We start from the raw sequence: 131,234 nt of genomic DNA, 5'->3' as shown, positions 1-131,234 counted from the left end.
AGTTGGAGGCGACGTTCCGATAGTGATGAGGTGGAGTTTTGGTAAATTGGAAGGGGAGTTTGGTAAATAGTAGGGGGGTTTGGTAAATGGGAGAAGGGTATTTTGATAACTGGGGGGAGGATTATTTTGGTAATCAACCTGTGTATAACAAGCCGGGTACGAACTCTGTGAAAGTCTAGAATGACCTTGGTATGATGAGGTTTCCTTGGGGTCTTCTTCCCTCATAAGAGATAGAGGACACATCCTCTCTTTTCTTCTTCAACAAGCCCGAAGATCCGGGCGAGAGCAACACGGGCAATCTTCCCGGTTCTCAATCCATCTTCGATAGTCTCACCTACCTTGACTATCTCAGCAAATTTTGCTCCAACGAGCAACATGATTTTATCATAATATTCGGGCTCCTGCACCCGCACAAAAACTTCAACCAATTTCCTTTTCTGACATAGGAGGTCTAACTCTAGCTGCCTCCTTTCGCCATCTATATGCGAACTCTCTATAGCTTTCAGTCGGCTTTTGCTTCATCTTCTCCAAGGAGTAACGATCAGGAACGATCTCCACATTATAGGCGAATCGTTCGATGAAGTCCTTAGCCCAGAGCGTTTCCAGCTAGACCACTGTTCGTTTCATGAGACGTAAAAACCCAATTCTAAAGCCTTCTCCGCTCAGACTTCGGGCTAAAAAGCCGCATTAACAAAGCTTCGTCTCTCCCAACTCCCACGAGTTGGTCACAGTAAGGCCCTAGGTGTGCTAAGGGGTTCCCCGTTCCTCCGAAGATGTCGAATTTTAGCACCTTGAACCCTTCCGGGAGGTCCAAATTTGGATGAATGCACAGGTCTTCGTAACTCAACCCGGCGACCTCAGGAATGCAGTTCAGCTCCTTCATTGCTTTCCTAATTTCCTCCTTCATATCTATCTTGGCGGTCTCTTCCTTTGACCTCCACTCTCTCTCCCTCTCCTCATAGTGGGTCGAGCTCCGAACCATGGGCATCATGCTCGTTGGGAACTGGTATTTGGAAAATGGGTTTTTGCGGTAGTGGTGGAGCGATAGAGGGGACTCTGGCCATTTAAAGGGGCGTGATAGTTTTGGGGATAAGTCTGGGGGTTGGTGTACAGGTTTTGGTGAGGGAGGGAAGTACGTGGGTTGTTAGCGTTTTGGTTGTGGGGGGTAGGCCAGTTTGGTGGTTTGCATTAGGGGGGAGGGAGTGGTGTTTGATAAGAGGCTGAGGCGTAGTGGGGGTTTTGGGTGGTAAGGTCAATGATGGAAGGATTACGAGCAGGACTTGAAGGCGGGTTTTGAGCTTGTTCCACGTTAGGAGGGGGAATCTGAGCTGGAGGTCTTCCGTCAGGTTGAGTGTTGACAGCAAAAATCGGAGGAGGCAAATCTTGTCTTTTCTGCATCTCGACCCTCATCTCAGCAATTTGTTGCATCAACTGCAGGATCAGTTCATTCTGATCAGCAAGGGCGGGCTGAGCCACCACGACATCAGTAAGGCCAGGTTCTTCGTTGTTATCACTCATTGTTGTTTTTCCCTTTTGTGAATTTTGGCCGGGAAAGGAATCTGTAGGCCCTTTTGATCTGGTAAAATAGGGATGATCGGCCAGTGTATCACACAGATCAGTTCTAACTACCTGTAGAGAAAAAACAACTCAAAGGCAAATATGTCAGTATTAGTTCTGGATGAATAATGCAAGTTATCACATAGAAAGCAGATAAACACATAAAAGTTGCTTCGTTTGAGGACAAGTTAACCCACGAGTAATGGGGACTGATTTTTGAACAAGCAGGAATTTGCTCGTTTTATTTTGGGGCTAGTGACTTAGAAAGGCTAAATTGCGTTGAGCTAAGGTCTTCTTGCTGCATCTTCTGTCATCTGTTGATCTGAACTCAATGTTTCTTTGTAGAATGAAAGAGGGGGAAAGAAAATTTGGAAAAAGATAGGGCCGGGCCTTGAAAGGCTGCCTACGTATCTCCGAAGGAGAATTCAGGCCCAACGTAGTTCGAATACAAAGGAAATTTCATTTTCATTCATTCATTTCTGGTGATTACAAGAAAAATGGAAAACAGATAATAAAGCGTCCTAAAAGATAGATGGTGCCTTCACCAAAGCTTCTTCTCTGACTGCCGTATTAGCCACGGGGGACAAACTCAACTTGAATCTTTCCCATGTTGACGAGGGATTCCACGTCATAGCGAAACTTGAGGCACCTCCCAATGTTGTGATCGATGGCATCGTGATAAGGGCAGGGCTTCCAGATCTCAATTCCAACGGGATCGATTGCTTCACCATCCTTTCTGATAGAGGCCAAGACTCCTTTTTGGACTAATATACTGTAGATATCCAGCAATGTTTTCTTGAAAGGTGTGAAGTAGTGACAATAAAACAAAGTGTGCTCAGTGACCGGCACATTAGGCTCCTGTTGGTCACAGGTAAAGACGGTGTTTCTCCCCCACATATACGGGATCTTCCCCAATGTTGATCAGGTTGTGGATCGCTGCCTTAAGCTCCACACATTCCTCTATACTGTGTCCTCTTTGGTTCGGGTGGTAGGCACATGTCTTTTGAGAGCTTTCATGCCCAAACCCAAAAGTGGTTCCTTCGAGAGGCTTCAGCATACCTGACGCCTTAAGGTGCTCGTAAATGAGAGCACACGACACGACTCTTGCCCCTACGCTATGTGTCCGCTCATAAGCCGGGAGAGTGATCTTTTGGTCCCCTCCTTTCAGATGTCCCAGGAAGGGAGGCATATAGATGATTTCCTCATCGACATCTTCTTCAGTAGCCCCAGGGTGAGTGTCTCTTGGACCACTATTGGCTTCTTGATTGAAGAAAGAGCATTTCCCACGTGTCTTCTGAAGTCTCATAGTTGCATCTTTGAAGGCATCGCGTTTCTTCCGCACAACAACTATCTTTTTACTTATAACATCGCATTTGGTCATCTTTGCGGCCAATTCCGCGTCTAGTGCCGCATTTGCTGCTTGTGCGACCGCGGTGGCAAACTCCACTTCTATTCTCCTTTTTCTAGTTTTCTTGGATCTCTTGTTTGAGCCGCTGCAACTCCATCCTCAAATCCTCCTCGGTCAGCTCTATGTCGACACCCTTGCTTTTTCCATCTTAGCGGCAATTTCACCTTTCCTGAGATGATAGAGTAATATTTTAGGATTTGGGTGGTAGGACTTTATTTCTGGCTGAGGAACTCAAGACTCATGGAATTTTTGGTCGGACATTTTGATAGTGACTTGTATTTGGTATTGTAGAGATTTTGGAAATTTTTTGAAAAGGAGTGGGCTAAAATATCATCATTCAAAGCAACAATATCACATAAACAGCTAAAGCACACAAGCATATATCGCGCATCCTAAACAAGTAGGGGACCCTTTTGTGCCAAGGGTAGGCCTAGCGTATTTGAAAGATGTATGTGTAGAATTGAACCATTTTGTTACCCAAAGCAAATTTCGCATATAAAATGATGTTCAAGAAGCGAAAATAAGCAAGGGAAATAGGGAATAAACGAAAATCACAAAGGAAAGGACCACGCAGGGGTCATTTGAAAAGAGTACCGAAATACAAGAAAGGCAAGCCCCACGCAGGGGCAAATAACAATAAGTACATATAGAAAAACCCACGCAGGGGCGAAATCGCTAAGATGTTCCCGATGGCCCCGTCTCTGATCTGCTCCTCTTGTTCTGTGCATGAGATGTTGAAGCCTGTATTGAATCATCAGCAAGTATCCTTCGCTCCGGCGACCTTTCTCTTCCCAGTCTTCGAGGCACATTCCGCTTTTCTTATCTCCAATCCATAAGTTAAGCTCTCCCAAATCGCCTCTCAAGCTTTCTAGTTCTTGAGTTACGCTCTCGAGGGCGTACTTATCCTCTTCTTGCTTTCGGAGAAATTGCTCGTGCATTTCCTGGGCTTCTCTTCTTACCTCTCTCAGTTCTATCAAAGCTTTGGACTCTTTGTCTCTACACTGCGGTAAATGTTCGGAACTGAGAAGGAGATACCCTGTATATTGCGCTTCAACCAAGCTTTGTAAGTTTCATCATACCCCGCATTAAATCGATCTATGGCAATAGTGTCCTTGTTCATTCGCACTGCTCTTTTCCATTCTCTCAGCATCTCTGAAGCCTCAGGCACTCTATCATCCCCGATGTCGAACACATAGATACGGTAGTATGCTTCTGGGGTGTAGTCTGTCTTCTTCCAAACTGTCTCAAGACCCGAATGGGTGCATATGGGCGAATACCTCGAATACCTGGCAGAGGAAGCACAAGTTGTCTGTCACCCCGTACTATGGCATCTTTCGAGATGAAACGATCGAACATCCATTGGATGTTTTCTTCTCTCAACTCAGAGAAAATTTGAACCCATCTTTCTCTGGTTCTTTTTTTTTCAAGTCTGCCCAGAACAACATGTCATTCAAACTCTTAGAGCGTTATGCTCATCGAGGGCATGGAGTTCTTGAATTCTGTGTTCTTCACCAAGTGACTCATTATCCACCATTGAAGAAGAAGGTTGCAACCCTGAAAGTAACGATGCCCTTCCTTGCATTTCCCCAAAGCACGGTACATGTCGGAAAGGATGACAGGTGCGATAGGATAATATTTACTTGCCCTTGGTTCAGATGCCCGTGGAACAGAGTGTGCGCAAGCATTATCACTCGGGTGTTGATACTGAGGCTCGGGCCGTGTGGGAAAACCATGGTGCCTAATAGTGCGATGGTAAATGCCAAAGGTCTGATTCCGTCCCATTCTCTGAAAGTGACCCTGAATTCTTGGTTGTAATTCACATAAAAGCTCGCATCCCCGAATCTAACATAGAGATCCATGAAAGAAACGCTAGAACCCTCGGCCCAGTAGGCGCAATCCTTTCTTAATCCGAGCCAGTTTACAATATCCTCGAGGGTAGGCTTGTTAGGGATTAGGATGTTTTCCCGCTTTCTCGCCCTTCTTTCAAGCCCTGTACCGACTGTGTCTATTCCATCCCGAATTTCCTCAATTGTCGGGGTGATTTCCTGGTTCCGAATCGAAACACCATTTTCTCGTTGTCCCAATAACCTGTGAGGACTTCAATCAATTCAGGCCACCCAACCATATTGAGGAGTTCTGTTAGGGCTCCTACATATTTGTTGAGGACCCTTTTGTGAACCACAGTGAGGTTGTTATACCACATCTTGAGCAAAACTGGGGCTTCTACTACCATGTCGAATTTAGGAAATCGATCCATACCTACAAAAAAAGCACGGTTAAGATTCCCCTCCCCCAAATAGGCAACAATTAGGTTTTCACACATACATCTTTCAAATGTCAAACAATATGATATGTCGTTAGGTCGTGGACCTTGGACATGATTTTTGGCAGTTTACTAATGGACTTAATACGCCTTGGGTATTAAGCCGTCTTAGGCTAATGCTTAGATTTGGATTTGGTTTCGCTTACTCTAGGTGACTAGAATTGGTTAAGAAATGACAGTTACCCGAGTCAGACAAACAACGGGGTGAAGTCTAATAAACGACGTTGGATGACCACAAGCCAACTATTCGTTTATCACTTCCAAAGAGTTCAACTTGTGTTTTTCTGAAGGACAGTCGTGGTAAGCCACGTAACCGCCTTTTCCTAATGCAATCTATTTGCCGTTTGGCGGAATCGGGTGCCATGAATGCCACAATTCAATAAGATATGATAATTTTAAACAAGTAAACAGTTAAACACATAGCCAAATAAATTAATCTTAAGGTTAGAACCATTCAAATCCCCAGCGGAAGTCGCCATTCTGTTTTATTAGAAAAATATATTTTGACTGGTTTAATTTAGAGTCGCCACTTAATTTTTTAAGGAAAATTAAGAAAACTATTCATTTTCAATAGATTAAAACAGGAATCTAGTGAAAATCTTAAAAAGGATTCGGGGTTCCTATTAATATTCTAGGAAGGTTTTTAGGGCACCTAGAATATCCACTAATGTGGTTATCCGACAATTAATTATTTGGCTAAAGTATTGTAACTTAACTTGATTTGAACAATTTTTTAGTTAAGACCATTTTAGGGAAAAAGGAGAAAAAGAAAAAAATAAATAAATAAAAATAAAATAAAATAAAATTAAGGTATTATCTAAGTTGAGTATTTTGCAAAAAATATTTTTTTTAGCCTCGTTGAAGGTGATTGATTAGTTAAGTTATAAAATCAAAACGGGTATCTTTGGGGATTTGAATTTTTAAACCTTAAGATTTAGCAGCAAATATTGACAGATAAACCATTAGGAAATAATAAAGTAAAGAAGGAAATTTGGGCCCAAGTCTGATTTTCTGTCCGCCTGGGCCAGCACTTGGGCCTAATTTCATTTTTTGCCCCAATTCTTGCCACCTGTCCTAAATTCTAACAAGACAACAATAAGCATAATAACAAGGGCTTAGGCCCAAAAATAACAAAAATACAAATTTTTGGAATTAAGAGTGGGCCTTTGGCCCAATCTTTTCAAATTTTAGATCTGCTGCGATATTTTTTAACCCCGGGACCTGTACGTCGATTTTCATTGGCCGGTTGACTCGATAAAGGAATTTGAACCTTTATGGCTCTCTCAAAATTGCGGGGAAATGAAAAGAGTCCAATTTGGACTCCGCCAAACATCACATGTAAAGAAAGTGAAAGGAAACAAGATTAGTAATCTCTTAAATGCCTTCTAAAAATAAAGTTGCATAAAATAAAATAAAAATAAAAAATAAAAAAAACATTACTCAATGAATATGACAATTGACAAAATGTTCCCAACTTCCAGTTGGCTTCCAAACAGAAGACGAGGATATGTTTGTTCAAAAATGTGAAAATCATGAAGATATTGACGAATCCATATACAGGGAAAATTAAAAATAAAACCTTGAGGCCCACTTCCCCAACATGCTAAATTTTGACCGGACTACATGAATATTTGAATTCATATGGCGTTCTCAGAAACAATAAGTAACTAGTTTTGGAAAGGAAAAAATGAGTTTAACACTCGGAAATTCCAAACCAATAGCATATGATTAAATAAATTGCACGAGTATAATTCAATTTGGCTCGCATAACCAACTAATCTACCACAATTAAAACAAAAGTTATTACCAACTAAAGCAAACACACTTCATTATTGTTTAAGAAAGGAGTAAGATTCACACCGATTTGAATTTATGGAAAAGGCAAACACTAATCATAAAATAAGCACATTATTATTTTACTATCAAAAGGGGGGCCCATATCTGAAACTTAAATACTAAATAAATAATCAATGTCTATGACTAAACAACAAGTAATCAACTGGGAATTAAAGAAGATGACAAAACAGTAGCTAAACATAGATCCAAAGACAAAACAAGAACGAAACTGAGATGGACAAAGAGGATGAATCAGTAGCTATCCAAATAACTACAGAAACTATATAATACTCTAATAAACATGAGAGCATGCTGAAAAATGGAGAAGTATGCGAGATACACGGACAACCATACACTAATACTTATATGCTCATAATCGACTGACACATTAAAGCTATCTAGTTATCAAGCAAATGCTAATTTTGAATGCAAAACAGGACCACATTAATGAACAAATCCTATTCTTAGCAAAGAGTAGGCTGCAAACTAAGACATAAAAAATGTCAGGTAACACTAGCAATTTGGGAATGGGGGACAAGAATTAGAAGTAAAGTGTAAACTGGGAAGAGGCAATACCCCACATTTTATAAACCTGAACTACAAGTTGTAAGTATTTTCGACCAGATTTTAAGTAAAATGAAGGCGTAAACTCGAGTCAAACATGCTTAGCTAGGCAGTAGAACAACATGAGTCATGAAAACGACAAAAAGGAGTTACTACATCAACTAACAACATATAAATCTCACATTGGTTAGCTTTGATATTCTGATGTTAATTTGAAAAGAAAAGCGTCATTAACAGTAGCAAAACCGAATAAAACTATTGACGCTAAGAGACAACAAGAACAAGAAAATGCGGATCGATAGTGTCAAACAAATGTATGCAAAGCAAGATAGCAACAACAATTCCAACAAAAGAGCAGAGGCAACAATGACAAATACATAACACAAAATTAATTTGACATTAAGACTGAATCACTGAAACTGATTAAGAACAATACACCATATTAAAATATCATTAACTAGGCACCTAACAATGAACCAGCCACAAAATAGAGGCTTTCCCAATATCAAAAGATCAACATAAGAAAAGAGACGAAGAGGGTGCTATTGAGGGAGGGGTGTTACCTTTTTCGGTGCAACGACTGGACAATGACGAGCAGATGAGCAGCGATTTTCCACACAAACGCGAGGCACAAACAAATAAATAGCGGACTCGAGCAAATCTCAACCCCAACCGAGCTTTGAAGAAGCACCGGCAGCGAAACGAAAACAGAGAAAACTTAGATTCTTCTCTGCTTTCTCAATGTTTTTAGAACGTATTTCAACTACTTCGCTTAAGCTGTTTAGGTATTTTTTCTATAAAAAATATACGACTGAAAAATCCCTCTAACTTTTTCCAATGTTTTTCTCTAAACACAAAATTCTCCACCCGAAAAATATCCAATCATTCTCCCTCCTCCTAGTGAATAACCAGCAACTAATATATAAAATTCCCTTCGGAAATGGGGGGAAAGGCCAATTTCGGTAAGGACAAAGGCCCAAATCGAAATTCAAAATCCAAAAATCTTTCACCAATTAAGGCAAACAAACTTTACTCTGAAAATTTGCCTAATTCCGAAAGAGGAAAGGGGGTAGGACACGTGCCTCTTTCTTGTTGTTGCAACATTAATGGGGATAGAGACGTGAGAGGAAGAAGACAACGAAGTTGCTGTCTTCTGTTGTACGAGTGCAGGGCATGAGGTTGCCGCTGCTGGTCGCGAGTTGCTTTCCGTGTATTTTGACGGAATCGCTCAGAAAAGTTGACGTTGCATTCACCCCGTCTGGAAAATAGACGTTGGTTGCTGGATGGTGTCTCGTACTGCTGCTAATTGATGCTGAAGAAGTTCTGGGTTCTTCTTTGAATTGGACAAGGATTTGGGTCGGGTCTTTAGGGGAGAAGGTGGGCTGGGAATTGGATTAAACTGTTGGATTTCTGAAGGGATATGGGCTGGCTGGGATGGGCTGCTGTAAATTAGAAATTAGAGTGGAGAGAAAAAAAAAAATTAGTGGGCTGGAACGTATGGAGGGGCTGGGAATTTTAGGAGTTGGTTGTTTTTTTTGCTGAAAATAAAGGAATGGGTTGTCTATTTGGGCCAAAATTTGGTATTAAGAAGAATTAAAAGTGAAGTAAGAAAAATGGGGTTGGATTGGAAACTAGGAATGGCTACATGCACGTGATTATGGCCAAAATTAAAATTATGAAGCTAGCCGAATCGAAATTAATTGGTTGTTCGACCAAAACTAAATAAGACGAATTAGTATAAATTAAATAAAGAGCTTCTTAACTCCAACGAAATAAATTCGCAAACTAATTAATCTAAAATTATAATCACAAATTAAACACGCTTCTCGAATTAACGAAATAAAATAATCAAGCTAATAAGCTAAATAACATAAAATTATAAATACACTTTAAACCCAATTACTTCAATTGAAGATTTAATAAAAATCTTTTTGAGACGAATTTTGAATATTCTTGAAATATACTAATTATATGTCTAATTACATAAAATATAAGTATTGTCTAAAGATTATAATAAGTGACAAAAGTTATTTAAAATAACCTACAAACTATATATATATATATATATATATATTTTATTTTATTTAAAAAATTAATTATCTTAACTCGTTCAAAATTAGAGAAGCTCGAAATTAATTATTATCGGGGGGGTCAAAATTAGGTGTCAACAAGGGTTTCATTTGCAAAATTACAGGTAAGATTACTTTTCTTTTTCTTTTTACTGCCCCTCCGTCACAATATAGATCTCTTAATTTGATTGGACACGGAATTTTAAAAAAAATAAAGAGAAATTTTGTGGTTTTAAACTTGTCGTGTAGATTGTTGGAGTTGAAAAACACACTAAATATAGAAAGAGATTCTCTTATGGACAAATCAAAAAGGAAAGTAAGACACTTAGCTTGGGTTTAGATGCCATATGAAGTCCTGATTTCAAATCAATGTTTGGGCATGTGATTTGGAATCCCAAATTCTCCATATAAAAAAAACATGCTTTGAGATTCCAAATCCATGTTTTTGGAGAATGATTTCAGATTCTAATCTCAAAATCTCATATTCAAATATTGATTTGAAATCATGACTTCATATCGTATATCCGTATGCAAACTTAAATTAGAATATATATAAGGAATAGTATTTTTCGAGCTTTGCCTTCTCGGGTGATTAAAGAAACATAGTGTTTTTATTGTTGTGCAAAAATAATTAAAATTAATAAAATAAGGTATATATAATATCATAAAGAGAGTATACCCTAAATATAAATTCTATAATCTTGTATTCTCTTTATGCCTTATGTGACATAATCCATTCAAAAAAAAATATCACTTTTATATTAATAGAAGGAATTTAACTTTAAATTTTCTTTTGTACCCTTAATCAAATGATCATTTACAACTCCACACAAGTGTTTAAGGTTCTTTTTAGATCATAAATTTCAAATTTTGTTCTTTTCTTTCTTAAATTTTATGCCAAATCAAATGATGTCACATAAATTGAGACAGAAAAAAGTTTGATTTCTAAATTTCGATCTAAATAATTGTTCTTTTTATTGTAACATTTAGGGATGAGGCAGATTGCATCAAAAAGGTTGTTGACGAACTAATGTCATTATTACATATTAAATCTGATGACGATGGCGATCGGGGCATGGACGCTGAATCTCCAATTCTTATTGATGAAGGGAAAATGGTATTGTTTCTTTTATAATTTGAATTCATGACTAGCCTTCCCCATTCATAAGGGTTGTTAGGTGGCCTGTGCCTGGAACCAGGCCACCAAACATGTAGTTAATTATTGGCATGAATACAAATAAGTCTGACTAATTGTACAATGAAAATGACACTCATGGCTATTGATGTGTTTTATGTATGGTATAATGCGCGGCCAGTTGTAGCTAGTCATGTCAAGTGAGCTGGATTGGCATGTGCTGAGCCCAACCATACACCATAAGAATAGGCCAAACCCGTTACTAGCCCGGCCCATTCATAAGGGCTATTAAGTGGTCTATAACACCTTTTTCAAATTGTTTTATAATTTATAATGTCTTATGTTTGTGATTTGATATGTCAAATAGAGTTTTTCACGAGATAAGAAAACGGGAAAGAAATGTTTCATGATAGCAGCAAGAGGACTTGATATTGAATGGAGTAATACACCAGACTATTGGGAATGGTTACCTCATTCTGACTCCAGGTTTTATATATTTGCGGTATCTTATCTTTCTATGTACTAGTATAAAATTTGAAAGGAATTAGTAATAATTATTGATAAAGGTGAATTTTTTTTGTAGATTTGGGGAAGTGGCTAAACTCAAGTGGGTTTGTTGGCTTGATATTCGAGGCAAAATTGAAACTCGAAGACTATCAAAAAGAACCAAATATGTTGCTTATTTAGTGTTCAAATTGGAAGATAAATTCCATGGCCTTGAAACCGTTAATGCAGTTGTTAGATTTGTTGATTCTATGAGTGTAAAAGAAGCGGAACAACGAGCTAGTGTTGTACATTTTGCAGGACAAGGATCTAGAGAGACACTACCCTTCAAAAGAGCTGATGGATGGATGGAATTAAAAATGGGAGACTTTTTCAATGATGCAGGAGAAGACGGAGATGTTGATGCTCGATTAATGGAGACTCAGCGTCTCGAAGCAAAAGGTGGCCTCATTGTTCAAGGAGTGGAGTTTCGCCCCGAAGGTTCAAGGAGTGGAGTTTCAAGGAGTGGAGTTCCGCCCCGAATGAAGAAGAGAAGAATCCTCCTCTTACTATGCCTTATTGTTTTGGTCTTATTTGGATTGATTCAAGTACTTTTATAAATGGCCCTTCTAGATGAACGTATTAATCGAGAGAATTGAATTTGATTAAACAATGTGCCATTGGTAGTAAAGTCGATTTTTTAAAATATTTTAATATGATTCTATAAAATTTAATTTTGTTCAAAGATCGAGCTTATTTGCATCGACATTTAGTTGTTTAAAAAAAATATCATGTACAGTAACAAAGTGAGTTGATGCATACATCACTTGTCTATAGTAACAATTTCTACACTCAGCTTCGATCAACTCTTTTCCTCCCTCACTATTCTGAAAGGCCAAAGACTTGTCCAATCTATTGTCATATGATTAAGAGGCATGAGGTTCGAGATGTGGAAACATCCTTTCACAGAAATGCAAGATAAAATTGTGTATAATAGACTGTTCTGATTAGGCCCTTCCCTAAGCCCCTCGCATAACGAGAATTTAGTGCATCGTGATGCCCTTTATAATTTTATTGTCTATTGTGCAATTATTCTTTCGCCTTTTACTAAAGAATATTGTGTGCTCGCTGCAATCAGTGACATATGCCAATTTTTGGAAGGGTTCTCTTCATTGAGTGCCCCCTACAATTTTAGTTTCAATTTTTTTTGGTGTAATATTATACAACAAAATGTGGATTTAAGATATGTAATATGCATGGACAATCTAGAAGGTTCTTTTTAACCTAGATTGGTGACTTCCACCGCACTTAAGGAGGGGTGTCCACTTAAGGTCGGCCCAAATATATTATTTCTAGAATGGGTTGGCCCAAATGGACGAGCTTTTCGAAAAGGACAAAATTGTACTATACTTTCTAGAATGGGGACTACACAATTTATGTTGATTGGAATGAACTTCTTGGAAATTTGATGAAACGTCAATTATCAAAAGACCCCAGTATATCAAAGCCTAATCTTGAAAATATATGCAGGAAAATAAGAAAGTAATTAATAAAATTGAACAAAATAAATTATATGGTCATTTAGTTGGAAGATTCATGTGACTCCACCAACTTTATGGATGTAAAATTAATATAGCGCATGGAAATAAACCTCGTAGCTCAAATTTGGACAGGTTAAGTTGAATTGAATCGGGTAAATAAGTATCAAATAGATATTTGAGGTCGAATTTGAGTGTATGTATATGTATTTTGCTAGTTAACCAATTATATGTGGGGCTCAGGAGGAGATCGAACCACAAGAGTTTATTGTATATAGTCATAGAGATTGTTATTATGGCTCGAACTCGTGACTTCTTGATCATATGACAATAATTTTACCAATTATACTAAAACTCCCGTTCAAGACAATATTACACTAAATTAAAAATAACAAAAAAGATATCTTCTACGTTACCTATAATATAGAAAGTATAGACGTAATTTCATAATAGTATTAGGTTTCTTTATAACATGACTTTGAAACTTCAAGCATACCGCAATTGTAGCAAAACTCGTACGGAGTACGAACAATTCAACAACTTTGAAATATAAGCTTAAAAGACTTTGAACATAATTATTTTATTTTTTTGACAAAAATGACATAAAATTTAAAATAAATTTGTAAAATAAAGGACTACAAAATTAATTGAACGTTGAAGAATTGGCTAGATATTACTTCCTCCGTTTCAAAATACTTGTCACATATTATTTTTCGAGAGTCAATTTGACTAATCGTCGAAACTAATTGATTATACAACAACATACACAGCATAGTTCTACAGGTGAAGTCTAGAAGTATAGAATGTACTCAAACATTACTCCCACCTACCTTTATAGAGATAGAGAGGTTGTTTTTGAAAGACCATCGTTTCAAAAGAAATGTGTTTGGTGTAGGATTGCAAGAAAAATATGGCAACAACATATATAGCAAGATAAAAATTACAAATAAAGCTATAGATTACACTCCAATATTTTTAAAATCAAAATTTAGATAGTTGAAAAATATATGAATAATACTATAAGTTGTAATTTTTCTCTTATTGATATAGTAAAAATGTACATCTTAAAATATTAATCACAATATACATATAATTTTATTCTCGAAAAGTAAAACGTAATGAATATAGAAATTTGTGGTGTCTGCATTGCTACTGACTTGTTGGACTTATACAGGAACACGTGAAATTTATGTGGATATATACAATTTGACAAAGATATTCCAATTAATATTATCATCATTTTTCATCATTTATAATTTGGAAAATGATTGAGTAGATTGCAAATTCAATGCATGAAACAAGGAACCCTATAGGAAAATCAGAATTTAGTCATGTTGGACAAGTAATTAAATTAATTAAAGAATTTGATTGACTATTGTTACATCAACTATTTAATTTAGCTACTTTAATTTTTTGCAAATTAAATTTATTATTTAATTTGTTTACGGTTCATCCACAAAATATCTTCAAAAGATTTTTCCTAGTTTAAGAGTTTAGATGAGTGACTATTTAAGATAATCTTTCAATAATTAATTAATTGAATATGAAGTTCAAGATTATAACTTACTTTCAACAATTTATTTTGGCCCAATGAGGTACCCTCCAATGATTGGATGGACAAAAATTTAGTGGCTTTTATTCATATTAATAATTAAGAAATCAATAAAATATTTATATATAAATAATTAAATATGAACTTAAATATTATTTTATGTACTTTATTTGAGATTTTTATAAGAATATATAAATATCAAAACATGAATCCACTTTTGTTAGTCAGACAAATCTATTATTTACTAAATTTTGGAATAGTGTACCACTGATTCTCAGATTTCTCGATTATGAAAAAAACAAAAAATAAATACTATTAGTTCGTATTTTTTTGGTTTAAATTAAATAGCATATTGTCTTACTACATTTTAATTTATGTTTCGAGTTTTGGTCAAGAATTAAAGTTAGAACATTTCTACTATAGCAGTAATAAAGAAGATTCACGTTACCTAGTCAAAAAGATGGACCAATAAGATACTACTAAGTCTGGTCTAGTACGATTGTGATAATGTTTGAATTATGTTTATCACTAGTACAATATTTTTTTGTTGACTTTAGCTTTTATATTTATATAAAAAGTAATTGCTTAGTTTGATTTGAAAATTTTAATGCATGCATTGACTGTCATTGGGTATTATGCCGTAGGTATTAAGCTTTCAACGAAATTTTTAGTTTTGCGTTTAGGTAATACTCCATCTATCTTTAATTACTTGTTCATTTTTGAATTGACACACCAATTAAGAAAATAATTAATGACATAGTGAGTTTACCATTTTACCCCTATCAATTATGAAGTGGATGAAAAGTTCTACATTTTTCAAAGTAATTAATTATTTAATTGTTGGTATAATAGGTAAAAAAAATTGTCTTTTCTTGATTTGTCAAAATGGACAAGTAATTAGGGACAGAAGGAGTATGTTCCAATAATAAAATAACTAAATATAGTACATGTTCCTTAGTCATATAAATATGGTACTCCTTTCGTTTACATACTTTTAGTATTTGTCATATTTCGGTTTACTAGAGTTGATTTAATTAATTTTTTAAAGCTAAACTGAATTAGATTAATTTAATATTTTAAATATTAATACGATGAGAAATACATCTTAAAACGTTTGTCAATGTTCATATAGTTTAATTCTTGATAAGCAGAACGTGACAAGCAAAAATGAACGGAGAAGGAAATAAACTTGGATTAATGAACTTCATGGAAATTGATGAAACAACTATCAAGACTACTCCTTTGAGAATTTGTGCTGGAAAATGAAGCATGGAATTAGAAAATAATACCCTCTCAATACGGTCATCTAGTAGGAAGATTCAAACTAGAAGATTCAAGTACCCCACCACCATTAATATAGCCAGCAAAAATCATTAATATATAAAACAACCCCTCCAATCCCCCCTACCCCACCCCACCCCATTCCCACCCACACACCGTTATATATGAGCTGTTAATTTGGATGAATAACTGAAGTGAATACAAAAATAACTGAGTTGTTTTAAAATAAGTAGACTTGTAAAATTTATTAACTTAGGGCTTGACTTAAACAAGCCACCCCAAAATTGGCTATCTATGTACTTAGCATCATTTTAATCCGTCCAAATTTGAATCAATTGTCCTATTTGAATATAAACATCATAAAACACATTTCAATTGTTCAATATATCCTAATAATGCATATGTAATGTAACTAGTACTATGGGGAAAAAGAAAATTTACTTACATTTTACCTACTATAAAACCAGAGATTTTTTCAATTAAAATATGAATAGTCCAGGAATAATGTACTTGTCACTACTATCAACATCCACCAATTAAGTTGGAATATTAAAAGAGTTATACTATAGTGTATAATACTATATGAATTTGTTCCAAATAATAACCGATGGTCGGCACGTCTACAATAATTGTTTTAAATAATCTTTCGTCAACAAATTATAAAAGCATAAGCACTGATGCAATATGAATGGACACACGTATGAAATCATACGTAGGCGGATTCAGAAACTGAAATTTTTATGGAGTTTTATAGTAATTTTAAATCAATAAATAATACTAATTAAGCTTACAGTCAAACATTTATAAATATTTGATAAATATGCGGGAAAAGAATCAAATATACTCGAACTATTCAAAATGAGTCAGTTTTATTGTAAAAATATCCCCCTAACTATCAAAACAACTCAACCTACTAACGGTTGCTAATAAAAAAATATTGGGGTGGAGATTGGAGGTTGAATGTATGACATATAATAACATATAATTAAAAAAAAAAGTAGTAGTATATATAAACACTTCTCATTTTAATAAATAAAAAAGATTGTCATATAACCTTTTTTTTTTTCCCTTGTGACTCCTTATACATTAGGTAAGAGTGTTCATTTTTAAATATGATATCGTGTATCTTTTCTTGTATACCTATTTAAATTTTATATTATTATATTAATTATAATAGATTTTTTTTATCAACTCTAAGAATGATACGATAAAAGAGATCAAATTCAATTATATTTGGACAGAATATATTACTTATTATACTTTTAAGTCATCTCAAGTTTTAGTCGATTTCAAGCTAATAGTTGGAGGTCATTTCTGAACAACCATTAGTAAGAAAGGTATTTTCGAGTTGTTTTGACAGTTTGAGAGCGTTTCTAAGCCAAAGACGTAATGGTAAAGATATTTTAAGTCAAAAATATAACAGAGGATAAAATTGACTTTTTTTTTAGTCCAGCCTAGGAGCACCACATTTTTGCTTCTTTGGTGACTCGAACTCACAACCTTAGGGTTGAAAGTGAGAAGTTCTTATCATCCGAGCAACTCCCTCTAGTCAAAACTAACTCATTTTGAATAGTTCCAAAGTATATTTGATCTTTTTCTCTACCTATGCAGGATCGAGCCAAAAGTTACTAAGTTCACGTGAACTCACATATTATATTGTAGATCTACATGTCTCTACCAAAGTAGGGGAAAAAATATGATTATAGAGGAATCAAAATCTACAAAAATATTTCCAAAGTCAAATATGCTAAACAAAATACAATTTGTACAGTCTCAAGTCTTGATCAAGAAAAGCTCACATTCAACTTATTTGTTTTAGTCATTAAGTTTAAGTAGTTAATATGTCACTTTCTATAGTCTTAAATTACTTGTCATGTAGCTATGAAATTTCTAGGAAATTTAATTTGATTCTCCAATCTATTCTAATTCAAAACAAAAGCTTTAAAGCTAAAACGCCTAAATCTCCCTGAATGGTCTATTTTCTCAACACAAACACAAAAATGTATGATAGTTCTCTCTTTGGCCTCTTGCAAATGCTATACGAGACACTAAAGAAAGAGGCGAAATTCCTGTCAAATGTAAGCAATCAAATTCAAGACATTCGCGCTGAAATAAATCGAATACAATGCTTCTTACAAGATGCAGATGCTAAAAAACCTGAGTATGAGACAGTTCGTAACTGGATTGCAGATATCAGAGAAGTTGCTTACGATGTAGAAAATATCCTCGAGAAGTATATGCATAAAGTTGCATTGAGGAAGGATCGATCGTTGTGGAAGGAGAATATAAGTTTACATAACATAGGCATGGAGACAAAAGATGTTATGTCCAGAATTGATAACATAAAAAGATGTATGAAAACTTATGTTGATACAGGCATAAGAGCTATATGTCTAGGGGATACCTCGTCGGAGAGAAGTCAATGGTTAACGAGATCTTACTCTCATCTTGTTGACGAAGACTTTGTTGGATTAGTAGAAGAGGTGAATAAGTTGGTTGATGAGTTGATCAATGATGAAAATGATGAGTTTTATGTAGTTTTCGCGATATGTGGAATGGGAGGTCTTGGTAAAACAACACTTGCTCGGAAGGCTTATCGTCATGGTGATGTACAAAGTCATTTCCAGGCTTTCGCGTGGGCTAGTATCTCGAGACAATGGCAAGCAAGAGATGTGCTGCTGAGCATCCTCATGAAACTTGAACCTGAAAATAGAACAAGGATTAATATGATGATGGATGATGAGCTTGTTAAGGCACTTTACAATGTTCAGCAGAGGAAAAGATGCTTGATTGTGTTGGATGATATTTGGTCCATAAATTTTTGGAATAGCGTAAAACATGCTTTTCCGAAGGGGAAGGGGAGTCGAAGCAAGATTTTGCTCACAACGCGCAAGAAGGACGTGTGTACACACATAGATCCAACTTGTTTCCTGTTTGAACCACGATGTTTGGATGCTGAGGAGAGTTGGAAGTTACTTCATAAGAAAGCATTCCCCAGAGTAAACACTCCAGGTAATTTTCTTGAATTCAATGAACTCTGATTTCAATAATTTGGTCAAATAGGTGTAAAATCATCTATAGTTGGCATCAGAAAAGGAAATAAGATTAGAAACTAATCGTCTATAATTGGCATAATACATAAACAGACACTGAAACTTGGCCTCACCTGGAAAGTAAGCACTCCAACTTTTGAGAGTGCACATCTAGATACTTCAATTTGGTGTCAAACGGCAGCTGAACACTCCAACTCGTCCCAATTGTGTCTTGTGGTCACCCGATGTTGAGGTGGGATGTAAATTTTGGAGGTAGTCTAGATGATCATTTTGTAACTTGGAGTGTTCAACTGACATAGTGGAGACGAGTTGAGGTGTCTAGATGTGCATATTGAAAGTTGGAGTACTTTTTTTTTTTTTTTTTTTACCGTGGTTTCCGGGCGTCGCTTTGCGAACCCGACTAGCTGTACCCACCGGGTCCCGCTGTTTCAAGGCGGGTCCACCACGGTTAGTTCCACGGGGCCCTGGAGACGCGGCCGGTTTGTAATGCCTCCAGTGGCCCTGCTGGGGCTCGAACCGGCGACCTGAAGGACTTTGTCCCAGGCCTTTACCAGCTGAGCTACCCCTCAGGGTTAAAGTTGGAGTACTTACTTGTCAGCTGACCTCAAGTTTAAGTGCTTGTGTCTCGTGGACACTAGATGTTGACGTGACACATAAATTTTAGAAGTGTCTAGATAATCATTTTGTAACTTAGAGTGTTAAAGTGACATAGTGGAGACGGGTTGAGGTGTCTAGATGTGCATACTGAAAGTTGGGAGGGCTTACTTTCTAGCTGACGTCAAGTTTGAGTGTATGTTTGTGTGCATGCCTTCAATTTTCTAAAAGCACAAAACTTGGAGGTATTTCTTATTGAAGATATATGTTTATAACATAACTGCTACTCACAGCGAAATGAAATTCCTCTCTTGTTTTTGTGTAGATTTAAAGATTGATTCGGAGTTGGAGAGGCTTGGAAAGGAAATGGTCAGTAAATGCGGGGGCTTGCCTTTAGCCATTATTGTTCTTGCTGGACTTTTGGCTAGAAGACCTAAAATCGATGAGTGGAGAAGGACGTGCCAAAACCTTAACTTACACATGAGTGGTGAAAGTTTTGAACAAGATGGAGGAATTCATGGTGTCCTTGCTCTGAGTTACTACGACTTACCTTATCTGCTGAAGCCGTGTTTTTTGTACTTGGGTAACTTTCCTGAGGATCAAAAGATTTCTGCGCGGAGGTTGTATCAGCTATGGGCTGCTGAAGGTATCATATCATTGGAAGGTAACCGAGGAGAGGAGACAGCAATGATGGAGATAGGTGAACGTTATCTGCACGAGTTAGCTCAAAGGTACATGGTTCAGGTTCAACTAGAGGAAACAACTGGAAGGATCAAATCTTGTCGATTTCATGATCTCATGAGAGATACATGTTTGTCGAAAGCAAAGGAGGAAAACTTTCTCAAGACAGTTTCTCCTCAGCATTTGCATCAATCAATGCACTGCTCTACTTCAGCTACAGCAACATCAACACGTACTGTACGTAGACTGTCTATCACAGTAGACAATGACGTTCAGAACTATTTCTCTACTGATGATAAGTCATTTCAGCATGTTAGATCAGCTTTATTCTTTCCCATACAGACAGGACGCGAAGGCACAGAATATCCCCTGCCTTTATTCCAAGGTCTGTGCAATAACTTCTCAATGTTGAGAGTTTTGCATCTTGAGAAGTTTACTTTTGTGGAAATTTTACCAAAAGCAATTGGTAATTTGGTGTACTTGAGATACCTGAGCTTAAGACATTCACACTTTCAAAAACTTTCGTCGTCTGTAGGTAATCTTAAGTACCTACAGACACTTGATTTGAGGGTGAATTTCTTCTCGTACTTAACTTTACCGAATACCATACAGAAGTTGCAAAACTTGAGGAATTTATATCTTCCTCCTTCACATCAACACACGTATAAGTTAGACCTGAGTCCGTTACACCACTTGGAAATACTGAAGAACTTCGATACACAAGTTTCTCCTTTTCGAGATCTTTTCAAGTTAACAAAACTTCAGAAACTATCAGCTGTTCTCTCATTGGAGTCGTACGAGATGGAAGAGATGATCAAACACCTCAACCTCAGATCAGGTAGACTCAGGGAAACATCTTTTCGCATTTACTACAGATTTCATTCAGAAAAAGAGGTAAACATTCTGAAGCTACTGTTAGGTTGTCACCATCTCCGGAAGCTAGATTTAATCGGACACATCACTCAGCTACCAGAACACCACTCATTTTCACAAAGCCTCACAAAGTTAACCTTGAGAAAGAGTGGACTTGAAGAAGACCCTATGGTCATTCTTCAAAAGCTGCCTAAGCTATTCACCTTGTCATTACGTGGAAACGCGTTTATTGGAAAGGAAATGTGTTGTTCTCCACAAGGATTTCCACAACTCAAAACTCTTAAACTCCAGGGGCTACTAAATTTAGAAAGCTGGAGAGTGGAGACAGGGGCACTGCCAAATCTAGTTCATCTAGAAATCGACGAATGCAAGAAATTGGAGATGGTTCCTGAAGGATTGATATATCTAACTAAAATACAGGAGGTAATGATTATAAACATGCCAGACAACTTCCAAAACAGGCTGCAAGAGGTTCAAAGGGAAGAATATTACAAAGTTCAGTTCAGGAAAAATTTTGACACAAAGAAGATTTCAAAGATCAAATTCAAAATGCGAATATCAGGTACTTTGCAGTCCATTTCATTATAAGGCTTAAACCGCGTACTCTAAGAAATGAATTATACCTTTATTGCTGAGACTACGTGCCTGTATCTCGATAATTGATATATACATCACTTATTTTCCATGTTCAGGACCGATGTTTGGCGGATTATTGCAGACCATTTATCCATCAACAGTACCAAAGGAATGGAAGATGTTATAAGGATTCACGGGGAAGATATTATCGATAAGGTTAGTGAACAAGACACTCATAAACTTGTCAATTTATTCATAATAAAGCACTAAAACTTCATTTACCTTCATCCTATAAACTTCGCGGTTACCCATCCATACTGTATACAATCTTCTGTGCAAAACATGCTTAGCTAGTTAGCTGTCATTATGAAAAGAACAGGAATTAGCTACACATATTTTGCTAATACGCCACGCTAAACAGAAATACTGCTCCTAGAATAACTGCATCTGCATCTTAAGATAGTATCATGCATAACACATTTGAAGTCATTTGTCATCAAGAAGAGTCATTTCGACTAACACATGCTTCATGCAACAAAAATGAGTGTACAATATTGGTTAAAATCTCTTTTTGTAAATATGTTTTTTCTTTAAAATTTTGTTGTTGCCACTTCTATTAGAGTAGCAATAATATAATAGTCATTAGTTTACTCCTTCTACTTCTTCTTTTTTTGGATGATTAGTGTTTGAATATGTACAAAATTTAAGAAATGAACAAATAACTTTGAAACAATATTAGTTTACTCTCTGGTTTTTTTTGGTATGATATTAGTGTCAATAACTTTCAAACACAAACTAAATATGTTTAACATACCAAAAGTAACCTTAGTATCCTACTGGCTTTTCAACATTTCATCTTAATTAGTATAAGAGGAGCATGTGACTAATTATCGGATTTAAGCAGAGGCGAATTCAGAATTTGAAAATTTTGAATGTCATTATTGAGCATATATATAATTTTAAAGATAATCATATAAATATTTTTTTCTAAAAAAATTTGGACAAACCCTGATCTCTTACTAGCTCCAGCAGCAAATAAATCCAAATATTCTTACATCATGGAGCTAAACAAACGTTACAACTTCTTGAGAAGAAGAAAAAATATCCTAAAAAAAGTCAGCAAAGCAATGACACGTATGAAAGTACGTGTCAAAAATTAAGAAACAAATGTCACTTGCTAGGTATAAAATATTCATGCTTGTAAATGCCACTTGTACTATATATTATATTTCAAAAAATGCTCTAACACATGCATTGTGACACGAACATCTTGAGTTACATTTCTTTTCACACTTCTCTTCACATTTTTTAGTCTAAAGTTTATTTCTGTCACACATTTGGTATTTTCATTTAGAGTATTTTAAGAATAAGAGGGGGGAATTTGTAGAGAGAAAATTAAATGGCGGTTGCTGGGGTTGATCGGGATGTGGCGTTGTCACCGGAGGCACCGCTGGCTCCGGTGACGGTTGAACGGAAAGTTAGGACTGATTTGGAAACTTCTATTCCAAAGCCTTGTAAGTTTATTTTTCGAAAATTTTAGTTCAGTTGGTTGATTACCTGAATTTTTAATTTTTTGTTAGATTTTTTATGTAAAATAATTTTCATGCCATATAGGATTTGCAATTAAAAATTTACTCCACTAGATATAGAAAGTTATTTCTTTTTAAGTAGATTAAAGAAATTGATGTAAATAGATGAATTGAAAGAGCATGATGATTGTGATCATGTGTTGGATTTCTACATGCTTTCTTTTAATCAGGGATCTCGAGTTTGGGTTTGAGATCCTGGTAACGGAAAAAATCCTGATGCCTGTCATTCCCAACACTACGAAAAATCGCTATATTTTCACTGAAGAATATTCAGGGGTTGTTCTCAGAGATATTTTGATTGAATTTGTGGGGAAAAAAAAATAGTTTATATGGAAAATTAAGAAGTTCCTCACATTGCCTAGCGAAATTGTTAAAAAAAGAAAAAGTTCCTCGAATCTATTTTTCACCATGTATTTTTCGAGTGAGCTAGTTTGGCGGGAAATGAGTTGGAAAATTATGATCTATAGCACAAATTTTCCACTGATTTCGAGGCGGTGGGGAAGTCAAAGTCAAGGCTAACGTCATTTTGCTATATAGCTATAACACTTAATATTTATTATTAATATATTAAACATCTTATTAATAGTAGAGCCACTTTTGTACTACTAAACAAAGGGAACCGAAAATAGTAGCTTATTTTAGTTTACATTCAAATCCGGTGTGAGAATCTGTTTTTCACCATGCATTGTTCGAGTAAGTTGAGTGAGTTGATTTGGTGAGAAATGAGTTGGAAAATCACGATCTATAGAACAAATTTCTATTGATTCGTGGTGGAAATTTTTTCTAGAATTTGTATTCCACCACTCATTTTTCAAGTGAGTTGGTTTGGTGAAAAAATGAGTTGGAAAATCACGATCTATAGCACAAATTTTTCCCCTGATTCGCGGTAGAATTTTTTTTTGTTTCTAGTGGTGCAAATCCGGATTTAGTTGGGTCCGGCAACATAATGCCGGTGTCCATACTGGACACCAGTTTTTGGGAAACCAAAAAGAATAGTCCGGACCCGAGCCATTGTACTTGTATACCAAAATTTAGCCTCATCAGAATGGAGGTTCTGATTAGCATAACTATTAATTGAAGGGATCAATTAATCGAGGTTCGCTTGGATCGTTATATGTATCTCTCATCTTATTTAAAAATTGCTGAGCCTCAACAGGGACATGTTACAGTTTAGTCGATTTTTTTCCTTCAATTTTTTGCTAGTTTTGCACGAGTATTGTTGCAATATGATGTTTAAATATACGTGTTATGTATATTCAGATTTGGCAAGGGGATTGGTGGCTCCTGATATGGAGCACCCCATGGAACTCCTGGACATAGGCACCACGGCATGAGCGTTCTTCAACAGCACGTTGCGTTCTTCGATCAGGATGAGAATGGCATTATCTACCCTTGGGAAACTTACTCCGGTAATCATTCCATTTCCGCTGCTCGTACTATAGGCAGTTCTATATTAATGTAGATAGGTAAATAGTGAGATTAAAATTGGGGGAAAAAAAAACAAAATGTAGCGTTACATTCTAATGTTATGTGATTACTTTCGACATAACTTTCGACACAGACTAAATATATATATATATTTAAAAACTATTCAAATCTTAACAAATATGAGATTTTGAACCCATAATTTAACATTACAACAAGTTCAATACTAAGAATCTTAAAAGTTGAATCCATTAAATTTAAAGTTTGAACTGTTTTAATTAGGTAAGGATATGATTTATTGACCATTTTCGGAGGGAAAATGTGTCATCGGTAGCATTTAGACTTGACATTTTATTATGTGCAATTCGGAAGTACTAGATGCGATCAAATATCCAACATGATGTATATAGTTCTTGTATATTTGAACTAAAAATTTTGTGCGATCCTTTTTCCCCTCACTTTAAACAGGGCTACGTCAAATTGGCTTCAATATGATAGCATCTCTCATTATTGCCATTGTCATCAATGTTGGTTTGAGTTATCCTTCTTTGCCGGTAAGTTCCTGCTTCGAGTTATCGTACTTCAGTAATTTGCAAGTAAGTTGATCTCTTCTTAGAAGATCATTAAATCAAAAGAACATTGCTAGTAGGATTTTGGTCCTTTTTGTTCCTCAAAATGGATTAGTATATTTGGTTAATGAGCCGAGTTTCTATCCGAAACAATCTCTCTACCTAGGTAGATGTAAGATGTGTGTACGTCCTACCCTCTCTCGATCCCACGTATACAGATGTAATTTGTTTTGTGTATATGTTCTTCTTTCGTTGATATTCGATGTGATACAGGGGTGGATACCTTCTCCTTTCCTCCCAATATATATTTACAACATACATAAGTGCAAACATGGAAGTGATACTCACACCTATGACAGAGAGGGAAGGTTAGTATACTAATTCCTTTATTATTCCCTTTCAAGTCGATATCAACATCCTCGTCAAGTCAAATGGACGATTTTACCTTCTCTTATAGGTTCATGCCCGTGCATTTCGAGAACACTTTTAGCAAGTACGCTCGCACTCTGCCTGATAAGCTTACTCTTGGAGAACTCTGGGAAATGACCGAAGGCAACAGGGAGGCGTTCGACTTATTTGGCTGGTACCTAATTTAATTATCTATCAATCCAAACCCGAACGTCCCCTAAGTAATTTCTCTTAAGGCTTTCAACAATTGCAGGGTGGCGAGTAAAATGGAGTGGGGAATTCTGTATGTTCTCGCTAGAGATCAAGACGGTTTTCTATCGAAAGAAGCTATAAGGCGTTGTTTTGATGGAAGTTTGTTTGAGTATTGCGCCAAGATACAAATGGAAAATGAAGGATGGTTGAAGGAAGAATAGTTGGCAAGACTATTATAAAGCAACATTGTAATAAATAAGGCAATAATAGCCTTGAATTGAACTTGTATTTTGCGCATGTTAATTGCTGATAGTATCACCCGAATTGGCGTTAAGAGTGCTACTAGTCGAATGTTCGTGTAACTGGTGTTCGATAGAGTGCTACTAGTTGAATGTTCGTGTATTTTTACCAGTGTATTTTTACCAGGTCTTTCGTAAGTCTTTGTACCAGAATCGAATCTCTGTAGTATCTGATCTTTGTAAAGCTTTTGTGTTTTGGTACGAATTAACAAAATTTATGACCTGAATTTCGATTTACATGTCTCGAAAATTTAGTCTATCGAGCTATTAAGATTTTTCTATATCATATGTTTCATCATAATGCAACTAATTTTTCTAATGTTTTCACCATTTTTAGCGAAATCTATAAGACATTCGTCCCCAATTTGGGGGGGGGTTTGATGGAAGATATTTCGTTGTCGATTTGGGGTTCTGATAGAAGATATTGTTAAGGTTATATACCAACCAAGTAAATATGTGATTCTGCTCTAACAGAAGTGCATCTGGCTCTGATGTAAGATATTGTCGAGGTTATACATCAAGTACACCCGTGATTATACTCTACTCTGACAGAAGTGCGCGCAATTTAGCTCTGGTAAGATTATTTTACATTTCCCATTTGTTGTTGGAGTCAAGAACACATATGTTTGTAAAATGAAGTGTATATATATATAATTGACATCTACAAACACAACTTTGTTTGTTCAAGCTGGCAACTCATCAAACCTATAATTCAAAAAAATTCAAGAGATTTGACAAAGTATCAACTTTTGTCAATACACATTTACAAAAATTTACATGTTCTCCTCTTCACTGTGAAGTTCCATTGAATAATTATTATTGACAATTTGTGTTAATTATATAGTATAGATTTACAAAATTTACATGTCCTCACTTGTGAAGAAGTTTCATTGAGTTAATTATTATACTAAACTTTATATGTCGAAATGTTAATTATTCCCTTTTATATAAATGGGACATTTTGGCTCTGCTACTTGAAAAAACTAAGCATAGTGTAAAAATCTGCCTGATGAAATCCAAGATTGGTGGACGACGACGACTGAAATTATTTACACCAAAGGTATCTTATATGACTTCATCAGTTCTTCTTCTCGTGTAGATCGAACTTCAAAACACCAAAAAAAAAGAAAAAAAAAACTTATTAGTGAAATGTTATATAGGTATCTCCAGGAAAGAATAGTTATTAGGTTCTTGAAGAGTACTTGTTCATCCGCGGAGTTTAGTGTAACTGTCCATCTGTACAATACAGAGGAGGGCAAATATCGTAGGGACTCGTAGATGAGTGACAATTCGAAGTGAAAATCCGTCCATTATTGTCATGTCCAGATGAAGTATTCATCATGTTAGGATCTTGATGATATGTAAAATTGAGTTTTACATCTTGATGATCATGTGTGATATCTTCATTTGTACCACATGACATTGTCTTAGCACTAGCTTCACCAAATTCATCGTTTTTCGCGAATCTTCCTCTTACCCTTGGTCTACTATCTGCTAAAGTTTTCCTGCATGCATACTAACACAATACGGACACATATATAGATACTGTCAGTGCATAAAACTTTATAAACATATCTTATTCGTTGAGTTAAGGGGTTGGACCTTGATTTTCTTGCTGAAATTCCTTTCGTTTCGTTTCTTCATGTATCTATGAATCTTCTCCCTCCTCTCCTCCGGCGTGCACTTAACAGCTTTATAAGTAGTATCTTCCAAATTTGTTATTTCTGATGCCAAAGGGTTAGTACTAACCAAATGTTGACTCTCATTGCTTAGTGCCTTCATCAATGAAAATTTTAAATGAATCAATACTATAAATTGTGTTTGAACTAGTTTTTGTCAGATTAAACATACCTGAAGCTCTTCAGAAGTACAGTTATAGACTCGTGGCAAGGAATCAGGACAGAATAGTCTACTACTATCTCCTTGAAAATCCATTTCTTGTACTGGTGGGAACTCTGTTCCGAAAAACAAGCTACCTCCCGGGGCAGCAGCAGCAGCAGCAAGTATAGCTGAACATTCAGCATTAGGCATGTTGGTGTTTGTGTTTAAAGGTAAGTAACTCGCGAGTGAAGGATCAAGAAGGGGAGATGATGAAGATGTAGGAACGCGCATGTAAGAAGGTATGGAGGACAAAGAATCGTCTTCGTAGTAATGTCCTAATGATGGCCCCATAAGTGGAACGATAGGGGGTTGATGATGATGATGATGATGGTCATGATGATACTGTTGATGAAGGGATCCATCCGAAACATGATCTGTCATTTTCATATGTTGATCGTTGAGAGAATTGATATCGAATAAATCTTGATGTTGAGTATGAAGTAAATGATGTGGGATTGAGAAATTTCCATCTTGTGTGAATTGTATAGAAGCGGATATATCATTCTCGATTTGATCTTCTTGAGTATCAAACATGATCGAGAGATCGTTGTTGTTCATGTTGTTGTTGTTGTTATCATCGTTGATTCTTGAAGGGCTAATAACATTAGAGGTAACTGTTGTAATATTTTTTTCTTCTTGTTTTCCTATAGTGTTACTAAACTTGTTCATATCAAGATTGTTTGAATATGAACTTTGTTCTTCATAGCTACAACAATTTGAGCTAGAAGCAACTTCTGAATTTTGTACATTTGGGAAAAATTCAGATTCACAAAAATTCAGAATTTGATCACTAAGAGGACTTGACATCTCTTCCTGCAAAAAATTTAAAAAAAAAATTCAAGTATTTGTCTAAAGTGCATGAATGTTATGTTATTTCTGATATAACAGAACACTAGAGATGCCTAATACGTCCCCCTTCTAAAAAGTCTATCTAAAATACATGTATTTGTGCTTCATGTGACATGTGGGATCCAAAAATGAAAAACAAGAATTGAAAAGGAAAAAAAGCAAAGAATATGGAAGTTTTCATAGCATTTTGATACTCCAAATTAGACAAGCAATGAGAACTTTAGTATAGCACTAATATATATTATCCCATTATGATATATATGCATGTGAAGTGCTCTATCTACAATAAAGTTCAAGAATCATTTTAACACTCTTGGAAAAACATAATCAATACACTTTGAAAAAGCTAAATATTCCATTATTTGTAATTCCAAAATGAAAAGGATGATCTACATATACTAGTTTTTAATTAATTAAAAAAGAAGAGTCTCAAGAATAAGATAAGAATTCAATAATATAATTCATGATCTCAAATTAAAACACCATTAGAGCTAATTAAAACAAGATATGTACAATGGAAAGTTGATGTTCTTGAATATTAACCATGTTCTTCAACATTTTCTGGAGGAAAATAAATCGAATTTTTTATTTAAATCTTTTGAATTTCCATCTTGAATTTATGATTTCCAAATTTTTTTTCATCTTACCTTAACAAAATGCAAGTTTTGAACCAATGGAAGAGAGAATTCCATGCAAGAAAATAGGGGAGAGAGAAAAACAAGAAGAGATTTTGATTTGAAGAACAAGAAGGTATATAATATGAAGAATTTTTTTTATGGGCGTGGGGGTGGGGGGTTGGAGGGGGTGGGGGTATGGGAAAATATAGAAATAGAAGTTAGTTATATATATATAGGTACATGTTTGACCGTACAATTGAGTTACATACACCTAGGTTGTCGGTGGGCCAGACAAATTATGGTTTTTTGACACGTGGAGGCATGTAATAATTTTATGAGTTTTTTGGTCAAGTTAATTTGTACTTAATTTGCACAAATTAAGTTGGCCTAGGATCATTTGACTTAGTGTTATAAGATTAATCAAATGTTTCAGGTTCGAATCTTAAGAGTGGAGGTGTTTTTGATAGTGATTGTCGATGGCTTACTCCTTTGGTGAAGTTTAAAATATTTAGATTAATAAATTTCGATAGGTTATTATTAAAAAGAAAAAGAAAATATTGCATATTTCATGTTTTTACTATGAAAGTTGAAGCATTGCATGAATAATTAAACAAAGTTTATTTTAGTTCCCGACTATCCGTTTAATTTGGAGCTTCATATAATTCAAATTCACATTACGTAAGTCGTATTAAAAGAAGAAAAAAGATCTTTTAATTTCAATTGCAAAAAGCTTGAACAAATAATTTCTCATTAAAGAATATGAAGAAATTTTATTCATTTCACATTTCATCGCAAGTCACAATCCTTGGTAATGACTATTAACTAAAGTTAATTATGCTTATTTTGATAATTAAAACCATTGTTCTATACGTACGAATTCTATTAATCTCAAAACATGATACATGAGAAATTAAGAATTTATTGATGTTCCAATACCAATTATCAAATAGTTTAGTTGTTTTTACTCTTGTATGTATATTTCCAAAGACAAAAAGATTATGAGAGTAGATTCAAGAATAGAGATTGAGGGTGGTGTGTTTAATAAATTTTTCTTCCTGAAAATAAGTTTTTTAAAAATGAAAAAAATAATTTTTTTATTATGAAAAATAAGTTTTACAAATGATATTTCACATTGATTATATATATACTTGAGCCTTACCTTCTAAGTTTCAATGCACCTCATCTTCATCACCACTCTAATAGCCCCCGCCTCTGCTGCCTCCATCACTTATAAATTTATCTCAATTATATAAATAATTTTAGAATAATATTTTTTGTTTATGTACCAAAGATTAAAAAGTAAGTAAAATAAACCTACTAATTTTCTTGAAAATTAATATTTTCCTTTGTACCAAATACACCTTGAGTTTGAGAGAAATTTGAATGGATGGAATCTCTACCACGATAGGAATTTACTATACTCAGTGTGATATGATTTTTCTTTTAGTCTATTTAAAAAGAATATTTTTTTGTATTTTTTTGATAATTTAGTTTTTAAAATGTGTTAATAGACAAGATGATATAATTAATCACATATGTCCAAGCTATATATTTTGTTTTATTTTTTGCACACCTCCCTATGAGCTTTTAGGGGTGACTCAAGGATAAAACTAGGAAAGCATCCGCCCCCCAAAATTTTGGTTATGAATTTTCTAAGTTTAATTTCACTTGAGACAACAATATTAAACATTATAACAAAAAATACAAAATTTACATTAAAAAAAAAGAAGAAAGAAAGCAGAACTATCTATTGTTTTATTATAAATATTTTAGAATTTTGAATTAAACAACTCAAATCTTCATATTATTAAGTAAAGTTTTTACAACAATATTCAAGGTAATGTATTACAAACAAATGGATAACCTCTTATTACCTAGAATTAATTCTTATTTTTATATAAAATAATATTATTATATGAAGTTAAACGTTTTTTAAGAATATTACATTGAAAACAAGTAGAATGTAAGAACAAAAATGATAACCCTAAAGTAGAGATATTTTGTGCATATATGTTTATATTTAAAGCCTATTTTTATATTTAATTTTAAGCCACTAATTTTATTGAGACACTCTTCCAAGCTTTTATCCTTTTTGTTTGCTTTTATCTATCGTTGAAGTATGTGACTAAATTCATTTAAAAGTTACTTTTAAATTTAAAAAATGACTTCGAATTGAAATTCTTTTTTATAATGAATGGCGCTGAGACGTAAAGTTAAGACATCTGTCTATCTGCTATTATACTATTTCAAAAAATGCATATTTGATTTAATTCTATCAACAATTACTACTATGAAATCGTAAAATTCATGTCTAATCATATTTGAATATCAACTATTGATATGTTATAAAAAAATATTATAGATACTTTCAATTTAGTGACGAAGTTTATAACTAATCTCAATTTCTTCTGTAGTGAACTAGCAAGCTTAAAAGTTGAGAATAGGACAAGACTATAAAAAGATACAATAAGTTCCTATCTTTTAAAAAAAAGTTAATATGAAATAGCAACTCATTTCTTAAAGCTAAAAAATAAACACTTAAAAGCGTACACTATAACATAAAAGTGTGAATTTCTGGTATACTACTGTATTCTGAAGTATTTTTCTGTCAAAGTCATTTCGTATCTTCTCTTCTCTAGTACTAAGCAAAGTATTCAAATCTTTGTACAGAGTTTAGAGCAACTTTTATAAGAAAACTCATTATTCCACAAATATATTGATTGTATGTGTGATGGGAAAAAAACTACTATTTTCCCCTTTGTAAAAGAGAGCTTTTGGAATAGCATTTGTGAAAATGACCTCTTGGTGGATAGATTCCTAAAATTAGTCTGGTTTGTCCATTAACTTATTCTTCTCTTAAAAAAAAATATAATTTTATAATTAGTTTTGATTAGTCTTTTAATTTGTCCTCTTCCTAAAAGAAGATTTACAATTAATCTGATTGGCTCATTAACTTGTCCTTTTTCTAAAATCAATAAAGACATTCATCCGCTTCATAAGAGTTTCCGACCACTAATAATATAATCGATTTTATAGTTCTAATTAATTGTCTTGATCCTTGTGCTTCGAATACTTTACATAAATTAGTACAAAGGGAGTTATTACATTCTATCTAAATTAGTTGTGTGTCAAATATAACTATACAAGAATTAAGTTGGTGACAAATTAACATTAGGGATTAAATATCAGTGTCATTTTCTCATCGAATGTTGGTATTAGTAAGTAAAATTATTTGGCATTTACTTTCACTTCATCACAATTTTTTCTTAAACACATCAATTTCAGTATATTAGGAGTAACATATTTATGTCTAAGCATAAAACCTTATCCTAAGAGTAGCATAAGTTTCTTATTCGTTGAATTATTTGGCCTCTTTACTTAATTGGTATCAAACAATTATCACAATCTTATAAATTGACATATTTTTTCATTTTTATTATTCACCTGGTGTTTGGTACCCCCATTAAAGCTCGATTATTTTGAAATTGTGTTGCGTAGGGCTATATTCATGGAAGTGCTTCCTACCAAGATTTTTTTTATACCTAAAACTCGAACCCGAAACCTCTGATTAAGAGAGACATATTTGTACTTTATGATTAACTAGCTAGCTTGAAGAGTGACACAAAGTGATTAAGAAATTCTAACGAAAGAATTCGAATAAAATACTAGAATTAATACACATGTGACCTAAAATAATTTTGAGTCATTTTTACTACTATTACACTAGAAACCCTATAAATTTTTTCTCTCTCTCACACACACATATATATATACACACACATCATTCTAACTATGTACCTGATCAGTAAATGGTTTGATATGTTTGTGATTTTATTATAAAACATGAATGGAACTCTAGGTTACGGTGGGATGATTTTGAAATATCTTCGTCATCATTATAAATTAAAGAGGTACATATTGATAAGAAGTATTTACTTCTAAATAAATCTATCTCACGTAATTCGAATTAGTTAATTAGCAGTATATATTTTTTAATGTTGTTGCCTAAAGAAAAATGAAAAAATGTGTCTTGGTAATTAATTATTCCCTTAATAAGCTTACCTGACGTAATTTGAATTAGTCGAATCAGTGCATATTTCTGAATATGTTTGTATTATAAACATGAACAGAACTCTAAGTTATGATGAGATGGTTCTGAAATCTCTTCATCTTCATTATAAATCAAAGAGTTAATTATTGATAAGAAACATTTACCTCTAAACGAGTTTACCTGACGTGATTCAAATTAGTCAATCAGTAATACATATATTTAAATATTGTTGCTTAAAGAAAATGAAAAATGAGTCTTGGTAATTAAGAATTTTTTTTTTCTCTTAACAAATTTATTTGACACGAATTTAAATTAGTTGAATAAATGCATATTTCCAAATATCAATGCCTAAAGAGATCCCCACCCCACCCACCCCCAAAAAGGAACAAATACTACACACTCATCATGACCTTGTATAACAAAGATGGATCAAAAATTATACTTGTGGTTGGCTAATGTTGGGGCAAATGCTCTTGGTTTAATTCTTGATTAAAACTATAATTAGCAAGCACACATTATTATTCTCTAGCTAGGTACATCTAGCTTTCTACTTCTTTTGGGAAAGATCTCCAAATTATAGGATTAAAATCTATATATTTTGATAAGCTAAGTTAGAATCTAAGATATATTCTATTTTAAAGTTTGAAAAATATATTCTAATGATCATTCAGCATCATTCTTACATAGTACAAACAAGACATTGAAATTCTAATATAATATGACTACAAATTCATTCTAGATTAAGCCTACTTTAATCCTAATTATATTGAGTGCCTTTGTCATTCCTTGCTTTTGTTACACATATTGGTTGTAGGTTTTGTTTTTTTTTCCAAAAGTAACTTATATCCTTCCTATATTATATTAGTTGTCACATTACTAAAAATATACATCCTATAATATTTATTAGTTTAGAAATTTAAAATTAGAATTCATTAACTTTTTTCATTATATCCTAAAGATTAATTGCTTTTGAAAATAAACAGTATTGATTAAATTGAAAAGACTAATGAAGAGCAAATTAGTAAAAACACTTTTTATTTATAATTTTTTGAAAAATTATCTAAAAGACATTACAATTAACATGCAACAAAAAATTGTTACTTAGTTGAATAGGTCGAGCCGAACCGAGTGTGCATCTATCCAAAATAACTTTTTTATTACAAAGATAAGAGTAAGGTGCACCTATATGGTCACTATCCGCCCATTTTTTCTCCGGGCCGGGTTTCAATTCTACTTTTACAATCCTACAAAAACCCTCAAAAATTGATTTTTTCCCTTTCTTCTCTTTGCTCTCACTGTTCATCAGTTTTGCTTCTGCTCACTGTGAAGAAGAAGAAGAAGGGAGCTCTCAAAATCTAAACCCTAGCTTTTTGTTTAAAAAATGAACTGTTCAAGTAACATTTTTTATCCTTTTTATGCGCATTTCTATGCATAATTTTGTTATTTGTCACTGATCTATCGTTTTTATGTTTTTTCAATTGTCCGTACAGTTGCCGGTGAGGTACCGGAAGAACCAGTGGTTTCAACGAAATCCGGACTACTTTTTGAGAAGCGTTTAATTGAAAGACACATCTCGGTTAGTTTGTATACTCTCAATTTGAGATTTTTTTATTAATGGAAGGTTTTATAAGTGCTCAGCAAAGGTTAATTTTATAATATTAAAATGAAATCAGCATGAGTAGAGAGGAATGGACGACAGAAGACTCATATAGCCGACCTCGACTAGTTTTATAGTTTTACGCGTACCTTACCACTACCTTGAGGAGTTAGAGAGGCTGTTTCTGGAAGACCTTCGCCTTGAGTAATGAACTAATTTAATATTGGTCCTTAAAATTTAATATGATTGATTGATTGATTGTAGTAAAGAAAACTAGAACCCGAAGTTATGATTTTGTGATTGTGATAAAGATATGTTATTAGGTTGGAAGATTATACATTTCTACCTATTAGCATAATCTGGAATTGGTGGTCTCTTTCTCTTCGAACTTCCATCTGTGCCCTTCTCCTGAAATAATAGTACTGACCTGGGGTTATCTTGATAGCTAGCTTGATGTGATGTTCCCTATCATTGGTTTGTGTCAAGTCAGCTTCTTCCAAGGAAAAACTGAACGGATAATTGAATGTATGACATGAATAATTTTCAATTTGATCGTTGGTAAGTTGAGAACTCTCTTTTACCTTTTACCTAACTTAGTTTTGGTGCATACATGAAACTCTGACATGCTTAGTTGATTTTTTTAAAGATTTCCTGGAGGTTTAAGTCGTGCTTGTATGGTGTAATTTTGTATAACAATGCCAACTTGGGGTAACATTAATAAATACATTTGATTTCTGAGAAAAATATTTTGCATTTTCTCATGTTTGCATCATTGCATGGTGTTGTTCCTTCTGACCTTTTTTGTTTGTAAAGGACTATGGTAAATGTCCGGTTACTGGAGAGCCACTGACAACGGATGACATTATTCCAGTTAAAACTGGCAAGGTACAAATCATTTTGAAATTTATTAGCATGACTTTGTTGTATTTTACATCAATACTGAAGTTCTGTGTCATATGATGTCAAATTGTCTTTTACAGTGGAGCTTCCTTTAATTGGAACTTTTTGCAGATAGTGAAGCCCCGACCTGTGCAGGCTGCCAGCATTCCTGGGATGCTGGGAATGTTTCAGATAGTATGTAGTACTGATCCTAGATTTGCTGCAATCATTTTCTCTGCATTATTTGCAACATAAATATCATTGAGGTGAGGCCTAGTATCAGTTCAATCTACCTTTTATAGGTATGTAACTTATAAGAACTACCAGAAAAAAAAAGAATGCTAACCAAAATAATTGCAAGTTGTCTAATGAGCTAAGAACGTCTATATCTGTTGTTCCTTTCCTTCTTAATGGCTCACCAAGTAGAAGCTGGAATAGTGTGTTTTATATATGCTTTAGTTATTCATTCTGTTAGCACGTATGTACTATCAGATAAAAGAATTGTAAACCCTGGACATTTTAATTTCATGTGTTCTATACACAGTTCTGTGTTCAGCTTACCCCGTGGTAGTTGGACCCAAATGTGTACCTGTATTATTAGATTCCTTTTTAGTTGCCATTTATAAAACTCTTTGTATTTTAGATTGATTAGGTTTATTTTTGTCTTGTAGGAGTGGGATGGTCTGATGCTATCCAATTTTGCTTTGGAACAGCAATTACATACTGCAAGGCAAGAACTGAGTCATGCTCTATATCAGGTAATATAGAGCATCTTTCAAGGCATTGAGACAGGTCTAAAGAATTTATAAAGCTCCTTTTTTTCAATTTTTTTAAAAAATAAAGAAGTCCTGTTTGTTAATATACATTATTGGGCTTGATAGGAGTTCATGTATAGCATATCTTTGACCACTTTCATCATGAATGAATTAAATGATTTTTTGAGGATGGTGAATATTTATAGCTGTAGCACAAAAAAAAAAGCTCAATCATAATTTCATTTTTTATCTTATTCTTTTGTAGTTCAAAGATTTTCTCTCATATTATATGATTGAATCATTGAAATTGGGGATGATCGCTCCAAACTTTCCTTTCCCTTTCTTTCATATTCCTCTGTTGCTACTTGTTTGCCTCCTATGTGGATATGCATGTCTTATCTCTTGTATTCTTTGCACTTCATAAAAAAAATGATGCATTGCATTCTTTGCTGGAATATCTGTCCTGTCTTGGCAGCATGATGCTGCTTGCCGGGTAATTGCTAGGCTGAAAAAGGAAAGAGATGAGGCAAGAGAATTGCTTGCACAGGCTGAAAGACAAGTACCCATGGCAGCAACTACATCAGCAGCTAATGGTGCTGCTCTAAGCTATGGCAAAAGAGGTTCTTGATTTTTGAACTTTTAGGTCTACAATGCACCATCTTCTTTCCATACTTTCTGATTGATGATAATGTTATCAACTCGTACCAATAGCTGCGGAGGAAGAGGAGATGGATCCTGGCAGTAAGAAAATTTGCCCAGGAATATCAGGCGATGTTATTAAAGAGCTTCAGGATTGTAATGCTGCTCTTTCACAACAAAGGAAAAGGCGACAGGTAATATAATATTTGCGATGAAAAAATTTCTATAAATCGAAGTTGCTCGGACTCTCCAAAAATGTTGCGCCCACTTGTGTCGTATTCTTAAAAAATGCACTACTTTTGAAGGATCCGACACACACCCGATGACATTTTGAAGAGTCTGAGCAACATAGCTATAAATAGTAAGGATGTCACTATGATATTCTATAATGATTATACAACTTTCATTTGCCACCTAGATACCTGCAACTTTGGCTCCTGTGGATGCTCTTAAGAGATATACCCAACTGAATAGTTATCCTCTTCACAAAACCAACAAACCAGGCATCTTGTCTCTGGATATCCATTATCCTAAGGTATGGACTCCATCTTTATGACTTTATCTGGACTATTTTTAATGATTCCCTTTCCATTTTTGTTATATCGCTATTCTTTTAACATTCTTGTTCATACACGAGACCAAGCTTCTGATCGATTTGATTATGAGCATCTCTAAACTACAAAAGTTGAAATATGAGTCATATCGTAACCAAAACTTCTGGCTATGTACAGCTGCCTAGGGTTTGTGGCGGCTTTGTTTCTTCATGAATTGTGAGTGCTTTATCTTAAGAACATCAGTAGTTTTCACTGGACTTTGTTCAAGGGACATTAAGTTTTGCAGTATCAAGTTCTTTGACTATGGACTTCAAAGTGAGCTGCCAATTTATATCTTTAACCTTCTCACAAGTATGCAGTATGCGCATCATGTTCACTTAATGTGTGTTAAACATTGTTTTGGAAAACTCATTTCTTGAAAAGATGAAAATATCCCACTACTTCTGGGGAATTGTAAGGCTGATGTAGAAAAGCTAGTGATAACTTGAAAGCCAATGTTATTTTTGTTTTCCTGCTTAATCACAGGTCACTAACCTTAAAGATGTAGACCTTAGGATTACTTCTTGGATTCTATGAAAGCTAAAACCTTTGTGTTGAATGAGCAAAGTACTTTACTGGTAAATTGTACTATACTATTTTCTGTGGCTGGGTTAAGTCTAGTGCTAGGACTTATGCATATTTTCGAGGATGTTTCCTGTTGTTGAATCTTCACATCAAATATTTATTGTGATCAAATTTGAATATACACATTGTAGTTTGGCAAAAAATATACTCACTGCATGGGTGTCAAATGCTGTCACTTATCAGACATTCTATGTGCACCTTGTTACCTGGGTTAGAGATAAGTCTTCATTCATGTAAAAGATTTATCACCAAACTTAATATTGGTGGCTCAAATTTCTTTTTTACTTTGTATCAGGACATCATTGCTACTGGTGGAGTTGATTCAACTGCTGTGGTCTTTGATCTACCTTCAGGACAGATTGTATCGACACTAAGTGGTCACTCAAAGAGGGTCTGTCATCTTTTTTCCTAGAAATAATTTCTGATTCATTATATTCTCCTTTTTTTATATCCTGATTAAGACTTATTTATTCATTAACCTTACTTGAGAAAGAATTTGTGGCTCATATTCTCTCTTTGCAGGTAACTAGTGTCAGATTTGCTGCTGAGGGTGAACTAGTAGTTACTGGCTCTGCAGATAAGGTAAACCTGATTTGTTCTCTTTGATCAGAAGTTGCAATTGACTTGTACATTTCCTGTGTGTTGTTTTGTGGATTCAAATGTCATGATCTTCTTCTCATTGAAAAGTCAACTTCACCTTCTTATTTGTCTTGGAAAACATTTATTTCCCCCATTGCTTCCTACAGTTTGGTGGTATAGAGTGGTAACAATTGTTTGGAATTAATGGATGGTGGGTTTTCTTCAATTGCATAACCTGGTCCATGTTTTATTCCTGCCTACCATATTCTATTAAACTTCTGCAGTTGACTATTGCAGACAGTTCGTGTGTGGCAAAATTCTGAAAATGGAAATTATGACTGTAGGCATACTTTGAAGGACCACAGTGCTGAGGTACTTCATCTTAATATCTCATTTATTAATTCTGAAAATTATGATGTTGTTTGACCTCTTAAATATTTTAAGAACAAAGTGCTACAACTTATCCTGGTGGATTTGTACTAATTAAGGTGGATTATGCAATATTTTCTTTTGCCTTTATTAAAAAATTGTAAACTTAAGCCTTTATAAAAAAAATGGAAAATATTCTTTTGCCTTCATTAAAAAAAATGGAAGACATACTTTTTCTTGGGCTCTCAAACATAGAATGCACCTCGGTTGGTAGTTTTGATATTCAACCACTGCATTATGTTTTTGCCTATGTTGCTCAGACTATCCAAAAATATTTCGGCACCTGTGTCAGATTATCCAACATGCACTTCTTTTGGAGTATCAGACACACACCCATCGACATTTTTGAAGAGTCTGAGCAGCATAGGTTCTTGCCTCAGAATGTTTCTTACCTAGGTGGGGAACATCAATTGGAAGAGATCCATGCCTAAGATGTGAAAGATTTGAATGGAAGTCTTTCCAATGGACTGGTGCTTAGTTGTAGTTGCAGAGTTTCTCTATATTTCATCATTAGTATTTGTGGGGAAGCAATATGAACAAAATTTGAGCAGGGCACGTCTTTAGATTGAGAGAGAGAGAGGAGAGAGAATGAGAGAAGGTAGCCACTTCAAATGGCCCTTTTAAATGCCTACTGCATCTTTGAAGTTGGAATATCCAAGCGAGTAAGACCCAAGGAGCGAAGTCACTGCTGGAGTCTAGATGCACCCAAACATGCAAGTCAGAAGGTGGGTCAAAAGGAAGGAAAACTCTTTGCTACTCAAGTCAGGATTGAAAGTATTTACCATAAGTAGCCACATTGCAATTTTCCACCTCTAGAATACAAACTTGGGTGGGTCAAAAGGAAGGAAAGCTCTTTAGCGCTACTCCAAATGATTGTAGGAAAAATTAAAGATCATTTTTTTGCATGGAAATTGGTGATACCTTGTCCCTTGCCTTCTTTTATTATATGAGTTCTTCAGAGGCATGATATTACTGATTTCGTAAGAATGATACCACATCTGAAATTTTAGCTCTCTATTAACTATTGTGATTTTTTAACTGTAATGCATCTACCAATAAATTCAGGTGCAGGCTGTCACCGTCCATGCAACCAATAAGTACTTTGTGTCTGCTTCTCTTGATGGCACATGGTGCTTTTATGATCTTGCATCTGGTTTATGCCTTGCTCAGGTATCTTTCTCTTTCGTCTCTCATTTCCAGAAACAATTTTCAGATTCCTAGAGTCATCAACTCTAAAATTCTATTGCAGGTAGCAGATGCTTCAGAATCTGAGGGCTACACATCTGCAGCTTTTCACCCTGATGGTCTGATCCTTGGAGCAGGGACTTCAGGGGCTCAGGTCAAGATATGGGATGTAAAAAGTCAGGTGTGTGTTCCTGAAGAGCTACATAAGTTACTGATGTAATTTATCTTCTTTTATCTCCGTGTTCTTAGTGTTCTGTCCTTTCCCTTTTGGGATCCTCTTTGGTGCCTGCTATATAGGCAAATGTTGCAAGATTTGAAGGCCATGTTGGCGCAGTAACTGCAATTTCCTTCTCAGAAAATGGTTATTTCTTAGCAGTGAGTATTCTATTACAGAACGAACTTTTGATGACCATTCTAATACCAGCGTCAAGTGAGTTTTATGATTAAATTTTTTAACTGGTGGGTGTCCTGTTCTTTTTTTGTTTTGGTCAGACTGCAGCTCATGATAGTGTTAAACTTTGGGATTTACGAAAATTAAGAAACTTCAGAACCTTCTCTCTTTATGATGAAGATACAGCTACTCAAACAGGTACAAGACTGACTAACTGCATTCCCACTCTTAAAAAATCTCTTAACTGCATTCTACTGGAGTTTGACACAAAAAACATCTTAGAAGACTTGTGTTGATCAGATTATCAGAAAGGTGTTGCTAAGCATTTTAGCAAAATTTTACTGTTAAGTCCACACAAAGCAGTTTCAAGGCCAAGTTTCTTGTGTTGTAGATGAACCTATAATATTCATGAGTATGCTATCTTTAGGAGTCACATGCATAATGGGTCATTTCCCTTTGCGCAGACCTCAATCTTTATAAGCTTTCTGATGCCGCATAATCGTATGGTGTACCTGTCAAAAAATAATCATTGTACCAACTATATCTTAGATTTATCCTCCATTACTGCAGTTTTAATCATTTTCTGCTTCTCATGTACTTGCAGTGGAATTCGACCACAGTGGAAATTATCTTGCATTAGGAGGCTCAGATATAAGGTAAGACTTCTACACAAACTTCCCCGTGCTGTGTCTTAGATAAGGAAGGTGCATTACCCCCGTAGAGCATCAGTTGTTCGAGTGTCTTGATTTTGCTTCACTTGTACCCTTCCTGTACTATTACCTTAACCCCCTTACTGGTTTCAAGGACCATTAACCCTCCAAAATGAAAAATATCAATGAGCATAGTATGGGGTTGACGTGTAGTTGTCATTGTTATGTTGATTATGACTATTGATCCATTAGTATTAATATGGACATAATTTTGCGCTGAATCAGAGTTTATCAAGTTGCAAGTGTTAAGTCCGATTGGAATTCCATCAAAATCCTCCCCGACTTGTCAGGCACAGGTTAGCTTTCTCTCTGTTATTCTTTTTGCCTATATGTCCTTTTGATGGTCCTTTAACGTTTAATTACATCATTGTTGACTCTGCTATCGCCCCATGTAGGTAAAGCAACATGTCTGAAATTCGGTCCAGATGCAAAGTACATAGCTGTTGGATCCATGGATCGAAATTTAAGAATATTCGGGCTGCCTGAGGAGGATCAATCAGAGAGCTAGCCTTACTTGCGGTTATTAAAGCAAAAATACTAGCCCTACATTTCCTGCTGCAACGTCGAATCAGAGGTTGATAGAGATTTGTTGTTCTTTCAAGTGTAACTTCATTGGTTTTTTGTTCAATATAGTTCCATTCTGCTAGGGTTCAAACATATGTACTACCAACACGGGATACTATTCTTGGTGAAATGATGTTATATCATTCATATTGTATTCATTGTCCATTTGGGAAAGTAGTTGTCTGTATGTACTGATCCTTTACCTTAAAAACTAGGATATGCTCAACAATTACGACTTCCTTTCATCCCATGACTTCTTCTCATTTGTCCAAACCTCGATGGATAAAGTCATCTAATATTCGTGTTAGTGAGAGATAATGGGATACCTCATGAAATTAGTTGAGGTTCATGTAAGCTGTATATAATAAAACACTATTTTCATGAAGAATTTATATAATTTCACTTATGGAATGCCAAAACTTGAAATGTTCATGTCATAAACAAGAAGAATGTGTACCTATACACTAACTAAAGAATCTAATTTCTTGATACAACTTGTACATCAGAAACTCTCCAAAATTAAACTGAAAGAATAAATAATCATATTTCTAAATTTCATCGGATAAATCGAAAAACTAACACTTCACTTCAGGCTTGTTACGAGGTAAGGTATCGAGATGCATGTGTAAAACCCCACAGCTGCATCAAGAAAACGAAACTGTCAAATCATCGGTCATAGAATATTCATCAAATTGTTCAAAACAGTATAGTTTTCTGGACAAGATTAGTAGTACATTACCTCAACATTCTTCAACTCAAACTCTTCATCATGTGCTAAGCATAAGTTCCCAAACGTATCACAAGGTCCACTATTACCAGATAACCTTCATCAAAAATTATTTCATCACGATGATGGAACTTCAGAAGATTGTAATGAAGAAAACTGCAAAGCTACAATGTCAAGAAACTTACAGATCTCCATCCAAACATAACGCGAAATGTCCACCTCCTCCAAGTGCCAGGATTTCATTCATGCATAAGTAAAAATATCTGTTGGCACCTAGTCCCAAACAAAAAACCAAAAAAAATACTAGGTAATTTGCTCCTGGAAATTTTTATGTATAGTGCATTACATGTATCAAATACGTACGTAAGGTTAACCTTATAGAAAGTTATAGCAAGCTTGAGTGAGTAGTATCATACAAAAACCAACAACTATATGATCAGTATATGTTATGGTTGAAGAAAATCTTATATATACACACACATGTTAGACCAATATATAATCTCTTTTGGCGATGGTGTATAATTTAAGAATGTACACGAAATACATAGTACGATAGAATTCCTCAACTGTCCTAAAGATAAATTACAAAGACTCTGCGAGTCTTTGTTTCATTCATGTATTTTTCCTTACCTAACACCCCCCCCCCCCCCCCCCAAAAAAAAAATAGTAGGAATCTTCGATTAACTACGAAAGAGAAGTCAAGCTGTGTGGTGTACTAACTCACTAGATAAGTAAAGAGGTGTCAAATTTGCTGAAAATCATATCACAAAATGTTGGCTTTATAATGGATGGTTTATCGCCTAAATTTAGTTGAAGCGAGTCTTAACGGTCATCTGTAAATTCAAATAGGTTTATACTGAAGATAAGTAGCTTGGTCGACCTCATATGTAACAATGAGATATTTCAGTCAAAGAGATATACGATATAAGGGTTTATCGACTTGATATACTTACCCGTAGGTCTGAATAGCCTTGGTTCACCATATACAGTTGTGAATACAAATGACTGAACTGTTCCCTGTCAGGATAATAGAATGAAAGCATCTTTTAGCAATGGATATAAAAATGAGATCAGTGACTGAATAAGCACAAACAATCTACCCTTTTTCAAACATTTTTTTAAACAATGGAAAAATCCCCTGTATACATACCAAAAAGTAGACAATATAAAACATTTTACGACTCTCTACAAGATACCTACAAGAATATACGATATTTCTTCTTGGAGAAGGGTATTTGTACAAACGACACTTTATGTATGTAAGTATACAATAACTCTTCATAGCAAGGGTGTTTGACTTCGCAAAATTACCAAGGGCAACACAAGACAACAAAAGCTGGTTATTTGTTCTTGGGATATTAGTTTACCATAAGTTCGAATTGATTAAAAGAAAGTGAATACGGGTTATTGTCACATATCTCGTGTAAAAGGAGAAAAAAAATTATTACTTACTTGGTACTTCCGCTTCGCGGTTGGCCTGAGTGGTGCCTCAAGCAACCCACCAAATACAGCACCTTGCTTATCGCCGGTAATCTGGAACAAGCATGATTAAGAGAAATTCATATCAACGATGAGGAAAAAGAATATGAAAAATGATACTCCCTCTATTCCAATTTATGTGGCATACTTTCCTTTTTAGTCTATCCAAAAAAAGGTCACATTTCTATAATTGAAAACAATTTAACTTTAAAATTAGTCAAGCGGTGCCACATAAATTGAGACGGGGGAGTATCATATTGGTAATGCATGGACATAAAGTTTTTGCAGTAATGTGGAGGCAAAAATACCAGCAAGCAAGGACCAGAAGAATTAGCACTCATGCGAATTAGCGTACGAAGTGATATACCATGTTTCGCGGTGCTGCCCTTCATTCAAATAAACAGAGTAAATATGAATATTGAACCGCAAAAGTTGCAATACATCTTCAATGGAGACTAGTTCTAAGTCGAAGTTACCTATACAACAAGGACCATTGACAGCCTTTCACTATATTAGGGAGAGAAGACTGGAAAAAATCATACAAGTCCGGAGAAATGAAGACAGAATCATCAACGAGATTAGGCATGGACTGCTCTAAACTGTCTCCATCAGGCGCATCTTCGAAAGGTTCAAAACCACTGGCGACGCTCCTTGCAGAATTAGGTTCTTCATTACACCTAGGTGTATAGAACGATTCGTTCAACACACCAATTGAACTCCTGATCAAGCCATTTTCACCTTCTTCCATGTGATCATTATGATCATCACATTCTGCGTATTTCTCCAAAGGTCTATCACGCCATGAGAAACTTTTACTTCTCCACGTAAAAGAATGTGATTGAAGCGACTTGACATCATCTTCACCTTTGAACTTACTAAAACTCGTTGACGGTAGAAAGATAGAAAGTACAGATGATAAAGATCTTCCCTCTTTGGTGTATGGCCTGGCCTAAACACAGAGAACTACAGTGTCACAATTAATAAGCTACCGGAGGATTTCATTTCAAATATTCAGTGTTCTTTGCTAATTATCAATTTTTCGTTCTCAGAACAAAATAAAAGAGAAAAAATACATCTTGTTTGTGTAGGTTTCACAACTCTTCAACTTCCATTTGGTCATGTTTCATTCCAATACTCAATAATCTCGAGGTCCTTTGACACTCGAAGTTCTCTACATTTTCTACAAACATACAAATCTCTAAACGAACTTCAAAGAGAGCTCACAAACACCTAGTGTAAGTACACCAACACAACTAGTGCTTATCCCATCTCATCTTTTCTTCTCAAAAACTAAGAAATTATTCATATTTGCAATCATCAAAAAAACGAAAAAGTAAACAATTATGAACAACCAATCAATCCTTCTAACAAGGAAACAAATGCAACGCCACTTATCACACAATTACAAAGCTCTCCATATCTTTTTCAAACCCACAACCAATTTAATGCATTTTCTCAGTACTCATCTCAATACAAAAGAGCAGCTTCAGAACACTAAGTTCCCGCTATGCACAGAGTCCGGGTAAGACTCGAACCACAAAAGTCTATTGTACGTAGCCTTACTCTCATCTCATTAAATGTGGTGTCCGTGCCAGCTCAATTAGTTCTACGAAATACATGCTACCCCACCAACACACGTTGGATAGATGAAAAAAAATCACCTAGTATTTTTGCGTCCGCTAAAATTTAAACATGATACCTCATGGGTGCTCATAAAAATTGAAACTTTAATCATTAAACAACAATCACATTGCTTTAAAATCATAATATCAACATATCAAAAGCAAAGATCTAAATTTCACAACAACATAACATTAAAAAAAAATCATTTTTTTGCTAATTTTAACAAGATAAAGAGAAAAAAAAGAACCTGAGGTTGTTGATCTGAAGATTTAGAAGGAGAATCAGAAAAAAGACGTGAAAGCTTCTCAGAAACTGTATCCTTTATGGAATTCATATCTTTCTCTTTTTTTTTCTAATTTTTAGCACTTACCCAATTCAGAATCTTTGAATTTCAATACAAAAATGAGTATTTAAAAGGTAAAAATGGGTTCCTTTTATTTGACTTTTGCTGTTTATTTTTTGGTGATTTTGCAGACTGGAAAAAGGAAATTTTGGTGAAAAAGACAGAAGAGGATTGTCGTAATAGCCGGAAAAAAACAGAACATGAAAAAAAAAAAAAAACGATTTTGACGAAAATTTGGATTTTTTTGATTTATTTTATATTTGGTGTTTGATATTTATATTGGACTGATAAATTAGTATTTGCATCCTATAAAGCTTATTTAAAGGAAAAGTGTTATCTAAGATGATTTGTTTCGTATTAAAGACTTTGAAAATCGAGATTTTTATTAAGAATTGAAAAAAGACACTTTTTGACTAATCTCTTTTATCATATTTTGAGGGGGCTCATCTAACTTTAAAAAAAGATATATTTTTTACGTCTCAATTCATGTGATACAGTATAATATTAAATATTTGTCAAATAAAAATGTATTCTCTTTATCCTAATTTATATAACTCACTTTCTTTTTTAATCAGTCTCAATATTTTGGATCTATTCCAAAAATGGACTATCTAACATCTAATTTTGAGTAACATATGTTTGTCTATATATATTTTTAACTTAATAAAGAATCAATTGTGAAATATATATAGGGTGTGAAACTGTGAATAAATGACTTTTCTAGAAATTTAATATTCAAAGAGTATGGATAGGGCATTTAGAAAAAAAAAAATGCATTTATATAATAAAGTCAATAATGGAGTGCTTTGAATGTTGAAATTTAGAAAGTTGACTAATTGACTCAACTCTTTAGTCTCACTCCAAAATTTTCCTATAAATACCTTCTCAAATATTTCAATATCCACATAGCTCAAATCCTTCTCAATAACTATAATAATCTTTTTTTATCATTTTTTTAAAATTTTAGACAAAAATAATATTAATTATGGGTGTTACTACATATACCCAAGATATTGTAGCACAAGTTGATGCAAATAGGATTTTCAAGGCTTTGGTTCTTGATGCAGATAATATTATACCAAAATTGATGTCACAAGCTGTTAAAAATATTGAAATTATTGAAGATCATGATGGAAGCATCAAGAAGATGAACTTTGTCGAAGGTATTAACTTAGCTTTTTTAAGTACTGATTCGTTTGTGCTGAAGATATAATTAAGTAAAAATAGTGTGTTCTTTCTACAATTTACGGTTTTAGATGGATAATTATCCAATTCAACATAATTTTAGAGTAGGATGAGGTCTTGATTAGTTCGAACGTACTGTGGTAAGATATTCACGTAAGATAGAATATGTTGAAGACATAATTAAATAAAGTGTGTTATTATGATCTCTTTATATTGACCTATATTTTTAAATAAGATGATCATACTATTATATTATAGCTAAAAGTTATATTAATTGTGACAATTAATCAAATAAGGTAGAAAGGTGATTTTTTTCATTACAAAGAAATGAGGCTAATTAATTTTTCTGATGACTTTATAACTACGCGATGACCCCTTTATTTTCCACAAATAAGTTTAGAAAAATTACGTACATTGGGTAATATATTGAATATTTTATATGTTTATTTCTTTATAATTTCTTGTGAAAATCTTTACTCAAAAGTCGTTAAGGAAAAAGTCTTTTGTGATGACTTTTTCCAATTTTTAGAAAGTTGCTATGAAAGTTCCATTTCTTGTTTGTGCTTCATAATTTTCTAAATTCTTATATAATGATTGTATTGAAACGCACAAAAGTAAATTATAAAGTTGAAAAAATCAAGTCCAATATAACTTCTCCAACATTTGAAAAATAGAATAGTTCAAAAATTATAATATAGTATAGATCGAAAACAAAAAATATTTAAAGACGGACAAAATTTTATAGCAAATCTCATTTAGCTATAGATTAACGATAAATGGTAAGAAAATCCAGTTATGTAGGAATTGTTTAGCGACAAATTAACTAGGAATTACCGATAGTTCCAGATAGGAGTGTACATAGCCGGGTTGGTTCGGGTTTTTCAAATATCAAACCAAACAATTTGTGTCGGATTTTTAAATATATAAACCAAATCAAACCAATAAAACTCGGGTTTTTCAACCTCGGGTTTTTTCGGGTTTTTCGGGTTTTCGGGTTGTTTCGGGTTTTTCCGATAAAGTATTCATACAAACATATAATTTACTTGTACTTCAAATATTTCTTTAGTCCTACCAAAATACAACTATCTAATTAAGATGTTTCTTAAAAAATATAACACAATATGATATGATTAATGACACTAAAATATCCAACAAAAATAATAATAATGAAATCACGTAAAACAAATATTGCAAATTAACAAGTCATAATGAAAATGATCATAATTTAAAAGTACTAAATCATGCTAAAATTAAGTTTAATAAGTATTAGTTATTTGTCTAAATATTAAAGAAAATTAAAATTAGATTATGTATTTTAATTGTCTAAACCAATGTAAAACTAAAGAACAAATATTCAATATTATTGTCATTCTTAGTGTTGAATTGATTTTATTTTTTTTGCATTAGTATTAATTTAATTTTGATTTAAGCTTTATTATAATTACCAACATATGTGGACTATAATCTTTATTGGCTCATTCATAATTCTAAGTTTCAAACTTGAAATCATATATTAAAAGATAAAAACTATATGAAAAAGTATAAGAAATATTTAAAAATTATATCAAAGTAAATATTTTTATGTATAAAATAAAATTTTAAAATTATATATATAATGTTGGGTTGGTTTGGTCTCGGGTTGGTTTTTTTTAGTTAAAACCAAACCAACCTAAATATAGTCGGGTTTTTTTTTTCTAAACCAAACCAAGTCAAACCAAATCACCAGTCGGGTTTTTTTTCCAGGTTGACTCGATTTGCGGTTTGATTCGGTTTTCGGTTCGGTTTTGTCCACCCCTAGTTCCAGAGCTAATTTCATATTTTATTATAGTGAAACAGACAAAAAATAATATATTTTTTTTTTTATGGTGGCAGGATATCCAATAAAGTACTTAAAACACAAGATCCATTTCATTGACAACAAGAACATGGTAATAAAATATTCATTAATTGAAGGAGAAGTTCTTGGAGAAAATTTGGAACATATTTCCTATTATGTTAGATTTGAAGAATGTGAAAATGGAGGGTGCATTTGCAAGACAATAAGTGAGTATCATACAAATGGTAATTGTATAGTCAAAGAAGAAGAAATCAAAGAAGATAGAGACAAAGCTATTGAACTTTTCAAACTTGTTGAAGCATATCTTCTTGCTAATCCTTTTGCCTATGTTTAATTAATGGTTTTAATTTATTAACTTTTCAAGAGTTACAACTTTAATTTTTGGATTTTTGGCTTTGAAGTTGAGTAATGCATGTGTTTTGTGTTATGTTGTTGAACACATAATTAATTAAATTAGAGTTTCTTTTTCTAAGATGTCATTTATGTGATAACACTAGATAAATTGTTGTTGTGATTTCTCTCTAACAACTTAACATTTTTATGAGATGGTTAAATATTTTAATATAATACTAGAGCAGATAAAAGTTTTTAGCGATATAAATTTCACCATCACTTATTATCAAAAAGACTTCAAGAGAAGAGTATTTTTGGGACATAATTAAAAATAAATATTTATAACAATTTAAGCATTTAGATGAGATCGATGATCACGCACTTCAACGATACAACATTTTAAAATAAACCATTACATTTTATTTATCAAATCAAATAATATCACATCAACACAGAATTCATGGAAGTATAATTTAGTAGATTTTCAAACATTCCTAATCGATCCCTTTTATTCCAAAAGGACTTTGTTTTATAATTTTATTACTTTATTTTGGCAAAAGCAATTACAAGAATGATGAATATATAGTTCATGTCAATTACTCTTTTGTTCCTTTTTGAATTGACCACTACGTACCAAACAATATTTCCAGCATCTGCCTTTAGTTTCCAACGTTCACATCATATATTGAATTTCAAAAGCATAGTATATATCATACATACTTTTTCCCTCCTACATAATTTACCTGACATTCTTTCTTTTTCATTGTTAATTAATTTACGTGATACTCTTTTTTTTTCTTTGTTAATTCGTCTAAAAAGAGTAATATCTTTTCATATATTGCAGTAACACTTGGAGTAAATAGAACAAAGGATAATTGATGACATATGAAACGCGCAAAAAAAAAATAAAATTAAATGTGCTTTTAACCATCATCAATTTTGATTATAAAATAAAAAATAAAAAATAAAAAAAATCCTAAAATACAATGTAAACAAATTTTCACATATTAATGACAAGTTTCCTCTAAAAACTAAAGGTCCACAATTATTGACTATAAATTAAAAAGATTAAATTAAAAATTACAAATCATCCAAATATGTTAATAACCTTAATGGTCAAAAAAAGAAGTTGAATTCAATTACTATTTCCCTTTGTATTCTATTATTTTTCTTTAATGTCCTCTAAAAAAATCACCTTCCTCTCCTTCCCCAATTTTCCTTGGGGGTCTTCTTCCACGTTAATGCCAAATTCTTCCCCTCGTCGTCCCATCAACGACGGGCGGCGAGCGGAAATATAATTTTCTATTCCACCATCATTATCAGTCATCATCATTCGCGTTTCAAAATGCCTCCCAAAATGGGAGCCTTGAAACCTTTTCAATTATTGGAGGTAAACATCATCTCCGCGCAAGATTTGGAACCTATATCCAAGAAAATGAAAACCTATGCGTCCGCGTGGGTCCATCCTACCCGAAAACTCACCACAGGGGTTGATACCGAGGGTGGTAACAACCCCACGTGGAATGATAAGTTTGTTTTTCGGGTAGATGATGAATTTTTACAGCAGGATACTTCTGCTGTACAAATTGACATTTTTTCGGTACATTGGTTCCGTGATTCGCTCGTGGGGTCCGTTCGTGTCCTTGTCGGAAACCTTATCCCTCCTCCCACTAGGTTGCAACATCAACAACACCATATTGGTATGCGTTTTGTTGCACTTCAGGTTTGTTTCTTTCTAGTATTTGATCTTTTTATGAATATTTGTTTATGTGAAATTGGAATGTTGCATGCATTGCATGCATGCATAATCTTTGTTTCTGAAATTATCCCTTTATTTTTTTTTCTACGTTATATATTATTGTAGATGAAATTGTGGAATGTAACATGTCCAATATTCTTCCATCTCCATTGTTTGATGTTCATTCTATTTTGTTTCTAATATACCCTTTTTGAAATTTCATATTTTTTGTAAAATGAGATTTCATTATTTTTGTGTGTTGAAATAGCTTCTTGTCAAGTAAAAATCAGACAGACAAATTGAAACGGAGGAAGTATGTTACATGATGGTCCTTGCCTATAATTCACTATTTCTTCGAATAAATATGTGCAAAACTAGCATTTAAAAGTTAATTTTTTCTTTTTTTTTTCTTGGGATATAGATACGTCGTCCCTCAGGGCGTCCTCAAGGAATATTAAACATTGGTGTGACATTACTTGGTGGTACTATGAGAAGCATGCAACTATACAGACAACTAAGTATGTCAGCAGTTGGATATCGCGATTTAATGGATGAAGATGCACATCTACCCAACTACGACCAAAAAACCCTAGATGCTCAGAAGGATGATAACAACAACAATGCCATTACGTTAAAACCTATACTACGTCGTACAAGGAGTGAACGTAGCGAACGTGTCACGTTCGATAGCGCCTCGATGGCTAATAGTTCATTAGTTGCAGCAATTCCCCACAAAAAAAAAGTTGTGGCTGTTGAAAAAGAAAGTTCAATACTTAGTATTTCATTTGAGCCACCAAAACATATGATGAAGAAAAAAGGTAAAGCAAGTTCTGTTATAAGTGGTGCAGAATTAAGAGAAAAGCCCAAAACAAATAATAAAAAAGGTAAATCTGGATCAGTATTAAGTGATTCAATTGTTAGTAAAGAGTCATCTTGTTATATACATAGGCCCAAGCCCAAAGATGATAGGCCCAAGCCCAAAGATGAAAAGCCCAAACTCAAACTTATAGAGTTAGAATTTGGGGATAAAGAAAAGCCCATTAATGAAAAGAAGGGTGGAACCGATTCACCGACGACTAAGGTAGTTGATGAAAAGTCCATTACAATAAAGCCCAATAAAGGTTTGGGCCTAGATGTAAGCCCAAAAGAGAGACAAACAACAGTTATTGGAAAGCCCATGTTAAGAAATAATGGTGGGTTTGATTATGGAGGCCCAAAAGGGCAAAATGGGAAATTTGTATTTGGAGGCCCATTAAAGGCCCATTCAGTATGGTCTGATTCTGAAGTTGGGCCTTCACCTTCTGAAGTGGCTGCTGCTATTGCTGAAAAGAAATACCCTTTAGAAGAGGAGAAAAGTTCTGTTTTGGATGGTTGGAGTATAGATGAAAGCGTTGAAGGACTCCGGTCGAAGCTCGAGAGGTGGAGAACCGAGCTACCGCCATTATATGACCGGGGTATGGCGTCGAGTAGCTACCATTCAACGGGCCGGCATACGAGAAGGCATACTGATGGTGGGAGTGGGCTTTTTTCTTGTTTTGGTAACTTTTATGGTTATGAATGTCAATGTGTTTGTGGAAAGCCCAAAAGGAGAAGAATGAATCCAAAGTTTCAAAGCCCATCAGTTGGAAGCAGGTCATGGGTGTAAAAAGCCCAAAAGAAGATTTCAAGGGGCAATTGTGATAAGGGAAAGGAAAATGAAGGAAAATACATTATTTGCAAAGAGAAAATATTTATTATTATTGTTTTTAATTAATAAGATGTTGTATTATTTTTTTTCCCCATTTTGGTGAACTTAACCGAACTATAATTCATTTTGTTTTATGGTTCATCACTGAATTCTTTCTATTTTTTTCGAAGCACATATAGGTCAGATTATATCTATGTTATATAATTTAAAATAAGTGTAATGTGTAAGTTTGTCACACAAATAATTTTCCTTTGTCACCTTAAGCAAAAAAAATTATGGAGTGCATTGCTTAAACTATAATTAATTAAAAATAAGTGAATAATTTTATTTTTATATCAAAAAATTAATTTATCTTTTTAAAAACTAATGATGATTATGCCCTATGGGACCCATATATGTTTGCCATTGATATAAACACTCTTCAAAATGATGAATTCTTCCTCTTCAAGTTTCATTTGCAATTTCTCACTCATCATTTTTCAAATATATTTTTTTTTTAGTCTCTGATTTGTGTTGCCATGTTTTTTCCTTTATTTACTGGAAAGTGTTTTTCTATGTCCCCTACCTTTTTGTAGAAATGTAGATATTGTGATTTATTTTCCTTGGTAGATCATATAAAATAAGTTGAATTTAATTAGATTGTGTTTGAACATGTGATATGAAGTCGTTATTTTAAATTATTATTTAAACGTGTGATTTGGAATCACGATTTTTCTTAATTATTTTATTTTATCCTATGTCTGGTGTTTTGTATTTATATTAGAAATTTAGAACTTGATTAGTTCGAATTTAGCCTTCATTCAGGAGGAAGCATTCTTTATCAAGAAATTTTTCATATTCAGAATTTGAATTTGAAATCTCATATTAAGGAAAAACACTCATTTTTATTGCATCACATTCGTCAGTGATATGCTTTGATCTTTAATGAGCATAGTTTTATACAAGTTGACCTTAAAATTAGTTGGTGTTAACTTTTTAAAGAAAATTAATTATTTATTTATTGATCTATATAAAGCTCTCTAATACTTGCATTGTCTCTAGAAAACATGTTTATTAATTGAGTATTATATTACATTTTATTAAAAGTTAATTTGGACAGAATAATAATAATAATAATAATATTTGATCCGACAAAGATCATATCTAAGATACAAAACTTTAATGTGGTTAATTTAATAATTAGCTTAATAGTACTATCAAACATGAATCTATTTCGAGCCTGCAAAAAATATCATTGTCGCATAAAAAGTTACTACTTCTCCGTTTTCTTTTACTTATTCAGTATGGATACGATAGATATTGAATTATTATAACAAAATAAAAAAAAATTAATGTCGTAATTTTGATATAATAATTATCTAATCTCATTCACTTCCCTAGCTAATTTTGTGTCTCAGTGTCAGTGTCGGTCCAGCAGAGTACTTTTGTTGTTGGTGTTCCTTATTGCATGGTTCAAAGAGCACTTGTGTATGTGATGCAAGTAAACGTTTATGAAACAAATTGTCGTAAAGTTTTAATTTGTTCTTCGTCAAGAAATGTACTCTTTTTTGTATAATAGATTAACGAAGAAAATGTCTTATATATACTTTCTTTTGAATATTACTACATGTTAAAGGTGTTAGCTAGTATAATATAATTAAAATGCTTCTTAAATGGTCGAAGTCATATTTCTCTATTAAAAGAGCATATGTAAGTCGATGTTGAACAAACTATGCCTATAAATCTTAATTAAGCATTTGGAATGACATAAAACAAAATCAAGGATTTAGAAAATCTTAATTAGTCAAGTTTAGGTGTCTCAACTTTAGCATAAAACTCATGGGTTAATGTGTAAAAGGTTGATTCTTTTCACAAGCCAAAAGCTTAGTCTAGACTATATACTGTTTTTTTGGCTTCAATATACTTTATTTATTTACTTTCTTTGTGTTGTTTGTCTATTATTTAGAAGACAACTATCACTTACCCTTTTGCTTTCAAAATGATAGACCTAATAGTGGTTTTGGCCATATATGCACCAACTTAAATTAAATAAAACAATTTTTTATAGGAAATATTTATAAAAAGAAAAGGGTATATACATAATCTTATTCCTACCAGAACAAAAAGAAACATAGGAGGAGGTAATTTTTTTTTATCAATTAGTAGCCCTTAAAGGATAAAAACAATAAATTATTGAATTTTCAAGGAGTTGAGGAAATTATTTTCTTTATTTCTTAGTTCGATGTTTGATATTCATTTAAGGTCCTCTTAATTTAAATTTGTATCGGAATTTTCACTTTAAAAGGAAAAAAAAATGCTCCCTGGAAAAATAATTTCATCTTTAGCTGAGCTTTGAATGTGAAGTAATACTTATCACTTCTATCGTAACTTTTTGTTATACTAAAATTATATTCATTGTAAGTTTAGTCCCAACATTTGGACAAAAAAGTGAATAAGAAAGAAGAAAAGTTCTTAAAAGCTACAGGGAACATAGAAATAACACATTCAAGTACATATAATGGCAAAAAGAAAATTGAAATGATTTCAAATGAAACTTGAAGAGGAAGAATTCATTTGTTTAATCATTTTATTTAATAAAAAAAAGAGCTTGGCTCAATGGCAAACATATGGGTCCCAAATATAACATTTTTTAAACATTTTTATTATTATTAAATTAATTAATTATCTCCCAATATATATATGATCACTTCATTCTCATTCATTTCTTGAACTTCAATATTTGTAGTTTGTCAAAAATTGGAAAATGCGTTCAGAGAGTAACTCATCTTACAGTGATGAAACTGGGCTTGAATTGGGCTTGGGCTTAGGCCCACGTGTTACAAAGACTAACAAATCATCAACAAAATGGTGTGAGTATGGTAGAATTTTGACTGCTAAAGATTTTCCTAATGGATTTATTACAAGGAGATTTAATAATATTTGTACTGATGAGAATATTGGATCTGCTTCTACAAGTGCCAGGTAAATAACTTTTTCGTTGGGTATAAGTTTATGTTTTCGTATCGTAATATTTCAGAAGTTATTTCTTGTACTTAGCCTTATAGAGCTTATGTCCTGGCTAGGCATAAGTTCGATTGTTAGGAGCAATAGTTAAAGACGAAGGATAAAAATCAATTATCAGTTCGCCATAATAATTTTTCATTTGTTTTATGAAAAAGGTTTATGATCATGAAATGAAAGGATATGATGTATAATTAAGTTTTTTTTTTGGTAAATTGGTGATTATTTTAAAAGTTTTTTCCAAAGTTGTGGCTTTGATGAAGTGATTGTTTCTTATTTTTAAGGGTGCGATGGGATGAATGTGATTCTTAATGAAAAATTCAGTTTTGTGTGTGGTGAGAAAACTAGCATAAATAAAGAGTTAAATTCGAAATTTATTATACTATTTATTGAATATTTTTTCAGTGTTTTGATCATCACATTACTCTATTTGGTTGTTGTTATTGTTTCTTTTCCTTGAATGCTTCCTCTATTATATGTTAAGGCTTTTTTTTAATCTATGTATATATTGTTTGATATGCATTACTTGAATCGGGATCTTTTGAAAATAGTCCCTCTCCCTCCAAGAGGTAGGAGTCTCGGAGGGTATAAGGTCTGTATATACTCTATCTTTCTTAGACTTCAACCAGTAAGATTACACCAAATATGTTATTATTATTATTGTTGTTGTTGTTTGGGAACAAAAATCTCTAGATAGGGAGCAATTTCTTTTTTAGGCATGTGTGGTTTGATACCAAATAATTATACAAAAAAGTGATTATCTCTTTACTTTAATTCTCTTTAATTAATAAAATCATTTAATTAATTGGTTCATGCACATTACTATGTTCATATAATATATTTCTTTAGGTATTAACCTTAGTTATTTCTAACCTAGTATTTTTTTGTAGCAGTCAGGTTGTGGGATGGCCACCAATAAGGACTTACAGGATGAATAGTTTTAATCAATCAAAGATTACAAATGCTGATCATCAACAAGAAAATGGGAACAAAGAAATTGAGAGTTCAAACAAGAAAATTAATCATGGAAATAGTACCAAGAATAATGATGTAGATTTTGTAAAGGTGAATATGGATGGACTGCCAATAGGAAGAAAAGTGAATTTGAGTTCTCACATTTGCTATGAAACTTTAGCCAAAATCTTGGAGGAAATGTTCTTCAAATCAACCAAAACTACTAATTGTAAGTTGAGATATCTATCATAGTTACTAAATTGTCTTTGAAATGATCTTATGGTGTTAGTTCTCAAAAGTTATGTTGCTCGGACTTTTCAAAATGACAATAGGTGCGTGTTTGATTCTTCAAAAAGTACTGCATTTTTGGAGGATCAGGCATAAGTGTGACAATATTTTTAAAGAGCCCAAGTAATATAGTTCAGAGACTGAATACAATTACTGACTAATAACTTGGCTATAATATGGATATCAGACACTTGATTTTCCACCCAACGTCTGATATCCATTTGTGATTCTGATTAATTATAAACTCATTTAACTAAGAGGAAACCTCTCTTTACCCTAGATAGTGCATGTTAGTGTGATTTTTCTTGTTAGTGATAGTATATGATACTTAATTGAATTTGTGCTTATTTGAAATAGGTGGAGAAAAGGAACAAGTAACAAAGTCATGTAAGCTCTTGGATGGATCATCAGAGTTTGTCCTCACATATGAGGATAAAGATGGAGATTGGATGCTTGTTGGAGATGTTCCATGGGGGTAACAAATATTTCTTTCAACTTAGTGTTTCTATAGTTAGTTCAAATCTTGACATATTTATATACAACAGAGTTACATCATATTTGTTGCTTGCACAAGTTGGTGACATAAGTATTTTGTGGAATTAATCAAAGTACATGCAAGTTAGCCTAGATATCATAATTATAAGAAAATAAACAATCTTGGCTACAAGTCATTATCGTTATAAGAATCCATAAATTTTAAATTATGAATCTGTCTTTGCTTACATGTTTGTTTGCATTGTCTTGTAGGATGTTTTTGAGCAATGTGAAAAGGCTAAGAATCATGAGGACTACTGAGGCCAAAGGACTTGGTATGTAGAACATGGAGAAACACAAAAGAAAATTGATCTAGTTCACTTAATTAGCAAATGATCAAATGAGACCACAGCTTGGAAAAACTATATATAGGGAAATAGTACAAGTAGAGAAGCAAAGAGTACACATTTTGGGGAGTACTTTCTTATAGTTCCAATTTTTGTTCTTGCAATTATTATTTTTTGTCTAATGTAAGCCTCATTCAAGCTAGCTAGTTCTTAAAACCCCTTATATAATTGATACATATGCTTGCTCGATCCTTATATATTGTTATGGTTCTTTTCTTCATTATTTTGAGAATATCTTTTTATTATTGTTGTATTTTCTTTTTGTACTGTTTTTATATATCGAAACAATTTCTCTACCTTCACAAGGTAGCTAGAGATAAGACTACAGATACATCAGTCTACGTCAACAAATATGTTGTGTTCCTAAGAACTCACATAACTAGGTTTGTGAACTTTAAGTCCCAAAAATAACAAACGAAGACTTTTTTGACAACATGTAACTCTTGATAAGACTTATAATTAATGCTCATATATCTATAAATCTACATTTGTCGAATCGCCCATGTTATGATCTTCTACTTTTGAGTGTTGTCATTTTGATATTTGTCTTATATTTTTGATGTAGCATTCAATCTACAACTTCATCTAATGAGTTATAGAATTTTAACAATGCGAAAGTTTGTAACATTAAACTTAGCTTCATTATGAAATTAATAAATAAATATACCAAATATTATTTATATATATTTAATTTAGTAAATACCATAACATGAAGTGGTCGTGCCGGAGTGGTTATCGGGCATGACTAGAAATCATGTGGGCTTTACCCGCGCAGGTTCGAATCCTGCCGACCACGCCACGTGTTAGTTTTTGTACATTTTTCTTATTAATTTTTGCATAATAAAAGAATTTTTGTGATGTTATTTCGACCGTTTACTCTGGGCATGATTGTAGATAGAAGGATATGAAGATCGTAGATTAGAGTTTTTGTACATTTTTCTTATTAATTTTTGCATATTAAAAGAAATTTTGTGATGTTATTTCAACCGTTTACTCCAGGCATGATCGTAGATAGAAGTATATGAAGATCGTAGATTAGAGTGGAAGATTAGTAGATAATCAAGTGTTGTCTCGCTTTCTTGCCGAATATGCTTGGGAATAGTTTGGTGTGTCGTATTTGTTTATCCGTTCATATCAGTATTAGTAATATTATTTTTGTAGTTTCTTGTCCTACGATTTATATTATTACTGGTTATTTCTTGTGCTTTGGCTATTGTTACTGCTCTCTGTCTTTTGAATGCTATGAAATGTTTTTTCTATTAGTTGTTATATCTTTTTTAGTTTTGTATTTTTCTTTTTCAAACTGATTTGATGTGTTACTTGAGCTTAGGGTCTTACGGAAACAAGCTTTGCACCTCCACGAGATAAGGGTAAGATCTGCGTACATCTTACCCTCCTAAATCTTACTTATGAATTTTACCGAGTATGTTGTTGTTCTTACATTGGACAATAATCACCTCGCCGATGGTCTATCAAAACTACCCACACAAGATAAGATTTGTGAAATTATACTAGATATGTTATTCGTCTACGAAAAAAACATTTAGGTTAAAGACAAGTTGTATACATCAGCAACAAGTTTACAGATATAAAAGAGTTTAACATCATTCCAATGATTAAATTCTACTTCTCATGGTAACTACATACCAATGTTATATCCAATTCATCAGATAACAATTTGTTTCTTGTTTGATAAAAAATTTGAAAGTTGACACCATCTTGACAGTAAAAAGCTAGTACAATACTCATCATTTGTCCTAATTTAATTCGTTCTCAATAGCCACGAGACGATCTATCTCTTGCATTGCCATATTCAAAAGGGGGGATTGAATATAGAATCCTCAAATTTAGTTTTGCCTCTTCAATCCTTGCAAAACCATGCATTTCAAATTTGACACCATCTCCTCTGTTAACTCGAAGAACGACAAAAGGCATTTGATCTCGATTACAATTATCCATGGCACAAGATTGATACAAATTATTTTAATTGATTATAATTTAATAGTTAATTTTTCTTTTTCAATTGACAGTATAGTATTTCTGTAATATTTTGTAACAAAAAAATAAATATATATAAATTATTGTACGTTACATAACAACACAAATATTTAAATCTCTTTTATTGATTATAATTTAAAAAACTTTTTCAATGGAATCAATTGTTATAAACTATCAAAATTATCCTAAAAGTATTTAAAATAAAATTAACACTTCACTCATTGAATATGTCAATTAGAGTATCATTTTTTATATATATAATATTTCGTAATTTTTTAACTACAAAAACAATATTATAATGATCGTAAGGCATTCAAAGTTAAGTCAATATTTTTTAATAATTTAATTAGTTTGAGTTTGAAATGTTTAATAAAGGGAAAAAGGTCTAAAATATATCCAAACTTTGACAGAAATTGTTGTAACAATATCGAACTTTGGAAAGGACCTTTTACCCCCTGCACTATTTAATAGTGTATTTTAAAGGTATATGTGTGCCCACGTGAACATCATAAATATTGCATCATTTTAAATAGTAATGTGTCCACGTGGACACACATATACCTTTAAAATACACTATTTAATAGTATAAGGGTAAAAGGTCCTCCATAAAGTTTGGTATCGTAACAACAAAATTGGTCAAAATTGAAATATTTTGTCAGACCCTTTTCCCTTTAGTAAAACATCTCAAAGAATTGAAGACAATATTACAAAGCCAATATTAAAACATGGTTGACTCAAAATGAAGTGAATTAGACAAATTAAGAAATAAAAAGTAACTATAAATTTAATTGTGTATAATTTTTAATTATAGCTACATCAATAATAAAATTTCAAAAACATATACTACTATATTGCTTTAATTCCTCAAATCTATCCTTTGTAAATTTCTGTATTTGTGCTAAACTTTTACTCACTTGCACTATTACTTCGAATATAATATAACAATTGACTGTTTATTTAATCAAAATTAAAATATTAGGTAGTTAATTGTATTTTGATTTTTATATGATCATGCGAAAGTGCGAGTAATTTCTCTAATTAGTAAGAAATTAGCACAAACTATTTAGAAAATTTTAAATAATACTCCCTCCATTTCTTTTTTAAACGAAGAGAATAGTAACAAATAGATACATAATTTTTTATATTCTACTTAGGTATTCTGTTTCATCAGATCTGGTTGTCTCTTTTATGTATGCATCTCCTTCACATTGCTTTTGGTTCTTCGTTTAATCTTGCCTCTTGCTGGAATTTGTTTCTTTTTTGTGCATCTTCCCTCTCCTTTCAATCGAGTCACTTCGTCCCTTTCAGGTGCAGATGAATATGTTGTTTAGCTTAGGACTAGGGCTTATGATCCTTCTCTCAACGGTAAAACAAAAATCAAAAAAGAATTCTCCTAACCTAAGCAAGCCGCGGAATCACAGACAATTGCTCTCTTGACAAGCATAAGGCTCCAAGCACTTTGGTTACGACTTCATTTCTGAATTTGTGTGTGTGTGGGGGGGGGGGGGGGGGGGATGACATCCAATGCATTAGATAACTATATTAATCAAAAATTTGAAAGACAGTACAAGTTGGGTAACTGATCCAAAAAGGCATTGATCTCGATTACAACTATCCATGACAAAGGATTGATACAAATTTCTATATATGATCATATGAAGTTCAATCTTCATATTTACAAGCTAATAGGTTTCTTTTTCTCTTTTGAGAATGGAAGTCACAAACAAGTAGCAGCTAATACTATAACATGAGTTCTTATAATGGGGGAAGAATATTACTTCCAAGTTAGTTGTTGCAAGAAATTTTCTTCTATCTTCTCAGGTAGTCATTGAACACACCTTGAAATCTAGGTTTGTGGACTAGATTCTATCGTCAAGATTGTGAGTATTCTCGAGCAAAGGAAATAGGGAAAAGGTTCACCAACAACCGCGCCTTCATCTGCACGAGAAATAATTCAACGTCAGCTGAATGTTTAGCTAATATAGTTGTTAGTGACTACCACAAATCAAAAGCTTACATGCTAGGTTCTCTCCAACATCACAAAGGTATAAGCATTGAGAATTCGAGATACTGATGTGCAAAACAAGGATATAGAACATGTAAAAAGGAGGTTACAACATTCTAAGTCCTTTTCCCGGACGTTCTATGAAGTTAATTTTACTCAAATAAAGTATATTATAATAGCGCCTCCCACCATATATGCAAGTGAATGAAATCGATACACAAAAAAAGATGTAGAGGACAATTAGCATTAAACAAGATCAATAATCATCAAGACAGCATACATAAGCAAGGTGGGTATATTACTATTCCTTATCAGAAAAGGCGAGTAGCACATAAAGTGAAAGTGGAAGGAGCCACAATCTTCATAAAAAGGTGAGGAAATGACATTTTACTGATTAGTGTCTTGATTGTTTTAAGATGATGATTCGCAATCTGTTAAGGTACTTCAACTGAAACACTTGAGCACTCCTAAGATGAGAACATTACTAGTATTCAAAGTATGCAAGTACTCCTAAATAAGGGACAGATAATGCTATTTCGTACTAAAGCAGAAAGAAACTAATCAAGATGGCATAGGCTATACTTTCTTTAGTGCAGTTTGGGGCAATTAATATTTCAAATTTCAACACTTCTAGTGTGTATAATTCTTCACGGCTAAATCGGAAGCCTCTTTTTTTTATCCAGTAAAATTGGAAGCTCCTTAGTCATAGAAAGCAAAGAACAAAATGTACAATTAGAAAAAAGTAGAGCCAATATAGCTGTAATCTAGCTCTGAATAATTACAGGACATCTGATTCAAGATTATTCAAAACGGAAAATACTCTCAAATGCATTTGAAATGCCTTTATGACTAATCTATTGTATGCATATTTAAATAGCTTGTGTCGATTCTACAATTGCAAAGAAAGGACAGTGACATGCCAAAGAGGTTGTCAGAGGCTCTCAGAGCTAGACGAAATTAAGACTGCCAGACAGGAACAGAATCACTCTGGGAATTCAAAGCTCAAAGTACTTCAACCAGCTTATGCAAGACAGATGCAAAGAACAAAGACCACATGTAGCTACAGTACAAAGACGATCAATTTACACAATCTAATTGCAAAAGCAGCATTCAAGAAAATGTTATGATGACTGTCATAGTTCCAAACTCTAAATGATTTATGAACTATTATGGTTGCTTACCTTAGTACATGATGTGCCAAAAATAGCTATTGCTGCATCACTCTCAAAACTGCAGCAATTCCCATGAGGTAGTCAATTGCAGATGGCAAGCTTCCCTGTGCAGTCATCAGCCATTCCATAATCAATGCTGAGTTCCCTTAGGGGAGGGATATTCTCCATTGCAAAGAGCATGAGGTGAGGGAAAGATACACTATTATGATCATACAGCACAGGCTGTACTAGAACATTGGGGCTTGAACTGTGACTCATGTAACAGGCTAAATTCCTCATTCTAGAAACATCCATCGCAAAATCCAAAGGAGGAATAGAGGGGTATGCCGGTCGGACATAATTAGAATCTATTCGGGACAAATCTCCCCATTCCGCCCATCTCTCAGCAAAATGACTTGGATAGATTAAACTATCACCATTCATAGTAAATATTTGAGCTTGCTCTTGTGTGAGAACAACACCAGTATATTCACAAATAAAAGACCCTGCTAGGAGGAGGTCCAACGACCTAACTCCCCAACCAGTCTCCCTAGAACGAAATACTTCAAACCTGTTCCTCACACCTTTCTGGCTAACTCGATTCCAACAAGTTGGAGGACATGAACAATGTGGTCCACATTCAAAAATGACTGGTTTTCCTCTCAACAAGATCCCATTCGTATCATATGCAAACTGTCCACCATTTTTCATCGCACAAAAGCAATTATTCCCATTCCCACACCCATCTGTGCACTCACAACCTGAACCATTTCCCACATGCTGATATACATATGGAGGAAATACAGTCTTCAACAGATAGTCATAACAAGCTGGATCACGTTCATTATCAATATCATTGAACAAAAATACAGGCACATTTTCCTTTTTCCTTGATATATCAAGAGAAATGTATCCCATGGGCCTTACCTCTAGTGGCCTGGTCCTAAGACTCTCTGCAAATCTAAGTACAGCACTTCCCATGTCTGGCTGATTCTCAATCCTAACAAGCTTATATTTGTACACTCCAAATCCAGACTTACCCACATCAAACCAAGATTCCGTGATTCTATACAATCCATCATACACGTACACTTTACCACTAGAACTACCAACATATTTAAAGCCACGAATTACCCTCACCTCAACTCCATAGTACATGCTCCTCTCCAATGCCAAATTCCCACCTTCCAACTTTTGATGCACAACTTGCCGTGAGTTCTTATCCTGTCCACCTTGCCCTGTATATATAATCACATCCCCAGCATCTTCATCATCCTCATACCCCCCTGAAGCAATTACACTTGTGGCAATTGGCTCCCCATTTGAGCTCTGGTTAGCAGGAAGATAATCAATCCCAGCTTGAGGCGTCCCATGTAATCCTACCACACAAAGCTCCATTCTATATAAGAACAAATCACCAACAAGCACTCCTGGAATCGGACCAACAGTACGCTTATCACGATTCAACCAAAGTCCATGTTCCCTCATCATTTGTGATGCCTTCAAGTCCCCCCTTGCTCTAGTCTGTCTGCCAGAACCCAAATGTTGGTTGTTTTCATCCTCTAAATTTACAAAAATCCGTAGAGAATCATAAAGCATTCGTGTCTTTCGAATCAGGTCACGGAAATATCGTTCATCCTCCGGTTTAAGATCTGTCACCCTAACCAACTCCGATGACCTCTTCTCATACTTCCTTCTTGTAATAACAATATCAGAAACCTGAGATTAAGTTAACAAATCAAAAAGGGTCAATCCAATTCACAAAAAAAACTACTTGGGTCAGTAAGCATTACATCAAATTCATCTACAAAATCATCACAACCCAAATCAACTCAAACCAAACCAACAAAAAAAAAATTCATTTTATTCCATTTTAACCCAAACTTCTTCAAGATTTGATTTATAATCTCTATTACAAGCTAAATTAAACTACCCTAGTACCTGTGAATCATTGCTGACAGGAACAATCGCTCGACAACCTGAATCCTCATTAGCTTCAACATCTCCATCTCTCTGTAAACTCTGAGCAAAAGCCGTTTGAAACAGCTCAGATATCCGATTATACTCCGAATGAACACCTGCCTCAATTGAGCTTGGAGTTTGAGAGCTAGTAGCATTCTGCTGCTGCTGCGGAGTAGTATTTCTGAAACCTGAATTGTAACTGAAATTCGAATTGGGGTTTATCGATTGAGGGGTAAATTCATCAAGGGGTTCAAGTTTCGGCTCAATTTTAGGGAAAATCATGGTGGGTGTTGGAGTTTTCGGTTCAGTAGGGAAATTAACGTCTTCTAATCCAACAACAGAACCCACTTCCATAGAAAAACAAGAAAACTCAAGAAGAATTTATAGCTTTTTAACACAAATTAGCTCATGTAAGAAGAAAAATTTGAGAGAATTTAGGGTTTTTCAGAGAAATATTGAGATTTCTCCATAGAAATGAAGAAGCCAGAGGATTTGTCTGAAAGAGAAAATAAAGGAATCTTTTTATCTTTATTATATTATATATATAAAAAAAATCTATTTTTAAATGTACTTTTTTTTTCGAATTTAAGCATCGAATTAGAAAATAAAGAAATATTATTTATTTTATTTAAAAGAAAAAAAATCAAATGTATTCGTGCTCTTATAATTAAAAAAAATAGATGAAATTTAATTTTTCCTTATTTTAAGAAAGATTATCTTGATTCGGTTAGACGAGAGTGAAAGTGATTAATATTATGAATTTGGACAGTTTTTGTAATAAAATGTATATATTTAGAAACTACATATAAGGTATTATAAGTCACAATAATTAATAATTTGAAATATTTAGAAAGTATTTTTGTAAAATTATGATTAAAGAAAATATTCTTTAATTGTTCGAACAGTAACTAAAATACTTGAATTGGAGCGGAGAAAATATTAGCTATTAATGCAATTAAATTTAAAAAAATTAAGGGTATATCAAAAATTAAAATACTAAACGACATTTAAAATGGAGCGGAAATAGTAATTGATCCTTCGATTAAAAGTAAAGGGTTGAGTCTTTTTAAAGGGGAAAAAGAATGTCTATAAGTTTTAACTTTTAATTAGGAGATATATTTTTTTGTATGTATCATATATATTTTGTTTATATTTTTTGCTTGTATAAAATTAAAAGTTTACTCAAAATGATAAAAGAAATTACCTTTTCTTTTATTGTTGAGTTGAATTAAACTTCAATATGAATATCAAACACTATCGTATCCCTTTCTAAAGAAAAACACAATTCTTCTCAACTGTCATATTTACTTAACTACATATTTCAATTTATTATAAATTTATTTATAATTTTTAATAAATTATTTATATTAAATATTTTTACAATATAAATATATTAGTTAATTTAAAATTATTAAATTCAGTTGAATTCATAATTTTTTTGGTCACCCATTATGCACATGTCACTAGAAAAAGCACCCAACAAAACAGGAATTAATTCTAGTTATGTGAGGTTGCTCTCCTTGTTACATGTGCCTAGTGGGTGACACAATTTATGTGCAGTGTTGGTACTTTTCACCAAGGATAACTATAACTTTTTCTATTTATTTATATTTGTTAGTCTTGAATTTTGCACGTCCATTAAAAAATAATAATTAATTATAATACTATATTAATTAGTACTATTTAGTTTTAAATATCAAGAAATAATTTGGGAAATAAAAATTAGTGCTGAGACATAGAAAAAAGGATATGTATAAGTCAGTTTTGTAAGGTATACCAGCTCTAAATCGTAAAGTCGAAGGATATATTAAATTATTTTTCCTAAAAAGAATAATGTTTTTCTTTTAATATATTAAACACGATAAATAAAAATACAAATATATTTTTAACGTGATGAACAAATAAAAATAAACTTAAGAATAAATTGACTTTTAAGTACACAAATTATGTTTGAGAAGACAAATAAAAACATAAAAACTAACCAAAACAAAGGAAGAATTCAAAGTTATTTGCATCTTGATTTTATGAGTTAATTCCTTAAATGGTCACCCAAGTTAAGAGAATTGCCTTGAAATATCATTTATGTTTCATTTAGGACCAAAATATCACTTAACTATCCCTATTTTCCTCCAAATATACTTGACACTTCAAAAGCATCACTCTCTCCTAGTTGGCATGACATGTCATTAAAGTCTTTTCTTTTAACAATAGACTAATTTGATTCATTAAACCCATATAACTAAAATAATGATCATATTATTTTGAAAAAAATATATTAATAGTTTATTAAGAATAAATCTTCATACTTAAGAATCTTTTATTATAATTAAACTTTTTATTTTTTTATGTTATGAAGAATAGGTTTTTAAACGTATTATGATATCATCAATTTTGAATACTTATAAACATATACATTAAAAAAAAAATCGATAAACATATCACTTATGAATGCTAACTTACATGAATTAATCATAAAATTTACAATGAATCAATAATATTAAATGTTAATTAACTATTACAATAAAATTAATTGTCTATTTTGAAATTCATGCTTACAATATTTTTTTCTTGAAAAAAAAGTAAAAAGTAAATAATATTATTACTGTTTTTTATCAAAAAAATAAAATAAATTCTAAATATCTCAAAAGTCTCCTTCTATTCTAGTTGATATATCATGTTATTAAATCATCATTTTAAAAAATAATAGACCTAGTTGACTCATCAAACTTATGTCTCTACAAGGTAAATATATAAATTACATGAGAATTTATGAAGATTATAAAAAAGGTTAAAAAACTAATTGCTTATTTTTTTTACCAAACAAAATTCAATGAAAAAACTTTGTATGCAATTATTACTTGGTAATTTTTAAAATCCCTAAGTAAATTATTTGAAAATTTTAAGCAATTTTTTTTTATAAAAGTATTCAAATAAATTTGTAAGGTTGACAAGAAAGTTGGTGAAAGAGAAAATTATTATTTATTTTTTTAAAATTTAATTTTGTATTCTTATTCTTGCTATATTATATTATATTTTAACTTATCATACAAATTAAACACCAATATATATTCTCATCTCATCCCAAATTCATGAAATACAAGTAATAATTAATTGAATTGCCTATTTTAATTCAATAATATACATATTATATGAGATTAATATACAGATAAATAAAGATCAAAATTTTATTTTTAATATAAATATTATTCACTTTCTATTTTCTTTTCAAAAAAAGATCTTGTAAGTATGGATTTCAAAGTACCCAATTAATTATTTTTAGTAGTTAATTGACCTTTAATATTATTGACCCATTATATAATATATGATTAATTGATGTAAGTTGACATTCATGTGTGATTTATATATCAATATTTTTTGAATATATGTGTTTAAAAGTATTCAAAATTGATGACATTATAGTAAGTTTAAAAAAACTATTCTTCATTGCATAAAAAAATAAAAAAAATAATTATGACAAAAGATTCTTAAGCATGAAAATTTCTTCTTAATAAACTAATATATACTTTTTAGAAAATAATAAGATCATTATTTTAGTTAAATGAGTTTGATGAATTAAATAAGTCTATTCTTAAAAAAAAGAAAGATTTAATGACATGGTATGCCAAATAGGAGAGGAGTGAGGCTTTTGAAGTGTCAAGTATATTTAGAGGAAAATAGGGATAGTTGAGTGATATTTTGGTCCTAAATGAAACATAAATGATATTTCAAGGCAATTTCCTAAACTTGGGTGACCATTTAGGGAATTGACTCTGATTTTATATATTATTTTTTATTAGGAGGTATTCTTTTGTACTTTTTTGGGATACTCAATAAAAAAGAATAATCTACTACTTGTAAATAAATAAATAATTTTTTTATAACTTTTTAATTTCTTTTTGGAAAATTACTTGGCTAGGGACCACTTGCCTCTTAAGCCGGGAAAAATTTTAGTTGTCATCTCAGTTGGATTTGAAATTTCAGATTTTTGGCTCCAAATTTTGAATAAAGTGAAATTTTCGTATTGTATTTTGAATTTTTTTGCAAAAATTCTGTAAATTGAAATGGTCTGAAATTTGAAAGTAATCTCCTCGATAATCGGTTATATTAAAATAATAATGATATCTCATATCATCGTGTTTAGATTGACAATAAAGTTTCATTAAATTTAAACCATCAAAGAGGTTATTAGCAATGTGAATGATATATGTATATTGGATTTAGAAAGGAATCGAGCTCGCTTTCTTTCTATAGAAAAATGTTAACTGAGAAGATGAAAATCACCGTGGTCTTGCCTAGATCGGACGTCACTTTTACATTTATTTGCTTTGTTGAGACTTGTGTGAAGACTTTTATGTCAGAACAAAATCGTTCTTATACTCAGAGTAGTTTAATCTCATAGTTATGTGACTTTTGACTATTGTCTTAATACAATCTAATCTAAAGGGAGAATTTTCTTATATATGAATTTATGTGAAGATATTGAGCTTTTATAACTTTAGTTTTACATATATTGAAGTGTTAGCTTATACATATTACATAGTACGTGGAGTAATATATATATTGATGTTGTAGATTATAGTAATCAAAGAATAAATAATACATACTACATAGTATCGATCATACGCCAGGTGACAACTAGGGACAACAAAATCATTTATTTTGAATTACACAAAAAAAATGAGATCTAGGGAAAAGAATTATCTATCTTTACGTATGTTTGTTGAACACAACAAATACCTGGTGAAATATTTGATGTGCACGTACATTCATGTCTATGGTTAGTCGAGTTAGTTTTAACACAGGTGCACGTATCCTTTGTCATGACTCGAACATCACCACCACCACCATCGCCAACATATTCAATGAAATCTTCTCACAAGTGAGATCATGGGAGGATAAAAAAGTTGTTTCAGACTCAAAAACCAACATTATAAATAAAAATTTCATCCATCTGTCATTGATACAAACCCGTCATATACAAATTGTACCAACTACCAACAATGTAGAACATATTCTTTCCAAACCATTTTATTATGTGCGGTTGGTTGAATACGAAATTTAAGAAAGAAAGAAAAATATTTGAAATTTGTGATGTAAAACAAGTCATAAACAGACCTTTGCATCATCACTCATGGCTTCCTTTTCATACTCGAGGCGAATTCCCCAGCACACTTCCACCGACCAGTACAGTTGAGAAACCTCCAACATGTAATAATCATTTGGGTTATTCCCTTGTTTATTGCCAGAAGCATTCCACAATGTTTCAAATGGTATGTAGACGCAACAAATGAAATGATCCTTGAATCTCGAATATCCAACGATGCCGTAAGATATTCTTACATGGTCAGATTTGCAGACCAACGTAGCTTCTAATATTGTATCCAGTCTAGTAGGACCGTAAGTTATCCAAAAACCCTTGAATTTATCGGTATACCAAGATGGGTTCAGATCAATTGAGATCTCTTTTTGATTTATAAACAGACAATCATAATCAAACAACTCTGGAATTCTAACTTGATTGGGAAAAGAAATGACAAAATAATCCCTTTGATGGAAGTCACACTGCATGCAATAGAATAGAGATTATTATTACTACTAGAAATCAATCAATTAGACGAGAAAATTCAACATTCAAATATGAGATAAAAACCTGGATGCATGTCGTGAGAAAATGGTGTAGGAACACATTAACTTGTTCACTTGAGACGGCTCCACAGTTGGATATTACGAGCCTATACAGCTTAAGACAATTAATTACGAGATCTCTGATGCTCTTCAAGGCTAAATGATAATCTGCAAATAGCTCTTCTAAATTTGGGGGTAGCTCTCCTGGCAGTTCATTAAGATTCTCACAGAATTGTATGTTCAGATACTCAAGGTGGAAGAGTCCTTTGATGTTTTTTGGTAAACAATAAATATTGCTTCCACTTACATCCAACTCTCTCAAATAGTGCAAACATCCTAATTCCTCAGGAAGTCCACCCATGCCTAAAATGTTCAGTTCCCAAAGCTTGGTGATGGAGGGAGGTAGTTGAGTTATTGCAGTTTTGCTTGCATCAAGTATATATAACTCTTGCAAATCACCAATGTTTTCTGGAAGCTTCTCTAGCTTTTTGCAACCTTTGAGTAAAAGACGACGAAGATTCATCAAATTACAAAGGCTGTCTGGTAGACTTACAAGATCTTCACAACCTGTAAGATTTAGCTCAGTGAGGCTGCTCAGATTCCCAATGAATGAAAGCACTTGTCTTATCCCAGTAGAATTCAGAGTCAGTTGTGTCAAGTAATGCATATCTCCATTGATTTCTGGAAATGTATCTAATTTTGGAGAATCAGATATCATGAGTCGTTGAAGGGATTCCATCTGAATAGAGCTTGGAAGCTTCTTTAATTTCTCACATCTACATATATCTAACGAACGGATCTTCTTTTGAACTCCAAAAGATATGGGGAGCTTTATTAATCCAGAACATTGGTCTATATCAAGATATTCCAATTGCTGTGATTCAAAGAGGCTGTTTGGCAGTGTTGCAAGTTTATTGCAACCTGAAATACGGAGAGTTCTAAGATTTTGAATAGCGTCCGGAATACTTTCAAGAAATTCACAATTAGTCAATTCCAAATGTTTAAGGCTGTTGAAAGACGGGGGTAAGTTTCTTATCCACGGGGATCCAACATAGAGTATTGATAAGCGCGGCATATCTCCACAGATTTCTGGAAATTCTTGTAAGCTTGTGCATTCAAGGAGATAGAGAGTCTCAAGAGATTCCATGCAGACAAATTTTGGAAGCTTCTCAAGTTTGTGACAATAAGACAACCTCAAAAAAGTAAGCATTCTGCAATGTCCAAGAGAGGGATGGATCTCTTCCAAATTCACACACCCATGTAAATATAATGTCTCCAAGATTGGCATATCAGAAAAATTAGGGGTTTTTGTTAACCCAAGGCTTTCGCTTAGATCCAAATGCTTCAAATTTCTCAATTTCTGTATTCATTTTTTTTTAAAAAAACACAAAAAACTAGTTAACTCGAGTAGTACTCCTAATAGAAATATTTTATGGGAAAAAAAATAAAGAGAAGAGAAGGTTGTTATGATCATTGAAGGCTGTAGAAAATGCGGAAAAGAGGGAGCCCCAAGTAACTTTATCAACCAAAGCTAGAACAAATGGAAAGAAATCACCTAGGGGTCATTTGGTAGAGTGTATAAAAACAATGCTCAATAGAGTGTAGTAGTAATACTTGTATTAGTTAAGTATAGATTATTTTTTATGCATTGTTTAGTTTGATGTATTAAAAATAGCATGCATTGTATAAAAATATTTATTTACAAAAATATCCTCCACAATTATGGTGGAAAAGATGAAAAAGTGCTTTGAGGGGTAATTGGGGCTTTAACCATGCTAATGCATGTATTAAATACCTTTGCATTACTAATACCTAAAAATCCATGGTTTCAGTAATACATTCCACTAATACAAGGATTTGAACCTGAGATCGCATAGTGCTCAATCCACTTCTTTGACACCTAGTACACACCCTTGGGTGCGCTTGCAAGTTCTTTATTAGGTAGATATAATTGCAAGAAGTAAATTACTATACAAAAATATTTTACATCATGACTGTGATGAGGTACTTCATTTATATCGCGAATGTCAACAAAGTTAGGTTCCACCTAAATATGTTGAAGATTTAATTGGGACAAGAAAGCTGATGGAAAGAGAGAGGGAGAGATTATATGTTTGATTTTGTGATGAAGTTTGTGTGATATACTTCAAGTGATTGATAACCAAAAATAAATAAAAATTTGGTGTTAATTGTGTACATCAGAACATTTATTTAAAGTAGCATTTAAATCATGGATGGATTAATTTACATGCATTGACCTATCAAAGCATTTATTTCAACCTCATTATATACATGATGTTCTATAATTACAACTATTTGTTCAGAATTATTATTCCATTATTCTGTACAACAACTTTGCAACAACTCTAGTTGATGTCTAATATTTGTAAGAGAGTGTTACCTTTGATATTGGCCAAAGTTCAACAAGCCTACTTTTACATAAACAAAGCATAGCGAGCTGTGATGGTTCAAAACTCTCTGGCAATGAAATTGAAGGATACCCTGTCCAATCAATGAACCGCAGGCTGGAAGGAAGATAAGTGATAGTGCAGTTTGTGCTAAAAGCTCCATCACCAACTATGAGTATTTTTAAGCTTTGCATCTTCTTGAAAATATTGCTATAATTGACAAGATCATCTTCAAAATAGTAATCTTCTGGGATACATAGGCTTTCCACCTTTTCTGTTATCTGTAAAGAATGAATCATATATTTAATGGCTAAAAAATAAAAATGAAACAAAAAAAATTAACTATGAGCTTACGAAATTATTAATTACAGTAAATATTGCTTACCAACTTTCCAGTAAAAAGGTCACAAACTTCCTCGGGAAGCCATATTCTGCTGTTAGAATACTCTTCCCGTATGACATTTTCTCCCATTTCTCTTATCATATTATGCATCACAATACTATTATTCAGGTCGATTGATAACAGAGATTTTTCGATAAGGTAATCTATTAGAAAACCACGACTCACATCTCTCCGTTCTTGTTCCACACAAATATCAAAATAATATCTATTCAAACATGCAATATCTAGAAATGCAATATCTAGAAATAATTCCTTCTCATCTTTGTCCAGACCATCAAAACTAAGCCTAAGCTTTCCTAGAATATCCTTGAGAGGGATTCTCTTCAGCCGATCAATTATGTGTCTCCAGTGCTTTTTGTCTCGTCTGTAAAATGAAGAACCCAAAACTTTAAGAGCTAAAGGGAGTCCACCAGCATGCTTCACCACTTGTCTTGAAAGTTCCATAAAATCTTCTTTTGGTGATTTTTCTCTAAAAGCATGTCTACTGAACAATTCAAGTGCTTCATCCTCAGATAATAGTTGGACTTCATACACGTTATCCCCGACGTGACTGATTAACAGGTGCTTGTCTCTTGCTGTTAAAATAATTCTGCTACCCATTCCAAACCACCTTGTCCCTCCAAATAAAAATTCCAACTGTTCTCGGTGGTTTACATCATCGAGGATGAACAGCACTTTCTTCTGGCAAAGCATCTTCTTTAAAATATTCATCCCTTCATGTTTACTAGTTAGAGGCATTTCTTTTCCCAAGAGCTTGAAAATGACGTTTTGTTGTAGGCGTGTTAGTCCATTATTCTGACAAAATGTTCCAACATCCTCAAGAAAACAATCAGCTTCAAATAGATGGCGGTATCTTTGATGTAGAATATTTGCAATTTCTGTTTTGCCGATGCCGCCCATACCCCAAATACCAATAGAGCGAACATCATTTGATTCCATATCTAATAATGAGGTTACTTTCTCAACCTGAGATTTCATACCCACTAAGTTTTCCGGGAAAGGTGAAATAATTTGAAGTGACTTAGGAAATATGTCATCAACTAGTTTCTTGACGCACTCAGCCTCATCCCTACATTATAGTGGAAAATAATCTCAGAGTAAATAAATAGAAAAGCAAAGACTTGTCATAGACTAATATCTAAAACAAACACATAATAATGTTTATTATGAATTATAACATTTTTAAATCTAATTACATCATCAAACAATCATATATGTCTCTGTTTTCCTTTTTCGGTAAAAGTATAGCTGATGATTGTGTGGACTTGTAGCTAAAAGTTTGGTCCTTTTCGCTCTTGATAAAGAGAAACCGGAAAAAAAGAAGAAAGCTTACTTGAAATTTAGTAAATGATAGCCTGATATTTTCCCTGCCTCCACAAATGCATCCCTCCATCTTTGAACCTTCTCCATATCATCTTTGTAGTTTACCTCGTGTTGGGAAAATGAATCAGCAAAAGGGGGATTTTGATGGCGTACATCTGATGGACTCACATCATAGAAGACTGGAATCACAATCTGCTCCAATTCCTTTTTACACTTTATGATGTGTGCAAGCTCCTCTAAGCACCATCTTGAGGATGCATAGCTTTTTGAAAATATTACGACAGCGAATCTGGCCTCTTCTATGGCTTTTAAAAGTTCAGCAGAAATTGATTTTCCTGCTTCCAACCGTTCATCGTCTTTGAAAGCGTGGATTCCTCTCTGTTCCAAAGCATTATAGAGATGACTCACAAAGGTTCTACGCGTATCTTCACCTCTAAAACTGAAAAAGATATCGTACTTGCAAACTTTGGAAGAAGAAGCATGAGACATTGTTGAAGAGTATTGCTAAAGACTAACAGGCAAGTTCTCAGCTTTGGGTGTATATTTGTTGTGCTGCTTAATAAAGAGAAATATTTGAAGCCTAACTGGCAAAATTATTTCTCAGCTATGTGAATGCAGAATTTGGTCTAATTTATCATTAATAATGTCCTTATATTTTAAGTCAATGACTGATATGAAGTTTTCTTAGCACCACATATTTGTAGTTACATACATTTTTCCACACTGTCTCTGCAACATGCATTATTGTGAATGGGTCCAACTTCTTATGAAAGGCCCCATCAACAAACACAAAGAAAAAGAAAGTTTACTTACTAGTTCTTTTTAGATCATGCTCTCATATTAGCAAATTCATCCCTCCATCTTTGAATCTTCTCAGTACCTTCTTTGAATTATTCCTCTTGAGAAAATGACAACCAATGGTGACTCACATCAATTGTTCTTTTCTTATAATAGTTAGTATCCAAGTCAGCTTGAGCACACCTCAACAAACTCCACAAGCCGCCTCATAATCCCATCTTTTATGTTGCTAAATCAATTAATACGTTTACTAATAATCTTCTAAAAACAACTATATTTTCCATTCACCCAGAGGATATTTGCCAGCTCCCACCAACAACAAGTACCAGATAACTCTGTCCACCATGGCTAGGGCTAGGATAGACAGGAAGAATCACCTAATGTTTTTGTCTCCGTTGGAAGTTGAACCTGAGACCTCATGTCTCTCAACCACTTCATTGACCATTATGCCACACCTTTTATGGGAACTTCTTAACATCTTCCTATTTCAACTCATAAAATTGTATCCTAGGTATTCATTATTGTGAGAAATTGAAGTCATTACATTTTTACTACTTAAAACACTTCATTGTAATATGGTCGAAATTAACCCCAAGTTTCGACATAAGAAGAGATGCAATACGAGGACTTTCAAGGGGTCGGTCACCCATCAAATGGGTCCAACCTCTAATGAAGTTCACATGCAGGATCATTGTTCAAAGGGGACCAACTTCTTAGAAATTTCCAGCAAATTTATTGTGTTCACAAAGAGTAAAGACTTTACCTTTTTTTCATTCTCTATAGGAAACTTGTTATCATCTTCCTAATTCATGGCATAAAAATGTACCTTTTTTCAGTATTGCACTGACAAATTAAACAAATGAACAGCAAATTGATACCTTTCTGTAAATTGATATAAATTCGTTGCCCTAACTGAGAAATTGAAGAAAAATTTCGTAACAATTTAGAAGAAAACACACAAAAAGCAGAAAAGAAAGACCAACCTCAAAGATATATTGATCCAACCACACTTAAAAAGCCAACTGTTGAGGTATATAAGAGAAGTTCCATTGAGCAAAATTTTCAAAAGGATGGCAACATTTGAATGGAGGAGATCATGTCAATAAGGCCTTCTTCTTAAAAAAATAAATAAATGAGAAAATACATAAAAATACTCCGAACTATTTACCCCTAATCTTTTTTCAAGTAAATTAAAATACACCCTAATATTGTATTACCAGTCTCACAACGGCAAGTGCATTCCACATGCGCCATTCCATTGACATGTCAGTACCACATCAGCGTCACATTAAACATTATTTAAATTTTGATTTTTAATTCTTTTTGCTTCTTTTTATTTATTCACAATTTTAGAAAGTAAAAATAATCTCAAAAAATAAGAATTAATCCATGATTATAAGAAAAATAATCTCAAAAAAGAACAAATTTTCAGTTGAAAAAGATTCAAAATCTCAAAATCACTTTCACAAAAACACATTCAATTTTTAAGACACATAATCAAAACAAATAAATAATAACAACTGAAAAAATTAACTTGAGATGAAAAAATTGTAGATTTTCATTATAAAGATCTTCAAGTTCATTACATTCAAATCTTGCATAAATACTAATTTCAATTTGAAGCAAGAACAAATTCATGGCTTTTCTATTTTTTCCTTGTTCATCACACACTAATAGAAAGGAAATGAGGATGGAATTGGGGGTCTTGAAGAAGGAAAAAAAAGATGGAAAGTTCAACAAAGAAGAAGAAGAAGAAGAAAAGTGTGAGGCACTGAGGTTTAAAGAGAAAGAAAGAGGGTGGGAGTGGGGGTTCGAAGAAGAAGAAAGAGGTGGTGCAAGTGGTGGTCGAGGGTGGGAGGGGTGGATTGGGTGTGAGGAAGATGAAGGGGAGGGAGGTGGGGCTGGGGTTGGTGGTACTAAGGGCTAGGGGTGGTAGGGTATGAAGAAGAGAAGAAAAGAAAGATTATTGGTTAAAAAGAAAATAATTGGGGCCCATTTATTCTTTTTCTCTTTAATTTTTGGTTTAAACGCGTTGTTACTTTGTTGACTTGCCATGTCAGCAATTTGAGTATATTTTAATTCACTTGAAAAAAGATTAGTGGGTAAATAATTACCCGTAAAGTTAAAGTGTCAAAGTAAGTTTTGCTGCCAAGTTCTGAGAGATTTTATGTTTCCTTCTTTATTATTTATTCAATCGTTGTTGTGTTTTTGTGTTTATTTTTTTCTATTTTCACTATTTATAGTTTTTTTTTTGCCATTTTGGCTCCGGACTTTATATAAGAGTTTTTTCTTCTTACTCCCTATTTCGTACCCATAGTAAAGCCCAATTATTGTGGAGTCATATCATGTAGGGCCCCATTCGAGGGGGGAAACACATGAAAACGCTCTCTACGAATGATTGACAAGTTGACGAAGTTTGTCAGATTTTAACGTTTTCTTTAATAGTGTTATTAGCAATAAGCAAGCTTTTTTTTACTCGTATTGAAGATGAGTTTTTTTTTTTTTTATAATTATCCGTATTGAGTTAAATTAAAAATAAGAAAGCGAATATTTGTGTTAAAATCAAGATAGCCGGGATGATATGAAAAAAACAAAAATACGTGGTGTTATTTAATTTAATTGAATGTTTACGAAAGAAAATTGAAGCACTTTCGTCGGTTATCATCCATGCAAAAAATACATTAAAAAAATCTTCTTCTTTTTTTATAAAAAATCAATGTTCATACATTAATTTTTATCTTTTAAAAAAGGAAAACTAACAAACACGAGTTATATGGACAAACACCAACTAAAAATCGCATACCCTTTCCCATAGGACTCGATTATTTTTAACAAGTATAAATTTTCAAATTAAAAATGTCTCTCCAAATCCAAATAACCTTTTACATATAAACAGACCTTTGCCTCACTCATTGCTTCTTCTTTTCTTTTTTCTATGACCACTATCATCACTCATTGCTTCCTCTTCATACACCAGCCGAATTCCCCAGCAGCATTTCTCAGGCCACAAAATGTGAGAAAACTCCAACATGTAATAATCATTTGGATTCTTCCCTTCTTTATTGCCAGAACCATTCCACAATGTTTCAAATGGTATGTAGATGCAACAAATGAAAGGATCGATGACCTCGAATATTGATGGATGTTGTTATACTTCAAGGAATATTTTCTTTCAGGGTCAGAATTGCAGACCAATGTAGCTTCTAATCTTGTATCCAGTGCAGTAGGACCATAACATATCCAAAAACCCATGAATTTATTGGTATACCAAGATGGGTTCAGATCAATTGATTTATAAAGCGATCATAATCAAACAACTCTGGAATTCTGACTCCGGGAATAGAAATGAGAAACGAATCCCTTTGGTGAAAGTCACACTGCATGCAATAGAATAGAAATTATTATTACTACTAGAAATCAATTTGACGAGAATATTCAACATTCATATATGAGATAAAAACCTGGACGCATGCCCTGAGAAAATGCTGTACGAACACATTAACTTGTTCACTTGAGACAGCTCCACAGTCGGATATTTCGAGTCTATACAGCTTAAGACAATTAATTACGAGATCTTTGATGCTCTTCAAGGCTAAATGAAAATCTGCAAATAGCTCCGTTAAATTTGGGGGTAGCTCTCCAGGCAGTTCATTAAGATTCTGACAGAATTGTACGTCCAGAGACCGAAGGTGTAAGAGTCCTTTAAAGCTTTTTGGTAAACAAGAAATATTGCTTCCACTTACATCCAACTTTTCCAAAGAGTGCAAAGATCCTAAATCCTCAAGCATATCTAACTCTTGCAAATCACAAATGTTTTCTGGAAGCTTCTCTAGCTTTTTGCACATCTGATGGCGCACATCTGATGGACTCACATCATAGAAGACTGGAATCAAAATCTGCTCCAATTCCTTTTTACAATTGATGATGTGTGCAAGCTCCTCTAAGCACCATCTTGAGGTTGCATAGCTTTTTGAAAATATTACAACAGCGAATCTGGCCTCTTCTATGGCTTTTAAAAGTTCAGCAGAAATTGATTTTCCTGCTTCCAACCGCTCATCATCTTTGAAAGCATGGATTCCTCTCTGTTCCAAAGCATTATAGAGATGACTCACAAAGGTTCTACGCATATCTTCACCTCTAAAACTCAAAAAGATATCGTACTTGCAAACTTTGGAAGAAGAAGCATGAGACATTGTTGAAGAGTATTGCTAAAGCCTTAGTGAAAGAAAAAGTGGTACTTTTCAAAAGAAGAATAGAAAGTGGATTCATTCAGCATTGCTAAATACACAGAAAGTGAATGCAAGTAGTTGAGGAGGGACCATTAATAAATTTTAGAAACTTCATCTACAGCTAGCAGTAGTAATGTATGTGAAAGAGAACTAACATTGGGTGGGCCTTTGCTTGTCAACCACTTTTTTGTGAGGGATGAAGCATTCCATCACAAAACGGGAAAACAAGTTCTACAAGTAACATTCTACGTTGATTGTATCCACCAAAACCTTCAACACACCTCATCTTCATCCCATCCCCACCTCGCATATTATTTGTCTAATGTTTTAAGAATAATATTTCTTGCTTACATATTGAGCATACACACACAAAAAAAAGAAACAAACCACTTATTTTCCTTCATACATAATACATTCTTATCATCTTATTAATATGAATGGGTCCAACATGGAGTTAGGTTAGAGTTGGTCATTGATATCTCACAACACGTAATACATAGTAAAGACTTCAACTTTATCATTAATGCAGTGAGAAATTAAAGATTGAAGAGAGAAGAAAGGGCTAAATGTACGAAAAAGGAGAAAATTCAACAAAATTGATACCCAGTGAGGGAAGGAAACTTCTTCCTTGTTTCTCTTTTGGTTGCCGGCTAAAGCGCTCCTTAACAAAGGCGATTCCATACGAGGGGACTCAAACCCGACACCTCTTAATTAAGAATGAAGGATCACTCCACCTTAACCCTTTTTGGTTCTTCCTTGTTGTCATCAACCCTATACCTTTTCCACCATTCCTGAGAAATTAAAGTGTACAACAACATACTCGGTGTGAAATATCACAGGTGGAGTTTTGAGAAAATAAAATGTACACAAATCTTATCATTATCTAGAGGTAAAAAGGTTATTTTTTATTTCCATCTGTCCAGAGTTGAATAACCATATACATTAAAGTCCGACTAGTTCGAATTTCAGATGCATAAAACCCCATTTGAGAGGAAAGAAATCAAATTTTTTCCATACCAAAAGGCTCGAATCCGAGACCAAAGAGATATAAATTTTTCCCTCTTTTACTTTGGTGGAAAAGCTTCCCAGAGAAAAAAAAGAAGCTTTTGAGCAGAAGCAAAACTTATTATTTTCGAGAGGCTGAAAAAATATATATATTTTTTAAAAAGGTACATTCGTAAATGTTTTTTTAGAAATTTTGATCAAAAATTATTGCTGCTTATAATTGTTTTTCAAATTGATTAGTCATTTTAAAATTAATTAGTTGAACATAAGTGGTTTTTCATCAAAAGTAGTAGTACTGTAGTTTATTTTTTTGGAAATACTTTTCAAAATAAATTGATTTTCTTCAAAAAAAACTATAGTTCTTCAATTTTAAAAGTCTGAAATTCTTGTTTATGATAAATTCAAAGTTAATAATTAATAGTCCTTTTATTTACTTTTATTTGTCATAGTTGGATTAAAAGAAAAGAGAAGATCAATATTTAAAGGTCCAAATGAAAATTAGTTTCTTGATTTATACTCACAAGCTGATAACAAGCCTAAATAATCTTTAATTGAACTTAATAATTAAATTAGTTTTTTATTTTTAAAACAAGAAGATAGAGAGACTAGAGAAAAATTTGAGCCACCTTCGAAATTGATTGTTATACATACATTTTCATTCGTAATCAAAGTTTATATATATCTTTAATAGACAATATTCTAGCAACTCGTGTACATGATTCATTTGATTTGTTTACCTTGTATTCTTTCATCGAGATTTAATCCAAACTGCGATGGTATTTTCTTGTTCCTGAATGGGTCTGTTTCATCTTTTTAGGTTTATGTTGTACTTCAGGTAAAGATCCGCCCGATTTGAATTTGTACATATAGGACATATGCTCCCATTACCATTTCTTGATTTTCCATGATTTTTAATCACATTTTAACGGTTTTATTGATAATCAAATTAATAACGATCAATAATCGATAAGTCAATATCTTAACAATTCTATAGTGATTTAGCATGTCTACAAACGATAATCAATAAGTTAAACTAATCAACTTCAAAATCAAACCGAATCGATCGATACACAACCCTGCCTTGAATAGAAATTCAATACAAAATATCAAATAAAAAAATCGAGCCACTAGAATAAAAAGATAAAGAATAAAAGAGGGTTTTTTTGAATAATAAAACAACTCCCATTTTCAGAGTATCAATACGAATCAATTAGAGAACAAAAAGGTGGGAGCTCGGATTCCTCCGAAGTTTTTTTAAAAAAAAGGGGAAAAAAGAAGAGAAAAAAAGAAGAAAGAAGCAAAACGATAATAAACAGAATCGAAAAGAATCTTTTGTGGCTGAAATTTGGCTAGCACCTGGAATCGTTTCATTTCTGAGCTAGCAATGGAAGCTCTACTGGGAAGTTCGCCTTCTCCTTCTCCTTCTCTTTCATTCACCATCACCAGAAGAAACCCCATTACTTCTTTTAAGGTATGTGAAAAATGGGAAAGTTAAGTTTTTTATGGTTCTTGAAATAACCCCATTTGGTCAAGTGGGCAAATTCCATTTCATATTACTATTTGTTCTTTTAGTTGGTGTTCTTGATTTCATTAATTTATCAATGTTTCAATTTATGTGACGGTGTTTGACTGGAAATTGATATTGAAATAGTACTAATTTGATTTTGTGTTGTATGAATGGTAGTAGAAGAAACCCCATTATTTCTTTTAAGGTATGTGAAAATTGGAAAGTTAAGTCTTTTTATGGTTCTTCAAGTAACCCATTTGTTCTAGTGGACAAATTCCCTAATATTTCATATTACTGTTTGTTCTTTTAGTTGGTGTTCTTGATTTCGTTAATTTCCCTCAATTTCAATGTGAAAATACTGCTAATTTGACTGGAAATAGAGTTTGAAAATACTGCTAATTTTTTTTTGTGTAGTATGAATGGTAGTGGAAGCTAACAACAACATACCTAGTGTAGTCTATGTGGAGGGTAGAGTGTAAGTAGACATTACCCCTACCTAGTGACGGAGTCAGAATTTTCATCGAGGGGTTCAACATCTACTTTATATACATAAAAGATAATTTTAACCAACAATATAATTCTCCATAGAAGGGGGTTCGGATGAACCCCTTGATCCTACTTGGCTCCGCTTCTTGTCCCTACCTCAGAGGTAGAGAGGTTGTTTCCGATAAACTCTTGCCTCAAGATGAATGGTAGTAGAAGAAGATATAAATTAGCTTGATAGTTTTAGTTTTCTTAGAAAAGTATTGAAGTGTAAAATGAGTTTAGGAGGGGAGAAAATCTAGTGATTTTTGTACATCTGCCTAAGTCTGGAGGAATAATGAAGGTTTGCACTAGCTGGCCTGGATTAAATAATTTTAATGACTGAATTGTGTGTAATATTTTTGAAATTCTTGAAAGGGGAAGACTGTAGTATAGATTAAAACTAAGAGAGTTCATTATTTAAGCAGTCTGTTTTCTCAATTGTGAAACATTGAAGTAACATGGAAATCCTTGTTTAAACTTATATAGTAAACAAGTACACTTATGTATTTTAAAGTTTTCCCAGAGCCAGTAATTCGAGTTAAGATTGAAACTTTACATTGTTTTTCATTTGATGATAATCTCACGATATTTAGTGTGTCAAATGAAAGAAAAGGTAGAAATTGAAAGATCCGAACATTATTTGAGAGGCTTGAATCAGAGAGGTAAAAAATTGATTCCTTCATTCAGTCATATGAATCAGTCTGTTGTGAACCAAACTGACCCCATAAGGGCCTACGGGCTATTAGAGAGTTTTATTTGGGATCCAGGCCCATTTACACTTTGTTAAAAAGGACTAGGAATTAGAAGAACGGTTATGGAAAATTATTATGTCAAGCTTTGGCTTTCTATCCTCTCATCTCCTTTCTATGGTCTTGTATCTCATCCCTTTCTGGTTACTTCTTTCTCGGTTAATCTCTCCTTAGTTAGTGTATTATTATTTTGTTGTGCCTATCCTACATTGTAACTTGTATTCAGTGATTAATATATATAACTGTGTTTCTGTTGGAATCGAGTTTGTTTCATTGAGTCAGTCTCAAACTAGTTGGTGCAGGCGACATGGTTCCGCTATATCCATTCCACTCTATTCATGCTATTTCATTGCAGTTCTGGTACATAATTGGTCTTTTAAGACCAAAATCATATATTTTAAACATTATGATATTAAGGGAGAAGGTCCAAATTTCTCCCTGTACTATTTAAATCGTTCAATGTTGCCTCTGTCACACTTTTGGTTCATTCATATTCTTGTTGTTAACAAATCGTCACGTATTTTTCCTTTTTGTTAACGGAACTCCAGTGTAATATTGGTGGACTCTATGTGTCCAAATTCTTTGAGAAAAAATGTCCAAATTTACCCATCAACCTTACTTTGGAGCTTCAGTAGTAGGGGTCAAGGGTAAAAATAAGACTGCTTCACAGCGGAGGGGGTAATATTAGACCAAAAGCTTATGGAGGCCAAAGTTGCTCAATTTTAGATAGTACATGGGAAAATTTAACCCTTTTCCTTTTAGTTAATTTTAAAGGAGCTGGATGGCTGAGAAATGATTATGAGGAATTATTCCTGCTTGTATGTGGTGGACCATCTAGAAGGAACAAAATCAACATATTCATTCAGTAAACAAGAAGTAAAGCATCTCCAAACTAAAAGCTACTTGTCTTTGTGTTTTTGGTGCAAAAGTGCAAAATTTACACGATATAGATAGTCAAGTAGACTTCATCAATAAACATTCTGCAGGGGCTTTCATGGAATTCTTTGTACAGCAGAAGTAATAACTCTCGAGTATATCATCCTATATTGCGTCTGAAAAGAAGTGGCAATGACAACTCTGGAAGTTGCTCTCCTTTATGCTACATTGAGCAAATGTACAGAAACAGAATGTTTTCTCAGCCAATCCGGAGGTGTAGAAAAATATTCATAGATAAGCAAAGTTTGCTGGTTATACAAAATGGCTTAGCTTTTCTACCAAGAAAATTCAAAACCAGTCTCCGCAAAACATTAAAGCATTCGGAAGTTTTTAAGAGTATAGTACCTGAGATATTTGTTCGGTCCTGCATAGGACTAATGCTGGTTATGGCAGTTAATGCTGCTGTTGTCAAAGCGCCTTCTTGTAAGTCTGTCAGTTTGATGGATCATGTCAAGCTTTTCCATTTTGTAAGGCTCGATTATTCAAATATATGTAACGAATTTCCTATTTTCTTCCCACTTTACAGTTGCTCTCACTGAAGAAAATCTACTTTTCTTGGAGGCATGGAGAACAATTGACCGTGCATATATTGACAAGACCTTCAATGGTCAAAGTTGGTTTAGGTACCGAGAAGATGCTCTACGAAATGAACCAATGAACACAAGGCAGGAAACATGTAAGTTTTACCCTTTTTTCGGATGATCTGTTAGTGATTATCTGCATGAAGTTTTGCAGAATACTCAGCGAAGAAATGATCTGCTATGCATCTGCGTTAAAGCTTTTGATTTAAAAAGAAGAATTCATTATTATGAGTAGCTAGAGGACTAAAGTGTGCAATCTATATAGAAGGGAAAATGTATTAGTTAACCTTACAAACATGTATAACAAGATGCAACTTAGCAAAATAGTACCCGGCACATTTTTCTATTTTTTTTTGCCGACAAGATGCTATATTGTGCCCATCAATCTGTGGATATACCTTTTGGTCAAGGTCACCTGCATGATGGACTAATAGTTTGTATCTTGAGTTCTGAATTTTTGTCTGATATGTGCTTTATGCAACCTCATCTATTTTCTGGAACCATGCCATTTGTGGGAGGAAACTCTGTTTATCAATATATATATATAGTGATAGAAACGTACAGATTCCAATAACCAACCTTGAAGCTTTGAACTTGTCTGAAGTCTGAAATGACTTGTCTCAGCTACAGCTGTAGTTTTCCATCCCATAAATGTACATATTGTTAAATCATTGCACTACACTGTCTCCAGATGCAGCAATAAAAAAGATGCTTGCCACTCTGGATGACCCTTTCACCCGTTTTCTGGAGCCCGAAAAGTTTAAAAGTTTGCGGGTATGGTTCTTGTTTTCTCTTGTCTTGTTAGCTGGTGAGTTTACTCCACCCCGATTGATTAAAAATTTGCTGCCTAAACAGATTTCTTCATATGTTTTTTGAAGGCAGTCAGGAACTCAAAATGCACTTACTGGAGTAGGGTTGTCAATTGGCTATCCATCGGGGAAAAATGGATCAGCCTTTGGACTGGTCGTTATCTCAGCTTCTCCAGGAGGTCCTGCAAATAGGGCTGGCATCTCATCTGGTGATATCATCCTACAAATTGACAATACCAGCACAGAAAACATGGGTATATATGATGCAGCAGAACGGTTACAGTAAGTGTTCTTCTGGTCCTGAAGTGCAGTGTCATTTTATGCTTCACAGTTCAAATTATTGATGAGTTGAAATGTTATTCTGGGTTCACCAGACAAGTGAAGCACAACAATTGAGAGCTTGAACGAAAGGAATCATCAGTAAATTATTGAATTTACTTACTTGTCACGATTGCCATGCTTTTTTTTTTTATTAGTATTTTGCCATGATTTTTTCACTTCCGTTATTTATTTTCAATCTGCTTTGATACGCCTTTCCTTAAGCTGAGGTTTTATCGGAAACAACCTCTCTACCTCCCAAGGTAGGGGTAAGGTCTGCGTACATGCCCCACTTGTGGGATCACATTGGGTATGTTGTTGTTGTTACTTACTTATTATTGCACCTGAGAAACCTAATGATAGGATCTACATGCTATAACGCGAGGTCTTAATTTTTTCTCACATTATACTGAATCAAACTGGAAATATTCCTGTGAGAAACAGTATGACTTCTGATTAATGAGGGAGAAACATTGACTTATCAAAAAGAAAAAGAAAAAAACGCTGAAGTAAAAGTATTTTTACTCTGCTATCATACATGTGAGTTCATAAACAAGAATCATGTGGCTAATAGGTTTGTAACTGTAGGTCAATATCTCATAATATTTTCTGATTCTAAGATCCTAATATCAACAGGTTGGTAGACTGTTTCCACTAGCGATTCGGTCTATAACTTAAGTTTATATGTATATATTTTACTCTTTATTTATTGTTATTTTTGTTGACATACAGAGGACCTGAAGGAAGTGGTGTGGAACTAACTGTACTTCATGGATCCGAGACAAGGCAGCTACCATTGATGTGTGTTCATCTTGTTGAACTCTTCTAAAGTTTTCTTGATCTGCATACTTCTGTTACTTTTAAATATGACTCTTTATATGTATTAAAGAAGAAGCTATTAATGCATCTATTAATAAGTTTCAGCTCATACCTTCTTCCTTAGCTGTTCTTACAGTAAAGATATGTAAATGTTTTTTTGTTTTAATGATTATGCTCTTTTATATTCTTAGCTAGAGATACATATTCTTAACAAATACTAATAATCTGCTGTCTTCCAGACGGGAAAAAGTTTCTCTGAATCCTGTAAAATCAAGAATCTGCAAGCTACCCACTGGAGGAGATGATGCTCCTCTGATTGGATATATCAAACTATCAACATTCAACCAGAACGCTTCTGGTAAACTATCTTATCAACTACTTCTACTATTAAAAACACTATCCTACTTGCTAGACAACCAGACTACTCTCAAATCGCCTATTATCTGAACTAGTGGCCTTGCTTCTTCTTTTTTTCCCCTTCTAAGGAGTGGTTTGTCACTATGCAGATGCATTGCATCAAATTGGAGAAACTTTTTTCTACTCTCTGATTTGGTTATCATAAGTTATACACACTTCATGGTTTAGAATTTGTCTTGATCTTACTGGTGTGTTCACTGTTAGTATGCCATAGTTGAAAATAGCATTTCCGTCAATGACAATGAAATCATTTGGAAAGTGAATCCTGCATTTCATATTGCTACGCTTTATATCTATCATTTTATTCATGCTTCCACTAAAAATTTCTAGAAATGTGATGATTTCAGTACGTGTTCGAAGAGTTAAACACCGGGGTAGTTTTTTCATAAATTCCAGCTAAATAGTTATGTAAATCTCCCTATAGGTGCTGTAAGAGAGGCGATTGAAACCTTAAGGAAAAACAATGTTAAGGCCTTTGTCTTGGACCTTCGGGATAACAGGTGATGAGCTCTCACCATGTCTTCATTTCACAGTCTTTAATTGTGATCTGAAAGTTGAAATCTTGTGCAGTGGTGGTCTCTTCCCTGAAGGAGTTGAGATAGCAAAAATTTGGTAAGCTTGTTGTGTTTGGATTTTCCAGTTTGAAGTGTCTGCTTAGTTTTCTTCTGATGATCCAATGTACTCGAAGCTAATTTCTCAATAAGTATTACTCATCTTTTCAAGGGTCGATGTAGGTGTTGACAATGAAAACTCTTTCCCTATTTTATTCTTTTTACATAAGAGTGACAGATAGGTCTATATATTGTTTAAATACTAGAAGTTCTTTTAATACAATGTAGTCAAGTCAAAATAATATTTTCAATTCACAACAGAGAGATTATGAGATTACTTTGTTAGTGATACAATGAAGTTTCTTTCTTTGGTTCAGCATATTATTATTCTCTAGCTTTTACGTTTTAATGTTTGCCCCTTTGACGCTACTGCTACTGCTATGCAAGAAGACTAAACTGTGCTATGCAATGGATTTCACTGCCAACCAGGTTGGATAAAGGTGTGATTGTATACATTTGTGATAGCCGTGGTGTTCGAGATATTTATGACACAGATGGGAGTAATGTAGTAGCTGCTTCAGAACCCCTAGCTGTTCTGGTAAGTTTAGTCATACTTAGTCATTTATATCGACATGGATTAGCCTAACCTCAGCTAAGTGGTTTTTATGATGAAGGTAGACAATTGAGTTGGTTCTTTGTTTTTTTCCCCTTGTGTACTTAAATTCCATGGCATCTTCTTGTTTTGTGATACTCACGGTTGGACTGTGGTTCTCATTCATCAAATATTGGTGCTTAATGATGTATAATGATCCTATTCTTCCGGTGTATTTGAGTTTGACATGAAATTCGTATTTTGCACTGCAAATCTTTCCAGTCAGAGGCTCACTTCCTGTCGCACTTCAGCATTTTAAGTTTATCTTTGGCTTCACCAAAAGTTGTTCTAGTTTCTCTTTCCAAAACTTAAGTTCACACTTCACACACTGATTCCGCCAATCCCTGAACTCTCCCCGGGCCAAACTCAGCACCATAAGTTTGTCAGGTAAACAAAGGGACTGCAAGTGCAAGTGAGATTTTAGCCGGTGCTTTGAAAGATAACAAGCGTGCACAGCTGTTTGGTGAACCAACATATGGCAAGGGGTAATAACTTTATTACTTACATGCAAATACACTTTAGCTGGCAAAAGAAGAATGCTATTCTTACTTGTTTCTTCTTCTGATACAGTAAAATCCAGTCTGTATTCCAGCTATCTGATGGCTCTGGCGTGGCTGTTACAGTTGCTCGGTATGAAACTCCTGCTCACAACGATATAGACAAGGTCCACACACTCTCTATCTCTCTCACTCTCGTTCTGATATATACTTGCCACGAGCAAATATGGTTATTGATGTGTATCGTCTTTCTAGGTTGGTGTAATACCGGACCATCCTTTGCCAGCATCATTTCCAAAAGACGACGAGAGCTTCTGTAACTGCCTTCAAAATCCTGCTGCTGCTTGCCACCTAGATAGAGTCGAGCTATTCTCGAAATGATTCAATCCTGCAATCTGAAGAAAATACCTTACTTGTTCAACATTTTGTTTGTAGATTCCATTGATTCTTTTACCAGATACATGCATCTGATGTTTGTACATACAAAGAACCAAGAACAAGGGACAACTTCAATTCCTAATATTGTTGAACTCTTGCTCTAAAAAGGGTCTATTTTGCCCTTGAACTATTCGAAATGGAACAACTTTGCCTTCCGTTTAATGGTGAAATCTCAAAAATGTCCTCGCCGTTGGCCAAATAGCTCAAAAAAATCACATTTATCATTCGGAATTTGTAAGTCACACTAGTAATTGCTTCATGATGTGTTTAGAGACCGCATCAAATGATGTGACATAGACATTCTACTTGGTTTATAAGTTACATTTATCATTTGTGATTTATAAATTATATAGTCGAGGGTCTTTCAGAAATAACTCTCTGCCTCCTCGAGGTAGCGGTCTGTATTTAACTCTATCCTCTTCATAAGTCATACTAGCAATTTATAAGCCATACTAGTAATTGCTTCACGTTGTATTCAGAGACCGCATCAAATGATGTGACGCAGACATCCTACTTGATATAAGTCCCATTTATCATTTGCAATTTATAAGTCACACTAGTTACGGTCTTTCGCAAATAGCCTCTCTATAGTGTAATTGTAGAATGCACAAAGTTGGTAAAATTTTTCGATTTTAAAAATATTATATCATTACCATACTGAAATAAATTCGGCATGGTTCAATTTTTCACTTCACAATTTTGGCTTGTGAGGTTCGAATTGGTTTAACTCAAGTTCAAAAGAATAACATATTATAGTTATGGACGAGCATCAAAGATAGCAAGTTTCCTATTGACTTCTCACAACATACTGAGACTCGCTCTTCTTGTCCAACAAAATGGCAAGACTTTTCTATGGAAAGGTAATCAAATCAAGACTAAAATGGAGATACGTAATACTTCCTATTTTTTACCGGTCACATTTAGCTTTTCAAAAGTTAATTTGACTAATCGTTGAAACTAAATTAAATTATATTAATTTAATATTATAACAACAATATATCTAGTGGAATTCCACAAGTGAGATTTAGAGAGGGTAGAATATACGCAAACGTTACTACTATTTTTGTAAATGTAGAGAAATTATTCTTGAAAGCCCTTCTATGAAGGTAGAGAATTTGTTTTCAAAAGCCCTCGACTCAAAGTGTAAATCCAAGTAGAAAGAATAGAAAAACATGACAACTAACAAGGGAAGTAGTGTAAACCTTCAAATATTTTAAATTTTAAATTGACTCATTTTTCCTTTTCTTGTCTCTCTCAATATAATCGGTATAATCCAGATGTCCGGGTCGGGTCCATATTTGACCCGATTCCCATTCTATAAATAGACCCGTACACACTTCTTTTGGAACTTTAGCACTTCACAATTCTCAATCCCAAAGCTACAATTGCAACCGCAGAGAGAAGAAGAAGAAGAAGAATCAACAATGAAGCCAATGGTAGTAGACTATTTAGCAGGCATGGAAGAACAGGGATCAACAATGGCTATGGACGTCGATGACGTGGACGCAATCGACATGTTCGGCGAAGGTCCACTCGGCGGCGGCGAACACCTCCGTCTCGCCGACTCCGACTTCTTCAATCTCTTTCAGGATGATTTCGATGACTCCGATATCAACTAAATCTATCGCCTAAAACTCTTCCCCCCCCGCTAGAAACAACAATATATGTGCTGTTTTCTCCCCCTACCTAGGGTTTACTCTTGCCTATGGTACGTTGTACTTAATTTTCTGAAGGAATAGATCAATTTTTTGGATGCTCTAGAAATTTCATCATAGCTTGCTTATTCACATCGATTTTTTCGTGTTATTTTGAAAGCTTTTCGGGCTTTGGGTTCTGAGTTTTTGATTATGAAGCAATAATTAGTTGTAGCTTGAATTTATAGCTCTGATTGTGAGGTATAAGTAGTTTCTAAGAGCTGTTTTCTCTTTTTGGTTGATCAATTGATAAGTTCGAAGATGTAAGAGCTGATTCGAGTCTCGCTGTTGGCAAATCTATCCAAAAAAATATGTTTTTTCTATGGAAGGCAATCATCTATACTAATTTGAAATCTAGTCAGTTCTAGCAAATGATAAAAAAAACACTAGAGGATTCTTAGTATATATCATTAGAGCATATTAGGGAACTTGTAGTGTTAGATAAGTTTTAAGTATGGAATAATGAAATATTTGGATTCAAACGAAGCACTTATGGTGATGAGGATTCATACTGCTGACCTGAACTAGCTTGGGATTGAGTTTTAGCTGATATTGTTGGAAAAATTATGGTTTCGTTGTCATTGTTGTGACAAATTTACATGTGCAAACCATTGTTCGCCCCAATTTCGGATAAAGAAGAAAGGCTGTGTAGGTTGACTGTGTCTGATATTAGGATGAATTCTCTTGTCATGACAGGTAGAATGACTGATTCATGTAGATTGTAGTCGACCCTAATTTGGGATTTAGGTGTAGTTATTGGCCTTTTCATATTACTTACATGGTGGTTATCCAGATGTGTGATTCAGCAATTCAGGTTTTCAATTGATATTTCTCGAGAAAACTGTGTACACCATTCATTCTATTTCACTATTTCTTGTGCAACCTGAGCAGTCTTCTGTATTGTCATTTTCTCGGAGAGTCGAATTGCTTATGCAACACTTAAGTTTAGGTTACTGTGTTCTGGCATTTCACTGCTTATGTGATACAGAGGACAATACTCTGTCTGACTTGGTTCCTTTTTTCTGTTAGGCATCAGTGGTGGCTTAGTTTAATATATGCCGTTCGTACTTATCAGAAGCATAAAACTTATGCCATTCTTGAAACTTGTTTTTTGGTTTGCCAGTACTTTGCATATTACCCTAATGTTGGAAGGTTAATACAATTTCATAGGTATTGCAAGAACACTCAGGCATTTCAAAATGCTCGTCTAGGTTATGTCTTTCAGCTGTTCATGTATAGTAAGTAAACAATGCATGTTTGGTTTTGTTTGAAAGATTGAAATTCTTGCTTTCTATCCCAAGTTTTACCCTTCCTTTCATAATGGTGGTGTTCTGGCCAGCTTGTGTGCTCGTCTACTAATCCATTGAGTGCGTGCTATGGGAATCTCCCTCGGGAATATTTTGACCATTTGAAGTTGAGTACTCGAGTGAATGTTCCCAATGACCAGTGTCTTGTTTCTGTGGTTGCGCGTTGTTGCTTCTGAGTACACATCCGTGAAAAGGACTGAAATAAAACTGGAGAATTAACTTTCTTCTTGAGCTTATAGTAGCTTTACTGACATTGTTGGCATCATTTGTGTATGTACTTAAACATTAGGAATTTAGTATCCTTTGTACTTGTTACCATTCTCAGAAGAAAAAAAGTTTATGATCCCTTTTGCAAATATCTTGATTTATTTACAACCTTATGGCGATATTGATATTTGTGCCCAGCTGGACAAGTTACTATCTATAATGATGTAATGGGTAATAGGTCTTGCCCAAAGTTTGGGATTATTATAACAATTTCGGTCAATGTTCGAGTATATTTCGAACCATTTTCCCTATTTAAAATTGTATTTTATTCCCTTTAACATATCTTTTGTCATAAACAAATACTTTTTAGATTTTATCTTATAAAGAAAAAAGAGATAAAGATGCAAAAAAAATGGAATGAAATAAAACATGATTATATCTAAAGCATGCATGGATTAACATATTTTTCTCAATGTCAAACAAAAATTAGCCACAAAAAGGCAGATAACATAGCAGCAAAATGTGCATTTCAATTTATCTAAAAACCAATCACTGAAGAATCTCTCTATAAAAACTTCTCATTAGCCCAAAAGGTTTACATACATATATATTGAATACCAAAAACATAAAAAAAAATTAAGGAGTTTTATATATTTAATATATATACGTATATATAATTTTATATAATATATCAAGATCAATATGGCAAGTGCTCAATGCAATCCTGATCAATCCCATAGCCAAGCTCAGGTTGAAATATCATATCTTAGAATCTATGGTTTATTCCATCTCATTTTATATGATAAAAGAATGATACATTTATGTATTTGAAAGTAAAGGCCAATTCAAGATTTGAATTTTATGATTTCTAGATTTTAGCCATTTTGAGCTTACTTGGTTCTAAACTTGTGAGTTGTAACAAGTCGAGTCAAAGGTACTGAGTTCTATTGAAGTTATACTGTAAACACTATATCTATCCATATTTGAAAATTTTAAACTTTAAACTTTAGTTTTTACCCTCAACAATATACTCTTATAACCATAGAAGCATATGGACATGTTTAATATCACAAATTCTAAGGATACTTTTAATATGCACGAAAAAATATGATTAAACTCATCATTTAATCAAATCACCATTGTATAAAATGAAACAGACGTAAAAAAATATATATAAAAATTATTTGTTTGGTAAATTCTTAATTTTTTACCTTATTTTTTTTTTCTTTCCTTCTACTCTTATAAACTTGCAATTTTTGGTAGGCAAATCACTCTGTTAGCAAAGTTGAAGATGCAATCCAGAGAGCTTGTGAATCAGCTCATCAAAAAAGGGAACATAATTCTGGATTTCTTCACCAGGTAATTTTATTAGATATCATTGATCAGTCGAGGTGTGCGTAAACTACTCTGGAGTGCGATTATAAAAAATATATTTAAAATATATTTTTGGTGTATTAAATTATTTTTCTTGTTGGTTTGTGTTTTAGACTGGAGAGCAAATGATGCACATGGCTCAAGATGCAGTTGATGGGGTGAAGAACACATTTGGAATTGGAACTAAAAATAATAAATAAAAGAATTATTGTTCACTAATGTGTTATATAAGCATTTGTAACCAATAAGAATTATCTATCACTATGTTATTATTAATCATATAAGCATGTTATAATTATTTTTTGTTGGTGTTTGTTTGCGCATTAGATTATTTATAAAATGAACCAAAAAGAAAAAGAAAAAAATAAGTCAAATAGTTTTGCTTTCGATATCGATGGAAGGGTAGTTTCAAAGTTCGAGATGTCTGCGCTTAGGGTTCCACAAGCATTTAAAGTATTTGATGCTCAACAAACTATCTTTCTCTTTATGATATTGATAACAACATAAGAAAGCCTAGAGCATGGTCGTTAGTCTTGTTTTTGCTGAGCTTGATTCTCTATGGTATAGACGTCTTTGATTAGACGAAGACAAAAATATAAGAAGAATATAGTGAGGGTGTTTATAAAATCACTAGTTAATAGTCTTAATGGAACTCTTATTCTTTAGGATATAATAGCACGTAGCCATAGGAAAAAACGAGGAGCATGGTCCCTAATCTAGTTTCATAGTCTGATTATCTACGCTATAGACGCATTTGATTGGACAGAGACAAATATATAAAAAAGTATATGATAAAAGATACTTATAAATAACTAGGTAGCTAGACATAACTCGTCTCAATCATTTACTTTTACGAAAAAACAGTTCCTTTGGTCATAAATTAACCATATTTTTTACTAAATTGCTAAATGAGGCTAGCAAGTAACATTGTTCCTTATGAGAAGTACATATCATATGAGTACACATTTATACTTTAGTGAAACCAAAGAAATATTGGTATTTCTATGATCTTTACATGCAATGCATTATAGAAATTCTAATAAACAATCAATTCGGTGCACAAAGTATCTCGCGTTCACACAAGATTGAGTCCGATATAGACAGTCTATCCTGATGCAAACATCGTAGAAAATTCTATGCAAACATCGTAGAAAATTCTAGTTTTTGTAAAAAACTTTAGAAAGGCTAGGAATCTTTTTGTTGTAACTCATAATTTTCAAACTTTGCCTCAAAATATCAATCTCCCTCTCCCTCTTAACTTCTTGTTTCTCCATTGAAGCAATTTTTTCTTTTAAATGTGCAATGACTTCTTCTTTTGCTTTCAACTCCATATGTAGCTCTTCTAATAGTTCCACTTCCTCTGTTCTCCAGCAGAGTCTTTCTCCTATGAAAACAAATTAAGCACACCATCAAGAATGGTTAGAATCCATTTTGCATCTTACAATTAAGCAGAAACGAATTCAGAATTTTGAGTTTTGAGTTCTGGATTGTAGAAAGATAATTACTGGATTTTAGATAAATTGTTTATACATATTAAGTGGATTTCTTAATAAAAATACAAAATTTTGGGCTAAAACTAATTGTTTCCACCAAATCAGTAACTAGAGCTCTGGCTTCGCTCCTGCAGCTAAGTTTTACTAATTGGACAAGACTTCAATATATTCAAAAGTAGAACTTAAGTTAAACAAAGAATTTTAACAAGGGAATTCGAAAAAATGCAAGAATATCACACTTGGAATATGAACTTGTGACCTAAATAAACTCTTGAGTTACCTTTAAACGCTAGAAGCTTCTTTAAGTCGACAAGATTCAACAATTTATTTATTGATGAAAATACTTGTTCTTACTCTATTTGTACATTACTATTTTTCGATGATCGGAACTCAATTGAAATCTTTTGGACCATGTACCCACCCCCAGCAAAAGGAGGGGAATGGTAGATGAAAAGGCAAATGAACCTAACAAAAAGGACGAATAAGAGACTCGAGAGATTAACATGAGAGGACATGGATGACCATATTTCTAGGAGCGACCTCCAAGCAAGTGTTATTTAATGAAATAACTCGAATTTCAAATCATTATTGCCATGTGAAAAGGGCATAAACCAAATAGGACTAAAAACATAAGAAAATAAAATAAGAAAATAATACAAAATGAAATTTACCTTGATTTGTCCTTTGAATAAGTTCATCAAGCTCATTTTTAATAACAAAATAGAGATTTTTCCATTTCTCAATAGCTTCATCTCTTCTAACTTCCTCTTCTCTAATTTTCTCCAACAATGAATTTCTCACCAACATATGATACTCTTTATTATCACATTTTTCACTCATCATTTCTTGATTTTCCACTTTCTCTTCATCTTCTTTATAATCTTCCAATTTCTTCTTCAAATCATTTAATTCTTCATTAAGTTTCTTCTTTTCTTGCTTCCATTCTTCTTCTTTTAGTGCAAAAACTATCATTTCTTGATTGTAAATTTCACTCTCATTTTCCCTTATACACATTATTTCACTTACCTCTTTTTGAAGTAACCTTACTTTATACTTCAACTCTTCAATAATTTTGGCATTTGGATTGTTTTTATGATTTTTTGTTTGAAGACTTCCCATTTTGCTAAAAGTCTTTTTCAACTCTCTTTGCCTTTTTCTTTTTCTTCTTCTACTAATAATGGAACTATTTATATTAGGTGACTATGTGGTATATATATAGCAAGTTATTAAATACTCATGTTTTGTTGTGTGTATTAATAAAGGGGTGACTTAGTACAAGGGTCGATGTAGGAGACTTTTAATAATAGAGTGAGTTTCGAGGAGAGTCAGAAATTTATATAAGGGAATTCGAAAAATAATAGAATTTTATGTATAAATTTTATACTTTGTGACTAGAGTAATTTTTGAACCCTTTGCACTTCACTAGATCCCCCCTCCCCCCCCCCCCCCCCCCCAAACTCTTCAAGAAGATTCAACCGTTTATATATAATCAAAAAGGTTATTTTTTAAAATGGTTCATTTCCTCTTAGCTCAACAACTTGTTGGCTCAAACATCGTCATTCTCTACGTCAAAAATTACCTTTAACAACTATTAATTTACAGCAATAGGTTAATTGTTATTAAAAAAGTATTTTTAGCGGCAGTTAGCACTCTTTGTAAATGTCCCTAAAGTTTATAGCGACACTGGATCCAATGACAATTAACTAATGCCGGTGAAGATTTTATCACTCTTTGTTAATGTGTATATTTATGAGAAATATAATAATATGTAACCATTGATAAAAAAAACTTAATTAACTAACCTAAAACATAAGATAGGTAACCAAAAGTGGCTTCCATGATTTGAATTCTCAGGAGCTCGATCTTTAAAGTTCTTAGCATTATTTATACCATCAGTGTGTATATATATATATATATATAATGCAATAAAGGGTATGTTGGACCAATAAAAGAGAAGTGTAGGAAGGGGACACAAATGCCTGAAAATGAGGCTCGATCCACCAACACAACACTACACAATAAAATTGAAGTGATAGCACTAATTCAATTATTATTAATGGAAACTGTGAAAGATGCTTGTGAATTGTGATACATACCTACACAGAAAATAAAAGTCAATATCTTTGAAAAAGTTGACATCAACATGTATGACAATTGACAGATTGAATAGAATAAATCCACAAAATTCCAAAATCACATAGAAACAAGTATCCAAGGACGTGGTCTGGCGATCATTGAGAATTCACGGAATCACAAATTTAAATTTCGATGTAATAAAAAAGAAATTAAATATTAGTTTTTTTTTATCTGTTCTAATTTTACTGACCACACTATACCTAAGAAAAAAAATCACATGTAAATCCTTAATAGGAGCGTGTGTTTTGGGGGGTATTGAATTTTTAAATCTCTTTTTGTATCTATTTTGCCAATTATTATTTTTATTTATATATAATAATAATTATTACTGGGCCTACATTCACGGAGGAAAACATGGTGCGCATATTTGACAATAATTTTTTTATTTGAATATATAAATATATACCTTTTTCAGCATGGTATTGCTCAACATTATAATAAATATTATTTGAATTTAAATTATATAAATTGATGGTGTAGATTTTATGTTATTTTTTGTATAGCTTAACATGTTGTATCATATTATCTTTTGGTATTTTCAAGAAAGTTATGTATTCATGTTTTTTTGACGTATTAACGTGTAGAAAGATCGATGCTATAAAAATATCACATTCGAATAATAAGGTAGAATTTAGATATGCATCGAATAAAATGTATCAAATTTAGATAATCTAGAAGTATTCCTCCTAGAAACTAATTAGGACTAACGATTTTCTAGGCAATTTTATTGTACTAATCATACTAGACATATAAAAAAAACTTATCATAATCATTCAAAAGAATAAATTCTGTGCTATGCACTTAGCTAGATAGAAGCACTAAACACATTTTAAAATATTTTTTCTTCTTTATTGTCATACATAGGATAATAGGGCATTTTAAAATTCTAGGCAGCCTACCAATCTAACAATAAAAATAATACTAGTACTATATATATATATATATATATATATATATATATATATATAGTAATAATAATAATTGTTAAAAATAATTCTCAAACAGTTAGGTACTATGAGAAAAATGTGCACTAGAATGAAATTGATGTTTACCAACAATATGAAGATTTGTTCTTCAAGTCAGCAGTATGGTTTCACTTGGCTTTCTTGTTCAAAGAATACCAGTAGTTTGAGTTCAAACATAGTCGATCACTTATATTTTAAAAAAATTATTAATATGCATAAATAAAAAGTTAACATAATCTTACAAATTTGTTTTATGATCCCTGAACTTGAAAAAAAGTAGTGTTTACTCCTCGAAAATTACAAGTTTCATTACTTAGTTGTCACGAATGAACTCACAAAATTTAAGTTCAAATAGTATTCATTACATGGATTTTTAAAATTTTACAGACTAATAGATACGAAAAATCAAGAAAGTCGCGTGATTCCTATAAATTGGTTAGTAAATGCGAAAATATACCTTAAAAATGGTGAGACTATACGCAATGCTTCCCCAACTTATTACGAAGGTCCTCATAAAGTTTTTTCAGAAAAATTTTTTGGGTGCTCCAAGGTGCCAGATTTATGGGCTAATCAACAAGAAAGTCGCGTAATTCCTAAAAAATAGTTCGTAAATGCAAAAATATGCCTTATAAAATGGTGAGACTATATGCAATGTTTCCCCAACTCATTACAGAGGTCCTCATAATTTTTTTTCAGAATTTTCTTTGTGTACTCCAAGGTGCCACATCCATGGGGCATACACAAAAAATCAAGAAAGATGTGTAATTTCTAAAAGTTGATTCGTAAATGCGAAAATATGTCTTAAAAATAGTGGGACTATACACAATGCTTCCACAACTAATTACGGAGGTCCTCATAAAAAAAAATTTAGAATTTTTTTTGGATGCTCCAAGGCGTCATATCAATGGACTAATACACACGAAAATGTAAGAAAGTTACATGATTCCTAAAAATTGACTAGTAAATGTGAAATATGCCTTAAAAATGGTGGGACTATATGCAATGTTTCACCACCACATTACAAAGGTTCTCAGAAATTTTTTTCAGAAAATCTTTTTGGGTGCTCTAAGGCGCCAGATCCATGGGCTAATATTAACACACGAAAAACCAAGAAAGTTGTGTAATTCCTAAATGTTGGCTCATAAATGCGAAAATATGCCTTAAAAATGGTGGGACTATACACAATGCTTGCCTAACTCATTACGGAGGTCCTCTTAAAGTTTTTTCCGAATTTTTTTGAGTGCTCCAAGGCACCAGATCTATGGGCCAATACACACAAAAAAAAAGTTGGGTAATTTCTAAAAGTTTGCTCATAAATGCAAAAATATGCTATTAAAAAATGGTGGGACTATACACAATACTTCCCTAACTCATTACGGAGGTTCTCATAAAGGTTTTTCAAAAAGAAAAAAATTGAGTGCTCCAAGACGCCAGATCCATGGGCTAATACACACAAAAAATCAAGAAAACCGCATAATTCCTATAAGTTAGCTCGTAAAAGAAAATATGTCTTAATAGTGGTGGGACTATAAGCAATGCTTCTCCAACTCATTTTGGAGGTCCACATAAAGTTCTTTCAGAAATAATTTTTGGGTGCTCCAAGGCGTCATCCATGGGCTAATACACGAAAAAACAAGATAGTCGTATAACTCCTAAAAGTTGGCTCATAAATACGAAAAGATGCATTAAAAATGATGGGACTATACACAATGGTTCCCCAATTCATTACGGAGGTCCTTATAAAAAAAATTTAGAAATGTTTTTGGGGTACTCCAAAGCACAAGATCAATGGGCTAATACACATGAAAAATCAAGAAAGTCGCGTAATTTCTAAAAGTTGACTCGTAAATGTGAAAATATGCCTTAAATATATGACGGGACTATACCCAATGCTTCTCCAACTCATTACAGAAGTCGTCATAAGATTTTTTTAGAAAATTATTTTGGGTGCTTCAAGGCGTCAGATTCATGGGTTAATACACACAAAAAATAAGAAAGTCTCGTAATTCCTAAGAGTTGGCTCGTAAATACGAAGACATGTGTTAAAAACGATGGGACTATACGCAATGCTTTCCTAACTCATTACAGAGTTCCTCATAAAAATTTTCACAAAATATTTTTGGGTGCTTCAAGCCGCCAAATCCATAGGCTAATACACACGAAATTATTTTTGGGTGCTCCTAAGTGCCAGATCCATGGGTTAATACTCAATAAAAAGTCAGCTATTCTTTCTAAGTTGGCTCATAAATGTGAAATATAACTTTAAAAATTGTGGGACTATACGCTATGTTTCCCCAACTCATTTTAAAGGTCCTCATAAAGTTTTTTCTTAAAAAAAATTTGGGTGCACGAAGACGCCAGATTCATGAGCTAATACACACCAAAAACCAAGAAAGTTCGATCGTAAATGCGAAAATATGACATAAGAATGGTGGAACTATACACAATGCTATCCCAACTCATTAAGGATATCCTCTTAATATTTTTTTTAAAAAAAAAATTGGGTGCTCCTATGCACCAGATCTATGGGCTAATACACAAAAAAACCAAGAAAGTCGACTAAATCCTAAAGGTTGGCTAGTAAATGCGAAAATATGCCTTAATATGGTGGGACTATACGCAATGCTTCTCCAACTCATTACGAAGGTCCGCGTAAAGTGCTTTCAAAAGAAAAAAATTCAGGGGCTCCTAGGCGCCAAATACATATGGCTAATACACACAAGAAATAAAAAAAAAGTCGATTAATTTCTAATAGATGACTCGTAAATGCGAAAATCACCCTTAAAATATATGGAACTATGTGCAATGCTTCTCCAACTCATTACTGAGATCTTCATAAAGTTTTTTCTAAAAATTTATTTGGGTGCTCCAAGGTGTTAAATCTATGGGCTAATATACACGAAAAATTAAGAAAGTCCACTAATTCCTAAAAGTTGGCTGGTAAATGTGAAAATATGCCTTAAAAATGGTGGGACTATACACAACTCTTCTCCAACTTATTATGGAGGTCATCATAAAGTTTTTTCAGATTTTTTTTTTTTGGGTACTCCAGGCGCCGAATCAATGAGCTAATACACATAAAAAACTAAAAAAGTCAGATAGTTCCTAAGAGTTTCCTCATAAATACAAAAATATTCCTTAAAAATAGTGGGACTATACGTAATGCTTCCCCAACTCATTACAGAGGTCCTCATAATTTTTTTTTTCAGAAAATTTTTTAGAGTGCTCCAAGGCACCAGATCCATGGGCTAATACACACGAACAAACCACCATTTTCACAGTCCGCATTTAGGGGTAATTTATAGTAATTAGGCAATTTTTATATTTTTTTGTGTATTAGCCCATGAATATTTTGGTGATATGGCTTCCAAATGATTTATTTGTAAAATCTTAACGAAACCCTCCGTAGGGACATGGGGGAGAAGTACGTACAATATCACTATTTTAATAGTTCATTTTGGGTATTTAGGAGCCAATTTAAAAGAATTAAGCAATTTTCTTAATTTTTCGTGTGTGTTTGTTAGCCTATGATTATTTTGATAATACGGCTTCCAACGATTTCTTTGTGAAATCTTTATGGAACCCTCCGTAAGGAATTGAGGGAGCAGTACGTACAGTCTCACCATTTTCAGAGTCCATTTTGGGCATTTAGGGGTCAATTTACAGGAATTCTGTGATTTTCTCTATTTTGTGTGTTAGCCCATGAATATTATTGTGATATGACTTCTGGATGATTTCTTTGTGAAACCTTTACGGAACCATCCTTTGGGAGTTGGAGAGAAGTACGCACAGTCTCACCATTTTCAAAGTCCATTTTGGGCAAGGGCAATTTAAAAGAATTAAGCAATTTTCTCAGTTTTTATCGTGTATGTTAGCCAATAAATATTTTGGTAATATGACTTTCAGACAATTTCTTTGTGAAACGTTTACGGAACCCTCCATATGGAGTTAGGGAGAAGTACGTAAACTATGATCATTTTTATTGTCCATTTTGGGTACTTAGGGTCAATTTACTGGAAAAATATTTTTTCTCAATTTCTCGTGTGTAGTAGCTTATGAATATTTGGTGATACGGTTTCTAGATGATTTCTTTGTGAAATCTTTATGGAAGCATCCATAGGGAGTTGAGGGAGCAGTACGTGCAATCTCACCATTTCCATAATTCATTTTGGGCATTTAGGGGCAAATTTACAGGATTAAGGCAATTTTCCTAGTTTTTTTTGTGTGTTAGCTCATGAATATTTTGATGGTATGACTTCCGGAAGATTTTCTTGTGAAACCTTTATGGAACCCATCGTAGGGAGTTGGGGGAATAATACGTACAATCTCACCATTGCCTAAGTCCATTTAGGGCATTATGGGGTAATTTACAAGAATTAGGCATTTTGCTTAGTTTTTCTGTTTATTAGCCCATGAATATTTTGGTGATATGACTTCTAGAGAATTTCTTTGTGGAACCTTCACGAAAACCTCTATAGGGAATTTGGGGAGAAGTACGTAAAGTATCACCATTTTTAGAGTCCATTTTGGGTATTTAGGGCCAGTTTACATGAATTAGGCAGTTTTCTCAATTTTTCGTGTGTTAGCCTATAAATAATTTGGTGATAGGACTTCCAGACGATTTCTTAATGAAACCTTCATGGAACCCTCTATAGGGAGTTGGGGGACCAGTTTGATAGTCTCACCATTTTCGGAGTGCATTTTGGGCATTTAGGGGACAATTTACAGGAATTAGACGATTTTCTCAATTTTTCGTGTGTGTTAACCCGTTAATATTTTGGTGATATTGATTCTTATGGAGCCCTCCGTAGGGAGTTGGAGGAGAAGTATGTACAATCTCACTATTTTTTAGAATCCATTTTGGGCATTAAGGGAGTAATTTATAGGAATTAGGCGATTTTCTCTGTTTTTTTGTGTGTGTTAGCCCATGAATATTTTGGTGATATGGATTCAGACTATTTCTTTACGAAACCTTTACGCAACCCTCTGTCGAAAGTTGGGGAAGCATTTCGTACAGTCTTACCATTTTTAGAGTCCATTTTGGCATTTAGGGGGGCAATTTACTAAAATTAGGTCATTTCTCAGTTTTTCGTATGTATTAGCCTATGAGTATTTTGGTGATATATCTTCCAATCGATTTTTTTGTGAAACCTTTATAGATCCCTCCATAGTAAGTAAAGGGAGTAGTACGTATAATCTCACCATTTTTAGAGTCCATTTTAAGCATTTAACAATTTGTCACGACCCAAAATCACAAGTCGTGATGACACTTATGTTCTCAACCGATAGATAAGCCAACCCAATACTTTTACCAATTCATTACTTGGATTTGTCCAATCATCAATCTACCCTTATCTAACATTAAACCTTGAAATTAATCTCTACTACTGTATTGTCTCCTACCCTAATAAGTACAAAAATTGCAGCCATTAAGAGCTCATCCCTACATTCCTTATCACCAACCATATACCTATTATTCCCACCTATTGTAACAATCAACATATGCATTACATAAAGTACAACGAAAAACCTTTACCTGAAGTATGCGGTTTCTTTTCCCTCATACACGTTTTGCCTCAATTTGTTATTTGTGTTATGCGAATCACCCATTTAACTTAATTCAATATATGGGCCAAGTGGTAGAGGGTATTAAATTAATTATGGACTTGGCCCATTACTTTCAACTATATTAATTACTTAATTTACTATGTCGAAACTTGTATCAAATCTAAAGATCATGAAAAGAAAATCCAAAATAAGAAAAACAACTACCCTATCTGTAACTACACCCAATTTACAAGAATTAGGCGATTTTCTCAATTTATTGTGTGTGTTAGCCCATAAATATTTTTGTGATATAGGTTCCGGATGATTTCTTTGAGAAACCTTTATGGAACCCTCCGTAGGGAGTTGGGGGAGAAGTACGTACAATATCACCACTTTTAGAGTCCATGTTGGGTATTTTCTCTTTTTTTTTTATGTCTGTTAGCTTATGAATATTTTGGTGATACGGCTTCCAGACGTTTTCTTTGTGAAATCTCTATGGCACCCTCCTTAGAGAGTTGGGGGAGCAGTACGTACAATCTCATTATTTTTAGAGTACATTTGGGCATTTAGTGGTAAATTTACGAGTATTAGGAGATTTTCTGAGTTTTTTGTGTGTGTTAACCCATGAATATTTTGATGATATGGCTTCCGGATGATTTCTTTGCGCAACCTCTACGGAAACCTCTGTAGAGAGCTAGGGGAACAGTACATAGAGTCTCACTGTTTTCAAAGTCCATTTTGTACATTTAGGGGGCAATTTACAAGAATTAGTTGATTTTCTCAGTTTTTTGTGTGTTATGACTTCCAAACGATTTTTTGCGAAACCTTTATGGAACCCTCTTGAGGGAGTTGGGGGAGCAGTACGTAAAGTCTTACCATTTTCGGAGTCCATTTTGGGCATTTAAGGGCCAATTCACAGGAATTAGATGGTTTTCTCATTCATTTTTTGTGTGTAAGCCTTTGAATATTTTGGTGATCCGTCTTCCAGACAATTTCTGTGTGAAACCTTTTTGGAACCATCTGTAGCGAGTTGGGAGAGATGTACGTACAGTGTCACCATTTTTAGAGATCATTTTTGGCATTTAGGGAGCAATTTATAAGAATTAGGTAATTTTCTTAGTTTTGTGTGTGTGTTTGCCCATGATATTTTAGTGATTTGGCTTTCGAATGATTTCTTTGTGAATCCTTTATGTAATCCTCCGTAGGGAGTTAGGGGAACAATACATACATTCTCACAATTTTCATAGTCCATTTTGGGCATTAAGGGGGCAATTTATAGGAATTAGGTGATTTTCTTAGATTTTATTTTGTGTTAGCCCATGAATATTTTGGTTATATAGCTTCTAGATGATTTCTTAATGAAATTTTTACAGAACCCTCCGTAGGGAGTTTGGGGGTAGTACGTACAGTCTCACCATTTTTCAGAGTATATTAGGTATTTAGGGGATAATTTACAGGAATGAGGTCATTTTCTCAATTTTTTGAATGTGCTAGCTCATGAATATTTTGGTAATATGGCTTTCGAACGATTTATTTATGCAACTTTATGAAAACCTCCGAAGGGAGTTAAGGGAGCTGAACGTATAGTCTCACCATTTTCAGAGTGCATTTTGGGCATTTAGGAGCAATTCAAAAGAATTAGGCAGTTTTCTCAATTTTCATGTATGTTAGCCCATGAATATTTTGGTGATATGACTTCCAAATGATTTCTTTTTGAAACCTTTATGGAACCTTTTGTAAAGAGTTGGGGTCGCAGTACGTACAGTCTCACCATTTTCATAGCCCATTTTGGGTATTTAGGAGGCAATTTATAGGAATTAAATGATTTTCTCATTTTTCATTTTGGTGATAATATGGCTTCTGGATGATTTCTTCGTGAAACCCTTACAGAAATCTCTGTAGGGAGTTGGGAGAGAAGTATGCACTATATTACTATTTTTAAATTCCATTTTGGATATTTAGGGGCCAATCTATAGGAATTAGGCAATTTTTAAATTTTTCATGTGTGTTAGCCTATGAATATTTTTGTGATACGGCTCCCAGACAATTTCTTTATGAAACCTTTATGGAACCCTCTACAAGGAGTTGGGAGATAAGTACGTACATTCTTACCATTTTCAGAGTCCACTTTAGGCATTTTTGGCAATTTTAAGCAATTAGGCAATTTTTCTCAGTGTTTTGTGTGTGTTTGCCTATTAATATTTTGATGATATGGCTTCAAGACGATTTCTTTTCGAAACCTTTATGGAAACCTCCGTAGGAAGTTGGAGGAGAAGTACGTATAGTATCACCATTTTTAGAGTCCATTTTGGGCATTTAGAGGCCAATTTACAGGAATTAGATGATTTTCTCAATTTTTCGTGTATTAGCCCATGAATATTTTAGTGATATGGATTTCGGACGATTTCTTTGCGAAATTTTTACGGAACCATTTGTAAGCAGTACGTATAATCTCACCATTTCAGAGTCCATTTTGGACATTTAGGAGAAATTTATAGGAATTAAACGATTTTCTCAGTTTTTGTGTCTATTGGCTCGTGATTATCTAGGTGATATGGCTTCTGGAAAATTTCTTAGCGAAACATTTATGGAACCCTCCGTAGGGAGTTGGGGGAGAGGTACGTAAACTCTCACAATTTTTGGAGTCCATTTATGGTATTTATGGGCCAATTTACAAGAATTAGGCAATTTTCTAAGTTTTGTGTGTGTGTTAGCCCATGAATATTTTGGTGTATGGCTTCCAGACGATTTATTTGAGTAACCTTTAAAAAATCCTCTGTAGGGAGTTAGGGGAGCATTTTGTATAATATCACTATTTTCGGAATCCATTTTGGGTATATAGGGCACCATTTTGCAGGTCTTAGGTAATTTTCTTCAATTTTTAGTGTGTAACCCTTGAAAATTTTCGTGATATGGCTTTCAAATGATTTTTTTGTGAAATCTTTATGGAACCCTTCGTAGGAAGTTAAGGGAGAACTATGTACGGTCTCATCATTTTCAGAGTCCATTTTGTGCATTTAGGGGACAATTTAGGAATTAGGCGATTTTCTTAGTTTTTTGTGTGTGTTAGCCCATGGATATTTTGGTCATATGGCTTCTGTACGATTTCTTTGAGAAACCTTTACAGAACCCTTCGTAGGGAGTTGGGGGAGAAGTATGTATAGTATCACCATTTTTATAATCCATTTTGGATATTTATGGGCCAGTTTACAGGTTTTAGACAATTTTCTCAATTTTTGTGTGTGTGTGTGCCTATGAATATGTTGATGGTACATCTTCCAAACGATTTCTTTGTAAAATCTTTATGGGACCTTCCATAGGGAGTTGGGGAAACAATACGTACAGTCTCACCATTTTAGGCATTAAGGGGCCATTTTAATGGAACTATGCGATTTTCTCAGTTTTTTGTGTGTGTTAGCCCATGAATATTTTAGTGATATGTCTTTCGGATGATTTATTTGTGAAACCTTTGTGGAATCTTCCGTAAGGAGTTGGGGGAGCAGTATGTATAGTCTCACCAATTTTATAGTCCATTTTGGGTATTTAGGGGCCAATTTGTAGGAATTGAACGATTTTCTCAATTTTTTTGTGTGTTAGCCCATGAATATTTAAGTGATACATTTTCCAATTGATTTTTTTGTGAAATATTTATGGGATCCTCTGTAGGGAGTTGGGGAAGTAGTACGTGCAATATCACCATTTTCAGAGTCCATTATGGGTATTTAGGGGCTAATTTAATGGAATTAAGCGATTTTCTCAACTATTTGTGTGTGTTAGCCCATGAATATTTTGGTGATATGGCTTTCAGACGATTTCTGTTTGAAACCTTTATGGAACCCCCGTAGGGAGTTAGGGGAGCAGTACGTAAATTCTTACCATTTTGAGTCCATTTTGGTGTTTAGTGGACAATTTATATGAATTGGGCGATTTTCTCAATTTTGTGTGGTATTTAGGGGCCAATATACATGAATTAGACGATTTCTCAGTTTTTGTGTGTGTTAACCTATGAATATTTCGGTGATATGACTTCTGAACGATTTTTTGAAAACCTTTATGGAACCCTCCTTAAGGATTTGGGGAGCAGTACGTACAGTTTCACCATTTTCGGAGTCCATTTGGGTATATAGGGGGGAATTTATAGAAATTAGGTGATTTTCTCAATTTTCGTGTGAGTTAGCCCATAAATATTTTGTTAATATAGCTTTCAGATGATTTCTTTGTGTAACCTGTTAGTTCATAAAATTTATAAGATTATACACACATTTTTTTTTAGCTCAAATAGAATCGATTACACATTTTAAAAAATTTATAAGATAATACACACAAAAAATGAGATAATCCATAAATCCTATTGTGTGACCCATAAACTTTTAAACTAGCGACGTCTGCCCCGAGGAAACCACAAGCATTGTCTAGTAGGTTATCAGAAAAAGACCCACAAAATTTGAGTTTAAATGAAGTCGATCACATATATTTTGATAAATTTATGAACTAATACACACGAGAAGTCAAGCTAATCAAGAATTTATATTTCGTGACCCATAAAGTCCAAAAAAAATAACACCTGCTCCTGGGAAATTATGAGTATCCTTTACTAGGTTAGGTCGCCATGTATAGATCCATAAAATTTGAGCTCAAACAAAGTCGGTTACACATATTTCAAAAAATTCATGGCAAATACACACAAAAAAATGAGATAATTTTGGATTCCTATTTCGAGACCTATGAACTTCAAAAAGAGTTATAACCCCTAGAGAATTATGAGTATCATTTACTAGGTCATCACGAATGGACACACAGAAACTGAGTTCAAACAAAAACTGTCACACATCTATATTACCTTAAAAGTATGAACATCTAACTTGAATATCTCTAACTTAGGTTATGACTTTTTCAATCACTTGTGACTTTTTCGATAAGTTGTGGCTATTTTCAAAGAGTTGTGATTTTTTGTTGAGTTGTGACTCTTTCAAAAGAGTTATGATTTTTTTAATAAGTTGTGACTTTTTCAAAGGGTTATAACAAACGTCGCTAAAAGTTAATATTCGTGGCAACTAAAACCGCCACTAAATTATATAACAATTGCCGCTGAAAGATAGTATTAGTGGCAACTAAAAAAACCACTAAATCATTAAACTATTGCTGCTAAATGATAGTATTAATGGCAGCTAAAACCGCCACTAAAAGATAGTAGTAATGACAGCTAACACCGCCACTAAACCATATAAGAACTGCCCCTAAAAAAGTATTAGTGGTAACTAAACCTGCCAAATATAAAGTCGCCGCAAAAAGAAATTAGTGGCAACAAAAACCGCCACAAATCATACAAGTGCTGCCGGTAAAAGTAAGTATCGGTGGCAACTAATACTGCCACTAAATCATAAAAGAAGTATCAGTGGCAACAAAAATTGCCACAATTTCCGATTAAAGTCGCAACTAAAGTCTGTTTTAGCGGCAACTAAATCCGCCACTAATACAACTAAAGTCGCCACTAAATCATTTAACTATTGCCGCTAAAAGATATATTAGGTGCAACAAAAATCGCCACTAAATCATTAAACTATTGCCGCCAAAAGGTCGTATTACTGGCAACAAAAGTCGCCACTAAATGATTAAACTATTGCCGCTAAAAGGGTCGCCACTAAACCATTAAACTAATGCCGCTAAAAGGTAGTACTAGTGGCAACTAAAGTCGCCACAAATCATTTAACTATTGCCGCTAAAAGGGCCGCCACTAAACCATTAAACTATTGCCGCTAAAAGGTAGTATTAGTGGCAACTTAAACCGCCGCAATGATATATGAAACGCCGCTAAAAATGAATATTAGTGGCAACATAAACCGCCACTAATTCATAAAATAGTCGCCGCTAAAAGTAAGTGTTACTGGCAACAAAAACCACCACTAATTCCTATAACAGTCGCCACTAAAATTTTGTTTACAGGCAACTAAATCCGCCACTAAATGAAATAACAGTTGCAGCTAAATGATAGTATTAGTGGCAAATAAAACCGCCACTAATTCATATAAAAGTAACCATTAAAATCTAGTATTTTGAAAAATTATGAACTAATAACAAAAAGACAAATCTAGAAACCAAACTTTGAGTTTACATTAAATATTTAATTCTAAGCCTAATTATTATTATATATTAACTTGAGTTCATTGTAGGAACCCATATATTAATGTCATAACGTTACAATTGAGCCAAGTCTAAGGATCTATCAAAACCAAACTCTCTACCCTAATGTAGCATAAGATTTATATACATCTTATCCTTCCTAGGTTCGATTAAAATTTTAAATTTAAATGTTCAAAAACTATACTAAAAATACTATAAGTTGCAATCTCTAATATTAATATGACGAAAAATTACAACTTAAAATGTTGATTGAAATCCATGCAATTTGACTCTCGATAAACAAAAAGTTGACGAGTAGGTATTAGTACTAAGACAACACCAAAAGTAATAGAAAAGACATTATTTCTCGAAGTAAATGATACATTTGATCCTTTTCCTCTTTTCTCCCACTATTAATTCACAAGTAAAACTATATCTTCTAAATATTTAATATAATATTTAACCAAACTTCATCTTGTTGCCAAATCTGTGAAGTAATCAATCATTTCTTCTAAATACCTCTTTGAAGCAATTTGCTTCTTCTGGGAAATGAATTGGGACTATGAATCACTAATAGAACACGAAAACCATCTCCATCTGGCTACCAAAAATACAAGGCGCGGAGGAGCAAAAAGAGCTTATATGACGTACAAAACTCGTTGAACTAAATAAGCTTGCTGGTTCTCCGCTTTGATGGTCCTCCAGGGAATAGCTTTATTATCCATCCCAAGACCCGTTCCACCACCTGATGCAAAAGAAGAATACTCAAAGAGAAAGCATCGACTATCAAGTTTAATTAGAAGAAGCTGAGGAAGCGAAAGAGTGAGAACAGTTAGACACCAAGAGGACGAACACCTCATAATCATATGACAAGCTGTGTTATGCTGTTATTCCAAGATCTCTAAATGACACAAAACTACAGAAGGTTAGAGTTTGTTGGAGAAAAGAGTGTTTGACTGGCTCTCAAAAAAGAAAAAAAAAAGGCAACAGTCCTTTTGGTAGGCTTTTTAAGGCGATGCTACGTCATAGCCATTGATGTGACAAGCTAAGCTATGTAAGAACCTCTACCATTTGTGGGTGTTTGAAAACTGGTATTTATATTTTATGGTGTTTCTACATCACTGATAGATCCGTTAAGCTCCAGCAGTAGCTTAGAGTAAAAGAAAGAATTTCCAACTTATTTATCTCTTAGCCTATAAAAGAACTAAAGCAGCTTACTCTTGAAGCATGACTCAAAAGTTAAATAACGAATCTGAGGGCGCAAGCAGCAACAGGATTGGCATTCCATGCCAACCGAAACTTTAATTCAAAATACAAAGTGAAAATATAAGTAAAATTGTTAAAAGTTAATAGACAAAAGGAGCAAAGAAGATAACTTTAAGAGGATGGAGGTTTATAAGCATATGGAAGCAGTTATATTTACACGTCATATTACAGTACAAGAAAGGTTCACAAAACACCTTTATAGAATGAAAAGTTTCAAGGTAGGTAATTTTACCTCATCACCTTCATCAGCATATGTGGTGCTGTCCTGCACAGATAAAGCATCTGGTAGCCTTGTTTGGTTATTACCAGTTGCCATGCTTTGAGCAGTCAAAAGCTCCAATCTTTGTGTTTGAGCTTCAAGCTTTCGGGTTAAGTCCTTGTTTAACTCCTATTCTCCACAAGGAACAAAAACAAAAATCCATCAAACAAGTGTAGAGAGAGAATATTATTAGTATCCAAGCAGTGAACTTTTAATTGCACTTCCCAACACAAAGCACCACATGAAGATTAATAGATGTTGAAAGAACATGTGCAAGCATACTTACAAAAGGGAGACTTGATCAAAAAAAATTTACATTTGCAATAAAACATTGGTGGTTTATGTTAGAAGCAACAGAAAGGAAAAAAGATGAAAAAGAATCCTTAAGGTGAAAATAATTTGACTCACATATTAGATCCTAAAGAGAAATTTTTTTTGGATGATAATACTAACAAGTGACAAGGATAGCTTCCCTCATATTACCTGCAATTCAGAGCACTGAGATGATTCCAGTGACAAGGCTTTCATCAACTCTTCTTTCTCCAAGGTTAACTATAAGCATCCAAGTTGGAAGAAAATTATTCAATTCTTTTGAATGGTAAAAATGCCTTGAAATATATAAAACAGCTAAGCAGACAGGTAGTCGAGGGTGCAAAAATGATCAGTCTCAAGGATTTTATGCGAGAAGCTACCTCAGAAATCAATGTATTGATGCTTTGAATCATCCTTATCTGATCTGGAGGAACGGCCGTCGATAAACTTTCAAGACTGAGCTGGTCATTCTCAGATAGATATGAAAAGGTGGGGCCCTCAGTACTGCGAACTCCCAAGTTAGGGCCATCCATGGTAGTATTTACGATTTTTTCTTCACCTGAATCAATACAACACCACATAATTGAAATCTACAAAAATGTTAAAATATACATAAAGAGGCATCCTGAAGATGTAATCTGTGAAATCTGAAACCACATACAGAGATCCTCTGTTGAAGTTGATACATCTTTTTTACTAGGCATACTCCTGCTAACATCAAGTGACTTGCCACTATCAGAAGTTTTTCGTAGTTTCGCCTGCAAGAGCTTCTTTTCTGTTGAGAGAAAGAAAACAAAGATGTCGTTACATGTACAAGAAACTGGTGGAAAGAAATAGCAACTCTATATCACTCTAAACCAATTACAAGCAAAATCACTCGAATAAAAAAAAGGTTCTTTAACTATCAGCATCTTACCTTCTTTTAGAGAATCAATTGTTGACAGCAGATCCTGGCGTTCCTTTCCAAGGCTAGCCATTTTCTTTCTGCAGCAATTAAGAGAGAGTCGAATGACATCAACACCCACATTTTATGCAATTTACAAGAGTCAACGAGTAAGGCAAAACGACTCAATTCTGACTTCTAAAATTTATAGCAATCTTCGCTAACCTTTCTTGCTAATATACATTTTGACAAGTAGATGGAAGTAACCAATATGCGTTACAACAACTACTAAAGTTTCCTCCATTGCAAGCACCAGGAAAGGCACAGAAAGTTTTTGGCAGCACTTTATATGAAAGTGAATGGTGTTACAAAAAGGTAGACATGAATATCTGATACGTGGGATATCTAGTTTCCCTTAGCTTTTATCCCAATGGATAAAGGAGAGATGGGAGGGAATGAACAATAAAAGCGAAAGATGACTATGACCAGATCAGAGTTAGGAGGGAAAACTATGGCCTAGAAGTGTTCACAGGCAAGTTTTGAGCATACTTGAAAGAAGATATTTCAGCTTGTGATTTCTCTAATTCCCTCTCCAGTTTAAGCTCATTAGATCTCAGACGAAGTGCCTGCAAGATTAGTTTGACAAAGTTATTATCTCAAAGTGGAGGAAATTATCATCTATCAGAAAAACAAATGGCCGCACTTAATAATCAATTTTGAAGAAAAGAAATCTAGAGAAGGCACAGTTTCAAAAAGGTGAGTAGACCGTTCCGAAATTCTAATATCAACAGGAAATATAATCAACGAAGGAACATGAAAGAACTATATGCACTGATCCAAAGGAAAAATTAAAATGACAACAAAGATTGGATCTAAACCATTAGAACAAGGACAAAAGATCAGACTCCACATACCACCTCAGTATTACATGGCAAACATTGATCTAAACAGTATTACATGTGACAGACATTGAAAAGATAGCTCAGTGAGGACTTAGTGAAGGCTACCATATGGGTTCTAATATAGCCTCACTCTAAACTTTAAAAGTGATTATAGCAAGATACTCCGCATTAGATGTGTCGGCTAATCAATATAACAGACTTTGCTGGACACACACAAAGCTAAGTTTGCTTCAAGTTCAACAAACATGAAATATCAATAAAAACTAAACATTATCAACGATTAGATTTTCGATAGGATAGTTCTAGTGTAATACAATTTATCTTTTGAAACAAGGGTATGTTCCTCTTCCAAAGTATAAGAAAACCGAATATGTCTAACTTAACTATCGCTTTAATCAAATAGGATAACTTAGCAGATGTAAATGATGTTGAAATTCATTTTAAATTCTCAATAAGGGCTTTGTGAAGGATTTGGCAATACAAGGCAATGCCACTATTGGTTACCTTCTCTTCCAAACCAATCACTTCAGAAGCCAATAGCTTAGCACGTTCATCTGCAGCATTACATTCAAATTGAACGCTTGCATATTCCATTTTCACAGCTTCAAGTTCGACCTGCTTACATTAGATGCAATGACAAAGAAAATTACATACCTCAAAGATTATGGTAAGAATCAAGTCCATTATGATGAACAGAACTCAACAGGCTATGTTAGTACAAAGATAGCTTGCCAGACATCTGAACTAATCTCAACCTGAGAAACCAGTTCATTCCACAATACCGATTCCAAAAGTGTTCTCCAACATAAGGGTCACAGGTGTATCCTTGAATATAGAGTTAAGATGAATGAACACATTCTTCAACATGCATTAGCATAGCAGATACGGTTCAAATGGTATCTATTTATGAAATTTGTATCTGGAAAACCATTACACACCACATAGAGAATTTGTTGCACCTTGCTGACCAAATTACAGACAAAACAAAGGTACTTCATGAAGCCTCCTCAAAACTGAAGAAAGGGGGTGACCAAGAACTAAGGTTTTAATGTTGGAAATTTATTTTTATTAAATAAAAATATAAACCACCAATGTGACGTACTTAGACAAGAAAGATCATTGGATGCTTCAACATAGAGACTGGTCACCCCTCTTTCTTCTCCAAGTCAATCAAATAATTATTTGTGATTAGGCATTTCTTCTGTTTCTAAACAGCAGAAATAAATGTGATTGTTTGGATTTTCCATTCTTTATTTTTATAATTGAGTAATGTATGAAATGCCTTACCAAATATTTCTGCTGTTTAGAAATAAAAGAACAAAATTGCACGTAACTTTCCGCGACATCCTTGTTGTGCTACAACTTTTAAAATGTCATATCAACAATAGTAAAGAAAATAGGTCATTTCATTTCTTTGTCGATCAACTTGAAAATGTATCCAGATAAAATCAGTGGAAGACACTAACACCCACTACCACTAATTGACAACTTTAGCTATGTTGTGTAATGTAACTTAAGGTGTACATGCAAAAAGGAATACAGATCAGGGAATATAACAATAATTGGGAGTAAGCAAGTGAGTTTTGTTACAAACCAGTTGTGCTTTAATTTCCTCCTGCAGTTCTTCTATGTCGGTCTTTAATTGGCTAACAAAACTGCCCTGGAAAAGAAAATTAAGCAACTGATTGGAGCAAGAAACTCATTTCTTCAAATAGATAACAAAATATTCCGAGAATGTTAGACATGCATACTATACTTTGAAGGTTGTAACATGCTTCATAGTAAATAATTTATTCAACTTCCTACAAGTTAAATGTGTGTTCTTTGAGTGCAGGAATATATATTTTATATATGAACAGAAAAGTGTACCTGTTGATTATAACTCTCTGTCAGGGCTGAATTTTCAGCAGCTAGAGATTCTGCTAGAACTCGCGAAGCCTCAAGAGCACGTTGTGAAGAAAACTTCTCTTGTGTTAAATCTTCAATATGCTGTCAAAAATGTAAAAGTACACATCATGCAAGTATTTGACAATTTAAGACCTGCTGTGAAATGCTACATCCCTGAGAGTCATGCAATCATGCATGACCTCTATCATCCTCATCCATTGTCCCTCATTGTAAATGCAAGAGACAATTCTTAATCTTGCCAGTTTCTCTGACCAGGCACCTGAAGAGTGCTCTTGTACTGACACATTCAACAGGCGAAATAACTATCAGATGGAAAGTGTTTTCTAACTATAAAGAAAAGATCTTTTTTAAGATGAAAGAACAAGAAATGTAATTGGCAGGTGTTCACTTCACATCAGAGCCTGTTTATTAAGATATTTCATGTGTTAGATTATTTTACTTTGTTAAGCTTAATCTCTATACAGTCACAGACCTTTCCAGGTTCATGTACAATAATATAGAAAATAAACAAACCTGACTAATGCACACCTCAAGATTAGCGGCATTATTCTAGCTTACTAACATTTTTCGCATCGCATTCAACTTTATTGAGCCACAATCCACTATATTTAAAAATTAATTCTAGTCTACACATTTCAATGTGAAACACTCAAAATCGTGCCTTCAATTCTCAGAATCTGTATCATTTATAGAAAATTTGGTAGCTCAACTTCTGCAGTTCTCTCCAAGGTGCTTCAAATAACTGGTAACCAGATGGCTTTATTATTGGTGCAATGTACTGACAACTAAGAATAATTTTTTCAAATTATATTATTTTGTTGCAGTTAGTGTTCAGAATGCTTTGTTATGCTTTCAATCCCGTTTGTTCTTTTCCTGGACTGTTTTCCCTTGAGTTGAGGGTCTATCAGAAACAACCTCTCTACCTCTGTGATTGGGGTAAGGCCTGCATACACTCTACCCTCTCCATACCCCACTTTGTGGGACTACACTGGGTATGTTCTGGTAGTTTTTAAATTATAATGCCTTTGCTGACACGAAATTACAACTCCCCCTAAACTTCAAAATTAAAGAGGAAAAAAGAGAAAACAAGGGGGAAAAGAGCATGAAAGAAAGTCAAGAAGGATTCATAACATCCCAGCCGAACAGAGAAAACTTGCTTCATAAAGGGACAATTGATCGAGACAATTTAAAATGACTAAGCCAAACAAAAAGGTTTTCCATTCTAATACTGATTTCTATCCTGAAGCAGCAGAGTGCTTTTCATATATTAACCATCAAATAGCAGTATTTTCAAACTAAATTTTGACTTTGAAGACATCCTGACCTAAACTTATAACTTTCTAAAGCAAGGGAAATAAATGTAGAGAAACCTGTTCTAAAGCAGCAAAGTCTTCATTCTGTTTTTGTGCAAAAGACTGATAACGGTTGTCCATGTTCCCCGCGTCTTTCTCAGCATGATGATTCAACTGATCAGACCCACTTGCAGAAAAAGTTGAAGAATTCATCATGTTCCTGGAGTTGGACGATTCCAAAGTGTCCATGGGATGAACCTTTGGATCAAATCTGTCTGCAGAAACTGATTCAGTTGGAGAAGAGGATACCACGGGAACTTTTGAAATGTTGATGGAATCAAGGAAAGACGGACGAGATTTCCTCCCAACAGTGGCTGTAGACAATTTTGAATTACTAGAAGAACTTCTTGCTTCAGAACTGATGCCCTCATATTTAGAATCAGATTCCCAAGAAGAAGAATTATTATTCATGTTAAAACCAGAGTTGTTGAACTGGTCATACCCAATATCAGAAACTATAGAACTATTAGCTTCAACAGTACCATCTCTTTGCCCATCTTCGAAAGAAAACTTTGTACTGCTGGTTGTGGGGAGCATATGATCTATAAAAAAGAAAAAAGAAAAAAAAAAGGGAAATAGCTGTCAGATTATACAACCCCAATTGATTAACTGGATAGATGAATAACAGGTAGGCAATGAGGTTCTCTAGGTAAAGAGAAAGCACAATAAAGGATTAAAAAAAGTAAAAACGAAATTCAAAATTACCATAAAGTTACCTTCATATGATGAGGAAGTTAACCCACTAGCCCAACGATCCATAAAACCTGGTTTTTCTTGCAGATGAGGACCACGGGAGTTTTCAGGTGAAACATTAGCAGGAAAAGCATAAGAAGTACTAGTGTTCATTACAGAAAGATCCTTTGTTTTATTTTCCTCTAGTTCGCTTTTAGCTACACCGTCATGACTAAACAAACCGGAAAATTTACTGTAACTGGGGAATGATGACAGAAAATTAGGTGTAGAATGACTAGTATTAAATCCAAATCCAACACTTCCTAAGGCTCCATCATTCTCCGTCTTCTCAGGGGGATTATAACTATCACTGAATTGTTCAGATAACTTAGGTTTCTCATCACCCTTAAGCACTTTATCTCTAAAATGAGATGACATAGAGATGGAAGAAGTAAAACCATGATTGTTTCCACTAACAGTAGAAGTAGCGCTAGCATCATTATCATTGTTGTGTAAACTATGAGTAGAACTAGCATTAGCATCATAGGAAGAAGTGAAACCACTCTTCTGTGCAAGATCAGGATTCTTGAAATCATGCGTAACATCTACTCGAGATAACTCTGAAACAGCTCCACCAATGGCATCAGATGTACCAGCTCCACGAGAGTCAGTGATTCTTGTGTGTTCACTGTCCAAAGGTTGGTTATCAAAGCCTCCACCCGAACCATGAGGTTGATTATTGGAAGTTGACTTTTTTGCCTTCTCTGCTTTCTTTTTGCGGAACTCTTCTAGCTGCAAACGATACGAGATAAAAGAATTATAAGATCAAAGAAAAGTTAAAGCAAAACTAATAAAAGGAAAAGATTCTATATTTAGAATTCAGGTAACCAGTTGCAGATTAACAACATTGATAGGACGACGAGGAGGACAACGGAGCCGAAAAGGTTTTGACTGTTAAAAGAGAACTAGGTCATGGCTTTGCTCCAACTCATGATGATTAGCAATTTATCTACCATTATGAAAAAGAGAAGGCATGAAGCATGAAACAAAAAAAAAACAATTGTATGATCCAAGAATTAGCCTTCAGGAGTGGAGGCAACTATCTTGATTGATCAATGAAAATGAATGTGGTTTTTTTACCGCACTGGATCTACGAGAGAAGTTAATAGATGGATAAACTTCTTCTTTTATAAAAATAGATGAATAGGCTTCTTTGGAATCATGGAATATGATTTGGAGAATGACTGGAGTTCGCGTGTCTGGCAAGCTAGAGATCACCACTCACCAGAGCATAGAACGAGAATTTCTTTTCTTGCAACCATGGAAAACATCAACTGTTCAAGTCTTATTATCTCCAACTCAGGCACTTACTCAATACAAGGCTAAAGCCCTATATGTAATGCCCAATACAAAGTTCGTGATGCATATCTTGTTTCATTCATCTTTTTGGTGTGACTCATATGAAATAGGTATAACTGTATAAGTATCTGTATAAGTATAAATGTGTTCGTTGCGTGTAGATCTTTTAGGAGACATGTTCCGATCGTGATGAAAGAATGTACAGGAGTTTAATAATGACCGTTCTTTAGAGACAGCGTTTTACAAGTATACACGCCATTAATTAACTAATACTATAATGGAGTACATGCTATAAATGAGCTAATACTCCAACCGGATATTCATTAATTAACTAACAAGTATCACATATTGTTTCCGTTGCTAATCAAGGCATAATAATAGGCATATTCTTTCTCCAAATAATAGGCATAAGGGAAAAAAAGAAACTATCTAAGCTAACACTATCCTGCTAATGTTCACCCTATATAAAGGATAATGTGCATGTGATTACAATTTACAAATAAGTTAAGTATTGATAAGATCCCATTGATCTTAATTGAAATCCGGTCCATGAAAAGCTTTATACAACGATCATATGTTGCATATTTGGCTGAACTCAAACCAAGAGGAAAGCATCCAAAAATCTGAACAGCTCAAGAAGCCACTTATTCAAGTGTCTCTAGTGTCACTGCATCACCTAGCTTTCTTCATTTCATACTAGTTACCTTTACATATTCTGATATTAGAGGCTCTTTCATTGACATAGAAAATGGTCTACACAATGATAATTTTTCCTCGCATCTCACCTAAGTATAACTTTTTATGACTGCTGAAAGCTAGTATTATTCAAACTAGTATAAAAGAAAAATGTGCTACAAAATGTGTTCTCAAGCAACAACATCAACTGGTTTCTCGGTGTGACTAAATATGTAGTTGAAACTTGCACCAAAGGTGAAAGGCTCTAAAAAGAGCGTTAGGTCTATTGCATCTTTAAGCGCAAAGTGAAATTGAAGTGTGGGCTTGGTAAAAATAAGGTGCAATGAAAGGGGGAAAATGTATTTATACAGAAATATGTAATTCAAGTAAAAGGTAACAAATTCATTCATAATCTTTTCCTTAACAACTATGTAATACACTTATTTGCCGATTAAATTTGTTGTTTAATACAGCTCCATTCAAGCTAGAATTCATGGCAGTGATGTGCAAGCCTCAGTTCCTTGCCTTCACAGCGCAACTTAAGCGAGGTGAAGCGCCCTCCCTGCATTTTTCTGAGCTTCAGGGCGTGCACCTTAAATGAGTCTTTGACAACACTGACTGAAATTTTGCTTAAAATGTGGTGTAGTGGCCCGCAGTTAGATCATTCCGCCCTTGATTATAGAAATTACCCACAGGAAAAGCTAAGTTAAAGTCAGATCAGAGCAGCCCATCTCAAAATTTTCCCATCATTGGGACATATCAATAGATACTATTTTGTTAATCTAAGTATGCACAAAATAAATACTCCCTCCATTCCAATTTGTTTGCCTTACTTTCCTTTTTAGTCAGTTTCAAAAAGGAATGTCTCTTTCCTTTTTTGCCAACTTTTTAATTCCAACATTCCAGATAGCACGTTTAAAACCATGAGATTAAAGGGAAATTTGGTACATTACCCATATTCGATGTATCTTTAATTTAAGTATAAAAGATTCAAAAGTCTTCTTTACTTTTTAAACTACATACCAAGTCAAAATCAGACGAAATAAATTGAAATGGAGGGAGTATCTATCTAGCAATTCCCTCATACTACAAATCTTCAGCTCACTAATATTATTCAGGATAAACATTCGGTAAGCCAATATCCTCAACAAGCATTCGACTATTTCCACCCGTTTCACAGTAGTACTTGTTCCAGAACAAACATTAAATGATAATTAGAACATCCTAAATAAAAAAAAATGCATTCTTTTCCACCAATCTAGTAATCCAACTAAAAATAAAAGGGCAAACCAGTGCACTAAGCACCTACTATGTCTGGGTCCAGGAATGCGCAACTTTCAATTCCTGCATACTACAAATCTTCAGCTCACTAATATTATTCAGAAATCAGAATAAACATTCAGTAAACCAATTTCCTCAACAACCATTCCACTATTTCCACCCGTTTCACCGCAGTACTCGCTCTAGAACAAGCACTAAATGATAGAAAAACATAAAACATTGCTCAAATAATGTGTTAGAACATCCTAAATCAAAAAAGATTCATTCTTTTCCACCAATCTAGTAATCCAACTAAAAACAAAAGGACAAACCGATGCACTAAGCTCCTTCTATACGCGGGATTAAGAAATGCGCAATTTTACCTAGAATATAGAAATCCAACTAAAAACAAAAGGACAAACTGATGCACTAAGATCCTTCTATACATGGGATTCAAAAATACACAATTTTACCTAGAATCTAGAAATCCAACTAAAAACAAAAGTACAAACCGATGCACTAAGCTCCTTCTATATGCGGGATTCGGAAATACACAATTTTACCTAGAATCTAAAAATCTAACTAAAAACAAAAGGACAAGCCAATGCACTAAGCTCCCCGCTATACGCAGAGTCCGAAAATATGCAATTTTACCTAGAATCTAGAAATCCAACTAAAAACAAAAGGACAAACCAATGCACTAAGCTCCCGCTATACGCAGAGTTCGGGAATATGCAATTTTACCTAGAATCTAGAAATCCAACTAAAATCAAAAGGACAAACCAATGCACTAAGCTCCCGGTATAGGCAGAGTCCGGAAATACGCAATTTTACCTAGAATCTAGTAATCCAACTGAAACAAAAGGGCAAACCAATGCACTAAGCTCCCGCTATACGCAGAGTCCGAGAATACACAATTTTATCTAGAATCTAATAATCCAACTAAAAACAAAAGGGCACTAAGCTCCCGGTATAGGCAGATTCCGGAAATACGCAATTTTACCTAGAATCTAGTAATCCAACTGAAACAAAAGGACAAACCAATGCACTAAGCTCCCGCTATACGCAGAGTCCAGGAATACATAATTTTACCTAGAATCTAGTAATCCAACTAACTAAATGAATTAAATTCAAAACAACAATCATCATAAATCTTTCTGAAAAAAAAATCATACCTTTTTTCTCCCAGCTTGCAAAAGATCTTGCTTTCGCAGAACCTGAGCCGATGCCATTCGAATCCACAAAAAATATTCTTTTCAAAATTCCCTTAAATCATCATCCGAAACCCTAATAATTATCAGATTTTCAACTAAAATACAGATCAATTAGCAATGTAAGTGAATCTGTAGATCAATTTTGACGGATTAAAAAACTTAATTATCGATTTTGGGTAATTAATAGGAAAAAATTGGAGAATTTTGAAAGATAAAAGACGAAAAAAAACCTAAATTTGGATTAAAAGGAATCTAAAAAATGGATTTGGAAAGGGAGAAATTAGAGGGAGAACCGAACGGCTCTCTGTTTTTTTTTTTTTCCGGAAATTTGATTTCTCTCTCAAATTTCTTTTTTTTTTTACTAATTTAGTTTTATGATTTTTTAATATATTATTTTCTTAAAAAAACTAAGTTGATTTTAGAAGTTTGAAAACAGACTCGTAAAAAAAAAAAGATTTGGTCTTTTCTTTCATTTTCAATTCGGAATGATGAGCTTCGTCATATTGAATGTAGCTCTCTATTAACTGTTTTATTACACGCAATAAACTATAATAGAAAATTTTAAAAATTTGAGGGAGCATTTCCTTTTAAGAAAAACGTTTCTATAATTTTGGAAAGTTGTTACACTATTCAGGAATCGAATCTGCAAACTGGGGATTGCATTCGCAGTCCAAGTTGCACAGTCCAGTACTACGAGACTATTTCTCTTCTTTGATTAAGGTACTTTAAAATTAGTATATATACAAAAATATTGAAAATTTATCCTATATATACAGTGTAATTTTTTACCAATTAGGTTTGAGTGAATCCCTGGAACCACGTAGGTCTGCCTCTAACTCTATCGGCTTATTTGGTAGGTACAAATTCTTTATTTAGGTTTATGATTGAACTTTAAGAAACGGAAAAGAAGGTAATCAATAGATAATAAAAGATTTACATCCGTCTTTATATAATTGGATATAATTTTAACTACTTTTGAAATAGAATTAAGGTCGTAGAACTTTTACTCCTATTTTAACCTTGCCAAATTGAAAACCTAAATCTTAAAAATGTACAAGTCACGTATAATATGTGACCCTGATATTTGTGTATCACAAATTTATATCTAATTAAGATTCTTTATGCTATTAATTTCTTTTTTTATTTTCTATATGAATTCACTTGATTTCACTCTCCACTATATTTTTGGTTTATTTATATTCATTTTTTTAGTAAGTCGTTTCGTATTTGATATTAATAAAATTTCAACGTGAAACAAGTGAACTTCATGTGTTCAAATTCTTTGAGAAGACGATCCAAATATATTACGATTTTCTTGTGACTATAACTACCTAAAGTGTTTTCTTTTAAGTGTATAAACCCATTGTTATTCGAGTTGTTGTGATGCTAAACATATCATACATATTCTTTACAATATTCTTCGACGATTGCATAGAATAAAAATGAATACAAAGAATTCATATCAAGATCGAAACATATATAGTTAACTAACACTTAAAAATTAATGAACTTTGTTCTTTTTTCTTTATGATTTTCTCTACTCGATATTTTGTATCTTCATTGAAGCCCGATTTGCTCTAGAATTTTTAGTTTATGAGTTACTACAACAATCTCAAATTAATACACAATAATCATCAGACAAACGGAGTTGATTCCAAGTTAAAGATTCTTATACATTTATTTGAAATACATGGTCTAAGCAGCATGAACCCATAACCATTAACACACTAGATTCATCCTAGAGCCCAACTATATCATGCCTCACCGAAAAGTCTCATCGAGAGATATAAAGCGTTCTCTACCTAACAAAGACGATTCTATACTCAGAGCTCGAACCTGCCTCGTTACGGAGATGCTAACATCCTTTCCCTAGCATTTTTCATGTACACAAACATCTCATCACGATTAGGTAAATTATCTTTGATTGCTTTAACTTCTTTGAAGTTTTTAATCCATTTGTTAATACGAGGAAAATTGTGAGGATCAAGTAATTTAACTCCAACAATTTCTTCAATAATTTCCATCCAATGAGAATAACCTCCAAAAGCTATGTCAACAAGTCCAATATTTTCACCACCAAATAATATATTGTTTTCTCCCAAAACATTTTCCTCTATGGTTTTAAACATTTCAAGGCTCTCCTTTATAGCATTTTGTTGCTTTTCTCCAGTGTTGCAAAACACATTCCATGTATTATGTGACTGCATCACAATTTAACAAAAAAAAAGTAAGGTAATATTACATTTTATTTACTTAATTATATCCTCAACAAGTTCAACGGTGTGAGTTTTGAGTACTAGCTAAGTGGAAACAAAGAAGGATGAGTAAATCTAACTAAGATGAACCAATTGCATACTTGTTAGAGCAGACGATGTTTCAGTTTCAATTTAAGTGTCTTAATTTGATTAGGCATGAAATTTATGTACGAGGGGGGGAGGGGGGGGGGGATGTTCAATGGGTATATATGTAATCTTTTTTTTATTACGGTGACAAGAGAGAGTTGCTCAGATGGTAAGCACTACAAACTCACTTCCAACCCTAAAGTTGTCAGTTTGAGTTACCAAGGGAGCAAAAAGGTGGGCCCTCCTAGAGCGGGGTAGAAAAAAGAAAAAGAAAAAGAGATTACGGCGGTTGGAAGGTACCGGCCGTTGCTGTCGACAATCTCTTCCGATTAGCTGTTTTTCGGACCAATCAAAGTAGTCAGAATTTGATTGGTCGAAAATTAGCGAATTTCTAATAGTGACTCCTCAATAGTATGAGAAAAGAAAATACTAATCATAGTAACTTCATACCTTTTCTTCAATATATTTAGCCCAAAATCGAGATGTGGCTCGTTCATATGAATCAGTTGAAAGTAATGGATTCAGTTGCCACGTCTCGTTGATGTATTCGACGATGACCATAGACTCACAAATTGTCTTGTCACCATGGATTAACACAGGGACTTTCTTGTGAATTGGATTGTATTGTACAAGCAAAGGACTTTTTTTGGACATGTCTTCATCTATGTACTCATAATTTATTCCCTTTAGCTTTAATGCCCAAATAACTCTATATGTGAAAAAACTAAAAGGAGTACCTATTAACTTCACTGTTTCCATTCCAAAAAAAAAGAAGATGGAAATATTGACTATTGAGTGGAAAATTGAAGAATGAAAAAACTCACTTGCTCTAGGTAGTATTTATAATGTGTATTTCTTAGTGAATATTGCAACTTGCAAGTTTCAAAATAAGTTTTTATTTCCCTCACACTCTTGTGTGCAAGGTGATAAAATTAATCCATGAAAAATAGCATATTCAACGTTTAAGTTTAAGCAAAATAATGACCCGCTTATTGACTAGTTCAATTTAATTTGAACCGCTGAACACAATCGGCCATCTAAAGATTAGGCTTAAAATGTATCTCAAATTGATCAACGAGAAATTTTATCAAATTATTTTAAAAAAAATAGTATTAGATAATTAAACAAATTATAAGAAACAAACAAAGACATCAAATGTCCTTACGAGTTAGGCATGTTGAGCACTGACCTATTGTTTTTAGTCTAGTTAGATCCGACGTTCAATAATTACTCATCTATTTGTTAACTCGTTTCATTTTAATTTTTTTAAATTCAATTTATCCGCTTATATAACACCTCTACCGCTCTACGCATATGAGAGGAAAATAAATTTTAGTCAATGTTTGTTATTAAATAATTTATTTTTTATAGTACTTTGAGCAAATGTAATATTATATTAGAATAAAAAATTAGATAGCTGATGATTAGGTACGTTATCATCTTAAATGAATGTAAATGCAAAAGTCAACTGATTTTTTTATCCAAAAATATTAAAAGATCTGTAGATCAGTAATATTTCAACTAATCCCTTTATTTTAAATGAATATAATGACTTTCTGAAAACTTGAAAAGGCAAATCGACTTTATTTGACTAAAAATCATTTACTAGTTTCTTTATTTATTTTTTTAAAAAAAAAATCAGAACACAAGATATAAGATTAATTATATATTTCCTCAAAAAATGGATATGATTTATTTTGTGTAACAACGTTACTGATAATTAATATTATCAAATATCAATATTAATTCTACAAACCATAATGTTCAAATTACAAAAAAATATGTAGACCTCACTAAAATTAAAGAACTGTTTTGCATATTGCACGGGTTATTACTGCACCAAAAATTATCTTTAGTGATAATTAATTAATAACAATAGCTTAGTTGCCATTAAATATGTTTTTTTAGAGGCAATGCTACTTTGCTAATGCCAATTATATTTTACCATTCATGTCGCTAAAGCCTATAACAACATTAGATCTACTGACAATTAACTAATACTGATAAAAGCTTTTAATACTTTTTGTTAATATGTATATTTATTATCGTTAAAAGTTATTTTTGTTGGAATACATCGATCGACGATCGGTCATAAACATAATGGAAATTATCCTACCGTTTTTTATGGCCTTCCTTATACAACTCACATTGAAATTCTCATTATCATTGCATTGTAACTATTGTGCTAAAATTTTGCATCATAAATTCAAGTACCAATTTATTAGGGGAAAAAAAAAAAGTTACCCTCAACCCCCCCCCCCCCCCCCCCAACATACACCCAAAAAAAAAAACTCACAAAATGAGTTATTTCCCCATCAAAGAACATTTCCTAATATTGATCATATTATTCATAAATATTTTACAAGTAAGAAGCTTCAACATACATAATATTTTTGTTCCCAAAAAATTCCATATTCAAATTGTAAATGACATTCCTACTACAAACCCTTCTAATATGTTAAAAATTCATTGTGCTTCTAAAGATAATGATATGGGATTTCATGACATTATTCCAAGTAATCAATATGAATGGTCATTTGGTGAGAGATTTTTTTCTAGCACTTTATTTTTTTGTCACTTTTGGTGGGATTCAAAAGACAAATCTTTTGAAGTGTTCAATATTTTCCATGGATGTATTAGAAATTCACAACTTGACCCTCGGACTCATTTATGCAGATGGACAGTGTCAGATGCAGGATTTTTTCTAGAAGATGATAGAGGGAAAAAATATCTTGTTTACTCTTGGGATAGTACTTAATTAAAAGTGATTAGTTATTCGCTCTGATCCCTAGTACATAGATTATTCTATGTAGGGCAGATCATTCCATAATAGGATATGTTGATTCACCAGAAATGCAACAATTTTGTTTAGATCCTATATATAAATTAGATGATATTAGCCTGTATATAAGCACGAGCTCAATACTTTGCATTAACTTGTGATTATTTTTTTGGAGAAATATTGTATGAAATGTCAAAAGTGTTGTAATTCAATAAAAGGAAGTTTTGATACATGCAAGCACAGACTCAACATTTTGCATTAGATTATTAGACAAACATCATATAAAATGTCAATAACAGTATAATTCGTGACAAATACAAAAGAAAATCATTCATTTAGTTGCCTGTGCTGATCAGCAAATGATTATACTCAACCCAATGGCTTTAATTTGAATTATTGTATAGACGATTTTTGAGCAAATTACTTTCTTTTTTTGTATATAATCAATATATTACACTTACACAAAATAGTTAAATCGATTACGGTAAATTAATCTATCAACATTATAAATCATAATCCAATCTATTAATGTCACCTCTTAATTCACATAATGCTTGCTAGAAGCTCGTAAATAATTAATTCCAATTTAGCGTAAATAATATAAACAAAAATTACTAAAATTGTAAATACTAAACAAAATTTGGAATTAATTATTTACGCTAAATTGATCGATACGATAGGACATTAAAAGCTAAAATTACTAAGAAAAGTATGACGGAGAAAAGAAGAAACAGAAGAAGGTTTGAGGCACGATATTGTCATTGTCTAACCTTTTAAAAAAGTAACAAACCATTGACGAAAAATAAAAGGTTTTATATGATTTATGAACAATATTTAAAAATAATTATTTAATATTATTTCACTCCCAATATATCAAATAATTCAGACACGTTTTCCCCATAGAGATAAACTGAAAAACCAAAATGTTCAGATAACAAAAAAAAATTAAACGTACACCTCACTAAAAAGAACTTGTCTTATACAATGACAGACTATCGACTGGTTATAAGTATAAAGAATATCATTCGCATTTTTTATGGCCTTCCTTAATTAAATAATTCACATCCCTCATAAAAATTCTCATTACCATTACATTCTAACTGTGAATGTTGTAATTTTGCATTATAAATTCAAATACCAACAATAACAAAGAAATGTAAACTAACAAAATTCCTTAGAAAAAAAAAATTCTAACCCAAAAAAAAAAAAAAAAAAAAACTTGCAAAATGAGTTCTTCCTACATCAAATCACCTTTTCTTTTATTGATCATATTATTCATAAATATTTTGAATTTAAAAAATGTTGTTGCTAGTTCATTCCATGTTCAAGTTGTAAATAATATTGATCCAACTAGATTTCCCTTTAATAGTATTAAACTTCATTGTGCTTCTAAAGATAATGATATGGGATTTCATGACATTACTCCAAATAACCAATTTGAATGGACATTTAAAGAGGGATATTTTTCTAACACATTATTTTTTTGTCATTTTTGGTGGGGCTTAAAAGAGAGAGCTTTTGAAGTGTTTAATGTCTTCCATGGATGTATTAAAAATGCACCACTCAATCCCGATACTCGTTTATGCAAATGGACAATAACGGATATAGGATTTTTTCTGGAAGACGATAAAGGGAAGAAATATATTGCTTACGCTTGGGAGCCTCTTAAAAAGTAAAAGTAGTTGGGTATTCGCTCCGATCCATAATTTGTTTGGGATTGTGAAGCGTGTGTCTTTTTTATTTTGAGTTTTGAATATTTTTGTATGGTGTACATTAGAGAGGGAATAAATGCATTATTATATGTAATGCGCAGGGGAAGATCTATACCCTGTATATATGTATATATATTAAGAGATTTATTAAATATCTATAAATATTTGATAATTATAAGTATTTTATTTTGAATGTTGTTTCACTTTGCAATTTATTCTTTAAAAATAGTAGATGGTACATGAAGTTTATTAAATATTATCCTTAATCATAACTAATCACTACTAATTACAAGTGACTAATTAAGAAGGAATTAGAGAGACTATAATCTATAGTAGCAAAACTAGTTTTTATTCATTTTCAATTTATTCCATAACATTTTTCTAGCAAATTGTCCATTCCTAAAGTGACTTTTTTTTATATGAACCTGTACTTGAGTGACTTTTCATATGATTTACTCATATTATATATGCGGCACATATTTGAATTAGTCAAGTCAATAAATTTTACATATCAAATGGATCAAAAGGAAATACAAACCATTCATATTTCATTACAACAAAAAATAATGTTGTGATTGACACCTGACGAGCTATATTACCATGTCACACTCATATTGTCCCACAAAAGTTTAAATCAACATCTTTATAATCGTTCCGCTTGTTTGTCATCCTAGTTAAGTTGCGCTAATGCTATAATAACTTAGGAAAGAAATTAATATAATAATAAGAATAAATTAAAGTGAGAATTAAGATGGATTAGGCTCAATAATTGGGCTATAGACTATTCTCTGATCTGTAATGGACCTCGTTGTAGATAATACTAGTTCTTAATTAATTATAATCCCCTTTTCCTACTGAATTCCAAAGAAACAAAATGAGACTAACTCCCTGTAAACGTGTCTAAGTTGGTGCAACAAGTGGTATCCCATAAGGTAGGTCAATGATCAATCATTATTTTCACATCAATATTTTTTCAGTCGAACTCGTCATACCAGACTTATCTTATACGGTTACATCTTTTATGTGAATCATTTCAAGGAGAGTTGTAAATAAACAATAGGAAATGAACGATTTTAGTTTTTAGAAAACGTTACAAACCTTCTACGAAAAAAATAAATGATTTCACGTAATTTATGGACGATATCTAAAAGTAATTATTAATATTATTTCACTCATGGGTCCTCAAAATGATTAATTCAGACACGTTTTCCATAGAGATGAACTAAAAAACCAAAATTTTCAAATAACAAAAAAACGTATACCTCATACTCTCATAGATTATAATCGTAACGAAAATAATTCACATTTTTATGGCCTTTCCTTATATAATTCACATTTCATCATAAAAATTCTCCTTACCATTGCATTGTAACTGTGAATGCTATAATTTTGCATTATAAATT

General features: G+C 33.3%; 18 protein-coding genes and 2 non-coding genes across 23 annotated transcripts; 12 read left to right on the top strand and 8 right to left on the bottom strand.

Annotated features, from left to right (window-relative positions):
• The first annotated feature begins 11,237 nt into the window (after positions 1–11,237).
• LOC125828467 (F-box protein PP2-B10-like) lies at positions 11,238–11,995 on the top strand. Its single transcript, XM_049507753.1, has 2 exons — positions 11,238–11,378; positions 11,476–11,995. Exons 1-2 carry the CDS (start codon positions 11,299–11,301, stop codon positions 11,993–11,995), a joined length of 600 nt encoding a protein of 199 aa, XP_049363710.1. The 5' UTR covers positions 11,238–11,298.
• Positions 11,996–12,444: 449 nt separating this feature from the next.
• Positions 12,445–12,556, top strand: LOC125828717 (U5 spliceosomal RNA). Its single transcript, XR_007443056.1, has one exon. It is a non-coding gene; the product is annotated as a U5 spliceosomal RNA (small nuclear RNA).
• Positions 12,557–17,743: 5,187 nt separating this feature from the next.
• On the top strand, positions 17,744–21,741 carry LOC125828669 (probable disease resistance RPP8-like protein 2). Its single transcript, XM_049508000.1, has 4 exons — positions 17,744–18,758; positions 19,719–20,912; positions 20,994–21,509; positions 21,640–21,741. Exons 1-4 carry the CDS (start codon positions 17,747–17,749, stop codon positions 21,708–21,710), a joined length of 2,793 nt encoding a protein of 930 aa, XP_049363957.1. The 5' UTR covers positions 17,744–17,746; the 3' UTR covers positions 21,711–21,741.
• A 1,181-nt stretch (positions 21,742–22,922) lies between these two features.
• On the top strand, positions 22,923–25,927 carry LOC125828670 (peroxygenase-like). The gene is given in 7 exon segments (XM_049508001.1): positions 22,923–23,037; positions 24,373–24,408; positions 24,411–24,521; positions 25,006–25,091; positions 25,380–25,474; positions 25,564–25,689; positions 25,768–25,927. Coding segments are annotated over 7 exon segments (729 nt in total).
• A 1,054-nt stretch (positions 25,928–26,981) lies between these two features.
• On the bottom strand, positions 26,982–29,470 carry LOC125828691 (uncharacterized). 2 transcript variants are annotated; one of them, XM_049508028.1, is made up of 5 exons: positions 29,383–29,470; positions 27,857–28,699; positions 27,608–27,781; positions 27,208–27,521; positions 26,982–27,110 (listed from the first exon to the last, which is right to left on the bottom strand). In XM_049508028.1, exons 1-4 carry the CDS (start codon positions 29,425–29,427, stop codon positions 27,225–27,227), a joined length of 1,359 nt encoding a protein of 452 aa, XP_049363985.1. In that variant the 5' UTR covers positions 29,428–29,470; the 3' UTR covers positions 26,982–27,110; positions 27,208–27,224. The 2 variants fall into 2 exon arrangements, with proteins under 2 accessions (XP_049363985.1, XP_049363986.1); XM_049508029.1 differs by lacking the exon at positions 29,383–29,470 and adding an exon at positions 29,249–29,316.
• Positions 29,471–34,784: 5,314 nt separating this feature from the next.
• On the top strand, positions 34,785–42,515 carry LOC125828466 (pre-mRNA-processing factor 19 homolog 2-like). The gene is made up of 18 exons (XM_049507751.1): positions 34,785–34,797; positions 34,894–34,979; positions 35,814–35,885; positions 36,012–36,074; positions 36,551–36,637; positions 37,110–37,254; positions 37,346–37,467; positions 37,692–37,808; positions 38,747–38,842; positions 38,974–39,033; positions 39,328–39,402; positions 40,525–40,629; positions 40,709–40,825; positions 40,942–41,019; positions 41,137–41,233; positions 41,640–41,691; positions 41,971–42,041; positions 42,141–42,515. Exons 1-18 carry the CDS (start codon positions 34,785–34,787, stop codon positions 42,251–42,253), a joined length of 1,569 nt encoding a protein of 522 aa, XP_049363708.1. The 3' UTR covers positions 42,254–42,515.
• Positions 42,516–42,893: 378 nt separating this feature from the next.
• Positions 42,894–46,526, bottom strand: LOC125828690 (uncharacterized). Its single transcript, XM_049508027.1, has 8 exons — positions 46,386–46,526; positions 44,992–45,464; positions 44,824–44,896; positions 44,489–44,569; positions 43,990–44,053; positions 43,222–43,309; positions 43,049–43,133; positions 42,894–42,948 (listed from the first exon to the last, which is right to left on the bottom strand). Exons 1-8 carry the CDS (start codon positions 46,470–46,472, stop codon positions 42,907–42,909), a joined length of 993 nt encoding a protein of 330 aa, XP_049363984.1. The 5' UTR covers positions 46,473–46,526; the 3' UTR covers positions 42,894–42,906.
• Positions 46,527–47,407: 881 nt separating this feature from the next.
• Positions 47,408–49,863, top strand: LOC125828588 (pathogenesis-related protein STH-2-like). Its single transcript, XM_049507898.1, has 2 exons — positions 47,408–47,644; positions 49,539–49,863. Exons 1-2 carry the CDS (start codon positions 47,467–47,469, stop codon positions 49,835–49,837), a joined length of 477 nt encoding a protein of 158 aa, XP_049363855.1. The 5' UTR covers positions 47,408–47,466; the 3' UTR covers positions 49,838–49,863.
• Positions 49,864–51,169: 1,306 nt separating this feature from the next.
• Positions 51,170–53,233, top strand: LOC125828697 (uncharacterized). Its single transcript, XM_049508036.1, has 2 exons — positions 51,170–51,559; positions 51,996–53,233. The coding sequence occupies exons 1-2, from the start codon at positions 51,182–51,184 to the stop codon at positions 53,217–53,219; spliced, it is 1,602 nt and encodes a 533-aa protein (XP_049363993.1). The 5' UTR covers positions 51,170–51,181; the 3' UTR covers positions 53,220–53,233.
• A 2,747-nt stretch (positions 53,234–55,980) lies between these two features.
• LOC125828599 (auxin-responsive protein IAA13-like) lies at positions 55,981–58,553 on the top strand. Its single transcript, XM_049507910.1, has 4 exons — positions 55,981–56,222; positions 57,155–57,444; positions 57,861–57,978; positions 58,251–58,553. The coding sequence occupies exons 1-4, from the start codon at positions 56,005–56,007 to the stop codon at positions 58,318–58,320; spliced, it is 696 nt and encodes a 231-aa protein (XP_049363867.1). The 5' UTR covers positions 55,981–56,004; the 3' UTR covers positions 58,321–58,553.
• Positions 58,554–59,098: 545 nt separating this feature from the next.
• Positions 59,099–59,180, top strand: TRNAS-AGA (transfer RNA serine (anticodon AGA)). Its single transcript has one exon. It is a non-coding gene; the product is annotated as a tRNA-Ser (tRNA).
• A 3,044-nt stretch (positions 59,181–62,224) lies between these two features.
• Positions 62,225–65,976, bottom strand: LOC125828589 (histone-lysine N-methyltransferase family member SUVH9-like). The gene is made up of 3 exons (XM_049507899.1): positions 65,480–65,976; positions 63,569–65,257; positions 62,225–62,320 (listed from the first exon to the last, which is right to left on the bottom strand). Exons 1-2 carry the CDS (start codon positions 65,852–65,854, stop codon positions 63,641–63,643), a joined length of 1,992 nt encoding a protein of 663 aa, XP_049363856.1. The 5' UTR covers positions 65,855–65,976; the 3' UTR covers positions 62,225–62,320; positions 63,569–63,640.
• A 4,627-nt stretch (positions 65,977–70,603) lies between these two features.
• LOC125828465 (disease resistance protein RPV1-like) lies at positions 70,604–72,353 on the bottom strand. Its single transcript, XM_049507750.1, has 2 exons — positions 71,151–72,353; positions 70,604–71,062 (listed from the first exon to the last, which is right to left on the bottom strand). Exons 1-2 carry the CDS (start codon positions 72,333–72,335, stop codon positions 70,604–70,606), a joined length of 1,644 nt encoding a protein of 547 aa, XP_049363707.1. The 5' UTR covers positions 72,336–72,353.
• Positions 72,354–73,502: 1,149 nt separating this feature from the next.
• LOC125828464 (disease resistance protein Roq1-like) lies at positions 73,503–80,361 on the bottom strand. Its single transcript, XM_049507749.1, has 4 exons — positions 80,193–80,361; positions 75,270–75,690; positions 73,919–75,005; positions 73,503–73,814 (listed from the first exon to the last, which is right to left on the bottom strand). Exons 1-4 carry the CDS (start codon positions 80,248–80,250, stop codon positions 73,503–73,505), a joined length of 1,878 nt encoding a protein of 625 aa, XP_049363706.1. The 5' UTR covers positions 80,251–80,361.
• A 2,244-nt stretch (positions 80,362–82,605) lies between these two features.
• LOC125828612 (carboxyl-terminal-processing peptidase 2, chloroplastic) lies at positions 82,606–90,200 on the top strand. Of its 2 annotated transcripts, none has more exons than XM_049507927.1 (13): positions 82,606–82,762; positions 85,059–85,431; positions 85,535–85,684; positions 86,281–86,363; positions 86,472–86,680; positions 87,449–87,517; positions 87,775–87,893; positions 88,377–88,452; positions 88,523–88,564; positions 88,993–89,101; positions 89,543–89,640; positions 89,726–89,819; positions 89,908–90,200. In XM_049507927.1, the coding sequence occupies exons 1-13, from the start codon at positions 82,676–82,678 to the stop codon at positions 90,031–90,033; spliced, it is 1,635 nt and encodes a 544-aa protein (XP_049363884.1). In that variant the 5' UTR covers positions 82,606–82,675; the 3' UTR covers positions 90,034–90,200. The 2 variants fall into 2 exon arrangements, with proteins under 2 accessions (XP_049363884.1, XP_049363885.1); XM_049507928.1 differs by lacking the exon at positions 82,606–82,762 and adding an exon at positions 82,964–83,003.
• Positions 90,201–91,465: 1,265 nt separating this feature from the next.
• LOC125828633 (small acidic protein 1) lies at positions 91,466–91,731 on the top strand. The gene has a single exon (XM_049507950.1). It carries the CDS (start codon positions 91,515–91,517, stop codon positions 91,707–91,709), a length of 195 nt encoding a protein of 64 aa, XP_049363907.1. The 5' UTR covers positions 91,466–91,514; the 3' UTR covers positions 91,710–91,731.
• A 2,198-nt stretch (positions 91,732–93,929) lies between these two features.
• On the top strand, positions 93,930–94,998 carry LOC125828632 (late embryogenesis abundant protein 29-like). The gene is made up of 3 exons (XM_049507949.1): positions 93,930–94,048; positions 94,562–94,657; positions 94,786–94,998. Exons 1-3 carry the CDS (start codon positions 94,001–94,003, stop codon positions 94,870–94,872), a joined length of 231 nt encoding a protein of 76 aa, XP_049363906.1. The 5' UTR covers positions 93,930–94,000; the 3' UTR covers positions 94,873–94,998.
• Positions 94,999–95,587: 589 nt separating this feature from the next.
• LOC125828625 (uncharacterized) lies at positions 95,588–97,362 on the bottom strand. The gene is made up of 2 exons (XM_049507942.1): positions 96,837–97,362; positions 95,588–96,056 (listed from the first exon to the last, which is right to left on the bottom strand). Exons 1-2 carry the CDS (start codon positions 97,282–97,284, stop codon positions 95,830–95,832), a joined length of 675 nt encoding a protein of 224 aa, XP_049363899.1. The 5' UTR covers positions 97,285–97,362; the 3' UTR covers positions 95,588–95,829.
• A 13,929-nt stretch (positions 97,363–111,291) lies between these two features.
• On the bottom strand, positions 111,292–123,183 carry LOC125828611 (protein BLISTER-like). Of its 2 annotated transcripts, XM_049507925.1 has the most exons (13): positions 122,957–123,183; positions 118,532–119,279; positions 117,834–118,357; positions 116,425–116,544; positions 116,150–116,215; positions 115,060–115,170; positions 114,203–114,279; positions 113,687–113,754; positions 113,432–113,545; positions 113,151–113,329; positions 112,942–113,010; positions 112,432–112,587; positions 111,292–111,678 (listed from the first exon to the last, which is right to left on the bottom strand). In XM_049507925.1, the coding sequence occupies exons 1-13, from the start codon at positions 123,011–123,013 to the stop codon at positions 111,598–111,600; spliced, it is 2,370 nt and encodes a 789-aa protein (XP_049363882.1). In that variant the 5' UTR covers positions 123,014–123,183; the 3' UTR covers positions 111,292–111,597. The 2 variants fall into 2 exon arrangements, with proteins under 2 accessions (XP_049363882.1, XP_049363883.1); XM_049507926.1 differs by lacking the exon at positions 116,150–116,215.
• A 1,477-nt stretch (positions 123,184–124,660) lies between these two features.
• LOC125828627 (probable glutathione S-transferase) lies at positions 124,661–126,105 on the bottom strand. The gene is made up of 2 exons (XM_049507944.1): positions 125,788–126,105; positions 124,661–125,196 (listed from the first exon to the last, which is right to left on the bottom strand). Exons 1-2 carry the CDS (start codon positions 126,094–126,096, stop codon positions 124,840–124,842), a joined length of 666 nt encoding a protein of 221 aa, XP_049363901.1. The 5' UTR covers positions 126,097–126,105; the 3' UTR covers positions 124,661–124,839.
• Between the last annotated feature and the right edge of the window lie 5,129 nt (positions 126,106–131,234).

Source organism: Solanum verrucosum, unplaced genomic scaffold (genome assembly GCF_900185275.1).
Source record: "Solanum verrucosum unplaced genomic scaffold, falcon-dt-bn FXZP01000273.1, whole genome shotgun sequence".
NCBI lineage: Eukaryota > Viridiplantae > Streptophyta > Magnoliopsida > Solanales > Solanaceae > Solanum > Solanum verrucosum.
Note: the sequence above shows the minus strand (reverse complement) of the source record. Positions and strands in the feature narration are given on the sequence as shown.

Bases quoted from the DNA above. Each gene is read 5' to 3' on its own strand.
- LOC125828467 (XM_049507753.1), top strand. From the start codon at position 11,299: ATGATAGCAGCAAGAGGACTTGATATTGAATGGAGTAATACACCAGAC. The intron at 11,379-11,475 runs GTTTTATATATT...TTTTTTTTGTAG, and splicing joins TTACCTCATTCTGACTCCAG to ATTTGGGGAAGTGGCTAAAC.
- LOC125828669 (XM_049508000.1), top strand. From the start codon at position 17,747: ATGTATGATAGTTCTCTCTTTGGCCTCTTGCAAATGCTATACGAGACA. The intron at 18,759-19,718 runs GTAATTTTCTTG...GTTTTTGTGTAG, and splicing joins CCCCAGAGTAAACACTCCAG to ATTTAAAGATTGATTCGGAG. The intron at 20,913-20,993 runs GTAGACTCAGGG...AGCTACTGTTAG, and splicing joins ACACCTCAACCTCAGATCAG to GTTGTCACCATCTCCGGAAG.
- LOC125828691 (XM_049508028.1), bottom strand. From the start codon at position 29,427: ATGGAATTCTCTCTTCCATTGGTTCAAAACTTGCATTTTGTTAAG. The intron at 28,700-29,382 runs GTAAGATGAAAA...AATTTTTTGCAG, and splicing joins AAAACTTGCATTTTGTTAAG to GAAGAGATGTCAAGTCCTCT. The intron at 27,782-27,856 runs GTATGTTTAATC...TCATTGATGAAG, and splicing joins GTACTTCTGAAGAGCTTCAG to GCACTAAGCAATGAGAGTCA.
- LOC125828466 (XM_049507751.1), top strand. The intron at 34,980-35,813 runs GTTAGTTTGTAT...TTGTTTGTAAAG, and splicing joins TAATTGAAAGACACATCTCG to GACTATGGTAAATGTCCGGT. The intron at 36,638-37,109 runs GTAATATAGAGC...CTGTCTTGGCAG, and splicing joins TGAGTCATGCTCTATATCAG to CATGATGCTGCTTGCCGGGT.
- LOC125828690 (XM_049508027.1), bottom strand. From the start codon at position 46,472: ATGAATTCCATAAAGGATACAGTTTCTGAGAAGCTTTCACGTCTTTTT. The intron at 44,897-44,991 runs GTAACTTCGACT...AATGAAGGGCAG, and splicing joins CAATGGTCCTTGTTGTATAG to CACCGCGAAACATGGTATAT. The intron at 43,134-43,221 runs GTAAGTTTCTTG...TTTTTGATGAAG, and splicing joins TTATGTTTGGATGGAGATCT to GTTATCTGGTAATAGTGGAC.
- LOC125828588 (XM_049507898.1), top strand. From the start codon at position 47,467: ATGGGTGTTACTACATATACCCAAGATATTGTAGCACAAGTTGATGCA. The intron at 47,645-49,538 runs GTATTAACTTAG...TTATGGTGGCAG, and splicing joins GAAGATGAACTTTGTCGAAG to GATATCCAATAAAGTACTTA.
- LOC125828697 (XM_049508036.1), top strand. From the start codon at position 51,182: ATGCCTCCCAAAATGGGAGCCTTGAAACCTTTTCAATTATTGGAGGTA. The intron at 51,560-51,995 runs GTTTGTTTCTTT...CTTGGGATATAG, and splicing joins TGCGTTTTGTTGCACTTCAG to ATACGTCGTCCCTCAGGGCG.
- LOC125828599 (XM_049507910.1), top strand. From the start codon at position 56,005: ATGCGTTCAGAGAGTAACTCATCTTACAGTGATGAAACTGGGCTTGAA. The intron at 57,445-57,860 runs GTAAGTTGAGAT...TATTTGAAATAG, and splicing joins ATCAACCAAAACTACTAATT to GTGGAGAAAAGGAACAAGTA. The intron at 57,979-58,250 runs GTAACAAATATT...ATTGTCTTGTAG, and splicing joins GTTGGAGATGTTCCATGGGG to GATGTTTTTGAGCAATGTGA.
- LOC125828589 (XM_049507899.1), bottom strand. From the start codon at position 65,854: ATGGAAGTGGGTTCTGTTGTTGGATTAGAAGACGTTAATTTCCCTACT. The intron at 65,258-65,479 runs GTACTAGGGTAG...ACTTAATCTCAG, and splicing joins CTGTCAGCAATGATTCACAG to GTTTCTGATATTGTTATTAC.
- LOC125828465 (XM_049507750.1), bottom strand. From the start codon at position 72,335: ATGCTTACTTTTTTGAGGTTGTCTTATTGTCACAAACTTGAGAAGCTT. The intron at 71,063-71,150 runs GTTTTTATCTCA...TATTGCATGCAG, and splicing joins TTCTCACGACATGCATCCAG to TGTGACTTCCATCAAAGGGA.
- LOC125828464 (XM_049507749.1), bottom strand. From the start codon at position 80,250: ATGTCTCATGCTTCTTCTTCCAAAGTTTGCAAGTACGATATCTTTTTG. The intron at 75,006-75,269 runs GTAAGCTTTCTT...ACTATAATGTAG, and splicing joins TATCATTTACTAAATTTCAA to GGATGAGGCTGAGTGCGTCA. The intron at 73,815-73,918 runs GTAAGCAATATT...CATTCTTTACAG, and splicing joins ACCTTTTTACTGGAAAGTTG to ATAACAGAAAAGGTGGAAAG.
- LOC125828612 (XM_049507927.1), top strand. From the start codon at position 82,676: ATGGAAGCTCTACTGGGAAGTTCGCCTTCTCCTTCTCCTTCTCTTTCA. The intron at 87,518-87,774 runs GTGTGTTCATCT...GCTGTCTTCCAG, and splicing joins ACAAGGCAGCTACCATTGAT to ACGGGAAAAAGTTTCTCTGA. The intron at 88,453-88,522 runs GTGATGAGCTCT...AATCTTGTGCAG, and splicing joins TTGGACCTTCGGGATAACAG to TGGTGGTCTCTTCCCTGAAG.
- LOC125828633 (XM_049507950.1), top strand. From the start codon at position 91,515: ATGAAGCCAATGGTAGTAGACTATTTAGCAGGCATGGAAGAACAGGGA.
- LOC125828632 (XM_049507949.1), top strand. From the start codon at position 94,001: ATGGCAAGTGCTCAATGCAATCCTGATCAATCCCATAGCCAAGCTCAG. The intron at 94,049-94,561 runs GTTGAAATATCA...AATTTTTGGTAG, and splicing joins AATCCCATAGCCAAGCTCAG to GCAAATCACTCTGTTAGCAA. The intron at 94,658-94,785 runs GTAATTTTATTA...TTTGTGTTTTAG, and splicing joins ATTCTGGATTTCTTCACCAG to ACTGGAGAGCAAATGATGCA.
- LOC125828625 (XM_049507942.1), bottom strand. From the start codon at position 97,284: ATGGGAAGTCTTCAAACAAAAAATCATAAAAACAATCCAAATGCCAAA. The intron at 96,057-96,836 runs GTAAATTTCATT...TTGTTTTCATAG, and splicing joins TATTCAAAGGACAAATCAAG to GAGAAAGACTCTGCTGGAGA.
- LOC125828611 (XM_049507925.1), bottom strand. From the start codon at position 123,013: ATGGCATCGGCTCAGGTTCTGCGAAAGCAAGATCTTTTGCAAGCTGGG. The intron at 116,545-117,833 runs GTTTCTCTACAT...CATTTTTGACAG, and splicing joins ACTTTGCTGCTTTAGAACAG to CATATTGAAGATTTAACACA. The intron at 113,755-114,202 runs GTATGCTCAAAA...TAATTGCTGCAG, and splicing joins GCTGAAATATCTTCTTTCAA to AAAGAAAATGGCTAGCCTTG.
- LOC125828627 (XM_049507944.1), bottom strand. From the start codon at position 126,096: ATGGAAACAGTGAAGTTAATAGGTACTCCTTTTAGTTTTTTCACATAT. The intron at 125,197-125,787 runs GTATGAAGTTAC...ATTGTGATGCAG, and splicing joins CTAAATATATTGAAGAAAAG to TCACATAATACATGGAATGT.